This window comes from Salvelinus sp. IW2-2015, linkage group LG9, assembly GCF_002910315.2.
Source record: "Salvelinus sp. IW2-2015 linkage group LG9, ASM291031v2, whole genome shotgun sequence".
In the NCBI taxonomy this organism is placed as follows: Eukaryota; Metazoa; Chordata; class Actinopteri; order Salmoniformes; family Salmonidae; genus Salvelinus; species Salvelinus sp. IW2-2015.
The window spans coordinates 17870727-17988392 of NC_036849.1; the positions used below are offsets into that span (position 1 = coordinate 17870727).

Sequence of the window (117666 nt, forward strand, 5' to 3'; positions counted from 1 at the left end):
GGGCAGAAGAGATCCCCATATCACCTATAAGCCCATATGCACGCTATACCTCCATATCCCCTATAACCCCTCACATCACTATAACCGCTGCCATGATGCATATAAACTATCCACTATAACCCACGTAGCGTCACCTATAAACCCATTATCACGCTATAACCCCCATATGACACCTATACGCCGCCTATATCTGCAGTATAGCCATTCCTAGACCTATACTTATCCCCATATCACCTTACCCCATAATCGTTAGCCTCATATCACGCTATAACCCGCAATCACCTATACGCCTCCTATCTCTACTATCACGCCGATAGTCAGCTATTAACCATCTCCATATTCACTATATCATGATCATTATGACCGTGATAAACCGCATATCACGCTTAGACGATATTACCGCCATTACCATATAACCCTCATTACCTATAAACACCCATATAACCTATAACCCGCCATATCACCTATATACCTCCCATATACCTAATAACCCCCATATTACCTACTAACGCCACATATTACCTATATATTACCGTAACCCATATATCACCTATAACCCTCATATCACCTAAGCCATAACCTCCCGATACTATCTATAACCCCCATATACCTATAATCCGTCTGCATATCACCTATAACTCATATCAGTATAACCCCATATCCATATCTATATACCCATTATCACCTCCTCCTATCGTCTCATCATATTAACATCTATACCTATCACCATATCCAATATCATCTATATCACCATATATCCAACCGCATATCACCTATAACCCCCATATCACCTATAACCTCATATCACCTAAAACCCCCATATCACCATATAACCTCCCAATATCACCTTAACCCCATATGTACCTATAAACCCCATATTACCTATAACCCCCATATCAACCTATAACCTCATATCAACCTAAAACACCCTATAATCTATAACCCAATGACACTATATAACCTCGCCATATCACCTATAAACCCCATAATCACCTTATAACCCCCGATATCACCTATAACCTCCATATGACCTATAACCCCATATCACCTTATAACAACCCAGCCATTTACCTATAACCTCATTATACCTATAACACCCACATCACATGATACCCTCATATCACCTATACCCCATATTCACCTATACCCCCATATGACGCCTATAATCCCCCATATGCCTCTATAACACCCATTATCCACCTATAACACCTCATATCACCCCCTATAGCACCCATATCTTAACCCCATATCACCTATAACACTCCATTATGTACCATATAACCCCATATCACTATAACCTCGCATACTACCATAACCCCATAATCACCTATAACCCCATCATTTATTACCCATCTATAACGCCATATGACATATAACTGCCATAGTCTGCCTATAACACCCTATATTCACCTATTAACCCCCATAATTCGCCTATAACCTTCATATTACCTAGTAACCCGATATTACCTGTATCATACCCCCATGGTTCACGCTATAACCCCCATATCTACTTATAACTCCCATATCACTATAACCCCATTCACCTATATCACGTCACGCGATATTCACCTATAACCCTCCCACTATCACCGTATAACCCCCATATAACCAATGAGCGCCAATATCCCTATTACACGTCCCCATTATCTACTATAACCCATAATCACTATAGCCCCATATCACCTATAATAACCCCCATATCACACATATACTCCCCATATTCGCCATAACACCCATATCACCTATAACCCTGCCCATATCGGCCTATTTAACATTCATATTACCGTTATAAGCACGCCATATCGCCTATAAACCCATATCACCTATCAACCCCCATATCGCCTTATAACAACCGCATATGCACCTATAACCCCCATATCACCTATAACCCCCATACTCCACATACCCCATAATGTCACCTATACCTCCATATGACCTATAACCCATATTCACCGTATAACATCCCATATTCCTATAACACCATATCACCATATAACCCCATATCGCCTATAACAACCATACACTATAACCCCCATATCACCCTATAACGCCCGCATATCCCCAATAACCTCCATATGACCTATAACCCCCATATGCACTCTATACCCGCCATATTACCTATAACCCATATTACCACCCCCATTTCCACCTAAACCTCCATATTGCACCTATAGACCTCCCCATATACCTATAACCCCCAATTTCACCTATAACACGCCATATCACCTATAACCCATAACCTATACACTTACCGTAATCAACCCATATACCTAGACACCTTATCAACCCCCATATATAAATACACCTGATTACATCCCCATATTACCTATCATCCCCCATATTTACGTATAACCTCCATCATGACTATACCCCCATATCACCGCTATAACCTTCCATATGGAACCTATTACCCATATCACTATAAACACCCATATCACCTAACTACATTCATAATTACCTATAACCCACATATTACCTATAACCCATTTTCACCTATCAACCCCATATTACTATAACCCCTCATATCAACTCACCTAATAACCCCCATATCACCTATAGCCCCCATATCACTATAAACCATTCACTATTACTTATAACCCCATATTACCTATAACCCCCATATCACCGTTTTTCACGCTATAGCCCCCATCTCATGACTATAACATTTCAATTACCATAACCCCCATATTCACCTCACCTATAACCCCCATATCACCTCACCTATAACCCCCATATCACCTCACCTATAACCCCCATATCACCTATAACATTCATATTAGTGGCTATTTTAGGTCGTACCGGTATGCCAGATTAGCGCAATCATCAATTTCTAAAAACACAACACTTATCACAGATAAGTTTCACAGAAACACACCACTTAGAATGAATAACATATACATGTTCATGAAGAGTTGCTATGGATTAAATGTATCAAAATAACTGTTTAAAACAACAAATTTGTCTATAAATATGTTAAAATATATATACTGTTTGACAGTTTGACTGTTTGTCATTTTGTCATTATTTCCCATTTGGGGTAAAAAATGACCCCTGTTGGTGCTTTTAGGGGTTGAAATATGTTGGTGCTTTTAGGGTTATGAGGTTAAATACATTTCCAAAGAAAATACTATAGTAAGTGCCTATTAAGTTCCAAATAAAGTAACAGGGTTGACTGTAACAGGGTTGACCGTAACAGGGTTGACGATTTCATCTTAAATCAGCAATAAAACTGCTTGTGACAGGGGGAATGGAAACTGGTGTGCAACAGGATGGCAACTGAATGCAAGGTAAAAAAAAAAAAGGTAATTGTTAAAACATTTCTAGCCTGTCTATTTATGGGTAACAGGGTTGACGTGTTATGCCCGACCCGCTTAGTTTTCCACAATAAAACACCAGAAAATTGCCAAAAAGAGTAGAACCAGCTCACCTGCTTTTACACTATGATTTGACAATTAGATGTTCAATGTTTCTTTTGAAAAAAGATATTTAAAAAGGAATAGTTTCACCATATTAAAATGAGAGTTCAGTTCACGTAACAGGGTTGACTTTAAAATGAGGGGCAGACGTAAATGAATCACTAATCACATTAAATAAATAACCATTTTCAGAAATTACTTTATCAAAGCAACAAAATAACAAATGTTTTACAATGATGGTGAAAACTTGAAGAAATGTTGGGGTTAAGTGGGTACAAATCTTCCTAGAAGTCACAGAGGGTGTACGGAAGTCTATCTGATTTATTGAATTCTCCATGTGGGCTATATTAAAAGGGACTTTATTTAAAACAGGCTTTTAAAATTCAATATTGGTGCACAATTTATACTTAAAATATCAAAGGGACTATTTTCGTGGAATGACCCAGTAATGATTAGCCCTATTGCTTTTAGTATTACCTACAGAAATGAGATATCATCATTATCGCTGGCTGCACAAAGGCAGCCTTGGCATTGTTAAAACAATTTGCTGAGCACTAATGTAGGCTGTCAGGGAGCCGCATAGGTCTAGTTCTAAGAGTTAAGTTGTAGGGATGTGTAGCCTGGGGAATCGCAGCGGATAGGAGTCTCATTTCCTCATCAAACAGACTGAGTGATTTGGAATATTTATGAGGGTCCCAATTTAAGTTAAACATTTAACAAAAAAGCCTCAGATTAAAATTAGACAGCAGAAAGAGTTAGAGTCCCTGTGGGGAAGCTAGGCTAAACGTGGAATGCTTAAGATGAATTAAAGTGTCAATTCAGAGACAGACAGAGGGCTTCCAGTTCTGAAATGGTTCTGTACGTACATGATAGTGGTATATATTGAAAAGTACTGAGTGACTTGAATCATCATTTTGCAAAAAGATTTTTTTTTCTTTGATAAAAACCTAATTTGCTTTTCTGCTACATGTTCTAGTAGTGTTACGATTTCAAACTTTAAATCAACGAGACACTGATTAATGGTATTATAATTGTGTATGAAAATAATGTAATGAATGAAGTAACTTTAATTAAAGCAATTTTATTCTTTATTACAATAATTCTAGAAGCTTGTACATGATGATTCTACCGTCCGTAGGCCTATAGTTTAGAGGCAGTTTATGTATTTCAACCCTTTTAATCATAACATTATTTAATCAATGATTCTGATAAGGACCCAGATAAAATCAAATCATCCAGCTGCTGAATACAGATGAATTACAAAGCTCCTCTCTAATAGCGGCACTTGCTGCATCATTGCGTAATGTGAGATATGAGTGTTAGACTTAGATACCATGCTTAGGTCAGAGGTTAGACGTAATTCAACTCCATATTGACTCAACTGATAATCCATGTCTCCTTCTTCCCTTCCCTCTCCACCTCTCTCTTTCGCTCTCTCTATCCCAGCAGATCAGTGAGTGAGGGAGGAAGGGGGAGGGTAATGGTATAACTGGCACTCTGGACTGACGCACTCTACTTCCTGTTTAATCACTGGGCCCTGAGGGACTTCCTCCACGAACCACGAAGTTCAGGTGCTCTATATCACTGGGAGACAAAGGAAATGTGCCATGTGTGAGAGAGTGTGTCATGGGCTGTGTTATAACAGCCACCACTACAGAAATCCACGCAGGGAGAGAGTGTGAATAAGAGAGAGAGAAACCCTGCTGAGCTCCCACCATCCCGGGATTTTGGATTTATTCCCCCATCGCTTTATGGTCGCCTCACTGAGTTCCTGCAAGGCCTTACATCTGGGCTGAAGGCTCAGGTTTGAGGAGGACTGGGAGGCTGGGTAGTTCTTATTGATCACCAGAAACTGCTCCATGCTACCTCACTCTGTTTATGAATGTGAGATCAGGATTATGCTGGACCCATTTCTCATTCCTGGCAACTCATAAATGGCACACCCTATATTTCAGGGATCTAAGAATGTAAACGGCCTGCCAGCCTTCACTTTCAAACTGATTTGAGTTTCACCACGTCGCCTAAATTTTTTATCTGATTGACATACGTGTTTTCACATACGTTAAATCACTCTTAAATAACGACATGCATACATAGCAGTAGTCTGCACCTTTGCACTCCCATCCTCCCAGAGTGGAAATCCAGTTTGTTTATGTTTTCAGTGGCAGCCTTCAGGGAGTAAGGGATGCCTCTACCACAGAGCCACAGCTTCAGGCTATCATATGTTGCCCTTCAAAGCTCCCTCTCCTCTCCAATCTGCATCCAATGGCTTGTGTGGTGTGGTGTGGTGGTGGTGGTGTGTGTGTGTCACAACAGCATCCCAACAGGCTGGGGATACTGAGATGAGGCTCCCTGCTATCTGGAAGAGTGCTGCTCAGGGGTCATACACCTGTCTCCCTGGCTTTTCATCTCAGCACTGATGTGTCATTACTCAGCCTCTCCTCAGTAGATGCAGGAGACTACATGTATGTGTATACCCCTGATGATTCACAAGACAGCCACAGTTAAATGATATCTGCCAGAGGGGATACGACTGGATGGATTGTCAATAGAGTTCATCATTTTATGGCAGTTACCGTTCTACTGACTATAGATACAGTGCCTTCAGAAAGTGTTCATACGCCTTGACTTATTCCACATTTAGTTGTGTTACAGCCTGAATTCAAAATGTATTAAATATTTTTTTTTCTCTCTCACCCATCTACACACAATACCCCATAATGAGAAAGTAAAAAAAAAGGTTTTTAGAAATATTTACAAATATATTGAAAAAGAAATACAGAAATATCTAATTTACATACATTTTCACACCCATGAATCAATACATGCTAGAATCACCACTGGCAGCGATTACAGCTGTGAGTCTTTCTGGGTAAGTCTCTAAGAGCTTTGCACACCTGGATTGTACAATATTTGCCCATTATTATTATCAAAATTCTTCAAGCTCTGTCAAATTGGTTGTTGATTATTGCTAGACAACACAGGAGGTTTGTAGTACCTTAGTTGGTGCGAACGGGCTCGTGGTAATGACTGAAGCGGAATAGGTGGAATGGTATCAAATACATCAAACACATGGTTTCCAGGTGTTTGATGCCATTCCATTTGCACCATTCCGGACATTATTATGAGCCGCTCTCCCCTCAGCAACCTTGTGTGTTAGACAACCATTTTCAAGTTTTGCCATAGATTTTCAAGCAGATTTAAGTTAAAACTGTCAGATTTTTACCTTGTCAGATCGGGGATTCAATCCAGCAAACTTTTGGTTATTGTCCTGCTGTAAGGTAAATTCATCTCCCAGTGTCTGGTGGAAAGCAGACTGAACCAGGTTTTCCTCTAGGATTTTGCCTCTGCTTAGCAACATTCAGTCTATTTTTTATCCTGAAACGATTAAAAGCATACCCACGACATGATGCAGCCACCACTATGCACCACTAGACATTTCAGCTCTGCATGTTTTATTAATTTGTAAGACATATATTTTTTTAATCATTCCACTTTGACATTATGTGATATTGTGTGTAGGACAGTGACAGAAATCTAAATTGAATCCCTTTTAAATTCAGGCTATAACACAACAAAATGTGCAAAAAGTCAAGAGATGTGAATACTTTCTGAAGGCACTGTATACAGTAGAACAAAGATAGCACGTGCATGTATGTGAAAACATAGGAAGGACACATATACAAGCACGGTAAACCACTAAGAATGTGGTGTTGCACCACATGGTGATAAGACAGTGAATTCAAATATGTGGAATGGTCTTAGTCTCCAAAAGTTAATACAAATCAACAGGGAATGCAATACTCTTGTGTTAGAATGCATCTGGCTGTTGAAGAGCTATCTGAATAGGTCTCTCTTGAAAGAGAACAGACCACTTGATAACCTCCCTGCATCTACAATTGGCCTTCATTGAAGTCAATTAGAGGCAAAAGCACTCAGTCTCACACAGCTCTGTAGCGAGGGCTGAACGACAATAGCTGAGAGTCAGTTGTTAACACCTGTTAGTGGTAAGCATTAAGAGAATTTATGTCTGAGTCTGATTTATTATAATGTTCCCCTGGTTGATGAAAAAAAAATTTTTTGCTAATATCTTCCGGCCTGGAATGAAGGTCCTCAAAGGCAGCCCTCCCATGGTTCTCTTGTGATCTCATTTTCTCTGCAAAGGGGTGAGTTGGTACGCTCCCTGTGATCAGGTTGGCAGGAGGGAGGCGGAGCAGCCATCCCATTGACCTCTGGGTAAATCTTTCCGTGGTTGGAGGTCCATGTAGCCTGCGCGAGACGGCGGTGGGGCATGGATGACTGAAGCAATAGGGCTGTGATTAGCTGACATTGCTGCTTCGTTTTGCAAGCTGGTCTATTCTTGGGCGTGGGTGGGCAGATGGGGGCAGGTGAGCTGAAATGGGAATGAAGGTATTGATCCCACAGCCTTTATGAGAATGACACGCACAAGCTATTTCTGTATGGGGGAACACACTATGCATTATGGCTGTGACGTAGAAAAGCTCTTCAAAAAGTGGATGGAACACATTGTCTATGAGGAGTAGCTACAGAAGATATTAACTTTATTAAATGATGCATAAACACATGTCATAAAGGCTCTATGGAACATCCATCACACATTGTAAGTAAGGTCCACTACGTAACAGTGATACCAGTGGATCCTTTGCTGACTGGTTCTGGTGAAGATATCATTGTTGGACAGAGAGCCAGTGTGTTGATGACACTTCAGCAACATTAGGAGTAATAATTAAATAAAAAGCGATTCTTTCAAATCCCTTTCATTGACAATGCCAAGCTGTGGCGAGAATCTGTCTCCGCACCACGTGCTCTCACCACTGGTGTCCCCCAGGGCTCTGTTCTAGGCCCTCTCCTATTCTCGCTATACACCAAGTCACTTGGCTCTGTCATATCCTCACATGGTCTCTCCTATCATTGCTATGCAGACGACACACAATTAATCTTCTCCTTTCCCCCCTCTGATAACCAGGTGGTGAATCGCATCTCTGCATGTCTGGCAGACATATCAGTGTGGATGACGGATCACCACCTCAAGCTGAACCTCGGCAAGACGGAGCTGCTCTTCCTCCCGGGGAAGGACTGCCCGTTCCATGATCTCGCCATCACGGTTGACAACTCCATTGTGTCCTCCTCCCAGAGTGCTAAGAACCTTGGCGTGATCCTGGACAACACCCTGTCGTTCTCAACTAACATCAAGGCGGTGACCCGTTCCTGTAGGTTCATGCTCTACAACATTCGCAGAGTACGACCCTGCCTCACGCAGGAAGCGGCGCAGGTCCTAATCCAGGCACTTGTCATCTCCCGTCTGGATTACTGCAACTCGCTGTTGGCTGGGCTCCCTGCCTGTGCCATTAAACCCCTACAACTCATCCAGAACGCCGCAGCCCGTCTGGTGTTCAACTTTCCCAAGTTCTCTCACGTCACCCCGCTCCTCCGCTCTCTCCACTGGCTTCCAGTTGAAGCTCGCATCCGCTACAAGACCATGGTGCTTGCCTACGGAGCTGTGAGGGGAACGGCACCTCCGTACCTTCAGGCTCTGATCAGGCCCTACACCCAAACAAGGGCACTGCGTTCATCCACCTCTGGCCTGCTCGCCTCCCTACCTCTGAGGAAGTACAGTTCCCGCTCAGCCCAGTCAAAACTGTTCGCTGCTCTGGCACCCCAATGGTGGAACAAACTCCCTCACGACGCCAGGTCAGCGGAGTCAATCACCACCTTCCGGAGACACCTGAAACCCCACCTCTTTAAGGAATACCTAGGATAGGATAAAGTAATCCTTCTAACCCCCCCCCCCTTAAAAGAGTTAGATGCACTATTGTAAAGTGGTTGTTCCACTGGATATCATAAGGTGAATGCACCAATTTGTAAGTCGCTCTGGATAAGAGCGTCTGCTAAATGACTTAAATGTAAATGTAAATGTGTCTATCATATTTACAGGGCAAGTGGACTCCCTCCTATGTCGAGTCCACATACACTACCATTCAAAAGTTTGGGGTCACATTTTTTGTCCATTAAAATAACATCAAATTGATCAGAAATACAGTGTAGACATTGTTCATGTTGTAAATGACTATTGTAGCTGGAAACGGCTGATTCTTTATGTAATATCTACATAGGTGTACAGAGGCCCATTATCAGCAACCATCACTCCTGTGTTCCAGTGGCACGTTGTGTTAGCTAATCCAAGTTTATAATTTTAAAAGGATAATTGATCATCAGAAAACCCTTTTGCAATTATGTCAGCACAGCTGAAAACTGCAATAAAACTGGCCTTCTTTAGACTAGTTGAGTATCTGGAGCATCAGCATTTGTGGGTTCGATTACAGGCTCAAAATGGCAAATAACTTTCTTCTGAAACTCATCAGTCTATTTTTGTTCTGAGAAATGAAGGCTATTCCATGCGAGAAATTGCCAAGAAAATGAAGATCTCATACAGCAACATTAAGGCAGTTATATACCATTTTAAATATTACATGACATTACATTTCATAATACTTTTCACAATACATTAAGTGTGTTCCCTAAGGCAACTACTCTACTACCACATATCTACAATACAAAATCCATGTGTACGTGTGTGTAGAGTGCGCGTGCTAGCATGTGTATGTGTATTCGTTTGTCTGTGCCTGTGTGTGTGTGTGTGTCTCACAGTCTCTGCTGTTCCATAAGGTGTATTTTTATCCGTTTATTAAATCTGATTCTACTGCTTGCGTCAGTTACCTGATGTGGAATAGAGTTCCATGTAGTCATGGCTCTATGTAGTACTGTGAGCCTCCCATAGTCTGTTCTGGATTTGGGGACTGAGTGGTTGCTGATGATGTCCACCTGCGCACCCTTATAGTCACTCTTGTTCCTGGACGAGCCTCCAAATATCTAATGGCCACAGTTCTCTACGTTACATTAACCAGACAACAAGCAAATGGCACGTTGGCACTCACACAACGGTGATGTCAGTGTTTTGGGGAAACATCTCCCTCTGCCCTGTGGTGCTCATGGGAGGCGATTATTGGCATGCTGTGACCAGAGCAGCGCCAACAGCCAGTGTTTTCACCCATCTTATTCTCACTCATGCCACTCTGTGAACTCTCCTCCACTCTTTTTGCATAAAGTAATTGCTGTCAGGGAGTGTGTGCAGTGCAGTGCAGTGCTTGGGTTCCGCTTTAAGAGACAAGATTAGGGAATATAAGAGCTAAGTCAGTGCTCAGGCACTCACAACTCCTACATCTGCCATTGGGCCTGCGTGGATCAGGGCTGACAGTGATGAATATTTGGCCAAAAGTTTGCATTACACATAATGATTTTCCCTAATGAGAATTGATGAATGCAGGCAGGACTGGGGAGAGTGTGATGAGAGGAGAGACCACTCATTAGCATCCAGTCAGGCTAAGCTGAGCTGGGCTCAACTGAGCTAGGCCCGCATTCTTAGGGAAAGATCAACCACTTTGTTTCAATCCCACTAGTCATTTCAGAGATGAAAGCTACTCTATATGTGGGACTCTTTGGAAGCCATCTGATACCTTAAAAAGGCCAAATCAATAAATAAGTCTCCTTACCTATCAGAGACCATTTGCACCATATGTAGACACATTAGACACAAGGGTGTGTGCTCAGCCCCCTCCTGTACTCCCTGTTCACCCATGACTGCGTGGCAACGCACGTCTCCAACTCAATCATCAAGTTTACAGACGACCCAACAGTGGTTGGCCTGATTACCAACAATGACGAGACAGCCTACAGGGAGGAGGTGAGGGCCCTGGCAGAGTGGTGCAAGGAGGATAACCTCTCCCTCAACGACAACAAAACGAAGGAGCTGATCGTGGACTTCAGGAAACAGCAAAGGGAGCACACCCCCATCCACATCAACAGGACCGCAGTGGAGGAGGTGAAAAGTTTCAAGTTTCTCGGCATACACATCACTGACAATCTGAAATGGTCCTCCCACACAGATAGTGTGGTGAAGAAGGTAGTGTGGCGCCTCTTCAACCTCAGAAGGCTGAAAAAATGTGTCTTGGCAACTAAGACCCTCACAAACGTTTACAGATGCACCATTGAGAACATCCTGTCGGGCTGTATCACCACCTGGTACGGCAACTGCACCATCCGCAACCGCAGGGCTCTAGAGAGGTTGGTACAGTATGCCCAACGCATCACCGGGGGCACCCTGCCTGCCCTCCAGGACATCTACAGCACCCGGTGTCACAGCACCTCAGCCAACTGAGCCACAGCCTGTTCACCCCACTACAATCCAGAAGGCGAGGTCAGTACAGGTGCATCAAAGCTGGGATCGAGAGACTGAAAAACAGCTTCTATCTCAAGGCTATCAGACTATTAAATAGTCACCACTAGCCGGCCTCCGTCCAGTTCCCTGCCTTGAAATGTAGTCACTGTCACTAGCCGGCTACCACCCAGTTACTCTACCATGCACCTTAGAGGCAGCTGCCCTATGTACATAGTCATGGAACACTGGTCACTTTAATAATGTTTACATATTGTTTAACCCACTTCATACAGGGGTTCATCCTTTAAAAGTTGCAGCGTACTGCTGCGCACCTTGCATATACTATATTCTAGTCAAGGCCTATCCTATTTAACTATTGCTGTACATATACTATTCTTCAGATATACTACATATTTGATCCATATACTGTCCATATTGTCTATACATCTCATCGCACATCTTTATACTCTGGACTCTGACATTGCTCGTCCTAATATTTATATATTTCTTAATTCCATTATTTTACTTTTTAGATTAGTGTGCATTGTTGTTTATTGTTAGATATGAATGCACTGTTGGAGCTAGGAACACAAGCATTTCGCTACACCAGCAAAAACATCTGCAAAAATATGTGAAATACATTTGATTTGAAATGTTATTTTATTTGATTTCATGGAGCTACAATAGGCCTATGTTACAATTAAAATACATGTAGTTCCCCTTTAGAGATGTCCACTTGTCCAACTGCACTTATAATGAAACTTGTGCACTCAGCTCACAGATTTGGACAGGAACAATTTAGATATTCCAATATTCAAGCATCCATATGCATGAAGCCAGGCTGCCGCGGCCCCACCAATGGCCGTCCTGTGAAGGGGTATCGGCTGCACTAACAGATGGCATGGTGGGGTTTGAAAAGCGATCGCCCTGAACGAGCCCCAGGCAGCCCTAGAGGCCAGCACTGAGCCTTCTCTCCACATGTGGCCAGTCAGGAAGGACATTAAGTGGGTAATAGTAGTTAATAGTGAACCAGGTCATTAGTATCACGTGTAACTTTATGGACCACATCCACCAGCCTGCCTGTGTACACAATGGGCTGTGGCCGGTATCCGCAGGTTTAACTTTTACATTGCACATGATCACTGCCAATAATATATTACTACAGACTATAACTTATTACAGACTCTAAAAGACTTGGATAAACATTGTGCAATGCAGTAGGTGCTTAATGGCTGTGGCTATGATTGATGAAATTCTCAGTAGAAAACTATTTTAGCATAATATTAGCATAATATTATTCTGTTGGTCATTTGATTAAGAGAATGATTATTAAGAAAGCTAAATCTAGCTACTTTATAACCTCTATCTCTGACTCTGCTGGTGATTCTTCTAAATTCTGTAAAACTGTTAATTACTTCTGTCAGACAGGCATCACTACTGAAAGAAAATTAGATAAGTGATGAATTTAATCAACATTTTATCTTAACAGGCGTTCTGTTTGAGAGGACTGATGGTTTAAATAACCCTGATCAGTCAGTTTGCTGCTTCCAGCCTCTCATTGACTTGAAAACTCGCCAACTACTATTGAATCTGTGTTTTCATTTAAACCTGTGATGTGCCAACTGCCTTGCTTAAAAATCTACTGGGGTCGATGTGCTTCACCTGTTTTTACTGCACCTTTCCGCCCCCTTGATTGCTGAATCATTAACACATATTCTGTATCTGATGATCATATCTGACCCCCACACATGAGCCTGCTCAACCTGAGAATGCCCAGCTCTTACATTCTCCAACTCAATGGAGTTCAGTACAGAAGCAACTACTACACCTGCTGCATGGAGTGGTTATACTGAGTGGCTTCAGTATATGCTGTCTTGTGATATGCTAAGACATATTGTCTAAGTATTTGTATTTATTTTTGTATTGATACTGCTCTTCTTGATACAGCATTTTGTGTCAAACTGAGGCAATAAGATTCTTATTCAGACAGGCTATGGCTGTGGGTGGACACCATCCACAACCTTTTGTTTGTTTGACAAATGCAGCCAATTCCATATCCATTCCATTTAGGATTTCACAGTCACAGACACAGGGACGGGCTGTGAGGGTCATTGTCAGATGCTAAGGAGGAATATCAAGACAGACATTATAGGATAGACAATTGCTACATTGTATTTTCATTTGATATGATTCAAAAGAGAATTAGAATATCTCTGTCTCCCACAAAGTGAAATAATGTATCTAAGGGACGCATTGAAAACCATTTAACCACTTTGAGCTGTATTCATAATTGGATTTTAACTGCAGATCCAATCGTACATCCAGCAGTCACCAATCTCCAATATTGGATTTTTCCAATACTTCTATTCGCTGAGACCTCTCTGTATTCCCATCCTGTTTAAATGACATGCTTTTTAATCAGCCAATGCGCAAAATGTCTGACTGAACTGCAGTCATTAAACCCCCACCCACACACACTGTCTGCACAGCCTATTAGAGAGATGGAAGATTATGTTCTAAATGAAGTCATTAGTTACGCAAACCTAATGATCATCCTATTTGTGTATATAAATCTGATCCATTTCCCCTGCTTTAGGCAAATATTTCTCTCTTCAAATGAATTTGGACGCATTAAACAACAACAACAACAACAACAACCAAAACAACATCAGGGCCCATAATGAAATGGAGCAGAGGCAGAGGCACTCAGGCGATTGCATTCATTACCCGTCTCCACTATATAAACCCCTTCACAGGGATTACCCCTGGTTCGGGAGAGGTTGATTATTAGACGCTCGCAAAGGTTTCGTTCGAATCGCCCCAGTTAAACGAGAAATTACAGGCTGAGGAGAGAGGCTAATAACAGTTGTTAACCCCGCGCGGGCAGCTGCGTAAAAGAGCGCCACAATAACGAGGTGCACCAACAAGGTTTGAGACACGGCGCAGCTAGTGCACCCCCGAGGAGAAGCTAACTTATTAAAATAATGAATTAGCCGACCAGATTACTGCAGCCTGCGGCAAAGGCAATTATCCCTCTCCAAATCCCCGGACAGGGCTCCCCTGCGCCACGATAAAACAAGTGCTCAGAAAGTAGGAGCCCTCCGTTCCACGCAAATGAATAGGCTGTTAATTAGGATCTCTCCCGCTGCGGGTAGCCTTCCCACAGCCACAGCCACAACACTACTGCCACTACCAGAAGAGAGGGAGAAAGAGAGAGAAATGGAAGGATACAGAATTAGGGAAAGAGGGAGAGAATGAGACAAATAAAGAGAGTGAGAGGAAAGAGGAGAGCTGGGGAGGAAATTAGAGGGAAATAAAGAAAGGGGGAGGGGGTTAGGAGAGAGCATAAAGAAAGGCAGCAGACAAGAAAAGAGAGTGACAGTGAGTGAGAGAGAGCAGACAGTCCTGGTGGCCCTGATTGTTAGCTCTGTGTGAGAGGCCCCTGTGGAAACAAACAGAGACAAGCCAATCCCAGCCAGAGCCCAGGGCTGTGCTCTCTGCTCGGCAGAGCTTTTTGGGAGCGTGTGTGTGCTTGTGTGGCCTGACTGGTTGTCATAGTCATCCTCTAACAGCTCAACCCTGCTTTCCACTGTGTGTTTGACATGCTTTATACTGTCAAATCAAATCAAAGTGTATTTGTCACACGCGCTGAATACAACAGGTGTAGACCTTACAGTGAAATGCTTACTTACAGGCTCTAACCAACAGTGCAAAAAAGGTAGGTAAGTAAGGTAAGTAAGTAAAGTAAGTAAAGAAATAAAAACAACAGTAAAAAGACAGTGAAAAATAACAGTAGCGAGGCTATATAAAGTAGCGAGGCTACATACAGGCAACGGTTAGTCGGGCTGATTGAGGTAGTATGTACATGTAGATATGGTTAAAGTGACTATGCATATATGATAAACAGAGAGTAGCAGTAGAGTAAAAGAGGGGTTGGTGGGTGGTGGGTGGCGGGACACAATGCAGATAGCCCGGTTAGCCAATGTGCGAGGGCACTGGTTGATCGGGCCAATTGAGGTAGTATGTACATGAATGTATAGTTAAAGTGACTATGCATATATGATAAACAGAGTAGCAGCAGGGTAAAAGAGGGGTTGGGGGGGGAACACAATGCAAATAGTCCGGGTAGCCATTTGAATACCTGTTCAGGAATCTTATGGCTTGGGGGTAAAAAKTGTTGAGAAGCCTTTTTGTCCTAGACTTGTCACTCCGGTATGGGGTATGGGGTAGTAGATAGAACAGTCTATGACTGGGGTGGCTGGGGTCTTTGACAATTTTTAGGGCCTTCCTCTGACACCGCCTGGTGTAGAGGTCCTGGATGGCAGGAAGCTTGGCCCCGGTGATGTACTGGGCCGTACGCACTACCCTCTGTAGTGCCTTGCGGTCGGAGGCCGAGCAATTTCCCTACTAGGCAGTGATGCAACCAGTCAGGATGCAACACTGGCACTGTGAAGGAGGAGTCTGAGTCTGACAATAACACTGACACTGGGACTGAGATGTTTACGGATACCACTAAGGCCTTTCCTACTCCCTTACATTTTGGTGTTACGAAGGAGATTACTTTTGTTCCAGGCCTTACACTCAGTTATTAACAATTGGCTGGCTATATGGTGCAAATACGCTCATAGTGTAGATTGGGGACAGACCCTCTCCGTTCTCTCGGTTAAATCTATCTTCTCTCCTGAAGGTGAGTGGGCCATCAGTTCTGGCTTATAAAGAGAGCAAGTCGTGCAAGGATGGGTGACAAGTGAAGTAGGGCAATGGAAACACTGAAAAAGAGTCCTGCTGTACTTTATGACATACAGTATACACACATCTTAATGGTTATAAATACTAAAGTATCACATGCTTGACACCATGAACCAAATCTGGCCACCTTCTGCTTTCACCTTCCAACTACACATCAGTAGGAATCAGAAAGTTTTGAAGAGTGGACTCACCTTGTCCTGTATAGCTATACTTATACAGAACAGCAATATTTTGTCAAACCTGGAAACTATGCCAAAATAGATGGCTAACAAAGCTAAAACTGCACCACATTTAGATTTTGTATGAACTCCAATAAGGAAGCAATAGTTATCTCTTAAATTACTGACATTTGAGCGACTGGTCTACTGTAGGCATGCAGATAACTCTGCTGGTCTACTGTAGCTGTGCAGATAACTCTGCTGGTCTACTGTAGCTGTACAGATAACTCTACTGGTCTACTGTAGACATGCAGTTAACTCTGCTGGTCTACTGTAGCTGTGCAGATAACTCTGCTGGTCTACTGTAGCTGTGCAGATAACTCTGCTGGTCTACTGTAGACATGCAGATAACTCCACTGGTTGTTAATACACTGAGCGTACAAAACATTATGAACAACTGCTCTTCCCATGACATACAGTATTCCCACTGTTATGTCTACTCCCGCTCTCCCACTCTGGCACTCGACGTCACCGGTCTACTAACCATCACTCCTGGCAACCCATCTGTACGACCTACTTTCAGTCACACCTGGACTTCATTACTACCTTAATTAATTACAGTTTATCTAGCACTATGTTTTGTCAGTCATCTGGTAGTATTGTTTGTGTTTCCATGTCAGACGCTTTGTAACGATCGTCTTCGGGTGAAAGAGAGGAGGACCAAAATGCAGCGTGATGATAATCCATATTTTAATAGGCTACTTAAACAACGAACAAAAACAACAAACTGACAGAAAGAACGGAAGACGCTACAGTCCCGAACTAGTGAACACAGAACAGATGAACACACGAACAGGAACAATCACCCACAAAACACACTACAAAACAGGCTACCTAAATATGGTTCCCAATCAGAGACAATGACTAACACCTGCCTCTGATTGAGAACCATATCAGACCAAACAAGAAACCCCACATAGAAACAGACAACATAGACTATACCCACCCAACTCACGTCCTGACCAACTAAATAAAGACTAAACAAAGGAAAATAAGGTCAGAAACGTGACACGCTTCTCTTGTTTTGTATCGTTCCATGTTGTTATCATTAAACTCACTAACGGCACCTGCTTCCTGATTCCCTGCGTCTACTTTACAGAATACTACCTCCACAAATGGAAGCAGCAGTTAATCAAGACATCTCCCAGATGGTTGGCGAACACCACGACCAACTGGCTCATTTGGGAACAGCTATGGATGAGGTCCTCCACGTTTTTCAACAAGTCGAAATTACTTAAGGGGCGGCTTCTCCAAACAGCAGAGGATTCTCTACTACAAGTCGACTCAGCGAGCCAGTACCCCAGCCCATCCAGCAGTCCGTCCTGGTCAACGATGCCCGTTTGTCCCTCCCGGACAAATATGACAGGACTCCATCAAAATGCTGTGGCTTCCTTCTCCAGTGCTCCCTCTATTTCGTTCATCAGATGGGAGCCCCCAAAGTTGCCACGGTTATTTCTCTGCTGACCGGACGGGTATTGGAGTGGGCCACAGCCGTCTGGGAGGGAAGAGAGGAGGAGCTGGGTTCCTATAAGGGGTTCATGGCTCTGTTCAGGGGGTCTTTGACCGTCCACCGGAGGACAGAGAGGGGGGTGAGAGCTTACTTCAACTACGCCAGTAGTTGAAGTACCGTGGTGCAGCAGTACCCGCTCACCTTTCGGACAGTGGCAGCACCCAGCGGATAGAATGATCCAGCGCTCCGCACCCTATTCAGAAGAGAAATGTGCAAAGTGGTCCAGACGGAGTTGGAGTGGTGAGACGATGAACTATCCTTGGATGCCCTCATCGTGATGGCCAGCCGTCTGGATAACCGGCTTCGGGAGCGTCGGTACCCACATCATCTTTCTTCCTCCTCTGTTGATCGTTCTGAGTCAAATCCCGAACCCATGGAGGTGGGGGCCACATGCTTCTACATAGCTGAGCAACGTCGTCGTAGACAGCTGGGGCTCTGTCCTTATTGCGGACAGGGGGCACCAGCTTCAACTGTGTCCGGTACCTTCTAACCGGGGTTACACGAGAGCAGAAGGACAGCCACGTGATCATCCGTCTCCTGGGTTAGACGTGAGTATTCCATCATCACTTTCCTCCAAACCGTTCCTAGTTTCGATTTCACTGGCTGGCTGTCTTTCATGCTTTGTTTCTACAGCTCTAGTGGACTCCGGTACCGCGGGGAATTTTATTGACTTGGCCCTCTCCTCTCCTTGTCCGGTTCAAGCTCTGGATAGTCAACCACTAGGATCCGAGACAATCACACACATCACATCACCACTCACCCTCACCGTGGAATCCATACATCAAGAAAGCCTTCCCTTCCTCATCATCAGTGCACCCGTACACAAGATCCTCCTCCCATGGTTTCAACATCATAACACCACCATCTCATGGCTGAGGATGAAAATCACAGACTGGGCATCCGAATACCGGAAACCCGAATACCGGCTTTTCCTTTCCCTGTGGTTCCACGTCGGTTGAGAGTCCTGTGGTTGCCCTTCAGCCCAACATCTCGGAGGTATACCAGGACCTTCGGGAGTTTGTTCCAAGACCCGAGCCACCTGCCTCCTTCCTCATTGCCCCTGGGACTGTGTCATCGACCTGCTTGCAGGCTCTGCGCCTCCGCGCGGCCGCATCTAAACTCTGTCTGTGGCTGAAACCAAGGTTATGGAGGAGTACATCCAGGACGCTCTCCAGTAGGGTTTAAATTTGCACTTCCACCTCCCCTACGTCGGCAGGCTTCTTCTTCGTGGCCAAGAAGGATGGAGGGTTGCGCCCGTGCATCGATTACAGAAATCTGAATTCCATCACCACGAAGTACCACTACTCTCTCCCGTTGGTGCCAGCCACGATCGAACAACTATGTGGGGCCCATTTTTTTAAACCAAATTGGACCTGCAGAGTGCCGTACCAGGCAGTGATGCAACCGGTCAGGATGCTCTCGATGTTGTAGCTGTAGAACCTTTTGAGGATCTCAGGACCCATGCCAAATCTTTTTAGTTTCCTGAGGGGGAATAGGCTTTGTCGTGCCCTCTTCACGACTGTCTTGGTGTGTTTGGACCATTCTAGTTTGTTGTTGATGTGGACACCAAGGAATTTGAAGCTCTCAACCTGCTCCACCACAGCCCCGTCGATGAGAATGGGGACGTGCTCGGTGCTCCTTTTCCCGTAGTCCACAATCATCTCCTTAGTCTTGGTTACGTTGAGGGATAGGTTGTTATTCTGGCACCACCCGGCCAGGTCTCTGACCTCCTCCCTATAGGCTGTCTAGTCATTGTGTCGTCTGCAAACTTAATGATGGTGTTGGAGTCGTGCCTGGCCATGCAGTCGTGGGTGAACAGGGAGTACAGGAGGGGACTGAGCACGCACCCCTGGGGAGCTCCAGTGTTGAGGATCAGTGTGGCAGATGTGTTGCTACCTACCCTCACCACCTGGGGGTGACCCGTCAGGAAGTCCAGGATCCAGTTGCAGAGGGAGGTGTTTAGTCCCAGGTTCCTTAGCTTAGTGGTGAGCTTTGAGGGTACTGTGGTGTTGAACGCTGAGCTGTAGTCAATGAATAGCATTCTCACATAGGTGTTCCTTTTGTCCAGGTGGGAAAGGGCAGTGTGGAGTGCAATAGAGATGGCATCATCAGTGGATCTGTTTGGGCGGTATGCAAATTAGAGTGGGTCTAGGGTTTCTGGGATAATGGTGTTGATGTGAGCCATTACCAGCCTTTCAAAGCACTTCATGGCTATAGACGTGAGTTCTACGGGTCTGTAGTCATTTAGGCAGGTTGCCTTTGTGTTCTTGGGCACAGGGACTATGGTGGTTCCAGCAGGGAAACTCCTTCCCTTTTCAGTACCTCAGCATCCTTTGTCTCATCTTTCCATTGATTTTGTCACTGATCTCCACTCTTCTGATGTTTTTACCACTGTTTTTGTGATAGTGGACAGAATCTCTAAATAATGCTTTTTAATCCCTCTCTCTGGTCTCCATACGGCTATACAGGTCACTAAGGCACTGTTCCAGCTGGCCTTCCGGAGGATATCATCTCTGATTGTGGCCCCCAATTCACATCACGTGTATGGAAGGCCCTCATGGAGAAGCTGGGGGTCACGTTAAGCGTCACCTCTGGGTACCGGCCTCAGTTTAACGGGCAGGAGGAGAGCATGAACCAGGAGAGCATGAACCAGGGAATGTTCCTGAGGTACTACTGCCATGACCGGCAGGGGGAGTGGCACGAGGCCCACGTGAGACTCCAGCGCGCCGTCCCACTTCCATCCTCCTGATTCCTGCTTACAAGCAAAAATTAAAGCAGGAAGCACCAGTGACTAGATCAAAAAGTGGTTAGATTAAGAAAATGCTAAGCTACAGGACTGTTTTGCTTGCACAGACGGGAATATGTTCCGGGATTCATCCAATGGCATTGAGTAGTACACCACATCTATCATTGGCTTCATTAATAAATGCATCGATGATGTCGTCCCCACAGTGGCCGTACGTACATACCCCAACAAGAAGCCATGGATTACAGGGAGCATCAGCACTGAGCTAAAGGCTAGAGCTGCCGCTTTCAAGGAGCGGGACTCTAACCCGGAGTTTATAAGAAATCCCGCTATGCCCTCCGACCAACCATCAAACAGGCAAATCTTCAATACAGGACTAAGATCGAGTCGTACTACACCGGTTCTGACGCTCGTCGGATGTGGCAGGGCCTGAGCTAAACTACTTCTATGCTCGCTTCGAGGCAAATAACACTGAAACATGCATGAGAGCACCAGCTGTACCGGAAGACTGTGTGATCATGCTCTCCGCAGCCAATGTGAGTAAGACCTTTAGACAGGTCAACATTCACAAGACCGCAGGGCCAGACGGATTACCAGGACGTGTACTGCGAGCACGCGCTGACCAACTAGCAAGTGTCTTCACTGACATTTTCAACCTCTCCCTGTCCGAGTCTGTAATACCAACATATTTTAAGCAGACCACCATAGTGCCTGTGCCCAAGAACACTAAGGTAACCTGCCTAAATGACTACCGACCCGTAGCACTCACGTCTATAGCCATGAAGTGCTTTGAAAGGCTGGTCATGGCTTACATAAACACCATCATCCCAGAAACCCTAGACCCACTTCAATTTGCATACCGCCCCAACAGATCCACAGATGATGCAGTCTCTATTGCACTCCACACTGCCCTTTCACACCTGGACAAAAGGAACACCTATGTGAGAATGCTATTCATTGACTACAGCTCAGCGTTCAACACCATAGTGCCTTCAAAGCTCATCAATAAGGTAAGGACCCTCGGACCAAACACCTCCCTCTGCAACTGGATCCTGGACTTCCTGACGGGCCGCCCCCAGGTGGTGAGGGTAGGTAACAACACATCCGCCACACTGATCCTCAACACAGGGGCCCCTCAGTTGTGAGTGCTCAGCCCCCTCCAGTACTCCCTGTTCACCCATGACTGCATGGCCAGGCACGACTCCAACACCATCATTAAATTTGCCGATGACACAACAGTGGCAGGCCTGATCACCGACAACAACGAGACAGCCTATAGGGAGGAGGTCAGAGACCTGGCCGTGTGGTGCCAGGACAACAACCTCTCCCTCAACGCGATCAAGACAAAGGAGATGATTGTGGACTACAGGAAAAGGAGGACGGAGCATACTCCCATTCTCATCGACGGGTCTGCAGTTGGAGCAGGTTGAGAGCTTCAAGTTCCTTAGTGTCCACATCATCAACAAACTAACATGGTCCAAGCACACCATGACAGTTGTGAAGCGGGCACGACAAAACCTATTCCCCCACAGGAGACTGAAAAGATTTGGCATGGGTCCTCAGATTCTCTAAAGGTTCTACAGCTGCACCATCAAGAGCATTCTGACTGGTTGCATCGTTGCCTGGTATGGCAACTGCTCAGCCTCCAACCGCAAGGCACTACAGAGGCTAGTGCGAGCGGCCCAGTACATCACTGGGGCCAAGCTTCCTGCCATCCAGGACCTCTACACCAGGCGGTGTCAGGCAAAGGCCCTAAAAATTGTCAAAGACTCCAGCCACCCTAGTCATAGACTGTTCTCTCTGCTACCACACGGCAAGCGGTACCAGAGCGCCAAGTCTAGATCCAAGAGGCTTCTAAACAGCTTCTACCCCTAAGCCATAAGACTCCTGAACATCTAGCCAAATGGCTACCCAGACTATTCACATTGCCCTCCCCTCTCCCCTCTCCACACCACCGCCACTCTCTATTGTCATCTAGGCATAGTCACTTTAATTAACTCTACCTACATGTACATACTACCTCAACTAACCGGTGCCCCCGAACATTGACTCTATACCGGCACCCCCCTGTATATATCGTTATTTTTTACTAATGCTCTTTAATTAGTTGTTGCTTTATCTCATGTTCTTATCTGTATTTTTTGAAACTGCACTGTCGGTTAGGGGCTTGTAAGTAAGCATTTCACTGTAATGTCTACACCTGTTGTATTCGGCGCATGTGACTAATAAAATTTGATTTGATTTTATTTCATTTTGAAAGAGCAGGCGGATCGCCACAGCAGTGAGGCCCCAGTGTTCCATCCTGGTGATCGCGTCTGGCTCTCCACCAGGAACCTTCCGCTCTGCCTGCCCTGTAAGAAGCTGAGTCCCCGGTTTGTGGGGCCATTCAAGGTCCTCCGGAGGGTCAACGAGGTAACTTACAGATTACAACTCCCCACTAACTACCGGATCTCACCATCTTTTCATGTTTCCCTCCTCAGGCCAGTGGTTCCTGGTCCCCTGGCTGATGCCGTCCCCCACGACACCCCTCCACCTCCGTTGGACATTGAGGGGAGCCCTGCCTATGCCCCGACTTCGTGGGGGTCGGCGCCAGTACCTGGTGGACTGGGAGGGGTACGGTTCAGAGGAGCGGTGTTGGATTCCGGTGGATGACATTCTAGTTCCCAAAACCATCTGAGATTTCCACCTTCCTCGACCGGACTCGTCAGCTCCTCGCCCGCGGGCCTGTCCCCCTGGCTGGTATCTTCCTGGGGCTGGTTGTCGCTCGTCGGGGCTTGGGGGTACTGTTACGTCTACTCCCGCTTTCCCGCTCCAGCACTCGACGTCACCGGTCTACAAATCACCGGTCCTGGAAATGCATCTTTACGCACACCTGGCAACCATCATTACGCACACCTGCGCCCTATTATCAGTCACAACTGGACTTCATTACTACCTTCATTAATTGCCGTTTATCTAGCACTCTGTTTTGTCAGTCATCAGGTAGAATTGTTTGTGTTTCCATGTCAGACGCTTCTCTTGTTTTGTATCGTTCCTTGTTTGTTATCATTAAACTCACTAACTGCACCTGCTTCCTGATTCCCTGCGTCTATGTTACACCCACCCCTTGACTTTTTACCCATTTTGTTGTGTTACAGCCTGAATTTAAAATTGATTAAATTTAGATTTTTTGTCACTGGCTTACACACAATACCCCATAATGTCAAAGTGGAATTATGTTATTTGAAATTTGTAAAAATTTATTAAATGAAAAGCTGAAATGTACAGTATGTATTGAGTAAACCCCTTTGTTATGGCAAGCCTAAAACATGCATCCTGTTTGCAACAAGGCACTAAAGTAATGCTGCAAAAAATGTGGAAGAGCAATTCTATGGCAAGACCTGAAAATGGTTGTCTAACAATGATCAACAACCAATTTGACATAGATTGAAAAAAAATAAAAGAATAATGGGCAAATGTTGCACAATCCAGGTGTGGAAAGCTCTTAGAGACTTACCCTGAGAGACTCACAGCTGTATTCACTGCCAAAGGTGCTTCTACAAAGTATTGACTCAGGGGTATTTCTTTATTTCATTTACAATACATTTGCAAACCTTTCTAAAAAACATGTGTTCACTTTGTCATTATGGGGTATTGTGTGTAGATGGGTGAGATTTTTCTTTATGTTATCCATTTTGAATTCAGGCTGCAAAACAACAAATGTGGAACAATCAAGGGTTGTGAATACTTTCTGAAGGCACTGTAGACTGACCAGGTGAATCCAGGTGAAAGCTATGATCTCTATTTAAGTGCAACTCTATATTAGGAAGGTGTTCTTAATGTTTTGTACACTCAGTGTATTTTATGTACTATATGGTGTTAACTCATGCAGCCCCTTGGTTTATTCACTCTTTATTTGCTGTAATAATACTGACATTCCTAAATGTTTCTAAGGGTTATTACATCCTCTGCTACATGTAGCAAAATATGAATCCCTTGGAAATATTAATTATCCACTATAATCGTCAAAGTTACTCCTGGGTGTATTACACCACTGAATTATATTAGGAGAGAATACTGTCTCTTCAAAACAATGACGTCAATCATTTATTTCCTCAACATATATTTTGTCACTTGCTTTTGTCCAATCCATGTTTTCTCGAAACAAACATTCTTACGCGCGTTGAACAGTGTAAATCATAACTTTTTTCTAAAGAGGAGGTTTATACAGCAATGCAGATAGGCAGTGCATGAATCAAGATGTTCTTCTGCGGTGTATATGTGCCTCCCAGGCTTGACATGAATGTCATTTCATGTCACTTGAATGGCTTTTATGGGACAAGGGCTCTTTGAAATATCTAAGAGTCCACATCCAGTGCTGTAGCTGGCTACCACTGGCCCTCAGAACACTGAAGTCATGTAGACAGGGCCAATTAATGGCCCAGAGTTTTCTGAGAGAATGAATGAGGAGCTTTAAGAGGATTCCTCCACCTTAAATCCCCACGCGCTGCGCAGCCAGCTCCCTGACTGCCTGTGAAGAACAATCAAACAGCAGCTCCCCCTCCTATCCATCACTTTAAGACATTAGCAAGACATGGTCTGGAATATTAACGAGCTCCTTTGCCAGGGAGTTCCACACCAGAGCCTGCGTGTGGCAACATACATTTTTAATCACAGGGGGGAAACGAGGGCTTCTCTTCACACTCATCTATTACTGTGTGTTTACCACTCCGCGAATACTCCAGGACCCTCATAACAGTAAACATCAATGAACTTATATAGCACTTTCTGTGCACATTTTTAGAAAGATATCAATAAAGGCATCAATATGATAAGGACAAAAGCAAGAGTGAAATTTTTGTGTTTTTGTACTGATCTTACAATATCACATGCTTTTATGCTATTGTTGTCCCCATATCCACACTATTCAAATATAAATTTCTGCAGGCATAGCCAACCTTGGCTACCAATTTATCATGAATTGACATTCCATTTGGGTTCTTTACCTCCATGAGGAAGATCTGTTCCTGAGCCATGATTTGCCTCCCTCACTCTATGGCTCACTATCTCCTGTCTCCTAGCTCCATCAGCTCCTAAGGCACAGTCTACTCTATACGTACAGTAAGACTGCAGGGCCTCTCCCTGGCCTGCCCCTCTCCCTGGAGCTGCCCCTCTTCCTGGAGCTGTCCGTCTCCATGGTCTCCTACTCTCCCTGGAGCTTCCCCTCTCCCTGGTGCTGCAGGCGTTCTTAATGTTGCGATGGGGCAGAGCGGGCAGCATGTGGGCAGGGAGATACCCTGATCACCCCTCCCTGGGTCTACCACTGTGCCTCCCAAAACGCCAGTGTGATACCACTGATCAGCCGCTGCCAGCAGGGCGGTGGCAGTTTTCAAATTGCTGGTTGTTTGTTTGGGAAGATATATAAAGTGGTCTGTGCATTTGAACAACAGGATAAATGCAACTATCACTTTTACATGTAAAAACAGAATCTCCTGCTGCCCATGTTGCCACAAATGATCTGACTGGGGATAGTTAGCTAGTATAATGTCACAAGTATGATGAGCTTGCCAGCAACTTTAGTTAGACTTGATTGGTATACGAGCTAGCAAGCTAGCTACTGGTATGCTAGCTTGCTGGTAGCTAGTGTCCACTAGCTAGCATCTAACGTCTGGAGAAACAAAAAACAGTGTTGCAAATTGGTGACAGAGACATCTTTTTTTTGTCATACCAGATCTGTGAGAAGGTTTTAGCTAGAGCATCCCTCTATCCTTCGACTGTTGATGGGTGTGGATGTCCGGTTCAGGTCCCAGGCTCCCACTGTCATGATTATTTACTCACATGTTCATTGCAATTTAGAGCCATCTGTTCAGTACCTGATAGAGCAGACCCAGAAGGCGTGGGCATTCATTTCAATACCTAGAGCAGACCCAGAAGGCGTGGGCATTCATTTCAATGCCCTAGGACTGTCCATTTAATTTGTGCTGTGAAAATCATGTGATGAAATCTTGCAATCTCATTGCTGCAGTCCCCCCCAATAGCAAGTAATGTAAAAGCTTGCAAGCGCTGGGCGGCAGGCCGAACGTCCAGAGCTGCTAATGGCAGAGCAGTAGGTAAATAAACAGCTTGTTTTGAACAATATACTGTATATTTGAAACAGTAAAAGGTACACATATTAACCACACTTATATGTACATTTTAAACATAGTCCTTGAATTCTATAATATATATTTTGTTGTAAAAAGATACATATACATTTTTATTTTTTTTGTATTTGTTTGAAGTGGGGCACTACTCCTAACGCCCCAATGGACGCTCCGCCACAGCCACTGGTGGAGATGGGGAGAGGAAAAATTCTCAACCAGAACGTAAGAGAGAATCACTGCTTTGTTGGAAACAAGTCGAAGTCTAAACAGTAATTGGAATGGAACTAAATTCAAACACATTTCTACAAAGTAATAAAGTCATGATACAAAATGTGATGTTTTGTAAGATAAGTGTTTTGTTTATGGTCAATGAGCAAAATATTTTTTAGAGTGAGATTTATTACACAGTCTATGTTTAATTTGTTTAGATGATCACATATAAATCACATTGTTTAGTGTGGAAATTACGTTGCTCAACTAAATGAGGTAGAGCACGCATGGGCTGCTTCTGCCAGCATTTATCAATCTCAATCCCACTCACAGCCTCCCAAATTGAAAACTAAGGAAATTCATTTTGTGCTCAATGGAAGTTTTCCTGTGGAAATTTTCCACAGGAAATGTAGCCTTCCATTAAGAATCAAATTAAGTGCTGGACCACTGCTTTCTGAGAGTCGCTTTTAACTGCTCCCCCCACCACCACCACGATGTGCACAATAGCATGCACACATATGCTTTAAATGTTTTATTTATTATGTTCTCGTGGAGGTAGCCCGAAATGGAATGATGTTGAGTGAGAGGTGGTTTATCACAATGGTGAGTGTGTTTGTGCATTTTTGTGTGTGTGCGCACAATTGTCTCTGTCACGGGGGGGGGGGGGGGGGGGGGGTGCAGCTATTATTCATTCCTGTGGGTCAGCCCTTGTAGCATGTGATGGCAGGTGACCAGTGTCACACAGGAAAGGTCACAACCCTGCAGTGTATGCTCCCTAACCATTTACTGATGAGGGAAACCATAGACACAGGTGAGGTCTGTTAGTTTGACTCAATATGCACGTTATGCACATCTCATATCCTCACATGACATACTGAACGTCCAAAGCATGTTGCCAGGTTGGAGGCAAGAGAAGCAACACCTGGATGTACAGGTTTCACTATGCTGACTTAGTTCAGCAGTTCCCAAACTTTTTCACTAAGGTCCCCCTTCCCGCATTCGTTATAACAACAAATCCTTGGCCAAAAAAATCTAACAAAAAAATGGGCTAGTTGATCTGGACATTTCTGACAAATTATAAATAATCTAGCTCTCTAAGGTATGCAATGACTAACATGACAAGAGGAATTAATGATGCACTACCCAATTTCGAAATTACACCTTGTGCATTCTACTATTACAACTTTCAAGAGTAAGTTTAAAGCTGGACTGAGTTGCTTAAAAAAAATCTCTCTATCTATATTATATATATTTTTTTGGGGGGGGGGACAACCCCAGTGCACCCCCTGCCGACCCCTCGCTCCATTCCTGGGGGGCGCACCCCACAGTTTGGGAACCACTGCCTTAGTTGGATCCCTTTCAGCTTGATGTGTTTTCTCTCTTTCTTTTTCTCTCTCTTTCCCCTCTTCTCTCTCTCTCTCCAGAACTTAGTCGGCACAAATCCTTTCTTCTTCACTGGTGTGTCTGCATGAGTCTGATGACGGTGAAGTCTGGAGGCTGTGTTTTTGAACCGCCTCTCTGCCAGCTATTCTCTGTAGGATTCCACTGAGTTTAAGGTAACTGTTATTTATCTCATGTGTTATGCACCAGACATTCAGCCTTTGTGAATGTGCGTGTGTAGGTGAGAGTGAATGTGTAGGTGCATAAGTGTATCTGTGTGTGTGTGTGTGTGTCCAGACGGTTTTCACCGGTTCACAGGCCTGTCAGTGGACTAGATGAAGGTGTATGGCTCTTGTTTCATCCTCTCCACGGCCTCAGGGGTGTCTTCCGTTGATTGCATTACATTCACAGCAACCTTCCCCTCATTAGTGGCAACCATGTTTTAACTCCTTATTTCACTTGGCTGATCTGAGGCTAGACACCTCTCTGCATGCACGCACACACACACACACACACAAGTGGACACACACATGCACACGCACACACATGCAGGCAGGCACTCAAACACACACACAATTACAACAAAGGATCTAGTGTTTTTTTGTAGGCTAGTTTTGTAGGCTACACATGTCCATATTTTGTCTTAGATTTAAGTCACAATAGACATGGAAGATAAAGAGGGTTATGATTAGATTTAGCTGACCAAATCACATAGAGTAGCTATATTTTTGCCTGTAAGATAAATCTCTTAGTTTAAGATAAACTATGAAGTTCCACGTATGACATGTGCAAATGAAACCTTTGTACTGTCCCCTCTACTGTGAGAAGAGGGCATTGATAGGAAAGTAGATAGGGCTGATCAATAAGAAGTGCCGTTTTTTCCCCAGGCCTTCCTTCATATCTCTCCCCCTGTGTGTGCTGTGGAGGGGTCGGGGGTAGGGTCAGGTAAGTGGTGGCGTGGGCGGGTTTCTGCCCCTTTATCAATCAAGATTTTAATTACACACGTCCAGAGCGACAGCTAGATTAGAAACCAATCGACGCTATCGGCCACAAAATCTAATTACTGTTTATTGACAGATAAGGCCAGGCCCCCTTCACTTCCCCAAATAAGATAAACCTCCCCCACCCCACCCCTAACACAAAGAGGACCTGCTCCAACTGTCCATGAAATACTTTATTATAAGTAATTCTCTACTTAGGAATCAATGTATGCTTACGGAGACTGGTAATCCCCCAAGTATTATATGGTATTCTATGTCAAGTTATCTATGGAGCTGAAGACATTCCATCTCATGTATCCAGAAACAACAGGAATCTGAATTAGGACCAGTAATTTTACACATAATTAGACAACACAGCCAAGACAAACGAGACAGGTCTTTATTTGGGCAACCATTAATCTCTCCTAACATTATGTTCAAGTGTTGCCAGTCTTGCCAGTGTTGGTACATTATTTCAGGTGTCTTCTATAGTTCAGCTGCCAGTTCCACCTTAATATGTGACTGACCACCTTGATTCGGTCTTATTTGAAATTGTGTTTTTTAAAAGCATAAAAGCAGAGACACAGAGCCACAACATGGTGTATCATATACTGCGTTTGAGGAACAATGGGAAAGTAATTCTGCTTTGAAAGTTAATAAACTTGTAACCTCACTTTTGAGAAAATGGCCTTTGAAGATTTTTGGTAGCTACTGGAGAGCTCTTCTTTGTCTACACCCATTCAGCATCATTCACACTCTCTTAAGCTTTAGCTCCACCCATCTCTTTAAGGGTTGATCTGAGTATTCTGTCCTAACAACAACAGTCAAGCACCCAAGCTAACTGGCTAACGTTAGCTAGCTACTTCCAGACACAAATGAGAGAACAGCTCACTAACAGAGCTGGTTAGGATGCTTTTATGTTATCCAGAGAGTTGGTGACTGCAACTGGGCTGCTGGCAAAAATGTACGCTTTTTTTACAACGTTTACTGACAACGGCCATATTCAACGGGTGTTGAGCATTCGTAAATTTGTCAGTTATTCTGCGCTCTAGCACACTCAGACAAGAGTGCTCTGAAATCGGAGTAGTTTTCCAGATAATTTACCAGCTTCGTCTATCGACAGTTGTCGCAGTGACATTCTATTGAAATGGTTACTTGCATAGTGGAGTCTTTTGTTAAGACATGTAGCTAGCTAGCTAAACAATGAACCATAATCACAACTCATGACGTTACTGCCCTGCATGAATCTGCAGGTAGCTAACCAACCAGGTTCAATGTTAGCTAGCTAACATTAGGCTATAAATAGCAAAGCAAATGGCTCTTAGATACGAATAATAAGATCATACACATAACGTTAGCTTGCGAGCCAGCCAGCTAACGTTAGCTAGCTAGCTAACAGTACACTTTAATTTGAAATGAAAATGATTACTGTCAAAATTAGAAATGTGTAATATCTGAAAATGTAGCTAGCTGGAGTATCTTACCTGTATACATTGTGGATGGATGCCCCTCCCTGTCACAGATGCCATGGTTGCCCTTAGTTTGAAGATGTAATGTGGAGACAGGTGTTTTCTCCATCTCCTTAGCTATCGTACTCTAATTAAACTGATTTCAAAACTTGGTCCTTCAGAAAGCAGAGAGCAACACTTGTGCCCTTGTTCTACGCAAAACTTTTTTTTTTAAAGCCACGTTAGACAGGAATTCCTACACATTCTGACCAGCTCAAATAGACAGAAGTCTACTACAGTATATGGCAGACCAATCCAAACTCATCTCTCAGCATGTCCAGCCCACTCATTATCTCAGCCAATCATGGCTAGCGGTAAGGTTGCTGTCTTTTTCTGTGGCTAAACCAACTAGGCTCATAATTTAACAAATGTATTTGTATTTACAGATGGCATACAAGTCTGATTTAAGACACATGAAAGTTCACATTTTCCAAAAGGCATTTCTGCCAAAAAACGTTTACGTTCAAATGGGTCTCCTGTGAAGTAGTGACCCGCGACATATGCCTAGTTTCCAGAAACGAGTCACATATATGGTATCTTAATAACCAGTGGTGACCCGACACCTGACCTCTGACCCTGTGGACCATACAGGTAGATCATCAGGTACTGTGACCCCCACTGCTCAGAACGCTGCCCTCCAGAGGACAGTCCACTCATGGAGGTCCATGCTCTGCTGCTCTCTGGAGCCTGTCTGCTCTCCATCATGGAGGTCCATGCTCTGCTACTCTCTGCTAGTCTGGAGCATGTCCGTCAACTCTCCATCAGCCGCTTTACAGCCCCCACCGCACCGCCACAGTGAGCACTTCACTTTTAAAGCCGAGAATCTGCCTCAGGTAAATATGGAGTAAATGATTGGATTATTGTTCTTTCATTTGGCCGTGTAGTAATGGCTGGATTATAAACATTGCAGAGTATAGATTTCCTGTCAGATCCTATGAATCAGACATCCTTATCTCATTTCCAGACTGCCTCTCCACCCAGCACTGCCATCTCCCAGCCAGGGAGTCTGGGGGAGCAGAAAAAACATCCCTGCAGCCACCCAGCTCAACACAGGCACTCCAAAGTCCATTCAAAGATTTCAAAAACCACTTAGGTCTCCTGTCCATATTTGTTAAGCAAGTAAATCTAAGGGATGAGGTGCACTGAATTCATAGAAAGGGGAAGAGAGGGGAGATGTCTTCCAAATGAAATTTAGGGAATGGGGGTTAGAGGCGAGCTGACAGCAGTTGTTGGGAGAGAAGCTGCACTCTGATTTGGTTCGAACCATGGAAAGAAAAATGTTTGTCTTTCTTTGAATTATGCAAATTTTTTGAGAGGGAGTTGAGATTAATGCCTGGTTTGTTTGATCCCGGGACATCACTAATGGTGATTCTGTCTGATGGTTGATGTTTCTTAGCTCCTCTCTCTGCCTGTTTGACATGGGAGTTACTTCACTGGGTTTACAACATCATCATGATTAAGTTAGTAAACAGTGTAGAGCTAAAGGAAAGCAACCGTGCACGGAGCTTACCTTATAGTCTCTATCCAGCTCTCTCCTACAGATCTATAGAAATAGGAGAAGAAATACACAATATTAAGTAAATAAGACAATTATAATAGTGGCCTACACTGAAAAGCACGAGTGCACAGTAGTTTAAAAAGAAATCAGTCTATTCATTCATCAAATAAAATCAAATGTTATTTGTCACATGCTTCGTAAACAGCAGGTGTAGACTAACAGTGAAATGCTTACTTACGGGTAATTTCCCAACAATGCAGAGTTAAAGATAACGCAAAAAAAAAAAACTCATATATAAAACAAATTGTGACACAAGGAATAAATGCACAGCGAATAACGAACAACAAGTACAAATAACATGGCTATACAGGGAGTACCTGTACCAAGTTGATGTGCAGGGGTACAAGGTAATTCAGGTAGCTCTGTACATATAAGTAGGGGTAAAGTGACTAGGCAACAGGATAGATAATAGACAGTAGCAGCAGAGTATGTGTGGTGTGTGTGTTGTGTGGGTGTGTGTGTGGTGTGTGTGTGTGTGTGGTGTGTGTGTGTGTGTGTGTGTGTGTGTGTGTGTGTGTGTGTGTGTGTGTGTGTGTGTGTGTGTGTGTGTGTGTGTGTGTGTGTGTGTGTGTGTGTGTGTGTGTGTGTGTGGTGTGTTTGTGCTGTGTGTGTGTGTGTGTGTGTGTACGTGTTTGTTTGGTGTCATTGTAAGTATGTGTGAGTGTGTGGGTAGAATTACTGCAAAAAAATGGTCAAGGTAGATAGTCCGGGTAGCCATTTGATTAGTTATTTAGCAGTGTGTTTATCAGTCTCATGGCTTGGATGTAAAAGCTGTTCAGGGTCCTGTTGGTTCCAGACTTGGTGCAGTGGTACCGCTTGCCATGGGGCTTGGGTGGCTGGAGTCTCTGACACCACTGCTCCCACCAAGGCACTGATAATAACTCCATGCAGGATGGAAACTCACTGGTTTCATTGACCTGCCTAGTAAGTGAGTGAGTTGCTGAAAGCTGAGCCAATAATCACCTTGAAATGTAACCATCTAAGGAAGTGTTTTTTTATTGGGAACTAAACAGAGCCACTGTTGTAATTTCTCCAGCCTGATGGATTCTGTGCGTTTAACAAATTGCATTTATAGATTTTCCCTTTGAAGGGATAATCTGATCTTTTAATTTATATTTTTACCATGAAACTCAAACATCAAGTGATCTTCTGAAACCCCTGGTGCACCTCAATTGGAATACATTTTCACATGCACTTAATTGCATTTAAATATATTGATATTTTAAAAGTGACTATATTATCATTTTAATGTAACTTAGCCTAATGTTCTCTTTCAAATGACTTTATCAATACCCTATCAACATGGACCCCAGTCTTTTATCTTTAGCGTTTTAATGTATTCATTTATAATGATGATTACTTCATGATTTCCATAATAGAAAGGTTTATGTTTTTATTGATCTAGAGTGGGCAAATTATAGAAACAAATTGCATTTTGTTGCTGGCAGGTTCCTGTCATTCCTTCAGTTCATGAATTGCAATGTGTTATAAATAAATAAAAGTGCCTCCCCCGTCCTAGGTGATCTGGTGAAATACCACTCCCTCTAGCGGAGAAGATGACGTGCCTGGTAGTCCCTCAACTATAACCTACAAGCCTTCAAGGAAGGTGTATTCAGGAATGAGGGGGTTTCTCAGTTTAAGGCCAGCGTCAAATGGAAGACTTCATGATCATCCCATACTGTTGTCTTTAAAAGTAGGCTATTTTATGTTAGCCAACTCATTACATTTTTTTTATGTATTTTTATTTTACACAATTGCCTACGAAACCTATGAAACAATAGATTTGATAACAAGCATATTAAACATTGAAAATTACTTTTATGTTTATTAAATTCAATGCTGACACACCAACAGTGGTTTACTGTCCATAGTTTACACTAATTTCAGCAACTCTTGGTGCATCCCACTGGGCACAGATGTCAGTCATTTCAACTGTTTATTTACATTCGGTTGAGTTGTCAACTAACGTGAATTACATTCGAAATCAACAAAAAAAAGGCCATTGGATTTCGGTTAAAAGTTGGGTGGTTCATACGAAATTCGCTTATGTTGATGACTTTTTGCAAATCCAATCAGTTTTCCACGTTGCTTCAACGCGTCACAATTATAGTTTTTGTTGAAATTACGTGAAACAACATTGGATCAACCAGTTTCTGCGCAGTGGGATATTTCCAAGAGGAACAACTAATTACAAGTTTTCAGACAATAACTGAAATGAGGTCATCCGTTATGAAGAAAGGGGTTTCTGACCATTTGCATACACATCTGTACCCCACTCTCACCGTCTCAAAACTTCCTGGGGATCTGTCACAATGTTAGCTATGTGATACTTTTGCAACGCCCTGATCTCACTCTGCTACAGACGCGACACCACTATTGTCTTGTTATCTATTCATCAACAGTGGAATCCAACCGAACTTTTCCAGAACTGCCGTGGTATTTAAGATTTGCACCGCGTGTCAACTGTCACTGTTGTTTTCTTGGTGAAGATTTACACTAATCCAGGCACACGTTGCTGTTATGGACCCCGAGAGGGAGGGGAAAGGGAGCGAATATTCAGTGGCAGTTATCCAAATTATCTCAGACTTTTTCTCAGTAACTATAACAGTAAAGGTCAGTAATGGCTTCTCAGCTGCATAGGCATCTTGATCTCTGCGACGGATGTTTGGTGTCGCCGCAGGGGATGGAGAATATACTGTAAAAGGGCGAAGGCTGGAGGAGGAGTTGATAGATGTAGCCTACTGTCGTATGACTAAAACGGCGCATTCACAATCATATAGGTAGCCGCTCCTACAACCTGAAGACACCAACCCTACACAGTAGCACCTGAGGGATTTGATATAACCTGTCTGTAAAGGTAGAGTATTCTCCACCTTACTTTTCTCTTCCATTTATTATCATTGAGCTACTTTTCTGAAGGCTATTTACAAGTTGTTGGCAGGTCCACTATCACTTCATTTATTAGCCTATGAATTTAATGGTTCAATAAAATATTTTGAATGAAAGATGGTCAGATTTTTTTATTTATTTGTATTTTGATGGAAGTTGTTGTGTGTGGAAACACTGAAATAAATTATTATTTATTTTTTAAAGTTCATATTTTTTAAAGTTCAAACTTTTTTAAAGTTCATATTTGATGTTGACTGCTGTTATTAATGATAACGCTATAGCCTACTGCTGACCCCGTTGGCAGCTTATATGCATGTAGGCTACCTAGCCTACCAACTTGCGAAACAGTACTCTGAAACAGTGCACATTTTTAATAACCCAGCTATTCAATGTTTTATAACTGTGGACAGTGTGCACTCTTTTTTCAATTTCTTTTTTTTCTTTATGATTTTATTTTTGTATTGATTGTGGCGCTGAATCAGAGACATGATGAGGGCTGCCTGTTTTTTATGAAGGACTGTTAATCAATGGAGCTGAAATTTAAGTCAACTTGAACTGCGTCGCACGCGCCTCGTGGGCATAATGAAAAACAAGAACATGATTAGAGCGAGGGAGCGAAGGAGAGGAGGACATCCCCTAAAGCCAAACGGCCAACACAATTGCCAGCCCAGGTCCTATTCATGTATAATCTTACCTTCAGAGTTTGAGTGAGTTAAATTGTGATTCGGCACCTCCAATCACTCATTACTGCCACGCACAGGTCGGAAGTCTACAATAGCTCAATACAGTAGAGGTTTTTATTTAGACATTTTGAGGAAGTACATAACGGGAGGAAATGAAGATAGTTGCTCAGCGAAACTCCACATTTGCAGAGTAATAAACGTATTTTGACATTGAAACACTTGCAGCGCTGTCTAATGGGAGTTCGAATCGGAGCTTCTAACGCCAGATACTGGGGCCTACTATTGCTATTGCCTGTTCGAAAAACAGTTGGGCCTGTGCAATTTGTCTTATTGTTTAATTCGCATAACAGTCCCTGTAAGAAACTGGAAGTGCATGACAGACATTTGTTATCATTTTGAGACAGCTGAAGTCGTTGAGAACCCCAAATTCTAGCCACTTCGCGACCAGCAGCCTAGCCTACTTATTGGATCAAAAACAGGTCATGTGAGATGTAATGGAACTCGGGAGTATTGGTGCTGTATCTGTTCAACAGGAAATAAAGACACAAGTATGCTTGTTTTAGTACTTCATAATCTTGTGGTGACACACACACACTCACTGCTTCAACATGTTGCTATTCTTATAGAATATGTGCTGTATTTATTGTCTAAATTGAAGCCTCTATATCAGATCTGCAGGGTGCACATGTATTTGTGGTTATCTATGTGCTATGAAATAAGGGAGGTCTGTGAATGTAACACTAGTCCAAATTCTTGTATGGCATGAGTTGTGCGTGCTGTATTACTTTCTGTCATAACTCTGCTTCCACATATGCTCACCTAATAGTGATCAAGTGTGTTCAATGCATAGAGCAGTCTCTTCTCTTTTTGTACACAATTTCTCCCTGTCCAATAATTTTCCACTATAGTGGTAAGGGAAGGTTTCATAACACACCTGATACGAGGGCATTGTAAACAACATCACTTTTTTCATAACTGAGCTTACGCTACAACAGTCTGGCCAATGTCATCTAGTAAGCACCAGAAGTGAAGTGTAATATTTCTCAATGGTATTCCGTCATCTCATTCTCTGATATTCAGGCAGGTTGTAAATGTGGGGCAGTATCAACTCTGGTAGGCTCGTAAAGGACAAGGATGAATTTAGCATATTTGCTGAAAGAGACATCACATCCAAATACGAACTTGAATATGTAACCCTGTAAGTAATCGAATTCACTATATAAAAACCTGTGTGTGTGCGTGTGTAGTTACGTACTGTAGCTGCATAATGAATGAGACAGGATTTTTTCAATGGAGGATTCCAGCAGTGAACGAGCCTTCTTGATAAGCATTCCAAAGGGATTGCGCCCATCCCCTTAACCAAATCAGATGGATTACAAATTAGGATGAATGACATTTAATCCAAAGTTTTTCAATGAAATTACAGTCTGTTTCAAAATATCTTAAGACATCAATCATCTATTTGATACAAGGCTCAAAGTTGATACCTTTAGCACATGCCAAAGCCCTATGCCACGAGGTCGCAGGTCACTCACTCACTGTCTGTTGTATTTTACAGTAGGTTGATAGTAGTTTTATTCATACTGTATGCTGATTCATGAAATCCCTTGTCAGCGTTGTCTGAAATCTCCACCACGTGTCTTTAGGTTGTATCTGGGTCAAGGAAATTGGGTAGCACTTTGTTTTTAACAAAACACATGGTCTTGATTTGTCATTGATTTTGTCTGGATATTTCTCATTATTCCATTGGAATATTCAGTCAGTGTTATTATAACTTTAACAGATGTTTAAGATTTTATAATTGATTCACACTAGTTTGATTTTGGATTGTATATTGTGTTTTATATACAGTAGCAGCCATGTCAATCAATGGCTTAGATGTGGAAACATAGTTCTTTGGTGTACTGTAAGTCATTTTTTGTATTTTTTAAGAAAGACTAGATGTTTTTATGTGTGCTACTTTAAAGCAGCTCTGATGGAGATGTTGCTAGACATCAATAGGCCTGTGATGATCAAGAGGGATTGAGTGATGGTTTTGCGTCGATTATGGAAACGTGAGCTGATTAATAGAACTGGATTCTTTTTTAAACTGGAATACCAACACGCAGTTATGGGGCAGTCCTATTTTACCAGAGACATACTGTTACTGTATTACAGTAAGGAGGGAGAATTTGCCAACCTCCTCTCTTTTGTAATCTATTATTGGAAGACATTGTACTCAGTTCCCCAAGTTGTCGACTCTTCAATGATGTAATTATTAAATCAACTATGAAAAGTAAGCCACTGGCCACCATCTCTGAACTTGCTTTATTCAAGTAGAGCTAATTAGATAAAAACAGTCAAGTCATGCTATTTGACTTATCCCAGAATTGTCGGCCATTGTTCAACTGCTCTTTTCTACTTTAAGATGCCATGTTAAGCTGTGTTCTTATAATATGGGGATACAGTAATATAGAGCCCCTCATTGACTGTGAAATGCTATCTGCGTTCTCCACATTCTTCCTGGGCTTGATCAACAGTGAAACACAGGCGGTTTTAAACGGCGGTCAGAGAAGACAGGGCTGGATTTTCCGCTGCTTTAGAAGCTGATGGACTCTCAGAGTTTGAGTTATGGCTTGAGATCATCTCTCACAGCTGGTGAAATGTCCACAATAGTCCTTCACATGTAACCGCAAGCGCATATGGCCACGCACAACTCAATACATGGATTTACTTTCCTCAACGGATGCAAAGTTGTTGTCTTTTGAAAGTAAATGTGTGTTCCCAGTTGTCTCTGTGTTGTTGGGTTTCAGTTTTCTGTGCTTTTTGACTTGTTCTGAATCCTGACATGTCAGATTTGTTGTTACTTCAGCAGAAATCCCAGAAACATTCCTTACCCCATGACTTCAACGGGTGACTATCCAGAAACATTCCTTACCCCATGACTTCAACGGGTGACTATCCAGAAACAGTCCTTCACCATGACTTCAACGGGTGACTATCAGAACATTCCTTACCCATGACTTCAACGGGTGACATACCAGAAACATCCTTACCCATGACTTCAACGGGTGACTATCCAGAAACATTCCTTACCCCATGACTTCAACGGGTGACTATCCAGAAACATTCCTTCCCCATGACTTCAACGGGTGACTATCCAGAAACATTCCTTACCCCATGACTTCCACGGGTGACTATCCAGAAACATTCCTTACCCCATGACTTCAACGGGTGACTATCCAGAAACATTCCTTACCATGACTTCAACGGGTGACTATCCAGAAACATTCCTTACCCCATGATTCAACGGGTGACTATCAGAAACATTCCTTACCCCATGACTTCAACGGGTGACTATCCAGAAACATTCCTTACCCCATGACTTCAACGGGTGACTATCCAGAAACATGGAGCACTCTGTTTCTGCATAGATCTGAAAGATTTATTGACGGGACATACAAACAGGCTGAAATGTCTCTGGTGTACTGAAAATACACTACTGCTGTTAGTTAGCACTTTTAAATTAAGCTAATTTGAAGGATCAACAGTAAGGCATTGCTTTGTTACATTGCTTTGTTGTGGTTGTCTGTCATAACCTGCTGAAACAAATACTTTTTATGTAATGAACTGTTGTTATTCTTGTGCACACTACAGTATGTTGTGTAAAAAACTTGTTTTTATACATAAATATTCCTTGTGCTATTTCAATTGGTATAAAAGCTTTATTTTTGTGAATCTGAAAATAAAGGTTGAATTGAATTAATAATATAATTCCTTTTTGTTTTACTATAAATGTTTTCCTGTTTTCTGGACTAATTGTGATTAAGTGGGCTCAAGGGGAAATCATATTGTTTTATTTTTATAGATATGTGCTTTATTTCAACATCAATAGGGCATACATGTCCAGCAACTCGTGTATGTATTCATATTTGAAATTAGCATTGTGAATGGCTGCCTGTGAGTTTTTAGCTGTCATATTTTTATTTGTGTGTTTTTCAACATGTTTTAGTGTGTTGTGTGAACTCTTTTAAGTGCATGTTGTAAAGTATATGCATCTGTCTGTTCTAATGACAGTGGCGTTGTGTATTTGTGTGTGAGCATGTGTGTGTATTTTTGTGTAGCAGAGAGCTCTATTGAGCGTTTGGTTCCCTCCTCCGTGCTCTGTCCCTTTAAGTCCTACCCCTCGGAGACAACAGCAGCTGTTCCATATTCATCAAGCCACTGAGTCTTAAAGAGCCCTATCCTGACCATGGAAAGAGTCATTCCTCTCTCTCGCTCTCTCACGCTCTCTGCATCTTAGCGCTCATCCGCCGCTGCCTGCGCTCCTCTCGATCTCGCTGTCTCTCGCCCCCCTTTACCTCTCTCTCCCACTCCCCTCTCTCGAGCTCTCATATACACACAGACACACACATAGACGCACAACCATAGACACAGACACAAACACTCTTCAACTCTCTTACGCACACACTCTCGAACACAGTCAGATACAGCATACCTGTGCAGGCTGGGGGAAGCAGTTCTGGAGGGGCTTTTCACCGTTCTCTCTGAGGGTGCTCTGCTGTCATTTTGGGGGAGAAGCGGGTCTCAATTGTTTCCTATTTCCTCTTCCTCTTCTCATTCCTGGAATGCTAAAACTGGACTGATGGACATTTCAGAACTTTGTCTGCCAGACCCTCTCAGCTATCATAACCAGTAGGTGCACTCTTTCTTTCAGCCTTCTTTTAACATACCCGTCTTTTGTGATGTTGGATAAGCTTTGTTCCCCCTTGCAACTTCTTTCTTTTTCCTCCTCTCTCCTTTCTCTTCGTGTTTTCTGTAGAAGTGCTTGCATTGTTTCCTTTACAAAGGACCTGCCGATCTCTGCGCCAAACTTTTTACTGCTATTGTTAAGATGCACTGTGCTTTCCTGGCTCTCTTGCTCACACATCACAACACACACACCACACACACACACACACACACACACACACACACACACACACACACACACACACACACACACACACACACACACACACACACACACACACACACACACACACAACACACACACCACACACACACACACACACACACACACCACACTAATGTGCACTATCTGACTCTTTCTCTCTACATATGTTATGGAGGGCTGTTAATTCATACAGGACTGTCTGCTGCCAGTGTTACCCTAAAAGCAACAGGACAGGTGTGCTGTGGTGTGTCTTTGGTTGTGTTCAATAGGGAGAGAGGACCCGTAGCCCTTTAGCACATTGTCAGCCATGTGTGTCACTGTGCACATTTCATTAAGAGCATGGCCGATCAATTAGGAGTAGCTCGTTGCAACGTGCAAGTGTGTTTTTCCTAAAGAATAGAGGGAACGTGTCCTGTTGGGTTAGGAGCTTGTTCTGGGATGGCTTTGTTCTCTGTCCGTGTCCTGGCCGGACTGCCACCCTGACACAATCAGAATACATTTAAAAATATTAGATTAAAGTGAATTAATGGAATTGGGGAGGATGAATTGCACGCTGCAATATTTGTATGTCTGGGGATAGATGTATGAAAGAACCGTGTAATCCCAGTGATCAGTCAGATCCATCCCAGCTCCATCCCAGCTAGTAGCACATCAGCCAGGCTGCCTGTCTGAGAAGCCCTCGCTAACTGTGGGCTTGCTTAAAGTTACCTGGTAATTTTATATGCACTTCTGCTTTTATACATTCATATCTTGTTGGCATGTAGGAGATGTATTTTTTATTTTATAGCTGACTGGTATGATTGCTTGAATAAAAATGGAAAAGTATCTCCAATCCAATTTTATTAATCTACTTTAGAAAGTGTTCTAAAAATACAACAGCTAGATATCTATACATGTATGTTTTAATATAATTTTATAATATTCCACTCAGCAGTGACAATCTTTTAATTTGCAGGGTCTGTAAGTATTATCATGTGCTTTTGATTAAATTCTTTATACTTGCTGTCACATCCTCATGTAGTATTCCAGACAGTCATTATTTCAACCCATAACTCTTTCCACGCAAAAATCTAATCAGCCAAATGTGTCTGTCGTTGTAGCTGGATTATGATTAAAAGGCATGTCTGCTGAACGATTGAGATATATTTATTTATTTCTGTCATTTAGCAGATGCTCTTATCCAGTGCAACTTACTGGAGCAATTAGGGATGTGGCTTGCTTAAGGGCACATCAACAGATTTTTCACCTAGTCAGCTTTTTGGATTCAAACCAGCGGCCTTTCAGTTACTGGCCCAACATTCTTAACCGCTAAGCTACTCGCCGCCCTATGATATGACAGAAAATAATAAATGAAAGTAGTTGAGCAGTATAGATTTTCATGTATGGTATTTCAAAGCAATACAATCAGAGGAATTCTCAATGGGATGTCATGCAAAAGAGGAAAAGGGTTGAATTGTTCTGACAGCCTATGGATTCACTCTTGTTTTCAGGAACTCTAGTTTGGGCATTAACCATATCCCGCTCAGAGAGAGAAAAGTCAATCTAGTGAACTCATTAACCCCTTAGACGGACTGTTATAATCTCCTTTGTTTTACAGAGGTTCTATACAACTCTGCCTTTTAGGTACACTTCAGTGGTAAAGGGTCAAAGTAACAAACTTGCTCATCATAATATACAATAACTATACAATAACTACTGAGACATATTTAAGATACCTTTATTAGTATTGACGTTTACATAGTATACTGATTTATTATGAGAACATTATTTTTAACGCTCAAACCTTTCAAATGCAATTTTCCACCTCAAAATGTGACTCATGTATTCATTTTTATGATTTTCTTCCAAATCATGTTGTTTGGTGCAATGGTAACAACATTCTAACCTACGTTGGTGGTTATTGTGGCAAGTGTTTCAACAGAAATTTGCAATATAATGATTTTGGATTTCATTGGAAAGGTGGGCACAGTGCACAATACAAATAATGTTAGTGTTAAATTAAGCAAAGCTTTTCTTTGGTGGCTTTAATGATACATGTACACTAGGTGATGCAGAATGATTTAATAATATATCATTCAGTGGAATACGATTTTTTTTCTCAATGTTGTGTTTCACACTTCCATACATGTAACATTTATAAGACAAGCAATTCTAATTAGAAATTTGTACAAAAAATACAACTACAAAGGGTGATTGGCATTCAAAATACTGACTGTGTTTTACATGTTTTATTTTTTTTATCACATACGATGTAGAGACAGCGTGCATTTCCTTCTCTTCTGTGATATAGAACAGGTAATATCTGTAAATGTAATATATAACGCCATATTAAATATAGGTTTGACATAATTGCGGTGTTCTATGATATAGGTATTAGATGTATGTGCATGTAAAAATGAAATTAGTCAATTGAACACGTATTACTGCTTTAGCCATGTATAGCAGGAATTACATACAGTAGATGTTTTGACATGCAATGGCTGGCAATATCTCAAACATAAATCAGTTTAAGATCAGCTGTGATCTTTTTCATAAATTGCATTGAAATAGTTTAGATATTTATGTACAGTAACACTCTAGTATACACTTAAGATGTATTTGAATTGATTTAAAATGAAATGTCCAACTATTTAAAAAATAATAATCTTTACAAAGCAGTTAATCCGACAGTAAAATCATTACGCAAAAGATGAAAGACTTTATAATGAAAATAACATTGGACAACATCTAAAATGAAAGTCTTTGCTTCCAACTAATGCAGTGTTGTTCGTTATAGGACATAGTTTTCATTGAGTTTACAGTGTCTAGTCCCTCTGCTTGGTCCGTGGACAGCAGTATTTCCAGCCCCTCGGTGTGGTGTGGTGGTGTGTGTCTCCGGTGCTTGGTTGCTGGGATTACTGGAACGTATGTACACCATGTAATTAACAGAGCAATGATGTAGAAGCAGTGTAGTATGTTGCTCTATAGATTGACCTGGAGGCCTGAGTGACACTGCCTACGACTGTAGGAATCGGATTGAATCAGTGATCGTTTTTATTTCAGACAATATGGAGAGGTATGTATAGCCTATTACTGCTTGTTTGAATTGATCACTCAAATACATTTTCCCTAAAAAAGAGCAATAGTAGGTATGAAGTGGCATGTCTCTCCACAGCTTCAAGCTTGCTCTATATTTATTCTCCCTTCTCGATTGGGATGATGGATAGTAAGCTACGTATAGTACGATTGGGATGGATAGTAAGCTACGTATTATAAGATTGGGATGGATAGTAAGCTACGTATTGTAAGATTGGGATGATAGTAAGCTATGTATAGTAAGATCGGGATGGATAGTAAGCTGAAATTCACAGAACTTGATTTGTTTAAGTTGAAGTCTCTCTTGGTTCAGGCAGCAGGAGGTAACATATGACAGTCAAGACAGGCTTATTGTTGCTCTCCTATTGCTCTGGCTGTTTCAGCGCAACTCAGCGCAAAGAAATAAGCCAATGCTGAGGATTGTCAGTTTGAGTTCATCTGGGCTCTCTAGCAAACACACGCTGAGCGGCAGGCAGCTGATTGAGACGGGACTCCTCTCTATCCTAAATGTTCCATCAACACCCTCACTGCTCCTCCCAGCCATACTCTACATGTCCATTTAGTAAATGCTTTCTGATGCATTTTCATAAAAAAGCAATAGTTAGAACACAGCAATGAATTACACTTCCATTTGTTTGACTTCATTTCCAGGTTGCTGCATTAGGCTCAGTAAAATGCCCATCTCTAACATTCTTGTCCCTTCTCTCTTTATTCTTATTAGGTTTCAGAGAACAAGGCGAGGGAATTACATTAGTGTATCTTAAGTTAAAAGCTCTTTGCTCTTTGACCAAGTGTTTCAGTGTTATTGGGTTAATCTGATTTTTGCTGTCTTCATGGAGATGCTATCGCAGGGTATAGGTAGTGGCGGGTAACCAAAGCAGTCCTGCACAGACACCATCCAGATGGGATCAGCTTACGGTAATTTGGTTTCAGAATACATTACCAGAAGAGGCTCCTGGCCGAGAACGGCCACCCCGCTAAGAGCCAGGAGTCTGTGGTCACTGTGGCCACTGCAGACAGACAGCTCCAGACGGCCCAGGTGACCACCGCTGTTCCCCGGTCCATTCCAACCCTCCTCCTGCTTCTCTCCCTCTGCACTTAAGGGGAGGTGTCGGGATACGTGCCTTTTAAGAAAAACCTAATGTTTTAAATTCAATTTGTCACCCACTTCTAAATGCATCTCCTTGTACCAACAGGGCTTCGTTGTCCAATTCATTAGGGCGATTACTCAGTCCACTGGCTACACTGGAGCCCTCACATTTCTGGTAAGCCCTGCATATAAGTATCATTTCTTTCACTGTAAACATGTCACTCAGACCAGGCTGTTCAGGGAGGGTGGGGGGTGCTGCCCCCGGCCCCTAGGGCGTTAAGGGATGCAGAGTGGATTGACCCTCCCTGCTCTCCATTTTTTTTCTGTGTGTTTGTAATTGTTGGCTACTTACATATGCTATTAAAGGGAAGCTCTTCACAGCACTTCACTTACACCTTCACATGCAGTGTCACCCTTCACTCTTCCCCGCTCTGGCCCTTCATGCATCCTTATCCTCCAGTTAACTAGGCAGGACAGAATATAAGGACAGAGTATTGAGATTCAAACTAAATTAACCATCTACTTCACCTTCCCTGAACATAGCATCCTGGGTCCCATTTAACTAGGGCCTCATTGAGATGCTTACTTATTCCTTGTAGAATACATAATAAAGATGATAAATTCCTAGACATATGGTATAGAGCATGGTTTTTACTGAACTAGGTGGACTTCAACTCCTGTTTGTTTGATGTTTCTTTGATCATTTTGCTTTTGATTACAGACTGTTTATGTGAAGTGTGTGTACTGATACAGTTTATCTCAGAAGACCTCGATAATTGTTTGTAACACCCATTGTTAACACTCTAAAATGACAGCTTTATTTTGGATACCATGACTCATACGAGCTCATGCAGTGTTTGGCCTTTCTAGTCTTTTCTGTAATGAGCCACGTGTCACTTTGACCGTTTCACGACATCCAACTGCACTGAAACCACCAAACGTCACCAGTCATCCCTCCTGATTTTGGCCACGGTAACCTTGGACACCTTCACTGCAGTGTGAGAATGTGTTTAAAAATAACCAGGTCCATTAGTCTAGGAGGATAATGCTAGCCTAGCTACGTGGGCTACTCTCACAACCTTGTGGCAGCGAAGTGCTATCACTGACACGGTGCGTCAGCACTTCTTTCTGTTGCTCCAACACTGAAAGGCTCCTCTTGATTCACACACACATAAGGAGGCTCAGATGGAGGACTGTCAGAGAAGCTGTGGAAAAAGTATAAAAACATAATAACTGCATTCTGAATATTATAATACATTATTAGTTCTCATGAGAATATACGATTTCAGAGTCCAAGATTTGTTTTTCTAACACATTGGGATAAACAGCTGTAATTACATATGTTTTACTAATATTCACTGCACAGTGAATATGTGGTTAGAGTGTGATTATCCAGTTATAGTTTAATCATTGAAGATCTTTCTTTGGTTTGGTGTGTTACTCATCTCGTCATCTGTCTGTTTTCATTCATTCCTCTCTCTGTCTGTATTTGCGTCTGCTTTGCCGCCCAATAGACGCCAGACTGAATGATAATTCTGCAGCTTTTAGATACGCTCTGTCTTAAATGTAATGGAGGGAACATGCTAAGTCCGCTAATTTACACTTGGTAAAAAGCGTGACGTGGAGTGGACGATGCGGGCGTTTATCAGTGAATGTTATTGGTATTGAGCGGCCAGTCGTTTGAAGGTTATGTTTCTGAGCAGTAATTGAAATGCAAAATAACATTAGGATCGATGGTTAGCTCTGTTTATTTATGAAATCAATATTGAAACCGTCCGTCACAATAGCAGCTCTGATTCTTACTGACAGCTTAAGTACGGATGGACTGACTGTACACGGCCTCTGCAGCCCTTCCAGGCCTCCCAGCCATAACAGCTGTTAGCCTGAGAGCCATTTGCCTCCTTGCTCTGCCCTGCCCTACTCTGCTCTACTCTGTCCTGTTCTGTCCTGGCCGCCCAGGCAGACTGATGGCATGGAGCATTCTAGGAGGTTCTGAAGACATATTGTAGGACTGTCTGAATGACAGCATTGATGAGCTTGGATGAGGATCGACACTAAAGCTACAAGTTCAAGAGTTTCCATTAATATTAGAGTAAATGCAATCCAGTCTTGATGTAAAGGTTGTGACATTGTAGGGTGTGTACATACTCATTGGACCCTCGCTTTTGATATGTGCATGTGTCTCTCCCAGAGAGAGAGAACACTAGCACGTTCTCCTGGTTGGGTTTGCCTGCCCTGGGGCCAGAACTTCTGAATCACCAACCATTAACATCCTAGCATGCAGGCTAACTGCTGGCCACCCTCTGCCTCAGTGTGCAGGGCTAGTTTCACTGTGGTGACTGGGAATATTTATTAATGTGTTTATTTCCTAGGGACCTTGTCAATAGGCTTTGTAGTCGCATTACAAAATGGATGGGAATCTTGTTGTTTGGGGTTTTCGGTAACTTGAAAATGTTGAATTTTAGAATATTTTTTAGAATATTCGCGGGGCCAATGAGATATTTCTGGGCGGTTCACCTGTGAGTTAGAAATGTGTCACTGACAGTCGTCCGCTGTGATCTTTTTCTGGGGTTTGTCTTTTAGGAAGGTTACAACGTCCATTTAATTTCTTGTTTTAATTCAATGTCAAAGTTCTATCTTCTCTACGTAAATCAAAGTCCATTAGACGTCCGTTTTGTCCCTCTCTCAGTGCTGTGTTGACCCATGGCCGTCTCAGTAAACCAGACTGCATTATAATGTCAATCTTTATTCATCATTCTCTCTGCCTGAGAGAAGCCTCTCGGCTTTCATTTCTGGAATGTCATAGCAGGGGCATGGACATACATGATGCCGTAGAGGGTACATTGAGGCTTGGCAGGGGGTACTGCATGTGTTATGGAAGGTGGAAGCTAGTCATGTTGTGTTTTTACATGTTTGTGTTTGACCTTTTTATAATTTCATTTTTGTATACGCAGTACCCTCAAATGCACACAAAACACAGTGAAATTGTTTCGTTGAGCTGAGTAGTATAAACTGCCAGGTAGGTTTCCTCTTTCACTAACACTGCTCTGACACCAGACGGTGTCGGCTGCTGAGATGTATGTTTAGATTGCCCCCTGAAGGAGACTCATTAATTCAAAAAATATCCCCAAAGTTTAATTATTCCTGAATGGCGTGGTGTTGGATGTCAGCATATAAATCATCCACCCCACCCACATTTTTATAATCACCACTATTTATGGGGAGTGAGGGGAGGGTCTGGGACATGAGCCTGTAAAGAGCTAGGGACCAGGGAGAGACCAGGGAAAGACTAGGGAGAGTCCAGGGAGAGATCAGGGGAGACCAGGGAGAGACCAGGGAGAGACTAGGGAGAGACCAGGGAGAGACCGGGGAGAGACCAGGGAGAGACCAGGGAGAGACTAGGGAGAGACCAGGGAGAATCAGGGGAGACTAGGAAGAGACCAGAGAGAGACTAGGGAGAGACCAGAGAGAGACCAGGGAGAGACCAGGAGAGACTAGGGAGAGATCAGGGGGAGACTAGGGAGAGACGGGGGAGAGACCAGGGAGAGACTAGGGGGAGACTAGGGAGAGACTAGGGAGAGATCATGGGGAGAGACTGGGGAGAGACCGGGGAGAGACCAGGGAGAGATCATGGGGAGACTAGGGAGAGACCAGGGAGAGATCATGGGGAGACTAGGGAGAGACTAGGGAGAGACCAGGGAGAGACCAGGAGAGATCAGGGAGAGATCAGGGGGAGACCGGGGAGAGACCAGGGGGAGACTAGGGAGAGATCAGGGGAGAACCAGGGAGAGATCAGGGAGAGATCAGGGAAAGACCAGGGAGAGATCAGGGAGAGATCAGGGGGAGACTAGGGAGAGACCAGGGGGAGACCAGGGAGAGATCAGGGGGAGACCGGGAGAGGACCAGGGAGAGACCAGGGAGAGACTAGGAGAGGACCAGGGAGAGACCAGGGAGAGATCAGGAGAGATCAGGGGGAGACCGGGGAAGAGACCAGGGGAACTAGGGAGAGATCAGGGAAAGACCAGGGAGAGATCAGGGAGAGATCAGGGGGAGACTAGGGAGAGATCAGGGGGAGACCGGGGAGAGACCAGGGAGAGACTAGGGAGAGACCAGGGAGAGACCAGGGAGAGACTAGGGAGAAACGGGGGACAGGCCAGGGAGAGACTAGGGAGAGACTAGGGAGAGGGGCCCTGAGTGTCTCTGGAGCGATTTGAAGGGCTTTAACACACCACCCTATAGCCGTGAAATAAAGGCTTGGGGCCTGTTCCATACAGTGGAATAACTAGAGATCATTGGTGTCCTCTGCATCAAAAGAGATTCAGTTATCATATCAAAGATGATGAAAACAAACAAACAAAATCTAATTCATTTTATCAGCATACTGTATGTTCAACATTGAACATTATTTCAGTGTTCCATATTCCACAAAAAATGTGGAACTCATCCATGTGCTATGTTTATGTGTGAGCCTGTGTAAACATTGACACATTTGATTGCAGTTAAATTATTCTGGACACCTGATAAACCCGTTAGTCTTGCCTTGTGTGTGTATATATATTGTGTGTGTTTGGCCCTTCCTCTGATGAAGAGGGTAATTTATGGTAGTGGCAGGACGGGCTCTTTGTTGAAAGCAGGTAGAGTTCCCCCTGAACAAGGACAGCCTATCAGAGGAAGATTAATGAAGTAATTTCATGCATGGCTCCTTGCCTCTGTCCCCCTGTACTCGGAGTCACTGTGTCTCAACCTGTGATTTACATTGGTTTGCCTTAAATAGGCTTAACCCTTTACAATAATATTTCCTCTGGATGCAATGACTGCAATGACATGCAATGACTGTAACCCTATACACACCCTCTGTGTATTAGTCATATTTCTAGAAATATACGTGTGTTCTAGTTAGATTTGACATACATGTATAGTTTTCCCTTGCTGGTTATACACTAGTTCTCCTTGGTTCACAGGGTTGTGTCTGTGCTGGTTCCAGAACAGTGTTGTGTGGTATACAGCTGGAGCCAGATCTCTGTGCTTGTGGTTTAGGCCAGGGAATAGAACGGCTGGTAAGGCTCAGTTAGGAAAGGGAAAGGGGATACCTAGTCAGTTGTACAACTGAATGCATTCAACTGAAATGTGTCTTCTGCATTTAACCCAACCCCTCTGAATCAGAGAGGTGCAGGGGGCTGCCATAATCAACATCCACGTCTTCGGTTAGACATGGTGAAGTGTATGGGATCTGAATTACACAACACTGTTTATGATTAGGCATTAGGCATCCACTGCCAACGATTAATGTTCTCGATGACACATTTGATGGTGGCTAATTATTTTGCTGAAAGAGCACCATTAGACTTTCTTCCTACAGTGAGATGTGATGATACAGAATAGCTCCCTGATCTATTCTACTCTACAGGGAGCTTCTCTGCTGCGTATGCAGAGTAGTATGTTAACTCTTTTATTGCCGTAGAACCATGTCTGAACTGGTAACCCACTCCCTAACAGAGTTCTGGCATCTTCATCTGATCTTTCCTACCGTCATTTGTTTTCCGAGGATTCTTAGCCCTTTTCAGAATAGGATCACTCCAGTGTCACTCAGACAGTTTACGTCAGACAAACAGCAGRGCCTGTATCATAAGAGGGCCTGTTTTTCCTGCCAGCATCGTTTCAACAGGAAGAAAAGAGGGGGGATCAATAGATGTGATCTGTGTCTTGGGCAGCCAGCACTGTCTTGTGGCTGGCCTGTTGGAGAATGGGGCTCATGTTGTCGTAGTGGGTGAGCTCATGGCTTTATAAAGACTACAGTGACATCGCTGTGGAGCAGCTAAATTTAATCCTCTGTTGGAGACTGAAAAACTGAATTGGCCGGGCCACGGAGCTGCATGGTCCCCGCAGTGGTAACCCTGCACCACCCAGCTCCATCCAGCCCCTTCCCTGGCCTACGGACTATTGATCTGGGGCCCGCGCTGCTCTCCATAAGCATGCATAAACATCCATTCCTCTCTCTCTTTCCTTCTCTCTCTCTCTCTCTCTCTCTCTCTCTCTCTCTCTCTCTCTCTCTCTCTCTCTCTCTCTCTCTCTCTCTCTCTCTCTCTCTCTCACGTATCACATCCCTCTTTTTTGCCTTTCTGTTTGTCTGTCTCTCTTACTCCTCTATTGTGTTCTTCTATAGATCAGCACATTATACATCTCTGTCAGCTGACGTGTCCGTTAACAAAGAGGGCCCGCCCATCCCACCCCCTTTACACATACCCTGCCCCTTCCTCTATCTGTTTAGAGCAGGCCTAATGAATGAGAAAATCCCAAATTAGGAGGTATTCCCAAACTAAGAATAAAATGGGTCTCTATTGGGTGCAGGGAGTGCCTCTACCTCTATACCAACCACTGCCTCCTTTAACATTTACTACGATGCGTCTCCCTCTCCCTACTTACACACACACCTCCCCAATTCCCCTGATGGTCATTAACCTGGACCCAGTTATATAGAGCTCTGATCCCCCCATCCCATTTCATTTACATGGCCCCATGTGAGTACAGACACCCTCCAGAAACGTCTCCTAAAGAAACGTCTCCTTTGTCTGTATTCCAGTGATTGTAGCCAGTCAGCCTGGTCCTGGTTCCAGTCAGTTAGGCCTCTCTCCCTAAATGAGTCGTCCTCCATGCAGCCGAGCAGTAAGAGGTGACGGTGGCCCCTGGAGGTGAGGTCACCATGGCAGCTGCCAGTGGGCTCTGGAGGTGGCGGGAGGCTGAGCGAGACTGAGACGGTCTGTCAGGAGCTAATTGAGTTCCTCCTCCTGCGCTGACTCTGGGCCAGTGGCTTATCAGGGACATCGCCAAAGGGCCTCCAGGCAGATCTGCCCCAACTGGGGCATCTGATATCACCATCACCCCGCCTGTGGATGTCACCCCCCCCCCCCTCCAGTAGGAGCAGAGAGGGGGGCTGGGGTGAGGTTAGCCAATGCTATCAAACCATGTTTTTGGCATCCCACAGCCCACAGCCAGAGAGTGAACAGTACATTCTAAAATGATCTCATGCCATTGTAAAACTCTGTCAAAGGAGGAATCATTTGAGTACACATTTTACATCTCTCCCCATTTTTCATCTCTCCCCATTTTACATCTCTCCCCATTTTGAGTTGAGCTTTTATTATAAACACTCGAGGTGTGTGATGTGCTCATGTAAAAAGTCAATGCTAATGTGAATAAGAGATACAGAATGTCTGAGTGTCTGTGTCTGTGTTTAACACTTCAGTACAGGCATTAGCACCCTACAGAAGTCAGCATAGAGCTCACAGCAGGAATACTTACAAATTGGCCCAATTAGTTTCTCCAGGCTCTGTCGTGTTCCTGTGACAGTGTGCAGAATGTTCCGGCCGTGTTCAGAATGCTTCTGGCGGCCCAGCCAGGGAAGGGAAGAGCTGAGACATGGGGATGAGTGCTCTTTAGTTCCCTCTCCTTCTGAAGAAGAGGAGCAGAGAGCGGGAGAGGAGATCATTAGGGCAGCTAATCCTGGTCACAGCAGCAGCACTGGAATGATATTAGGGATCTGAAATGCTGTTAGGAGGACCAGATGGAATCTGATTAAAAGCAAACTGCTCAGTGTGCTTTTGTGGGACCATAACCCACCACTCAGCATGAATGTTGATCCGTACAAAGGGAACAAAAGGAGGAGGAAAATGGAGAGAAAGAGAGAAAGAGAGATAGCTTTGACATGCAGTCCTCCAGTATGCAGCCCAGCAAAATGGGAAAGACACTTACTGAACCTGAGAAGAAGACAACTATGGATTTCACAACCTACCTGGGTCTTCATCAGTTCAGTAGACCTTTTTATTTTATGTCCTGTCTGGGATACATCCTAATTAGCACCTGGTCCATATGTTGTATTTTTATTAACACAGTTCCTGCTGTCAAATTATTCATGTTCATATTTTATTTGCCATATTAATAATAGTATTTATAGATTTAATTTGAACCTGTCCCATTTGAGAATAAGATTAATAGAATATTAATAGAAATGTAAGAAAATATTTGATGAATGTACACTAGGTTCAAATGGTTAGTATTCATTCAATGTCATTAATCAATATAAGCAGCCTTGTTAAAAATATAAGCACAGCGGTAGCATAATGTGTCAATGCGGAATGAGTTAAGGAGATTCTAGCCAGCACATGTATTATAAATGACCACATAGAGCTGGAGGGGAAACAGTTAAGACACTTATGCAATTATGCTAAGTGTCACCCTGGAGGTGACCTTTGAACTGGGGTTAAGCTTACTCTGAATTTGTGAAATAAAAGCTAAATGGAACCATCCCGCATGCTGCCATTTTAAATATATTGCCTTTAATAAGCCGAGTGCATGTGACCTATTATACAGGTGCACAGAGCTATCTAAAACAGAGAACATGAAGCAGATGAATAGAGGCTCCTTTCATTAATTTATGTGGATGCAATCCGCATGAGTTATTTAAACAGCGACATTACGTTAAAAAGCATCAAGGGAATGGAGCTTTTTATTTCATTATCTTGTTATTTTCTTATTTTGCTCTCACTTTCTAAGAGTACATAGAGTCATCTGTTTGAGATATAAATATTCCTTAAAACACAAAGAGAGAAAAAAAAACGTCAAACTTCCTTGGCTTTACTTTTACCAAATTTTTTGTAGGTATTGTCCAACTTGTTTTTATAGTTACTGTGAGAAATACTGTAAATAGAGTACCATGATACCTAGTAAAAAGTGTGGTTATGGGTTTTATATTATGTACACTCTATATTGAAAGAAATTCCCGGAGTGTTCAGCCGAAGGGCTTATTCCACAAGGTCAACGGTTTTAACAGGGGGCATTTTTTATTCTTTATTTTAGCAGTTAACCTTTTTGTGAATTTCCAGAGGTGGTGGGCACCTGGACTTCCAATGAATATACATGACAGGAGGGAGGGAAACCCGGGAATTAGATTTAATTTGACATGCTGACCCCCATCTCCACGGGCCCATGAAGCCAGGGTGAGAAAATAAGGTTGACCCTCTGACCTCTGGGCCTGAACCCTACTGTCACCCACCCTTACAATTAAATCAACCAGAGAGAAAGAGACAGCTATCCCGGCTGGCCCGGCCCTTCTCTAGCTGGCCGATGGGGATATGGAAAAGATCTCTGTCTCACCCTCTCTGCACTCTGAGACGGCCGACCATGTGTCGGATAGATCCTGATGGAGACGTTAGGCGTACTGGTAGAGAGTATCCTTTCTCTTCCTGCGCTGCTGATGGGAAACTGACATGTCAACTATGGAAACATTACCATTAGTTGGCAACATATTAATATAACTAATGTACTAAAGCAGAACTTAGGCTGTGTAGCTGCCATCAACCATGAACGCAGGTGTCTGCATTTGCATAGGCCACGCAAGGCTCAATTTCATTAATGTGGGCGAGTGCAGATGACCTTTCACCTTGTCAGTGGTGCCTAATGCAGAGGTGTGTGTGTGTGTGTGACCCTGCCACGACCCTGATGGGTCACTGTGTCCACACGACCTTTAGAAAGCATAGAGGTTATCCATCTCTCATAGCGCTCTATCTCCTCAATTCCCTCTGTTTGTCCAGGAAAACACCAGGCTAGAAGAATCCGCTTTAAATGTGGTGGCGACAGAAATACATTTGTATGGACAAAGAGCTGTTTTAGGGTTAGTTGCATTGTATCGACACAGCCAGAGGTTGCAATTTATTTCAGTCACGGCAGGCAATACATCAGATGAGATGCTGTTATTAACCAGACAGTGAACAAAGTCAATATCCTTCTTTTTCTTTTTGCCTGCCTGCTGACTCAAGGAGACTGCTCCCGGTATGTTCTCTGTACTCTGGCTCCCGTCTAAAATATGGGTCCCAGGAATGCAGTCGTCCCTGTGTTAGCGTTGACTGTGTTCCTGTGTTAACGAGTGTGGTCGGTGTTGAGTGTGTTTATTTCACCTGTGTGTTCTCTCTCTCTCATGGCTGGTGGCATGTGGGGCTAATGAAGCTCTTAGTATCCTCCCACCTGGTTGGCTGGTTCATGATGAGGGTTAGGAAACACTGTGGTGAGGATGAGACAGAGGGGGAGAGAGAGATCAGAATAAAAGAGAGCAGCAGAAGTGTCACTGAATGTGTGCTGATATGGAAGAAGTCCTTCTCTTTGGAGTGTGGGAGTGTGAAGTGAATTGCTCCGTGTGAACAGTAGCCTACAGAGTTTTCACACGAGGTCAAATTGTGCAAAGATGTGTTTTCTCTCTATAGCTGTCATGGTATCGTTAGACAATGTATAGATTTTAGTTTTGTGGGTAGCACCAGTCGATCTGAAACTGTTAATGTCTATAGTCTAAAAGGCCATGCTAATGGTCCTGTTTCTTTCACCCCTCCCCTCTCTCCCCTTCTCCAGGCTGCTGAATAGAATGGCTGTTGATGACCGGCACCTTCCCTCCAGCTGCGGGTCCTACATCAAGACGGAACCGTCCAGCCCCTCCTCGGTCATCGACACGGTCAGCCACCACAGCCCTAGCGGCAACTCGGACGCCAGCGGCGGCTATGTCAGCGCCATGAACAGCCACTCCAACGGCCTGGACTCTCCCCCTATGTTTACGCCCGGCGGGCTGGGCGCCGGCCCCTGCCGCAAGCGCTACGACGACTGCTCCAGCACCATCATGGAGGACTCACCCATTAAGTGCGAATACATGTTGAACTCCATCCCCAAGAGGCTGTGCCTGGTCTGTGGAGATATAGCCTCTGGGTATCACTACGGCGTGGCCTCATGTGAGGCCTGCAAAGCCTTCTTTAAAAGGACAATACAAGGTATTTCCCTCCCGCTCCCTACAGACACACAAGGGATCTGCCCTACTACACATGCAGACACTCCATACAGGGTTTTACCTCCCCTCCTCCTAACACAATCACCTACTGCCCTAAACCACTATCTTGTTGTTAGACAGAACATGCTGAGTTGTTGCATGTGGCTGTGTTCATCTACATTATTTTCCATTTATCTCCCTGGGAAAAGGTATATTTTTCAAGGCCGGTGACTCCAGTTGTGCTGCTATGGATCGCCAGCATTGCTAAAACACCCAGGGTAACTTAATAGTGAGGGGAATTACATGCAGTGCAGCACAGTATGAGGCAACACATGTCCACAGGCGCTGCATACACAATGGACAGCAACACACAGGACAGGCCACTAGCCAGAGCCTGCCACTCGCAATGACATCATCAGCTGGGGTCAGGCTAGGTAAGGGGCAGTGGTGGTGACATCATCATCAGGGATCAGGTTTGGTGGAGAGTGGTTGTGTTGTGTGCCCAGATGCCTGTGGGGGGTCCAAAGCTGGAGATTGACTATATCTGTTGTGTGTGTGTGTGTTGTGCTGTGTGTGTCGTTGTTTGGTGTTTGTGTGTTGTGTGGTGTGTGTGTGTGTGTGTGTGTGTGTGGTGCGTGCGTGCGTGCGTGCGTCCGCGTGCGTGCGTGCGTGCGTGCGTGCGTGCGTTGCACCTGGGGAATAGGGTGTGAGTGGGCAGATCTGCCTGGTATGATGTATCACAGGTTCCCATTAGAGAGCAATGACAGGCCCCCACTGTGTGTCTCTCTGTGTGCTCTGTCCTACATTAATCATTGGGACCTACGGTACGGAGGGAGATATTATTGAGCCAGGGAAAATCACTGCTGAACATGCACAGCTGCCCCTGCTAAGTCTGCTTAAGAAATCTGAGAAATTAAAAGGAAAAATACACTATAGTAATGGCATGCAGTAAAGTAAACATATTTATTCTTGCATAGGAGACAAATTAATTTGAACTTGTATTTCTTTATTTTGTATAATTGTTTTATACCTCAAATATGTTCTGTAAAAAATAATAGTCTGTATGTCTCAATTTACGTCCTTAGCTTCTGGAGAATTTCCCCCCGAAAAATGCCATTATTGTGCCCAGGTTATCGAATGCAGGCTGTCTAGTAGTGTTGATTTTGAACACCCCAAATCCTATCAGCTTTAAACAGTCTATGTATCTTTGCAGTCAAACAAAAGCATTAGGCCAAATCCTGCTGTTTACCCATGCTGCCATCAACTATCCGTCTATTGACATAAGATGATCATTTTCTCTCAAGTAACATAACTGCGCTTTTGTCCCCTCGCTACAAACCATTGACAGTGACACACATAGAACAGAAAAGACAATCTGGAAAGAAAGAGAAGTCTTAAGTGGAGCAATAGCCTGGTACATGAAAAGAAAAATGGAAAGAGTTCTCTTTTTATTCCTCCCTCACTTTACATTGTCGATTTGAAATTCCTCTCTTCTCCTCTTGGAGGGCTGCCTGTAATGGAACTAATCTGCCGTCGTTTGTCCGAGCCAACAGGAGTTTTGTCAATAACAATCAGCGTTTGGAAAGTGTAATTAAGGCCGAGGCTTTTCATTAGGAGGAAGGGAGGGGGCTGTCTCTAGGGACTGCAGGGCCAATTAGAAACTCAGGCACGCGTCGCACGCTGGGTAATTTCAGGGAAAGGAGGGAGAAAAAACCCTAGGATTTCTTTAGATTGGAGAGGGACCCGAGCGCTCTTTCAGAGGAGGAGAGGAAAAGCTTAATGGCATAATAATCAGACAGGGGTACCAGTCCAGGCAGAAGAGGAAAGGGACGAGGACCATGGGACTTTTTAGGAGGGGGATGAGGAGGGGGTGAAAGCTTCTGAATTAATAAAAACCACACAGGATGACTGGAGGAGGAATAGAGGGAGCAGTAAACAGTGGGACATAAAGCCCTTGGATGAAGAAGAGGTTGCGGTAGATGAGACCTGATTAATTAAAGAAATAACGAGGCTGTCTATCCAGGGTGGAGGGTGTGAGATGACGTCCCTTAATGAGAACAACACAGAAGATGTGTCTTTTACACTCATTCATCACATTGTTTTTAAGCAATAACACTAAAGCTAATGGACTTTTTTCTGTGACATTTTCAGCACATAATGAAATGTGAGATGATAGTGACCACACGGTTGACTGTCTGTGTTGAATATTTTCCAGAAATCTCGGTTTCTCTACCTGGGGTTTCTAGATTCATTTAGCATTGCCTACTCTTAACTTCTCTTCTCTCCTTTACTTCCTGATGTTCCACTGCTGTAAAAGAGACCTGCTGCCCCTACCTTTTCAACAGGACGGAATGGCAAATCCATCTTCTGTCACCTAGTCATTCAGTGAAAAGCCCCCTGAACTCTTACATGGAGATAGTTACATTAGTCATGCTCGAAGCCCAAATTAATGTCAACCTAGATGACCATCCATCCCGGACAAACTCCTATTCTCATAGCTCCCTAATCACAGGCCCGTGCCGCACCTCGCGTGCCCTGCCAATCAAAAGCATCAATCTCTTATTGAACCTTATTTTTCTCTCATTTTGAACCCAAGTATAAAATTGCTTGAAAACCAACTGAACTCAGTGGCCCTCTTTTTATATGAAGTAATAGACCTTGACAGTAAGCCTGTAAAAGTCAGTTTAGATTTTGATGAGAAATACCTGCGATTTTACTATAATTTACTTACAGGACCTGACTTTCCCTCACTGCCCTGGCACAGGTCCTGAAAAGCCATAAAATAAATTGAGACAGATAAATATCGAGAGAAGAAAATCATTTTTTTCTTCTTTCCTTCTTTCCTTCTCAGATTTTTATGTTATTTGTTTAATACTGTAACTTTTGAAACCAGAGATGAACCCAGCATTCTAATTCAGGGTATATATTAACTCCTCCAATGCTTGACTGACTGGCTGTATAAATAGACATTTGTCTGAGGATCAGTCCTTGAGCTATAAACGCCAATAAAGGTGAACCAATCATGTATTTTTATATATATATACAAAACATCCTAATATTTAGTTGCACCCCCTATTTTGCACTCAAAACAGCCTCAATTCGTCGGGGCATGGACTCTACAAGGTGTCGAAAGCATTCCACAGGGATGCTGGCCCATGTTGACTCCAATGCTTCCAACATTTGTGTCAAGTTGGCTGGATGTCCTTCGGGTGGTGGGCTATTCTTGATGCACAATGGAAACTGTTGAGGGTGAAAAACCCAGCAGCGTTGCAGTTCTTGACACACTCAAACCGGTGTGCCTGGCACCTACTACCATACCCCGTTCAAAGGCACTTAAATATTTTGTCTTCCCATTCACACTCTGAATGGCACATATACACAATCCATGTCTTAATTGTCTCAAGGCTTAAAAATCCTTCTTTAACCTGTCACCTCCCCTTCATCTACACTGATTGAAGTGGATTTAACAAGTGACATCAATAAGGGGTCATAGCCTGGATTCACCTGGTCAGTCTGTCATGGAAAGATCTTTGTACAAATGCTTTGTACACTCAGTGTATATTGGTCTATGCACTCTGTCCTTTTAGTGTATATGAGAGAGTATGCCTGTGTGTGTGTTTGGGTTTAATGAGTATGGTTGTTTGTGCATGGTCTCTGTTTCAAATCAAATCAAACTTTATTTGCCACGTGCCAAATACAACAAGTGTAGACTTTACCGTGAAATGCTTACTGACAAGCCCTTAACCAACTGCAGTTCAAGAAGAAGAAAGTATTTGCTAAGTAAACTAAAATGAAAAGTAATAATAAAAAGTAACACAATAAGAATAACAATAACGAGTCTAAATACAGGGGGCACCGGTACCGAGTCAGTGTGCAGGGGTACAGGCTACTTGAGGTAATCTGCACATGTAGGTGGGGGTGAAGTGACTATGCATAGATAACAAACAAACAGTGAGTAGCAGCAGTGTACAGGGAGGGGGGGTTATAGATTCCAGAGTCGGCTACTCTGATGATTGCCTCCTGTGAACAGATGGGAAATAGATGGGCTTATTATTATGGTATGGTTGTGCTATGACAACAGACACAACAGGAAGAGAGACATACCTCATCATCTCCCTTTTCTCACACATTTATTTACCTCAATTCCAAAGAGATGAGAGGAATTAGCATGATGATTTCTAACCCAGATACAGAAGAATTTCTAATTATTTAATACATCTTGGGACCCTCCACTTGATCTGTCCAATAACATTAACATAATTGCATAAGTTGTTAAAGGGGGTTGGAGGGTTGAAGGGGGAACCCCACTGGACTGTTATACAGCTCTTACTCTCTCTCTCTCTTTAGAAAACACTGAGCGAGGGTCAGGGTGGAGAGAGAAGCAGGTTGGCTGTGTCGAGATGGAATCCCAATGTGCCTGTGTATGGCTGTTTATCTATAGGCAGGAGAGCTGCTAAAGTACAGTCGGTGTGCAGTTAGACAGGATAATACTGTATATAGGCCTATGTCAGTCTATATTGAAGTCATCAAGGTTAATCCTTCTAAATGGAAAAGGAACTGTACACAGCGTTGAATAGATAATAGTTGAGTAGATAACATGGCTTTGTGGTAGATAAATAAGGAATCCAAGTTTAAGAATGCACATAAGAAAACATCAATGATAAAATAAGTATTGTGCCTCAGAATGTGCTTCTCTGTTCTTCAATTCATGGTGGACAAGGAATGATTCTAATTCAGGACCTCGAGTAGCTTGATATTATTTTGAAAGCCTTCATTGAAAACCTTGACGACAGTAAAATGTAGGGAATCGGACACAAGGAGAATGCCATCGTATATCCTGTCCTTCCTTTCTATTGCTAGTGCTACAGCACAGGCAGAAACATCTATTTTATTGAGTAGAAGTGAAACTCTTTTTCATTGTGTTGTCCCGGTATCAGACGCTGTAGTACTGGATGTGAATAATGCATAAGGCGTCTTGCCTGTACACTATGTAAATAGTCAACAATGGCAACAGCGGTAACAACAGGTTTGGGGCTTCTGGAGCATTATGTAAAGTGGCCTGGGGCCGTGTGTCCGGCTCTCTCCCCTGCTATTGAGGCAGCAGGCGGCAGGGCGGCCAGCCCCTCTGAAGGGAAGCGGGATGCAGGCTGGATGGTTGGCTGCTCCAGGGGCCTGGAGGGGACATGCTCAGAATTAATGAGAACAATTTAGCAAGGGGCAAGGGTGCATTTATGAAGGGGTCCATGAGGAGTACTGGAGGTCTCCTCTCCCTCCCTCCTTCTTCACCCCCACCTCTGGAAGTTACCTTGTTCCCTGGAGGTCACCTCATCTCACCTCAGACACACTACTGTAATGGATTGTTGCCCAGGAGATGATTAACAAATGCTGATGCCCAATGTCTGGTCTGCACAAACTGATTTTTATAGACCATAGAATCCTGTGTGATATACAGTAACTGTTCCACTGGTTTTTAACCTAGAGTACACACTGCCTCGTACAATGTAAATGACAATGTCCTAAAATGTGTATTGTATCCTTACTTTTATGCTTACTTTTATTCTACATGTAAAAAAGGAGAGAAAAAAGGTAAAAACATTTAACCTTTTGCTTTTCCTTTGCCTATAACTCAATAGGAAGATACACTGCGTTATAAAGAGGGATCAGGTTAAGGCTAACCCATATTTCTTGTCCTTCTCAGGCAACATAGAATACAGCTGTCCCGCCACAAACGAGTGTGAGATCACAAAACGGAGACGCAAGTCATGTCAAGCCTGCCGCTTTATGAAGTGTCTCAAAGTGGGGATGCTCAAGGAAGGCAAGTAAATCTCTAAGTGTCTGTCTGTCTGTCTGTCCATCTGTCTGTTTGTCTTGGTATCACTCTCTTTATGTTAATTAAAATAATCTCAAAATTCGCAGCAGTGGCCAGACAACTGATCTGAGTCCCTGGTCTGTTCTGTCCTCCCCCTACCAACACAGCAGTAAATCATGGGCAGCTGAGCTGGGGACAGAAATATGCTGAATAGGTCGATCCTGCTGTCTGAGTAATAGAAATGTAACAGTATTCCGACTGGAAAGGCTTCTGCTGGGTCCCTGAGCACACACTCCGGCTAGTCTCAGCTCTCCCCGGCATATTGATCCGCTAAATGTTTTCCGAACATCTCAGCTCTCTTCTTGTGGATGATTTTATAAAGTCACCCCAACTGGGAATTCAGTGACAATTAAAAATGCTGCCGATGGATTTCTCCGGCCAGGTTTCTTACCCCCTGCCAGGCCCCCTGAGACCCCAGGCTGGGCTGCTCCTTCCGGGGAAGGCCCTGGCCCCCTAGCCCCCTACCAACCTGGCCCCCTCCCTTGCATTACTGCCGCTTTATCCCCCTCCCCTCCTCACTTGTTGGTCTCTCCAAACAGCCCCAACACATGAATAATGAGAGCAGTGTGGCTGGGGAATGGGGAGGTGCTGTCATATTTATTTAGCTGCCCGCTGGGAAGAGCTCTTTAAGGAAACATGCTCTTTATGTCTTACTTTCCGCGAGCGCTGGTGAGAATAGGTCAAGTGGTGCTTATGTTTGACTAAGCATGATTATCCCTCCACTGCCACTGTACTACAGGGTAGACGTGAAGAAAAGACTCAGAGGGAGATATTCTCTATTACGGTGGCAGAAAAACACAACATGATTAGTCATTTTATACTCTAATTTTATACTCCATAGCAGTAGCCTAATTACAATCCCTTAAAATATGTTGTTAACTAAGTACAACTATTTTCATGTTGTTTTTGGTATCCTTACTCATCAACATGACATGCAGTATACCCAACTGTTACCCCACCCCCGTCTCCCTTAATTCACCAGAGAATGGAATGTATAGTACATCCTATCCCATCTCCAACTCCAGCGGCATAGTAGTCTATATAGATCTCTGCTTTGTAACATAATCTCCTTACTGCATGAAGCAAGATAAAGAGACTGGGCCAGAAAGACAGATTCATCGCTTTACTATCCAATGAAAAATTAATTCCAATATATCATCTGGGGGAATAAGAGACTACAAAATATGTAGTGATGGTCATAAATGCCTGGCCAGTGTCGGGTCAAAGTAGGAGATAGTATAGAGAGAGTGTAGAGATCAAATATGCAGAGAGAGACTTAGTCCAGCATTCTAATGCATACTTCTGTATATTCAGCATATCCACAGATTGAAAACTACGCTAATTTTTACAGAGTGGGTTTCGTCACATATTAGAATGGAGGTAGAGATTACCTCTGGCTCTGTGAAGTCCTTCAGGAATCAGGTCACCCTCCTCTCTCCCACCTCCAGCGACGCTTTTCAAACACAATCAAAAGAAGTAAATACATTTCCCAAATTAACAGAAAGATGTGAAATGCATCTTAATGCACGCCACACGCTATCTTCTCCTTAAAGCAAGGTCAGGCGTTTTACGGCGGCGTGCGTGAGTGTGAAACCAATGAATCTGGTCACGGGGACTAGGGACTGGAGGAGATGCTAGTCTAATCTCTACGAAGCCATCGGCTCAACGCCATGTCCAGGCTCAGGGGCTGGAGATGGTCAACGCTCATGTGACTAAAGATACCTCTCTGGAGTTCATTACTGCAGAAAGGTCATTCACCCAAGAAAAAATAAAATACTAATTATAACTTTATAGCTCTACCAAAGGTGTAATGCAGTTTCCTACCATCAGGCGCTCTATGGAACTACAGTACATTTTAATGCATCACAACACACCTAACATCTCTTTTTAAATGTTCACATGTTAGTCATTTAGCGCTCTTATCCAAAGTGACTTACAGTAGTGACTACATGCATTTGTCATACTTTTTCATGCTGGTCCCCCGTTGGAATTGAACCCTGGCGTTGCAAGCCCCATGCTCTAACAACTGAGCCACACGGGCCATGATATGACTGAATTTCAAGACATTCAGGGAGATCTTGGAAGTGCAAATGAATTACTTTTTTCCCTCAGTGCCCATGTTAAGGTTAATAGTTAATACCTTTCAAAGAAAGGCATTTCAAGGCTTTACCTCCCCTACTGATTAAGCGAGTACATGGTAAGGAATTAGTGCATGTTTTTAGTCCATTGGAAAAGGCTCCAGTTTATCTCTGTAGACGTCTTAAGGGAAGTGTAAGGGAAGTGATCTCCAAAGATCAGCAGTCCGCTTAAAGGGGATCTGCCAGAGACTTGAGTTGAATCGCTCTACTTTCCCCCGACTGTATAAAAGAGGAAGTGATCAATAGAAGAATCAAATGTCAGGGGCTACAGGTTTCTCCTCTGATCAATGGAGGGGGATCAGAGCTGAGAGAGAGAAAGAGGAACAGATACTATTGAGAGATTACATTGACATAATTCAATGGCAGATGCCCCCCCACACACTGACACACACACATGCAGACACACACACACAGACACATACACACATCACACACACTCCCACGCTACAGTACTGCTGTGCTACCTCTCAGTAATAGGCTCTATCTTGTTATGTTCCCTGGGCTGACAGGTGGGAGCACAACAGACATGTTTTAAAGGAGGGTGAAAGAGGCTGATACACAATAAACCTTCCTGTATATCACTCTGATTAGAAGACACGCGATAGAACTACCACATCCCACAAGAGCACCCCTATCATCCTTACTACAACATAAAGTACGTACATACAAGCCACATACTGTACATGCATACACATAAAAATGGATTCACGCCAACACATAAGTAAGACATGTACACAGACAGCCACTGAATGTGTGCTTCAGGAAATGGGGATTCAATTGTTTGGTTCCATAAGAACCTATTAAAAGAATGAACATGCAATGTGAGATGTTTCAAACAGCCCAATGTTTTTCCACAAAGTGTAACTTGGCCTTCATATGGAGCCTGCATCTTGAGTGGGGAGTGAACCCAGCGTGATGTTACTGCAATAGGGTTAGATAGTTCCACTACGATATGGGCAGGTGGACAGAGCATGTGATGAGAGCAGACTGGGGGCCCAATCAGCAGATAGGGATAGGGGGGCCATCGTGTGACCATTTTTCCGCTGCCCTCGCTCATCACCACTCGTGATTAAAAATGCTGCAACACGCTTACAAGCATGCAAAGCTGGCAACAGGGGCTCTTTGAAATAGTGCTGACGGGGGTTTAGCAGGGTGGCTGCCTTGAAAGGCAGGGTTCACCATGCCTCGCCATGTGGCCTTCTGATTTTCCCAGCTAAAATAGGGTCCGCTTAAGCCCCCCTTGGCACTGCCAACCATCCCAGACATCCTGACACTTTCCCCAGGGAGAGACACCCAGAACAGGTGAGGGGCTCAAAATAAGGAGGGCCCCTACTACGGCCGGCCACACAAAGTGAGGGAAGACAGGCCCTTTTGTAGGAGTGTGCTCTGAGTGGGATTATTATTGTTTTTGGAGAGAAAGAGGAGCCTGGGTCAGCTGGCCCCAGCCTCCGCCCCCAGCCTCCGCCCTAGCCCGCCGCTAATCTGTGCACAAATGCCAGCCGCCTTGGCCAAAAGCCCTTTACCCCTTTACCCCTGCACCCTGCTTTGAAGAGCTGACACCCGAGATAACCGGCCACTACCACCCTCCCTTTACCCAACCACAGGGTGATGGGGCAGGCCGTTAAACACAGAGGTGATGAGGCAGAACTCACCCCTCTTCACACACACATTCACATACACACAGACACATTTACATACACAAAGGCACATACACACAAATACATGCAGTACCGATGCACCGGACACAAACAAACATCCAAAGCTTGGTCCATGGCTCACCGAAGTGACACATAGGCTTGACCAAGCCTCTGTGAGTTTCTCCAAGAGGAGTCGACACCATGGAAAGAACTGGTCTACTTCTCTCTCTCTCTCTCTCTCTCTCTTCTCTCTCTCTCTCTCTCTCTCTCTCTCTCTCTCTCTCTCTCTCTCTCTCTCTCTCTCTCTCTCTCTCTCTCTCTCTCTCTCTCTCTCTCTCTCTCTCTCTCTCTCTCTCTCTCTCTCTCTCTCTCCTCTCTCTCTCTCTCTCTCTCTCTCTCTCTCTCTCTCTCTCTCTCTCTCTCTCTCTCTGACTCACAATCCCTTGCTCTCTGCTCATTCTCTTCCCTGTCCTCCCTCCCTGTATGGTCCTGTTTGACTGTAAAATGAGACAGGTTAGTGCCAAGCTTTAATTCCTGTCAGCATCTGGTAATTATGACCGGGAAAGCTCTAATTACAAGAGGCACCCATGTACCTGGGACTCCTCGTCACTGTGGCTTTACGCTGGCTGACACGTACAGCCACATGACTCACCAGCCAGCCCAGACCAACACCACAAGACAGCTCATAGGCTATGGTACATCCACACCTGGCTGTATCTGAGCTGCTCAGGAGAGCCCAGAGAAACTCTAGAATGTGGTGACATCACAATTATCGCTGGTATTTTCCACTCCTATAGTACAACCAGATAAATCTGAATCGTAACCCTCCTAAGCACTTAAACCTTGCAAGCACCAACTTGGTGACATAGGAGTCCGTCTTGTCATGGGTTCATACTCGAGGCCTCGTCCCTGAATAGATTTACTGGTCAAATATTCCTTGACACTATTTTTACATGCTACATATGAAAGATGTAAATTGGGGAATGAGGAATTTGTGATGTTCACTAATGTGGCAGCCGTCAGATGATCCCCCAGTGTTTGCTGAGAAGGATGGGTCTCTTCTGGGAATTGTGGGTAATTAGGTTAGTAGGTTGTCAGTGTCAGGAAATTTAAAGACAATCCTAATCAGATGTGTTTCTAGGGAATCAAATAATTTATATAAGTCGAATAAAATCTCCTTATTCTATTCCTACACGATAATCCTGTTTGCTATAGCTACCCATGCATAGAGTCTAGTTTGGGAGAAGGGGGTATGGTTCACTCAATGGAAAGGGTGAAAATGAAAATGACCGTTTTCATAATCCATCGTTTCAGTCCTTTCTATTGAATGAAGGCTATTATTTCCGTACTAAATCATCTTATTTTTTCTCCCCATCCATCCCCACTGTCTGTTCCCTCCATCGTCCTCTAATCACTGTACATAGGGACATCCAAACCCATCCTCCAAGAGAGTACAGGCTGAGGGGGAAATTGTATTAGCCTCATTTGCAGTGGTCACACAATACCCAGCTATGACACTGTCTTTGTAGTTATAAAGTGTTGAAATCATCAAGTCCTCTCCCTGTCAGTGATTTTAGCAGAGGGCACTTGGTGTGCTGACAAAATCTACTCCACCAGCTACACCATACATACAGTACAGGATAATACCTCTGATCAAATCTGGTTGAGCATCCATTTGTTTAGGGGGTTTAGGTTATACATAATGTGGAAATAGATAGACATTTACTATACAGGGTAAAGATCCATCAGGCCCGTTCAGCAGTGGGCAGGACCGTGTCCCTGTCCAGCCCCAACAGGATGTTAAACAGAAATGTTTTGCATACGATTAAATGAAATCACCAAACACCATCCTGTATCACATAAATGGAACACTGCAGATTAAATATTTTAACTCTGTTGAAAAATAATAGAATAGAAAGGACAATCCAAATGGAAACGTTCTTATCAAATAATGAAATAATAAATAACTTATGTTACGATGAGGTTGGTGACATTTACAGTATCAGTGCAGGACCTGGTCCCCTGTGAGTGGCAGAGAGTGATAAGCCTCATGCCTGTCCCGTGAAAGAGGGGTGAAATAAGGAGCTTTTATTGGAAAGCTAACCTCTATCTATCTGTGTCATAATTCTATAAGACTGTACACCAGACAGTGTGTGGATGTGGTTGTGTGTTCATTCCTCCTACATTAGCTACATGGCTGGACACATAGGCCTCTAGACACTGAGCTCACAGGTACCTGCCTTGTTGTTCATTAGTATGCCGTCCACCTCACCCAAAAAACTAAATAATTAGAGGACCAGTCTGTGAGATCATTGACCCTGCATTAAATATTCATATGTTTAGAGCTTCGTCAGGCTCGGCAGTGTCACAGTAGACCAGCCAGGCATGGACCACATATGGGAACGCAGCGCCAGCCGGCAGTCCTTCTGACACACTGACACTCCCTTTACTCTCTCTCACCATGCAGACAACAGAACAGAGCCATTCCTCTGGGCAGACACACACACCTCAGCTTGGTCAGGCTTTTAGACGTAATGCCCCCTCTTATAACTAGAGGAATACTTTAGATTTGTTTTTGATCATGTCGGAATCTGATGAGTGAATCTTAGTGTGTGATTGGGGAGTTCGACATAAATGTTTGTTGTGTTACTCTCTACCAATAACAATGTACTAATTGTGGAACTACTTAAAACAGTGTTAAATTGCTATTTTTATTGATAACATTCCTATGTTGTAGAATTGATTGATTCATTTTATTTGTCAGAATGGTGAAATTGGATTTCCTACTCAAAGGTCTCCTTGCATCTTGTCATGTGTCAGGTGTGCGTCTGGACCGTGTGCGAGGGGGAAGACAGAAGTACAAGAGAAGGATGGATGCGGAGAACACAGCGTACCTGGGCCTCACACTCCCCCCTCCTGCCAAAAAACCCCGTGAGTAGTGCTCTGTCACCTCACTACCCACCCCCTTCCCGCAGCGTTCCCCCAGACCAGGTTCACTTAAAGATAAATGCATTTTATTCAGAACAGATTCTCCTGTTGTCTGGATAGGTGTATTTCCATAGGAGAGCACTTCTAGAGAATATATATTAGGCCAGACAGGCATTGTTCTGGTAACAGCTGAGTTATGACAAATCTCAGAGCAGATGACCGATATTAAACAGTGACTGGCTTCTCAGGGATGGCAGTCCTAGGAATATCCTCTCACATAATGTTGACTAATGTGAGGAGAATCTTTATTATCAACCATATTAAACCATTCATTTGTTTACTTGTTAGAGCTAGAATTAGAGCTAGAAAGAGAGAGTGAATGATTGTATATCCTAGCATGTACGTTTGTATCTGAGAGTACCTGTATTTGCATCACAGTAATGTGACCTTTGACTGTTGTTTTGACCACCTCTGCTTCCTTGTCAGTCACAAAGATAGTGTCCCACCTGCTGGTGGCCGAGCCAGAGAAGATCTACGCCATGCCTGACCCCACCATGCCTGAGAGTGACATCAAGGCCCTCACCACGCTGTGTGACCTGGCTGACCGGGAGCTGGTTGTCATCATTGGCTGGGCCAAGCATATCCCAGGTACGCCCACCCATCTACAACCCACTGCACTACTTGAGCACCATAGAAAGATATAGAACACCATTCACTCATGATCAGCTATAACATACTGTGTAGTTCGAAAAACAACACGTGATAGCAGTTTAGATACAGAACCAGCCATTAATTTCAACTGGTAGAATCTGACATCATGATTAGTCCTTGTTAGTTCCATTTAGAGTAGTTCAACACCAAGTCACCCTAATGAACCCTCTATCCCATCATCCATTTCCCTGCCTTTGCTTCCGATGGGTGCGCATGCACACACACATACACACACACACACACACACACACACAACACACACACACACACACACACACACACACACACACACACACACACACACACACACGCACAAATGCAAACACAGATAATTAATGTCAGCAGCTCACATGGACCTAAGGGCAAAATGGAGACAGCTTTAAAATAATCAAACGAATAGAGTCCAGCTAAAATCCCTACTCTGAATGGGGAGGGACTACAGCCCTGGTGTCAATATATACCATAACCACAGTGGAGATTTAGAGCAGAGCACAGGACAGCTCACTCACTCACACACACACACACTTCAATTGAATTATTGATAGGCATAATCATGTTTCTTCTCTGCTCCATAGACATCGTGATAGACGAGGTGTTAGGTAATGAGATGCTGTTAAATTAAGAATACCACATTCTTTGTCAGCAGACATTCTGCTCCCTTCTAGAATTTTCTCTTGATTCTGACAGTCAACATATTGTTTAGGGACTCTTTTAGCAACCAAAGCAGAGTCTGTCTGATCTTGAGGTTGACCCTGATAACTCTAGAACATTATAGCACGCTAGGCATAGAGGTAACCCACTGAAAGACTGTCCCTCAGTACAGCCTCTGTTGTATAGCCTCTCTGTACCCTCGTCTTCTCATCAGCATAGCAGACATGTGTCTGCGCTGACATCAGCTGCAGAACGCCTGCTGTAGTTTAAGCTGGGCCTCTCTTGGTTCTCACCTTGTGTGCAGGACATGTAGGTGTGACAACTGTACCTGGACAGACAGGTGGTCGGTATATCTTAGAAGAGAAGAAGTGTAGTAGTCAGCTACAGATCTAGAGATTAGGACTTTCCCAACCAGACTGTTCTGTACAGCCCATTGTCAGCAGAGGGAGAGTTTAACCAAGGAGCTTACTCAGGACTGGATCAGACTGACCCAATAACACAGTCTCATCCCATTTACCTAGCCAAAACAAGCCAGCCAGGTACACTACCTCTGGCTAGAATATACAGAGAAAACACCACTGTTCACCTCTGGCAATGTGCAGGGTTGTAGTATTATACAGAGAATATTACAGAATTCTCTTCAAATTATTGAATAACTATGAAAGTATATGAGAGTTGAATCAGTTTGATTACCGATAGGCTATTAAACTGTCATGTTTTCAGGGCCTTTGTCTTCCTGTGTTGACATATAGTACAGTAAATATGGCGTGCTAACTAGAGTGCTCTGTATGGCAAAGCTTTTAAGTGCTGCGTTAATCCGATTATCATAACCTGCATTGTACAGTGGATAGTTGACTAATCTTAATTGGATTTGCCATGGAAGGCCTGAGAATGATCATCACTCCATAATGATGGTTTAACCCAAAATCCAACCGGAAGCCAGACTGTCTGACATGTCTAAATGTGTGGAAATGCTTGGCTTTGCATAGTGCTACTGTTGTACTGTACAAGCTGCAGCAGGATGATTTAGCATTCTGATCTGCCTGTATACCCACACACAAACATTTGCATCTCTTACCTATTGTTTATATTTACATGACTACTCATAGGAGTCAGGTAAATATAAACAACAGCGACTTACTGTATTCAGGGGTTACACATTTCAATTACAGAGTCTAAATTCTATTTTTAACTTCTAAAAATTATAACACAGTGTCAGGACTATAATCTAATTTACAACCTTTATGATTCTTTACCTACCCCAAAAGTGGTAATAAAATGGTAAAATTTGAATGAAAAGGGAGACTGAAACTGTAACTCCAAAGCTCCCCTGTTCTCCCTGTGGTGAGCTCTGTATTAGGTCATTCCCTCTACACCAGCCATGAAATGGCTGCATAATTGAGTTGTACATGGCTGAACCTGATCAGAGATGGTTCACTGGCTGACCCAGACTCCATGCACTAATACTCTATGCACCAATGGCACCCCAGGGCAGTCTAGCACAGCCACAGAGCACAGAGGACCATATTTCTCCCCCCATTCACGCTCTCTGTGAGGAAAAGAGAGGGAGAAAACTGCTGATTGCATTCTGATAGATTTTTTGGCCTTTGGCAATGGAATTAAAAAGATTAACAGTTCATTATGAAGTGGGCCACATTGATTAGGACATTGACAGATGGGCAATGACCAGATTCCAAAGGTAACAATTTATACGTCAAGAAAATTGGCACTTAAGTTCTCCCAATAGATTTTTCATTGCCCCTTTTCTTGGCTAACATTTGAAAAAGTGTTTTAAAAGTGCTGTAATTTGACATCTAGATCTAACCAAGTCTAATTCGAGGATGATTAAGGAACAGCAAAGCGGTACTATTAGCTTCCGTAAACGGTATCATTCTCTCACAAGATCCCATATCAATTTAGTGTGTTATCTCTCCTCTAATTTATGGGCTAGAAATACATTACATTACTATCCTACATTATAGTATAATTGTACAGTTATACTGTAGCTGAGGATCTCAATCACAGATGGCTGGTGGCACCGGAATTGGGGAGGACAGACTCATAGTATTGGCTGAAATGGACGGAATTGTATCAGACACAAACACATAGTTGATACCTATCAGGTTTCAGGTAAAACCCAGATGCAGACAGTGTCGAAGAAACAAACGTTTATTTCTAATACAGGGGCAGGCAAACGACAGGTCAAATGCAGGCAGAGGTCAGTAATCCAGAGAGGGTGCAAGGGGTCCAGAACGGCAGGCAGTCTCAGGGTCAGGGCAGGCAGGGGTCAGTAATCCAGAGTGGGTGCAAGGGGTCCAGAACGGCAGGCAGTCTCAGGGTCAGGGCAGGCAGGGGTCAGTTAATCCAGAGTGGGTGCAAGGTCCAGAACGGCAGGCAGTCTCAGGGTCAGGGCAGACAGGGGTCAGTAATCCAGAGTGGGTGCAAGGGCTCCAGAACGGCAGGCAGTCTCAGGGTCAGGGCAGGCAGGGTCAATAATCCAGAGTGGTGCAAGGGTCCAGAACGGCAGGCAGTCTCCAGGTCAGGGCAGCAAGGTCAATAATCCAGTAAGGTACAGAACGGCAGGCAGTCTCAGGTCAGGGCAGGCAGGGTCAATAATCCAGTAAGGTACAGAACGGCAGGCAGTCTCAGGTCCAGCAGGCAGGTCAGTATCCAGATGGGTGCAAGGGTCCAGAACGGCAGCAGTCTCAGGTCAGGGCAGGGCAGGGTCAATAATCCAGAGTGGTGCAAGGGGTCCAAGGAACGGTAGGCAGTCTCAGGGTCAGGCAGCAGGGTCAATAATCCAGAGTGGGGTGGCCAAGGGGTCCAGAACGGCAGGCACTCTCAGGGTCAGGGCAGGCAGGGGTCAATAATCCAGTAAGGTACAGAACGGCAGGCAGTCTCAGGGTCAGGGCAGGCAGGGGTCAATAATCCAGTAAGGTGTGGTAAAGTACAGAACGGTAGGCAGTCTCAGGGTCAGGGAAGGCAGAACGGGCAAAACCGGGAAGGACTAGAAAACAGGAGCAAGATACAGGCAGGAGCAGGGGAACAAACGCTGGTAGGTTTCACGAACAAAACGACCTGGCAACAGACAAACAGAGAACACAGGTATAAATACACAGGGGATACTGGAGAAGATGGGTGACACCTGGAGACAAGCACAAAGACAGGTGAAACAGATCAGGGTGTGACAATACCGTTCCATTCACTCCATTCCAGCCATTATTATGAGCCGTCCTACCCTTAACCACAGGACTAACTAACACAATACCTAGATAGACATAATAATTGTTAGTCAATAGTCCACACACTGTAATCAGACTGTACAGTCAGTACATTGAGTTTACATATCAGGAAATAAGTTGGTGTTGCTGTTCCCTGGCACAGTTTGCTATTATCATCTCTGAGGATAAGGTTCTCTAATGACAGCCTTTACTTTTGATTAATTAGTAATCATTATGAAGCTTTGAATGCCAGCATCTCTCTCTGCTCCAGATAGAGCCAGCAGCAGAGGGAGGAGACTAATATGGCCGTGGGCTAACTGGGACTGGGGCTGGGGCCCGGTCATTAAGGTCAGTGTTAGGGGGACGATGACAGAATGCTTTTTGCTCCTAAGGTGCTAACAAACTTTGACACACATAGCTGCCCACTGCCCCCCAGCTGCATTTCACTGTCCACGCGGTTTAGGATCGAACTCAGTATACTGCCAGTCTCCACATGGCTATGACCCGTGTGTTCCCCTTCATTAGAGTGGTGATGGTCACAGAGGGCGGGTGTGCTGCTGAACCCCCAACCCCTCCAAAACTACCCCCTCAGCACTTAACCCAGGCACAGTGTGAATGTCATGTGCCACAATGTGGAATCTGCCATGCATGCCGCTTTTATAAGAGGGTCTCATTGTTAGAGGAGGCAGACGTTTGTCACCTGCTGTCAGACCTCCCATTCTGCTTCCAGGGTCGGAATGTTTTCTGATGGGAATTCTGTGGCATGATTCTGTGGGTTCACTGAGTGCTGGATGTCCTCGTCCTGCTGTTTGTTTCTAGTCCACATACCTAAACCTGCTCTGCTATGATTGATAGTGTATTTCAATAGGGGAAACACACTACATATCCTAGTATGTTTTGTAAGACATTTCATGGTATAATAATATTTTTTCTACAATTTGGTAAAACCCAGAATGGCTGATCTCGTTTTTGAAATAGCAAAGTCTAGCGTTGTAGTTTGACCCAAACAACCTAATGAATTGGCCGGATTCTTGTTGTTATTTATTAGTGGTCTTATTAGTGATCTACTTTTTATTTAATTCCAGCCTGTTAGCTTAGTATACAGACTACGTTGGTCATGAAGCTTGTTTAGTTGTTAGCGGGGAACAAGGCGGTGATGTGTAGGAGAGATCACGCCTCTTGTATGTTGTCGTATCTGTGTCAGCTCCCTACAGCCCCCTCCTTCTCACAGCCCCCTTCGGGTTCCTGTTTTCTTTTTGTCATTAAATTGTGAAATCTACTTACTGTGTTGTCGGGCTGATCCCACTCAAGCTGTGTAATATCCTTGTAATAGAGTGTGAATACTGCCGGGCAATACATCAGCACCTCATCAGTGTACTTTATTAAATATAGACACCAACAGACAGCTCTTAGTATATTCAATTTACCCTCTGACGTAGACTTCAACACACCAGATAAAGATAGATTGAGCAATCAGGTGGATGCTGAGGCCTGAACCCAGTCAGACAGGCAGGCGAGGGAGCACCATGCAGAGGGGGCTGGGAGATTGAGATGGGGGTGTATCAGATAAGTCCAGGCAGAGAAGGAGACAGTGAGAGAGGAAGGAGAGGGGAAGGAGAGAGGAAGGAGAGAGGAAGGAAAGAGACAGGGAGTGAGGCAGGGAGGCAGGCAGGGAGAGAGAGAGGAGGGAGAGGAGGCGAGGGAGAGAGAGGAGAAGGCAGGGAGTGAGAAGAGAGAGAAAAAGGCAGGGAGGAGAGAGAGAGAGGCAGGGAGGGAGGGAGAGGCAGGGATAGAGACATAGGTAGGGAGAGAGGCAGGGAGGGAGAGAGGCAGGGCAGGGGAGGAGAGAGAGAGAGGCAGGAGGGGAGAGAGAGGCAGGGAGAGAGAGAAAGGCAGGATGGAGAGAGCGAGAGGCAAGGGAGAGAGAGAGAAAAGGGCAGGGAGGAGAGAGAGAGGCAGGGAGGGAAGAGAGAAAGAGCAGGGAGGGAAAGAGAGAGGGAGAGGAGGAGGAAGAAGAGAGAGGCATAGAGAGACACAGGTAGAGAGACACAGGTAGGGAGAGAGCAGGCAAGCAGGCCGGCAGGCAGGGAGAGAGGCAGGCAGGGAGGGTGAGAGGCAGACAGGCAGGAAGGAGAGAGAGAGAGAGGCATGGAGGGAGAGAGAGAGAGAGGCAGGGGGGAGAGAGAGAGGCAGGGATAGAGAGAGGCAGGCAGGGAGGCAGGCAGTGAGACTGGGAAACTGGGAGAGAGGCAGGGAAGCAAGCAGGGAGAGAAACAGCGGGAGAGAAGCAGGGAGGGAGATGGGTAGGAAAGGGGCATCTGCCAGGAACAGAGAAGGGGGAGTATTTGGTTTTGTTACAATGCTACAAATTGTTACCATTTTAAATGAGCAGTTACCAGCAAGCCAAGCATCAAATCTGTCTGAATGCATTTTACATTTTGATGTAAGATGACGTACAAAAGGCTCAACATCAACAGGGTATAAATAGTATTACTAATTTGCAGTGAGGAAGTCTTTCAGAGAGCTGATGATGTGCCTTTAGACATTGTCAACTAGGCGTTAGCTGTCCCTCCCTCATTAAGGCGTGTTGCTGGTTGGCAGCAGAGATAAATGATGTGTAATTATGTGAATGATTAAAGTCAGAATCCTCCTGGTCTTTGGGCTAAACAGAGATATATAACGCCAAATGAGGGCTGTGGGACTCTTGAGACGGCTAAATACTCCCGAGCCGGGGTCACGGGGTCAGGGGGTGCAGATTAAGACAAGGGGATTACTGTATTTAACGTTATACAACCTCATAACGTTCACAGGCCGCTGGTCAAATCACCCATTCCCAGCTACTTATAATTGGACAATGGTCTGGTGTTCATTTTAAAAGTAGAGATAGCTGGCACTCCTGAAAAGTGGATTACTGAACCATTTAGTCACAAAACAGGATGAAATGTATTAATTATCTATCATCCAGCTATATGTGACTATCAAATCAAATCAAATTAAATTGTATTGGTCACATACACATATTTAGCAGATGTTATTGCAGGTGTAGCGAAATGCTTGTGTTCCTAGCTCCAGTAGTATCTAACAATGCAGTAGTATCTAAAAATGATTCACAACAATACACACAAATCTAAAATAAGAGATTTTCCACTGCTGAAATTCAAGATGTACTGAAATGCATATACCGCTGAAATTGTACTGAATTGTATCTGTAAAAGCGTATATGACAGGGTAGTTTGGGTAATGTGTTATGTAATATGTTACAAGTGAAGGCTTGCGGCGGCCTGACTTGAGCTGTGCTGTACGTGTGGCCGAGGTTCAGGTCAAATTATTTATGTCAAGCACAGCAATTTATTACCAGGAAGCTATTGATTGGGTCCTCCTGACGCTTTCATGTAAATTCAGAAAGAATCATGGCCGGCAGCTGCAGCTTACGCACACACACTCACAAACACGCACAAACACACATGGCCACGCACAAAACACACGGGCACACACACTGGCACACACGGGCACACAAGCTTGCACATGCACATTCCAACCAAAATGACCAGACAGCTTTGCATCTGCTCCAGTCTGTTTGTATCAAACAGATGTATTTAATCAACCTTAAGACAGTACTGTATAACTGATCAGGAGCACATATTATAAACATTACAGCTTCTTGCAATAAACTCTAAGTGTGGTTTAAAAAAATAAGAATGTATCTGTCTCTGAAATAAAAGTAGTAGATTTGGGGATGTTTTAAAATATACTTTTTTTGGAATAAAAGCTTTGATATAGGTAGATGAGCAGCCAGTTTAGTACAGAGCTGAATACGATGAGCTGAACCTCTGGGGCTCTTTTAAGGGCAGTATTGCTCAAACTAGATGGCGGGCACTTGACTGGCTGAGGTGAGAATGCCGTTGGGCAAAAGTCTTCAGGGCTCGCTTGTCCTTCTGATAGCCAGCCATGATATACTGTACACTACATGATCAAAAGAATGTGGACACCTGCTCGTCGAGCATCTCATTCCAAAATCATGGGCATTAATGTGGAGTTGGTTCCCCTTTGCTGCTATAACAGCCTCCACTCTTCTGGGAAGACTTTCCACTAGACGTTGGAACATTACTGCGGGGACTTGCTTCCATTCAGCCACAAGCGCATTAGTGACGTCGGGCACTGATGTTGGGAGCGCCTGGCTTGCAGTCGGCGTTCCGATTCATCCCAAAGGAGATCGATGGGGTTGAGGTCAGGGCTCTGTGCAGGCCAGTCAAGTTCTTCCACACCAATCTCGACAAACCATTTCTGTATGGACCTCGCTTTGTGCACGGGAGCATTGGCATGTTGAAACAGAAAAGAACCTTCCCCAAACTGTTGCCACAAAGTTGGAAGCAAAGAATCGTCTAGAATGTCATTGTATGCTGTAGAGTTAAGATTTCCCTTCACTGGAACTAAGGGGCCTAGCCCAAACCATGAAAAACAGCCCCAGACCATAATTCCTCCTCCACCAAATTTTACAGTTGGCACTATGCATTGGGGCAGGTAGCATTCTCCTGACATCTGCCAAACCCAGATTCGTCTGTCGGACTACCAGATGGTGAATCGTGATTCATCACCGCAAAGAACACGTTTACACGGCTCCAGAGACCAATGGTGGCAAGCTTTACACCACTCCAGCCGACTTTTGGCATTGCGCATGGTGATCTTAGGCTTGTGTGCGGCTGCTCAGCCATGGAAACCCATTTCATGAAGCTCCCGACAAACAGTTATTGTGCTGACGATGCTTCCAGAGGCAGTTTGGAACTCGGTAGGGAGTGGTGTAACTGAGGACAGACGTTTTTTACGGCCTAAGCGCTTCAGCACTCGCGGTTGAGCCGTTGTTGCTCCTTTGACGGTGCCACGTTGAAAGTCACTGAGCTCTTCAGTAAGGCCATTCTACTGCCAATGTTTATTTATGGATATTGCATGGCTGTGTGCTCGATTTTATACACCTGTCAGCAACGGGTGGGGCAGAAATAGCCAAATCCACTAATTTGAAGGGGTGTCCACATACTTTTGTATATACAGTTGAAGTCAGAAGTTTAGTCAGAAGTCAGAGTCATTAAAACTCGTTTTTCAACCACTCCACAAATTTCTTGTTAACAAACTATAGTTTTAGCAAGTTAGTTAGGACATCTAAGTAATTTTTCCAACAATTGTTTACAGACAGATTATTTCACTTATAATTCACTGTATCTCAATTCCAGTGGGTCAGAAGTTTACATACACTAAGTTGACTGTGCCTTTAAACAGCTTGGAAAATTCCAGAAAATGATGTCATGGCTTTAGAAGCTTCTGTTTGGCTAATTGACATCATATGAGTCAATTGGAGGTGTACTTGTGGATGTATTTCAGGGCCTACCTTCAAACTAAGTGCCTCTTTGCTTGACATCATGGGAAAATCAAAAGAAATCAGCCAAGATCTCAGAAAAACATTGTAGACCTCCACAAGTCTGCTTCATCCCTGGGAGCAATTTCCAAACGCCTGAAGGTACCACGTTCATCTGTACAAACAATAGTATACAAGTATAAACACCATGGGACCACGCAGCCGTCATACCACTCAGGAAGAAGACGCGTTCCGTCTCCTAGAGATGAACATACTTTGGTGCGAAAAGTGCAAATCAATCCCAGAACACCAGCAAAGGACCCTGTGAAGATGCCGGAGGAAACAAGTACAAAGGTATCTATATCCAGAGGAAAACGAGTCATATATCGACATAACCTGAAAGGCCACTCAGCAAGGAAGAAGCCACTGCTCCAAAACCGGCATAAAAAGCCAGACTACGGTTTGCAGCTGCACATGGGGACAAAGATCGTACTTTTTGGAGAAATGTCCTCTGGTCTGATGAAACAAAAATTGAACTGTTTGGCCATAATGAAACATAATGATGTTTCTCTTATGTTTGGAGGAAAAAGGGGGAGGCTTGCAAGCCGAAGAACACCATCCCAACCGTGAAGCACGGGGGTGACAGCATCATGTTGTGGGGGTGCTTTGCTGCAGGAGGGACTGGTGCACTTCACAAAATAGATGGCATCATGAGGATGGAAAATATGTGGATATATTAAAGCAACCTCTCAAGCTATCGGTCAGGAGGTTAAAGCTTGGTCGCAAATGGGTCTTCCAAATGGACAATGACCCCAAGCATACTTCCATGTTGTGGCAAAATGGCTTAAGGACAACAAAGTCAAGCTATTGGAGTGGCCATCACAAAGCCCTGACCTCAATCCCATAGAAATTTTGTGGGCAGAACTGAAAAAGCATGGAGGCAAGGAGGCCGACAAACCTGACTCAGTTACACCAGCTCTGTCAGGAGGAATGGGCCAAAATTCACCCAACTTATTGTGGGAAGCCTGTGGAAGGCTACCCAAAATGTTTGACCCAAGTTAAACAATTTAAAGGCAATGCTACCAAATATTAATTGAGTGTATGTAAACTTCTGACCCACTGGGAATGTGATGAAAGAAATAAAAGCTGAAATAAATCATTCTCTCTACTATTATTCTGACATTTCACATTCTTAAAATAAAGTGGTGATCCTAACTGACCTAAAACAGGGAATTTTTACTAGGATTAAATATCAGGAATTGTGAAAAACTGAGTTTAAATGTATTTGTCTAAGGTGTATGTAAACCTCCAACTTCAACTGTATATAGTGTAGCAGCCCCTGTCTAGCGAGAATGACTCTCTCTTTTCCCCCTATCGCTTTCTCTCTGTCTCTCTGTATCTCTGTATATCTCTCTGTGTGTTTCTCTTCCTCTCTCTTCTCCTTATCTCTCACTTCCTCTTTATCTTCTCCCTATCTCTCTCTTTCATTCCCTCCACCCCTTTCACGCTCTCTTTCCGTCTCCCTCCCTCGCTTCATCTCTCTCTCCATCCCTCTCTCTCGCTCTCTCTGTCAGTTCAGTAGTCTGATTGAGGATGAAATACGAGGGGGCTGCAGCTGGAGGGGGCCACCATGCCTCGTAATTACATCTCTTTTTATGACCCGTACTAATGGCCCTCTGGGAGAGGGAAACAATAATAAATTAATAGAATATGAACTCCCGCTCAACAGAAATCTCCAGCATTTCATTTTGGGCCGTCCTCTGCTCTGGCAGATGAAATGGCACCCTGATTAATCTGACGAGGGGTGGACCCAGAGGCAGCCGGCGCTGGTGTGGCCTGCCTGTTCTGCCACCATCTCACCCCCCTCCCTCAGTGAAGGGGTCTGTCGGAGATAAGGAGGATGGGGATTTTGGCTCTCCCCAATTGGCTTTTCACAGTTGTATCCAGAATAACAAGCTAAGAATCCGAAGATGAACTTAAATATATTTCTACATGTGTACATCTATAGGATTCTCACCTTAGAGAACAGAGGTAAGAGACTGTAACAGGGCTGTTTGGACAGGGATATTGTTGTATTTAAATCCAGTATACCTAAGTCAGGGAGCAGAGCAGGAAAAGCTGAGGGAAATCATCTGTCAAAGAAAACATTTATTCCTGTGTTATAACTTTCATATGTGATTTATACAAAATATTGCAGTGAAATGCTATTTAAGATTTGCCTTTATCAACCAGAGAGACCAGAGAGACTAGAGAGACGAGCCAAGCTTGTCAATGTTTTCGAACCCATTTCAAGTGGCTATGTTTTTTGGAAACACAAACAAAACGAGTGTGATTTTATACTGCGCCTAGCCAGGGACAGGGATCATTGTGAGAACCAGTTGAGGCATGAAGTGAATTAGTCTACTGTTGAACCCAGTCATGGTCTTCAGTGTCTGGTTAAGAGGCGAGGAAGAGAGCATGTTCCCTGTCCACAGCCACCACATGTCTGCCTGTCACCCTCTGAAATCGCAGGGACTGAGAGAGCTGTCCCCCCCCAATCACAATCATGACTGTGATTGTGTGGTAGTATGGACCACAGTAGTATGCTATGTCAACATGGCATTTCTCCTGAGGACTGCTTGTCCACATGTAATGAGGAGGTACATTGTGGTTAAACGGTGATAAAGTAGAGATGATTCACTGTAATCTACTGTATGTTCAAGTTCCATTGTGTTTACTGGATAAAATAAATATACTGTCATGTAATGTCATTTTTAAATTCATAATGTAGATGCCTTTAAAACAATCCTCCCCTAACATCGCAATTCCGTATATGAAAGCATGCTTATTCAAAAAGAAATGTTTTTATTGCCCTCTGCTAGTTTAGCCTACTCACCCAGGGTAGCCTTGTGGAAAATGGCCTTCAACCACACAGACAGGTCTCTAAGTTTTGGTCAATATTGTGCCGTGTTTGCTCAAACCCCACCAAGGCAGTGGTGTGGAAATGAAGATGTAAATATTGATATTTCATTAGAGGAAATCACCCACTCCGACGGCACTTAACCGGGCTGCCTTCACAGCATGGCGGCCAGAGCGCTGTGTGACCTATGGAGTCTGGAAGTCACTTCATTACTCGATTAAATTGAGTGGAAAACGGCAAGTCAACGACACAAGATCCCATTTGGAGCCATAATTTAGGCCCTGAAGAGAGACAGAGCAGGGGAAAACACCACCTCTCCATCTCACAACACCGGATTCAATTCAAGGACTTTTAGCGTCAAACGTAATTGCAGGCTGCTGTGTTCAGTGTGTGCATATTGCTGAGAGGTGTCTGGTATAACAGAGGGATTTTGCATTCTCTTGTACAAATCTAGAACAAGTGCTCTCTATGTGCTGTCACATTGAGGGCAAGGTGTTCCGGTTGAGTGCTCCTTGGCATTAAAAGGGTGCACAAAGCCTAGGCTGTGATTGCATGCCAACCTGACGCAGAAATCAGGCTGAACCTTGTCTACACTTGCATGACAATTTCCTTGCGGCCAGTCCAGATTATCTCGCTAATGGCAAGGTACGGCTTTTCCAGTGCTGACAGGGACATTTCACAGCAAAGGATTTCAAATTCAAAAGGCACTCGCTCATCTGAGCTATCTTTGTTGCAGGTGAATGGTAACAATTGAATAAGATGAGAAAAAAATAAGAAACCAGCACACTGCTCTTGCTAGTATCACTGCTCTTTATTAAGCTTTACGTATCGGCCTGAAGGCCTTCGCCAGAGCTTTAAAAAGGATTTAAAATGCATTTTGGTGTGTAGTAGCACAGGCACCTGCACTTAGGCTTCCTCCTACAATTATATTAGTTTGTGCTCCTAGCAGTTTTGGTTCGTGTCTGTATTGTGCTGGTCCTGTCTGTGGTTCACAGAGCCCCTGGCCACCCGGGTGGGCCTGCCTGTCCTGGGCCCTGCACCTGTCTCTGTCTCTGTTTGATCCTCCATTCGACTGAATATTGATTCCCCTTCACATTGTGAAGGCCCTCACATTCCGATCGCAATCTGTTAATGAATGTATCCTCCAGCTCTTCCCTCCTATGGTCATCACTACGATAAGGGAAATGAAACTCTCCGCTACCCCCTTTTCTCTCTCTTTCCCTCTCTACCTTTTTCTTTCTGTTTCTACCCCCTTCAGTGTATCTCTCTCTCTGTGTGTGTGTCAATACTGTAATCTATCGCCTCTTAATAACCTGGGAGCAGATAGTATTGCAACAGCAAACTTGTAAAAGCAATCATTTTAATCAGGCGACGGGCTAATATGCTGTCAGAATGGGGGCGCCCGTGGGAACGCTAGACCAGGACAGGAGGTAAGGAGAGGGATGCTCCAAGTAGTAGAGGGAAAGGTTGGTAGGGGGAAAGGTTGGTAGGAGGAAAGGTTGGTAGGGGTCATGTTGGTAGGGGAAAGCGTTTGGCTGGGGAACGGTTAGTAGGGGACAAGGTAGTATGGGGAAAGTTCGGTAGGGGAAAGGTTGTGGAGAAAGGTTCAGGTAGGGGGAAACGTCGGTAGGGGGAAGTTGTAGAGGAAAACGTTGCAGGTAGTAAGGAAAGGTTGCTAGGCGAAGGTTGGTAAGGGAGAATAAGGTTTCCGGTAGGAGGAAGGTTGGTGGAGGCGCAGGTAGGCCTAGTGGTCTAGAGACGTCATGACTAGTATCGAACGTTGCAAGTTCAAATCCCCGAGCTGACAAGGTACAAATCTGTCGTTCTGCCCCTGAACAGGCAGTTAACCCACTGTTCCTAGGCCGTCATTGAAAATAAGAATTTGTTCTTAACTGACTTGCCTAGTTAAATAAAGGTAAAATAAAAAATAAAATAAAAAGGTTGGTAGGGGGAAAGGTTGGTAGGGGGAAAGGGTAGTATGGGGAAAGGGGGATGATATGGCTATCTGTTCCTTCTAACCAGATTCCCTTTCCTCCTTTTCATTTGTCTGAATTCTCTCACCTCATCTTCAGAGGATTTGTGGGGATGGTTGTTTTTAAAAAGGTTTAATTCTATCCATATGTACAGGTAGCGGTAGCAGCCTGTGTGTTTGAAATGACAATAGTTTTATATGGCCCAGACAATTTCTCATTGCTCATCCAGTTGCTGTTTGTCAGGAACGGGGACAGGATTTAAGCATGCCTTTAGGGCTGTGTTGACCCACGTGACCCCTCACTGTGTGAGTGTGTGCGCACACTCGTGTCTGTCTGTTAGTGTGAGTGTGTATGCATGCGTGCATACTAGCATGCATGAGTGTGTTGTGTATGTGTTTTTATCAACTCACCCAGCGTGGTACTGAGTGTGTGTCACGTCCTCGACCCCTCCAATGAGGATCTGTCTCAGTGCTAATCCCACCAATAGCAGTGTGACAGGAAACAAGGGCTGACCAGACGGCTTTGTGTCTCAAAGACCTTTGCACCGATTTACTGTCTTCACTTACAGTAAAGCCCACTGGAGTGCTGTGACAACCGTTTCAGAGAGGACCTTCCAGAGTGCATTTAAAATGAAACACCTCTGCTGCTAACATACCGTGGCATGTACTCTAGTCAGTCGGGGTGAGACTTTGAACTCATGTTTGGGTTACTGATCAGATCTGTCCATGAGAAAGACCTTGAAGGTGGACAGTACATGTTTGGCTTCATAGTGTTTTCATTAAAACAATCAGGGTGCTAATGTTCATTTAATTGTTCACCCTTAACTAGTTCACCCCATTTAATAGTTTACCGATGCATTGATCATCGACGAAGTGAGAATATAAAGAGCCTATTAGATTATTTTCACTGTTTTCTATTTCATCTTGAGGGAAGAGCATGAGCTGGAAACACCCATACTCACACACACACAAACAAACAAATATATTTTAAGTGTCTGCATTTTAGTGCAGATAACTGCAGGTGAGAGATTCTCATATTGTTTTCCTCTGTCTCCCCAGGCTTCTCCACGCTGTCGCTGGGAGACCAGATGAGTCTACTGCAGAGCGCCTGGATGGAGATCCTGATCCTGAGCATTGTGTTCCGCTCGCTGCCCTACGAGGACGAGCTGGTGTATGCAGAGGACTACATCATGGACGAAGAACACTCGCGGCTCACGGGCCTGCTCGACCTCTACGTGTCCATCCTGCAGCTCGTACGCAAGTACAAGAAGCTGAAGGTGGAGAAGGAGGAGTTTGTCACCCTCAAGGCCATCGCTCTCGCCAACTCAGGTAGGACAATATACACCGACTCCGTATATTGCATAAATAAGACGGCAGTCAGGGATAATATGTGAATATTATTTATTCTTTACAAGGTTTTTTAATTTATGCAATATGATGAGAACAATCAATCTAAAAAACAATAAAATGTATTATTTAAGGTAATATTGTATTTTTGCTGAAAATGTATGTTTTGAAGATCAGAGTCTGATTTTTCAGTATTTCATGGACAATATGATATTGTAAAATGGGCAATCACAAGCAATATATCCATGTGGACAAAAATAATAATTTTTTGACTTTTTAACTTTTTGTTGTAATTTTATGAATAAAGCTAGTATTTATACATTTTAGGACACATTTCATTAATCTCAAAAACTGTCATATACTGTATCAAATCTCGAGCCAGAGTTAATTTCAAATGAACACATGATTACTATAGTGCCAGTGACACAAAAATATAAAATTTGTTTGGAATATTTTTAAACACTCATTAATTTGCCACCACACCCAAAGATATTTAGGTGTTCCTTCTTTTAAATATAAAACCATTTTTTTTTTCATTTTTATTGCACAAATGCAGAAAACTGTTTCTAATTTTATATTGGAATATTATCTTATTATCTTATTCATAATAACAATTGTTCATCATTTATGTTGGTTAAGTCTCCATAACAGTAGCTGCAGGGCACGCCAACCATGGGAGATAAATTTAGCATTTCATTAGGAGCACAGGGCCTGTCAATACAATGTGTTAAGTCGAATGGAATGAGTATCAGGGAGTGATGGGGCTTGTTTGTTCCAATGCGAAGACGGTACACTCGTATCGACAGGCTGCTTTTGAGTAGGCAGGGCCTGTCCCTCTCTGATCAATGCCTGGCTGGGCCACGGGCGCGCTTTCTCTTTTTTTGTCTGGCTGAAAAATGAAAACGCTGACAGTGGGCTTTGCTTTGCTTTGCTTTCAGACAACAGAGCTTTGTTGGGGGTGGGTGGGGGTGGTGCGGATGAAGGGAGTTGGAGGCTGGGTGTCGGGGTAGGGAGGAAGGCGTCCTCGAAACGTTTGAAACAAGAGGTCCTCTGTGAGATCACATACACTCGCACTCGGGATGCCCCTCATGAGTTCTGACATGCTGTGGAAAATTTCATAGCGATTTGATTTTTTGTAATTAGCAGTTTATCAATTTCGGATGCGGAGCTTGTGGGCTGGCTCTGAAATGATCTCGCAAGGAAATTGTTTCTTCAAGTAGTTTTTTTTTAAGCCAATGCCTACAGCTCATAGCCTACATGCTCGCATTTGCTCTCCCTCTCCCTCCGTCTGCTCTCTTTCTTCTCTCGAGGATCGTCCGGAATCTCGCGCTCTCTTTCTCTTTCTGTATCTCCATCTCGCTTTCTCTTGTTCTCTTCTTTCTATATTCTCCATCTCCTTTCTTTAATCTCTCCTCGTCTCTCATCTCCATATCTCCATCTTCCTATACGTCGCCTCTCTGTGGCGTCAAATGCATATCTGAGTTCGCTTCTCCCTCTGGTGCTCTCGTCTCTATAATCTCTCCCACTCTCCTCCTCCTCTTACCTTCTCTCTTTTCTGCTCTCCATATCTCCATCTCCTTCTCCCTCTCTGTCTCTCTCTGCATATCCCATCCCCTACAGCTCCTCATATCTCCATCTCCTTCTCTTCGTCTCTCATATCGTACTCCTTCTCCTCGTCTCTGCTTCTCTCTCCATTCATTCTCCTCCGTCCTCCTTCATCTCCTCTCTCTCTCTCTCTCTTCCATATCCATCTCTTCTCCTCTCTCTCTCCTACCTTCTCCGTTTCCTCTCGCTCTCTCTCTCATAAATCTATCCATCTCCTTCTCCCTCTCTGTCTCTCTCTCTCCATATCTCCAATCTCCTTGCTCACTCTCTGTCTTCTCTATCTATTGCTCTTATTTACTTTCTCATCTGGTTCTCTAGCTCTTTCTTTCTTTCATTCCATCTTGTCTGCATCTCCCCATGAGCACCTTTGTCGACTGTGCTCACTCATCTTCTTGGCATTATTACGAGTTTATGGCAAAAAATGTCACGCATGTGCTGAAGCACAACTGTACACACACACATATACTCACTTATGTCTTTGATACATTTATTGGTTATATGATTTATCACAGTAATTAAAATGCATTTAATTGCTAATAATTTGTCTGGGCATTGACTTGTCTATATTACCTAATATGCTGGTTTATCATTGACTAATACCTGTATAGAAGCAAAGAGGGAGATACAATACTGTCAGCTCTCGACTTCTGGTGAATTTCCCTTTTGTTCTTCTATTCTCCCCAAACCCCCCCCCACCCCTCTCATCTGCTCATACTCCCCCCCACCCCTGTCAACTGCTCATTACACTTTCCAAAACGACCTACTTCATTTTACCGCTGTGGGATTGGAAAAGCGTTCAGGGTGCTAGAAGTCTCAAAGTCATTGGGAATATAGTTTGTTTGCAGTCAATTGATATTTGGGACGAAGTCTGATATTCTTGTTAGCTCTCTTTTATTGTCTCCTGTGTGGTGTAAATATGCACCTGCCAAGGGTGGATATGAGTCAAGCAATGACACAAAACGTTCTCATACAGTGCCAAGACACTGAGTTAACACCACTGAGAGAGACCACCAAGGGCAGTGCATCCTTGGAGGAGAGAGAGAGAGGAGAGAGAGAGAGAGAGAGAGAGAGAGAGAGAGAGAGAGAGAGAGAGAGAGAGAGAGCACAGAGAGAGAGAGAAGAGAGAGAGAGAAGAGAGAGAGAGAGAGCAATATGATAAAAGGCGATTTGTTACACCGCATTCATGTACGTACCGTAAGAGTATCACCTCTGTGAACAATGCATTACATCCACTGCACATCAGACGCAGGGAGAGACTGCTAATGAGTCAGAGATAGAGATGTACTCCGGTCTCTGAATATCTTGAAACAGTCAGGCGCAGGCATACTGGGCTACAGAGTAAGCAGTATTGATACTGTACACTTGGTTGTTGTTTGTATGTTGAGTTTCACACTGTTACAGTAGACCTACAGTATCAATATATCTTCTCTTTTGTACCCTGCTCATAAAGTAGCTACAGTATTCATGTTAAACGTCAACGATAGTGCCGCTAGTTACATGTCATGAAGTTACTACTTGTTACATATGTAGGCCTACAGTACATACATAAGTTACACTGTTAACAGTACGACCTACAGTATACATACTATGAAGGTTTTCACACTGTTACAGTAGGCCTACAGTACATACATGAAGTTACACTGTTTACAGTAGGCCTGCAGTACATACATGAAGTTACTTATTGCTTCAGTAGGCCTACAGTACATACCATGAAGTATCACACTGTTACAGTAGGCCTACAGTACATACATGTAGTTACACTGACAGACTGTACAAGTAGACCTACAGTACATACATGTAGTTACACTGTTACAGTAGGCCGACAGGACATACATGAAGTTACACTGTTACAGTAGACCTACAGTACATACATGTTTGGTTACACTGTTACATAGCCTACGTAGTACAGTACATACATGAAGTTTACACTGTTACAGTAGGCCTACAGTACATACATGAAGTTACACTGTTACATTAGGCCCACAGTACATACATGTAGTTACACTGTTACAGTAGACCTACAGTACATACATGTAGTTACACTGTTACAGTAGGCCTACAGTACATACATGTAGTTACACTGTTACAGTAGGCTACAGTACATACATGTGTTACACTGTTACAGTAGGCCTACAGTACATACATGTAGTTACACTTTACAGTAGGCCTACAGTACATACATGTGGTTACTGTTAAGTAGGCCACAGTACATACATGTAGTTACACTGTTACAGTAGACCTACAGTACATACATGTAGTTACACTGTTACAGTAGGCCTACAGTACATACATGTAGTTACACTGTTACAGTAGCCTACAGTACATACATGTAGTTACACGTTACAGTAGACCTACATACATACATGTAGTTACACTGTTACAGTAGACCTACAGTACATACATGTAGTTACACTGTTACAGTAGGCCTACAGTACATACATGTAGTACACTAGTTACAGTAGGTCCTACAGTACATTACATGTAGTTACCACTTAGTTACCTCAGTAGGCCTACAGTACATACATGTATTACACTGTTTACAGTAGGCTAATCAGTACATACATTGTAATTAACTGTTACAGTAGGCCTACAGTACATACATGTAGTTACACTAGTTCAATTGGAGTTTATATCATTTGTTTTGTTTGATCAATCATCAGTCAAAATATGGTTTCCATCAAGCTAAAGCACTAACATTCCAGTGATTATTTAATCAAATGTACAATAGTGTTTACTTTCATTCCACTCATTTGTTGTTCCACATGTGTCTGTCTCTGAGAGAAGAGCGAGGAAATGAATGAAAATGTGAAGGAAGTATTATTTCTTTATTGAAGCTAGTTTACACCGTCCAATTCCCTGATGGAGTGTTTATAAGAAAACAATCTATTCCAGAGCTGTCTTTTGGAACAGTGAGGTGTTTAATATGTATTCATTCACTGGGGGTTGGCTGCTATTCATTCCATTGTGTGCTGCAGGAGACTGCTGCATTATATGGATTTTCAGTCTCATTGGTCAAAGGCCATACGGAAATCAAACCAAGGCCACATGGCAAAAAAAATACATTAAGCTTTGTGTTTTTCTTTACGTTCTATTGTTTATCTTGTCGCAGTGTGAATTATGCTGATAACGTGTCTAATAGCTGACTACGCTGTTAGATCACTAGTACACACCCAGCCATGTTTTACTTTAGCAAAAATACAATTGAGATAACTGCCTTTTTGGAATTCCTGCTGTGTTCATCAGCTTCGTTCAGCTCTCATTGCATTGGAAATGTGCACTGTATTCTGCAAAGTTTTGATGTGTTACTATTTACAGAACTATTTTACATTTCATTAAATCAAGCAATGGTTTGTGTTGTCATTGTATCTCTGAAGATGTTAACATGACTCATGTTGAAGAGCCCCCTCTCACTGACCGTTTCTTTCCCTCTCCTCTCCAGACTCCATGCATATAGAGGACGTGGAGGCAGTGCAGAAGCTCCAGGATGCGCTCCATGAGGCCCTGCAGGACTATGAGAGCAGCCAGCATCAGGAGGACCCCCGGCGGGCAGGCAAGCTGCTCATGACCCTGCCCCTGCTACGTCAGACCGCCACCAAGGCCGTGCAGCACTTTTACAGCATCAAGGTGCAGGGCAAGGTGCCCATGCACAAACTCTTCCTGGAGATGCTGGAAGCCAAGGTCTGATGGAGGAGCAGGTGATCCAGACAGAAGGACATGGAGAGAGGGGACTTAGGACAGGAGAGGAACACCCTGCTGACTGTGACAGGAGACAGACTGACCTCTCTCGCGCTTCGCCCCCTCGAACCCAAGACATTTAAAAAAAATAATAATAATAATAATAAAGAAGAACAAATGCAAAACTTGGTTAAAAGTATAAATGTAAAATGATGCAGATTAATTTAAAATATATAAGAAATACTATGTACAGTAATACTTTTGTTTTGTTTATGGTCTGTGGTCATACTGTATGTGAAGGATCTCCCCCTCTCTCTATATCTTCAGAAGGAATAATTGCAGGCTCTTAATTAACATGGTTTTATTTCTAGTTAGAATCTACAGTTGAGGTCTCCATATGTGTTCTGATGACAACACACGTCAACCACTATGACTCACTTGTTAGACAGTTGTTTCACCTCCTGGACTTGACCAGGACATGTATATATTTATTAATAATGATTGGCTGAGTGTACAGTTATGTCTGGTGAAGCCTACGACCATTTTCTCTCTTTCTCCTTCTTTGGAAAAAAATGAAAAGAAAGAACAGAAAGTGTTACCTAAATGTGAGCTCTACTGATCTAAATGTCCTTGAATATACCTCTTCAGAGCAGTGAGCTGTGTGATGTGGATTGGTCTCAGACAGGAAGAAGATAAACTGGTCACATGACATGTTTAACCAAACTAGCGTAGCCAGGTAGTCAGTCGTCTTATTCTGTAGTAACTCAGCAATAAAGGGAGCCGTGCCGTGGACAAGTCAATGTTAAACCTCCTATATCATCTGCTTCACTACGCTGCTGTCTCTGTCTGTCTGTCTGTCTGTCTGTCTGTCTGTCTGTCTGTCTGTCTGTCTGTCTGTCTGTCTGTCTGTCTGTCGCTAGTAGACCATGCCCTCCCATGTGTGTGTGAGTGTGTGTCCTGGCAATGTACGCACCACTCACCTGTTGCACTGTAGTGTTTCTCCTCTGTAAACCCCACATTTGGTGATTGTTCAAGCCGATGGAAATTGCCTCTTGGCAACTGAGCGAATGACCTGATTTGGGCAGGGTGAAAGATGATGAGTGGGTTTGGGGCGGGGGTATCAAAGGATTTCTGCCGAGTGGCAGAAGTCCAGAAGATTCCATGTTCAAACAATCAGAGGCCCATGTGTCAAATGCTCTATTTTGGGTCCTTTAAGACCGTGGCAGAGTCCTCCCACACACAGGGAGCAAGGTGTCCAGCATCTGCTAGCAGCATTTTAGAAGCTGCCTGTCTTTTTATAGCTGGGACTGTCTTTATGGAGCTACAGCCAAACTGAGGTGAATGGCAGGTGCAGTGCAGTGATGTGTTGGTAGCTAGCGCTTCACGCTGACTGGGGGTATTTTTAACCCAGAAGGAGGTTATTGCTGTAGCTGCCTGCCTGCTCTCTACTGTGCAGCTCTGCCTCCCTCCAGGAGTACAGTAGACACGTGTAACGCTGCTTGACCCCATGTTGACACAGTAGCTGTGGTGTAACACCTCTCAACAGACCAGGAGACAGACAGGCATCCTTAAAGACAGCAAATCACTCCCCAAGGTGCTCCTCTTGTGAGAAGCCATGCAGGCTACAAAGTGTCAGCATGTTTCAAAGGGTAGCACCAGTCCCATGGTGTGTCTGTACAAGGTGTGATCTCGGTGGGAAAGTGAAGAGAGGGCCTCCATGCTCCTAGTGTGTAGGTAGGTCGACCTCCATGTTGCATGCTGGGCCCTGTAGTTCAGTACTGTAGACTCATGCTGTTCTTGTTCTGCATGGGAGAGAATGGGATGGGAGGGGGATGATTATACTACTGACGTGATTAATGTGATGTGATACATGTTGGTGCTGTCCCAATATGAAACTGTGATCAAAGGAATCCCTGACATTGGAGACGGGATGGTTGCTACTCTGCTTGTGATATCATTGAACAGTGTTAATCCTGCAGCTCCCTATTTTACTGCAGCCTGATTGGTCACTTAATGGAGGATGACTACACACCCCAGCACCTAATAATCCCAACTTGAACTAGCCGCTGTCTACTTAACAGGCTCCACTTTAGAGGGTGACCATGTAACTTGAACTATTTTACTGTTGTGCAATACAACGGGGACCAATTCTGACTGAAACCATGCTGTAAGCATGCTTTTACCAAGATTTTGGACAATTGGATTCATATTTCAATATTATTAAAAATTATTCTTATCAAAAATAAATATCAGAACTATATTTTCTTTGCTCTGCTGTAAAATACAAGCGTTTGTATGGACAAGTACAGATGAAACAGATCAGACAGTTTAGCAGAAAAACTTTACAACAAGCTTTTTGTAGTGATCCAAAATTCACACCCAACACAACGTAAACTCCAGGCACCTCCCTTCAATGCTTTCATTTGTATTTAGGCTCCTCTAGAATGCAAAATAACAAGTCTTTCATTCAAACTGGGTCTATACAGTAGAATGTGTATATATATAAATATACAGTATATCAATGCCAATGGTTACTGGACAGTATACAGTAGGTTGCCGAGTTACAGCAGTTCAAAATAAAGTACAGCATGCAGCGTCCTGCTGACTACTACCTCATCACTATTGTCGATACTTTCGATTTCAAGACGTATTCTTCATCAGTATCATCATCATCATGGCTGTATTGAAATATACATGAGCCGTCCACGTTTCTATCAAAGATTTATTGTCTAGAAATGCCCCTGCAAAGATACACTATATATACAAAGGTATGTGGACACCCCTTCAAATTAGTGGATTCGGCTATTTCAACCACACCCATTGCTGACTGTTGTATAAAATTGAGCACACAGCCATGCAATCTCCATAAACAAACATTGGCAGTAGAATGGCCTTACTGAAGAGCTCAGTGACTTTCAACGTGGCACCGTTATTGGATGCCACCTTTCCAACAAGTCAGTTTGTCAAATTTCTGCCCTGCTAGAGCTGCCCCGGTCAAATGTAAGTGCTGTTATTGTGAAGTGGAAACATCTAGGAGCAACAACGGCTCAGCCGCGAAATGGTAGGCCACACAAGCTCACAGAACGGGACCGCCAAGTGCTGAAGCACATAGCGTGTAAAAATCACTACCAAGTTCCAAACTGCCTCTGGAAGCAAGTCAGCACAAGAACTGTTCGCCAGGAGCTTCATGAAATGGGTTTCCATGGCTGAGCAAGCCTAAGATCACCATGCGCAATGCCAAGTGTCGGCTGGACTGGTGTAAAGCTCGCCACCATTGGACTCTGGAGCGGTGTAAACACGTTCTCTGGAGTGATGAATTACGCTTCACCATCTGGCGAATGGACAATTCTGGGTTTGGCGGATGCCAGGAGAATGCTACCTGCCCCAATGCATAATGGTCTGGGGCTGTTTTTCATGGTTCGGGCTACAGTAGGCCCCTTAGTTCCAGTGAAGGGAAAGCCTAACGCTACAGCATATAATGACATTGTAGACAATCCTGTGCTTCTAAGTTTGTGGCAACAGTTTGGGGTAGGCCCTTCATGTTTTAGCATGCCAATGCCCCCGTGCACAAAGCAAGGTCCATACAGAAATGGTTTGTCGAGATCGATATCTATGAACTTGACTGGCCTGCACAGAGCCCAGACCTCAACCCCACCGATCACCTTTGGGATGAATTGGAATGCCGACTGCGAGCCAGGTATAATCGCCCAACATCAGTGCCCGACCTTACTAATGCTCTTGTGGCTGAATGGAAGCAAGTCCCCACAGCAATGTTCCAACATCTAGTGGAAAGCCTTCCCAGAAAAGTGGAGGCTGTTATAGCAGCAAAGGGGGACCAACTCCACATTAATGCCCATGATATTAGAATGAGATGTTCGACAAGCAGGTGTCCACATACTTTTGATCATGTAGTGTGTTTGTAATTATAGTCAGCAGTAGTCTCTTACCATCCATATATCTGTTTGTAAAGGTAAAGCATGCTTAAAATTGAATTCATGATTTGGCTATCAGTGGGCGAGACTCATTTTGGTTATGAAGCGGGTACATGTTTTATTAACATCAATGTGTCAGAATTGGTCCCTTGATGATAAACTTGCATTAAGGAACAGGTACTTAAAATTATTTCCTGTTCCTTCAGTATAAATATTAATGGTGTGAATTATATCATTTGGCAACAGTGTACATTGATATCTCTGATTGTTGAATCACCAATATCTGTCACCTTTATGTTTTGATTTCCTAAAAGGTAAAGGAAGAAATAATTAAATAACTCCCAGAAGTCTGTGATTCATTTATTATCCCACTACACCAAGGACCATCAACTAGATTCACCCACGGGCTGATTTTTTTTTGGAGTGGATGGTCGGGGGGGCCGGAACATAATTACAAATAATTTGTAGACAGCAAATTGACCGCAAGAAGCCAAAACAGATCATGTTTGACTAAAAAATAATAATTTCAAACCTTGCTTACATTTGTATACAATCACGTTTCTATTAGGTGTAGGAATACCTGGGAACAGATTTCTTAAATTAAAGTCATTTGGAGCTTATTTCCTGGTGTCTTTAGTCTTTTTTGTCCAACAATGAAAAGGTGTTGTTATTTATATATTTTTAAATTGCTCAAAAAACTTGGGGAGTCAAATAAAACCACCCGCGGGCTGCCAGTTGGGGAAGCCTGCACTACACTATTGATGATGTTGTGATGCATTTAAATGTACATTTAAAAGATCCCAAACAAACCTGACCTCTTTCAGCACAGTACATACTCGTGTAAGGATATGTCAATCATAGTGCATTTATAAAGTCACATTTGTGATGATGATGGCACATTTTTAGTAATAATATCATTCGACTCAGAAAGAGGATCAGACAGAATACATATCTGTGGCCAATCCAAATAACTTCACAGGTCTTCATTGTAAAGAGTTTAAACGCTGTTTCCCATGCTTGTTCAATGAACCATAAACAATTAATGAACATGCACCTGTGGAACGGTTGTTAAGACACTAACAGCTTACAGATGGTAGGCAATTAAGGTCACAGTAATGAAAACATAGGACACTAAAGAGGCCTTTCTACTGACTCTGAAGAACACCAAAAGAAAGGATGCCCAGGGTCCCTGCTCATCTGCGTGAACGTGCCTTAGGCATGCTGCAAGGAGGCATGAGGACCGCAGATGTGGCCAGGGCAATATATTGCAATGTCCGTACTGTGAGACGCCTAAGACAGCGCTACAGGGAGACAGGACGGACAGCTGATCGTCCTCGCAGTGGCAGACCACGTGTAACAACACCTGCACAGGATTGGTACATCCAAACATCACACCTGCGTGACAGGTACAGGATGGTAACAACAACTGCCCGAGTTACACCAGGAATGCACAATCCCTCCATCAGTGCTCAGACTGTCCGCAATTGGCTGAGAGAGGCTTGTAGGCCTGTTGTAAGGCAGGTCCTCACCAGACATCACGGGCGGTGTGTCACAGCATCATCGGTCTGAGCTTGTTGTCATTGAAGGCAATCTCAACACTGTGCGTTGCAGGAAAGACATCCTCCTCCCTCATGTGGTACCCTTCCTGCAGGCTCATCCTGACATGACCCTCCAGCATGACAATGCCACCAGCCATACTGCTCGTTCTGTGTGTGATTTCCTGCAAGACAGTATTGTCAGTGTTCTGCCATGGCCAGCGAAGAGCCCGGATCTCAATCCCATTGAGCACGTCTGGCACCTGTTGGATCGGAGGGTGAGGGCTAGGGCCATTCCCCCCAGAAATGTCCAGGAACTTGCAGGTGCCTTGGTGGAAGAGTGGGGTAACATCTCACAGCAATAACTAGCAAATCTAGTGCAGTCCACGAGGAGGAGATGCACTGCAGTACTTAATGCAGCTGGTGGCCACACCAGATACTGACTGTTACTTTTGATTTTGACCCCCCTTTGTTCAGGGAGACATTATTCCATTTCTGTTAGTCACATGTCTGTGGAACTTGTTCAGTTTATGTCTCAGTTGTTGAATCTTGTTATGTTCATATAAATATTTACACATGTTAAGTTTGCTGAAAATAAACGCAGTTGACAGTGAGAGGACGTTTCTTTTTCTGCTGAGTTTATATTATTCCATGTTTCCAGTGCCTATTTTAGCATGTAAATCTTGGTGGGGCAAGAAAGAAAAAATGTGGGATGCATGACAGCAAAGCCACTACACAATACAACACTAAACAATACAGTAATTGCACTATTACAGTGACAAACGGTGCCCACAAACTGTTAGGGCCTACATAAAGCTATCCCAACACAACCACTGCTACACCTGGCTATCAGCTGAGCCTTGGCTGGCAGCAAAACAGTTAATTCAGCCTCATTAACTGCTTTTTCTTTTAAAACATAGCTGATATTTTTTGTATTTATTTAACCTTTATTTAACTAGGCAAGTCAGTTAAGAACAACTTCTTATTTACAATGACGGCCTACCCCGGCCAAACCCTAACCCAGACGACGCTGGGCCAATTGTGTACCGCCCTATGGGACTCCCAATCACGGACGGTTGTGATACAGCCTGGAATCAAAACATGGTCTGTAGTGACGCCTCTAGCACTGAGATGCAGTGCCTTAGACCACTGCACCACTCGGGTGCCCCATGACGGACTTGCTATGGCTGACTTTCTTAAAGAAATTTGGTTTCTACTGACAATTGCGATATACAAAGTTTGGCATAAGGGGACAACAAGCAGATAAGAGGCCATCCGTAATTTCGATTAAGACATTAATGAGCGAGCTAGGACGTCCGTAGTCAATATAACTATTTGTTCAGCACTCTTGAAGTGTACAGCGACAGAATTCAGAACATGGGCTGTTCTTACAGTGTTCTCCCTGTACACCAAGTCAGAACTGTAGGATAAATAAAGGGGGCATATAATATAAGCAGACAATGAAAGCTCTTACAATATTCAATGATTCAATTTCTAAAAAAACAGCTGCACCACCAAGTCAGGACAGTAGGCCAAATTTAGAGGTGATAATAGACCAAATTATTAGGGTGAGGCACATGGCCTACTAACAGCTTACTACACAACATACACTCAGTTGTACTTTCTTAACTATAGTATTTTTTCAATTTATTTAACTAGGCAAGTCAGTTAAGAACAAATTCTTATTTTCAATGACGGCCTAGGAACAGTGTGTTAACTCACTTGTTCAGGGGCAGAATGACAGATTTGAACCTTGTCAGCTCGGGGATTCGATATTGCACCCTTCCGGTTACTAGTCCAACGCTCTAACCACTAGGCTACCTGCCGCCCCACAGGCATGTTACATCATTTATGCAGCAGCATACAAGACATTTTTGGACTCACCTTGTTGTGTTGTGCTCACTTGAACAGGAAGGTGGTAAGACGGTCCTTCGTGGTCATATTTTGTTATCAAACTTTGTCATCAAAATCTGACATTCTCTGGATTTATGGTGCTTTCAAGACAACTGGGACCTCGGAGAAAAAAAAGGTTGAATCATGATGATGTCAGTGATCTTCAGGTCGTAGCTCTAGAAAGAGGCCCGAGTTCTGGATTTACAATTCTGAGTTGGATGAAAGTTAAAAACGTATTTTCCCAGTCGCAACTCGTTTTTCCCGAGTTCCCAGTTGTCGTGAACTCAGTAAAGTCAGATTTTGCAGTTCCGAGTCAACAGTTGTTTTGAGCGCGGCACAAATCATGCTTCATTGATAGCATGTGAAATGTTGCATGTTTAAAATTTTAAACTAGGAAAAGAGATCCTTAATCTTAGGCTTGGGACCACACAGCCACTCCACTGAATAGCAGTCTAATGATTGCTTTGCAATGCTTGCAGTTAGCCACTGATTCCTTCCAAACCACTCATTGTTGAATTTGCGATTTCCAAGTTGTTGTGTAATGTTTGTCCAATGGCCGATGAGCACCAATAGGTTTTACCTATAATTTCTCTTCTTTATTTCTCTTCATATGACAAGGATTAAAAATGATTTTCCAGTAGATTGTCGACGTGATTCATGATGACTGCTAGCTAAGATTCTGAAAGTATGATGTTGACATGATCAGTCAAATCAAAGCTACTGTACATATAACGTGATTTGGCGTAATTTTATCTGTGGCCAATGACCTTGAGCCTTCTTGGATGGGCATTTCTAATGTAACTCTATGGCAGCACCCAAGGGGCTTGAATTTTCTAGCTCTACCCTTAGACTTGGCGGTGACGTAGTGTCCCCATGAGTGACAGAACACTAAGCCAATCATGGCGCAATGCTCCTTATTTTCTGCTGGCTTGCCCCCCAACCACAGAAAGCACTGTATACATTTAAACTCAGTTTTTCACAATTCCTGACATTTAATCCTAATAAAAATTCCCTGTTTTAGGTCAGTTAGGATCACCACTTTATTTTAAGAATGTGAAATGTCAGAATAATAGTAGAGAGAATGATTTATTTCAGCTTTTATTTCTTTCATCAATTTCCCAGTAGGTCAGAAGTTTACATACACTCAATTAGTATTTTGTAGCATTGCCTTTAATTGTTTAACTTGGGTCAAACGTTTCGGGTAGCCTTCCACAAGCTTCCCACAATAAGTTGGGTGAATTTTGTCCCATTCCTCCTGACAGAGCTGTTGTAACTGAGTCAGGTTTGTCGGCCTCCTTGCTCGTACACACTTTCTCAGTTCTGCCCACAAATGTTCTATGTGATTGAGGTCAGGGCTTTGTGATGGCCACTCCAATAGCTTTACTTTGTTGTCCTTTGGAAGTATGTTTGGGGTCATTGTCCATTTGGAAGACCCATTTGCGACCAAGCTTTAACTTCCTGACRGATGTCTTGAGATGTTGCTTCAATATATCCACATATTTTTCCATCCTCATGATGCCATCTATTTTGTGAAGTTCACCAGTCCCTCCTGCAGGCCCTCCTGCAGCAAAGCACCCCCACAACATTCACGGTTGGGATGGTGTTCTTCGGCTTGCAGGCCTCCCCCTTTTTCCTCCGAACATAACGATGGTCATTATGGCCAAACAGTTCTATTTTTGTTTCATCAGACCAGAGGACATTTCTCCAAACAGTACGATCTTTGTCCCCATGTGCAGTTGCAAACCGTAGTCTGGCTTTTTTATGGCGGTTTAGGAGCAGTGGCTTCTTCCTTGCTGAGCGGCCTTTCAGGTTATGTCGATATAGGACTCGTTTTACTGTGGATATAGATACTTTTGTACCTGTTTCCTCCAGCATCTTCACAAGGTCCTTTGCTGTTGTTCTGGGATTGATTTGCACTTTTCGCACCAAAGTACGTTCATCTCTATGAGACAGAACGCGTCTCCTTCCTGAGCGATATAACGGCTGCGTGTTCCCATGGTGTTTATACTTGCATACTATTGTTTGTACAGATGAGCGTGGTACCTTCAGGCGTTTGGAAATTGCTCCCAAGGATGAACCAGACTTGTGGAGGTCTACAATTTTTTTCTGAGATCTTGGCTGATTTCTTTTGATTTTCTCATGATGTCAAGCAAAGAGGCACTGAGTTTGAAGGTAGGCCTTGAAATACATCCACAGGTACACCTCCAATTGACTCAAATGACGTCAATTAGCCTATCAGAAGCTTCTAAAGCCATGACATCATTTTCTGGAAATTTCTAAGCTGTTTAAAGGCACAGTCAACTTAGTGTATGTAAACTTCTGACCCACTGGAATTGTGATAGTGAAATCTGTCTGTAAACAATTGTTGGAAAAATGACTTGTGTCATGCACAAAGTAGATGTCCTAACCGACTTGCCAAAACTATAGTTTGTTAACAAGAAATTTGTGGATTGGTTGAAAAACAAGTTTTAATGACTCCAACCACAATGTATGTAAACTTCCGACTTCAACTGTATATTTGACATTGTTTGCTAACTGATATGTGACACGTATTAATGCCAAAATAACATGCAAAACAGGCAAGCCCCCAAATATATATATATATATATACTGTATATATATGTTGGGCTCAAAATGTGACGGGTCGCCACTGCATGTTTCACTCTCTCATGTCTAGGCCACTTACTCATTGAGCTTTCAGAGTAACTCCAATCCCATCCTCCCTCAGTGTATTTACCCAATCTGCAGGGACACTAGCATGTTGCTTGTCCAAAGGGTTGACAGACACTCAGATTGTGCTTGACTTAACGCTGTGAGTTCAAGAGCGGTGAGAGCAGAGCAGAGAGCAATAGTCCCAGCAGACCAGAGGAGAGCAGCCGGGGCGGTAAAGTAGCCAGGCAGGCCACCGGCGAAGAGCAGACGAGCTAACAGCCTCGGCCTCCATTGAGCCAGACCAGGAGCTATGGAAGTGAACCATAGAAAATGCATTCATCACAGAAAACAGGCAGACACGCTAACACTACCGGGGGAGGTGGAGGACTGGGATGGGATGGGATGGGGGAGGTGTGGTGGAGGGAAGATGGTTCCATCATTTCAGGAAGCTGATATTCCCTGACTTGCGTATTCCCTGCTCTATATAATTATAAGAGGCAATTTCCTTTTTTGAAATAATGTCTGGCTAACCAATTAATTGTAATAATCCTCCATGTAAAAACGGCAGTATTAAACGACACGAGACAGCGCCAGGGTGATGGTGGCTTTAGGTTGACTGAAGGAAGAAAGTAAAGGAAAGACGGGTGTATTCTCTCTCTGTCGCTGTGGGGTCTGGTAGCTCCTACACATACTGTGTACATATCTGAGATGTAATGGGTACATTTAGAGTTATGTTATTTTCATGCTAAATGAGGATCACCCAGCCTTTCCAGATATCCCAAGCTGTACAGCACCCTCTCAACTGAAAACAGGCAGCTGTACAACCAGCCAGCTATTGACAAGTAAAAACACCTTTCATTAAGGTTACAACGCATCTCATCAGAATGCAATCTCGATTGCAGGTGTATGACGGCTGTGTATTGCTTAAGTGTGTTTCATTATTCTCTGAGCAGCACTGATGATGTGGAGGGAAAGGATTACACGTCAGTGTGAGTGATTGGGTTTGAACAGAGCTGCTGCACAGACTTTGCATCAACCAAAGGCCCGAATTACACTTAGGTTGAAAACGGAGCACGCAAATACCCAGGAGAACATGTGGCACAGATATAAAGCATGGGCCACCATCTCTCTCCCTGTCTCTCTCTCGCGCTCTCTCTCTCTCTTGCTCTCTCGCTCTCTTGCTCTCTCTCCCCTCACCCGGTCTAATTTTCTTTATCCCTTTCTCCTCTCTCCCCCTCCTTTCTCTTTTTAAATCCTCAGCTGCTCTGTACGATACGGTTGAACTTATAGTGAGACTGGCTTTATTGTGCTTATTTATTGCTCCATTTGTGAAATTTGAGGCATTGCCAGACAAGTCTATTATTATTCAATAACAGGAGCGCGGCATATTTCACAACCTAAGGGTATCAGTGTCTAAGGCAGCACAATGTACAGAGAACTTTTATGTCATTTACTTCTAAAAGTAGGGTCAAATACTGTAGTATTGTGTTATATTTTGTGTCCTCTTAACAGGGGAAAGCTGACTAAGATTTCCCAGGACAGGACCATGTATCCTGTAGTGTTCAGTACTCAGGTTGACTAATGTAATGTGTAATGTAAGTGCTCAGCTGAATGAGGTTGTGGCCAGGGGCCAGGGGCCAGTGGTAGGTGTTACTTTGGACCAATAAATCCTATTGCCCTTTTAGCCTGGCATCGCTCCATTCACTGTGCCTAAATAAACACTGGCTCCATCCCCATCTCTTGCCCGATATTTTGTTCCGTACACCCTCAGTTAGTTGTACCTTGTACCTGATTCATCTTATTCTACTGCAGTATACTATATAAAATATATCTAACCAACCATTTTTTCAATGTCATGATTTTTGTGAATTGCTCTCCCATTGTACCTGTTACTCAAGCATAAGATGATCCATGAAGCCAACACCTCTGACCCTCCTTTGGACTCTGTGTGGCTAATCAATAGCCTCTAACTGCCTAGCAGGCAGACTGGGCTACAGCCCGTCTGAGATTCTCCTCCTTTCCCTTCCAGCTTCACTGTTTTAAGTGCATTTATCAGGTTACACGCCTACTGTCTCCCATTTAATGCACTGGAAGCAGGGAGGTCAAGCTGTTGTGCATACACGGCCCTCACTGAATCAGCATGCAGGAGTGTTTTGGTCCTGATATCCACTCAGGCCTCCACACACACACACACACACACAACACCACACAACAACACACACACACACACCACACACACACCACACACACACACACACACACACACACACCACACACACACACACACACAACACACACACCCACACACACACACACACACACACACACACGCACCCACACACACACACACGCACGCACGCACACACACACACACACACACACACAGCACATACAGAGGCTGGGGAAGAGTCAGCCGACACTCCAGTTGAAAAACATAGCCCATTCTGGAGCCTGTATTTCTAAAGTGACATACCAGTCGAGTGCATCCTGTGAGCTGATATGGTTTCTGGACAGAGCACTCACTGAGGTCATTCACACCAATTGGAGAGCGCTGGCTGAATGGCCCTGCCATTTCAGCTGATCAACACCATAGAAATGAAGTGATCCAAAAAATCCCCTGAGCAATGGTCCTGAGGGAGCAGACAGAGGGGAAAACGACAGCAGTCCTCAGAAGAGAGAAGCAGGCAAGCATGCACGTCTATATAACAGGGACTCCACTAATACTAAAACGTACTGCAAAACAGTGCACACTTTCCTTATTTGTTTAGTATAAGAAGTATTTCTGAGACTATAACAATGCAAACACACACACACACTACATAATCCTACCTGAAGTTTTGTTCCTTCATTTGAGATTTATATGGCTGGCTGTATCTTTATCTATACGGCTCTATATGGTGCTGTGGGGAGCAGAAATATCCTTGCTATCTGTGGAGTCTATCTTCTATTGCTGAAGCAAAGCCCTGGTGTGGTGGGACTGCTTCTCCCTCTGTTTTATTTTATTGCCTCTGCCATGTATTCACACGTTCTTATGGGATTTTCCAATTTAGCCACTGGTTTGGAAATAATGAAGGTAGATAAGGAGCTCAGATAAGCATGAATACGTCCATCAAATGGAGAAAAACTCAGAGAGTATGCTCACTTCACAGGAATTGAACACAATCACCATGGCATTAAAGACCAGTACTGTAATGTGTACACTTACAGCGAGATAAAGACATGCATTTGATTAATGTGTGCAAGAATACTTGAGCATACCACGTGCTGATTTTAGTATACTATTGCCTAGTATTTCCTCAAGTGTTTTCCTTGTAATACAGTATTTTTATCTCAAATGTGGATGTCTCATACATAGTTTTTTCAGATGTGAATTAATTCAAATATTTTCACCACTGCTAAAAACCCAAATTTAAGATGCATTAATATTTTTTCAAATGATCAAATCTGCAAAGGGTTTGTTTGATTTTAAGCAACAAAGAAATTTCATACTCAAGGAAATGCTTTGTGTATAGACCTTATAGAAACACATTTTGATTTAGTAAATTATAACCAATCCTTACTCAGCAAGATCTTTGCATTGTACTCGTATATTTATTTAGAGATATACAGAATATCACCTGTTCATGCATTTGTGTTTGTCGTGACCATGTGACTTTCTCAGTGATAGTAGCAGTGGCAGTAGTGACAGTGACAGGGTGGTGGCAGGATGGGAAATTGTGTTTCTTCACTTGCATGCAGACTTCAGGCTCCTTCAGAGCCCCAGCCAGATAATAAAATGGTCAGGAGTAACTCACAGGGGGAAGCCAGGGATGGACGTGACCTTTTCTGCATGTCAACCAAAGGTTAGAAATCTCCCCTGGCCTTAAAGGAAAGGCACTTGTATGCCATAATGGAGGAGGCCCCTGCTTATTCTGGCGAACAGGGAGAGACCAGGTCCAATCCCAGGAGAATAGCCCTGGCTGCTGAGGAATTCTTTCTGCAACTACACATACATACTGTCTATCCTCCCTTCACCTTTCCTTCTGCCTCTCAGTCTCATTCTATCGCTCTCTCACCCTCCCCTCTCCGCAGCCTTTTGGTTTCTGATATCAAACAAAGCCTTTTGAGAATAAAAATACTGTGTTGCTGCTCAAAAAGGAGGGTGAAAATATAGCTGGTCAAAGACAAAAAAGGTGTACATATTTTTTTTATTAACAGGAATTCATAAGTATCTTGTAAGTCAGAATATATTTACTTACATTTCCTACCATTTTATATTTGAGGAGGTTTAATTGTCAAACGTGTAAGGAGATGATAAGAAATCATTTGATGGAAGGAAATAGGTGATCAACTGCCTAAAATAAATCGCTCGTTCCTTATCCTCTTATGAGACATAGAAATCTAGTAAATATTGGCGTGGGACTTTGTCTGGAGCCCATATACATATTGAACATCATATAACACATATGACCGCTCTCAATTCAAATATTTATATTCAAAAATGGGATTTTGTATTTAAAATATGATTCATAAACCATGATATATGGAAATTGACAGATCATATGTGATTCCTAAATTAAATATCATATAGATGACATGTTTGATGTCCTTTCCTTTTCGCCTGAGAAAAGAGCCTTGACCATGCAGGTAATTTACAGTGTTATCGGAGTGCAAAACATGCTGTAAATAAATAAGAGTCAATCCATTTCATTTTAGAACAGGGGGAGGTTAGCCCCCCAATGTCCCCTGAAGTGGTTGTCCCTTCACAGTGCACATCTGTATATCACACAGAGAGGACTGGACAGCAAATGTGGCAGCAAGCGACACTCTTCAGTCCATTTGCTAATTTCAATATGGTGTCTGTCTGTGTGGTTATGGCCTTGGGCACGGTACAGTAGCAACCCCCCTCTTACCACACCACTCACCCCATCTCTCCATCTCTCCCACTCTCTCCCCGTCTTTCCCGTCTCCCATATGTCCCTTTGACCTTGCTCTCAATCACAGAGAGACGTAATAAACACACACACACACACATACACACACATGCACACACAAACACACACGCGTCACACACGTGCAGATGCTACATTTCGATGTCATGGACATAATGCCATTTAGGAAGCCTTTCAAGCCTTGTTAAAGACTTGGTGTAAACAAACCATCTCTCAATCACATGCCGACATAGCCTACACACACAAATCCACAAACAAAGTGTAGATGGCACTCTAAAGAAAAGGTTCAATGTGAAATATAATAACAACAACAAAAATAGCATGACTTCCAAATTCATTAATTCATTAAAAAAATGTGACAGTGCTCTTCAGATACGTTTTTTTAACCATAGAAATACTGTAGAAAGTGTCTTTTGCATTGTCAGTCTAGAGCTGTACGATGTGAGACACAAAAGGTACCTCTGTCAAGTCCTGACATCCATCAATACCATCAAGCTATAGCTGCGGGGCTGGACTATTGTCTTTGTGTAGTTAAAGCTCACATATCGGCAGGTATTTTAGGACACTTTTCACTGGAATTAACACTGTCACTACACAGCTAATGAGAATGGTCAGAGAATAGATTATTGTAGAATAGATTATTGTAAGCACTTCAATAGGTAAATGTAGCTTAATTGTCCTTAGTCTCTGTCTGCAGCTGCAACATGTTCTGTGCATGGGCATGTTTGGACTGTCCTGATTGACTCAGTAGCAGAATGATGGGACAGCTGCAACATGTTCTGTGCATGGNCAGCTGCAACATGTTCTGTGCATGGGCATGTTTGGACTGTCCTGATTGACTCAGTAGCAGAATGATGGGACAGCTGCAACATGTTCTGTGCATGGGCATGTTTGGACTGTCCTGATTGACTCAGTAGCAGAATGATGGGACAGCTGCACTACATGATACAGTACATGCATCATCATACTGGAGAGCTAGTGAACGAGGATCGCCCCGGGGTATAAGATGTTTATCTCATCTTAAATCAATTTTATTTGTGTTGTTTCCCATCTTTTTACATTTCCCATAAAAAAAACACAAATATGTCTCTTATTACTTCTTCAGTTCCATGATCTAAGATGGAGGTGATGGTTTTGCCAACACTTGGCCCCAGACATGGAGACTGACTGACTTTACTGGCTCAGAAATAATGATCAAAACCCTTCCAATGAATTTCTTTATTGTTGTTACTGTTTCATTTGTGTGTGTGTGTGTGTGTGTGTGTGTGTGTGTGTGTGTGTGTGTGTGTGTGTGTGTGTGTGTGTGTGTGTGTGTGTGTGTGTGTGTGTGTGTGTGTGTGTGTGTGCGTGCGTGCGTGCGTGCGTGCGTGCGTGTGTGTGTGTGTCGAGGTAAAATAGAGAAAAGATTACCCAATCCTCTCCATGCATTATTGTAATTATATTTCCCAGGATAGCTCAATTAAGTCATACTGCTCCAGGGAACACAGTGGTTTGTGGTTTGACACTCACAAGTGGTCCAGTCTGTTAAGTAAGAAAAAGGAATACAACTATTAAAATGGCCGCAATATCTATTTAATGAAGAAATCATTTTAGGCCCCCCAGTTAGGTGTGGATCATATGTTTTTAACCACTTTGTGCTGCTCAAGGTCAGATAAAGGGAGCTTTCTCCTCTCTGCTCTGACCGATGCTCCATGGGAGATGAACGGACACAGTAACATGAAGACAGGCTTTTAGCGTAATGTAATGTATTCTAATGAGAAGAGCTCCATCTATGGACCACCTGTTGAACTGCATTTATTATAGAGAGCAGCTTGACAGCTGGATTTGTCAGTTCCATCACGATCATGGACTGATTCTGAAGCTTGGAATTAAATTCAAGAATGTCTAAAAGGAAATGCTTGCACTATTTTCTATTGTCCGGTTTCTCTGAGTATAAATGACAGTCAGCTTGAAAAATATTGGAGGTCAGACAGTAGCCTTTATGATTATATATTTGTGTGAATCAGAACAAATGTGAATATTTGAAGGAATTGCATGTCATGCCCGATGACACAGGTATATTCAGCACTTTAGATGATATGTGGTTACATCACTGTCCTCAAGCCTGGGCCTCAAGGCTGGGCCTCATGCTGGGCCTCAAGGCTGGGCCTCAAGGCTGGCTCCCAAAAATATCCAGTAACATTTCCTTTTATTTATAGTATATTCGTAGACCTTGGCTGAAATAAATGAGTTGAGACAAGTGTGAGGAGCTGATGTTATCAACAATTTCTTCCTGACATCGGGAAATGAGTATGCGCGAGACATTCAACTCTTTCACTGCCAGTGTCTGACAGGCAGCAGCCCCAGTAAGGCGGGGGGATGCACCATCGTGAAACTCGTTGTGTCATTCATTATCTTAAATCTTAACTATCCTGCTGGATGGAAGTGTGAGAGACAGCCATATCTGTCAGGGGTGAGCAGAAGATGCTTTATACTCTGTGTACAGTGAGTACACCCCCTCACACGGTGAGATTAGCAGTCTGAACCGCAGACCACTGCACTGCATGGCACTCTAAAGGGGTCATTCTTGCAGCGTGCCTTAAATTTACTACCTCTTTTAATATTCTGTCATAGTTAAACATTTTATTGGTCTTTTTTATGACCATATCCTTATGTCCCAAGCTTATGAACTTCTCTATGCAAATCACTCACTTCTCTCCCTATCTTTACAAAAGTGGTGGTCTTCTGGTATCCTTTTTGTTGAGGAAGGACATTATTCAATGTAGCCTAGTCTCAATTTGGTGAACAGGGTTGCTCTTCATACAAACAATATAACTATTTGTTGTGTTTTACCTATCCCAAATGCAGTGCTTCAGGGCTGGTGTATGTATAGCACAGCTCAGCAGAGAGCTGGCTATTAAACCATTGGAGTTATACTGTGAGTTCCTGTTCCAACATATTACTGCTCTGGTGAAGTTAATTGTAGCCAACACATTTCTCCACCTCATTTGTCAATGTAAGTCTTTGCTTTAACTTTGTCGATTTCCTCTTAACCCCCTGAATTAGAGGCAGCTAAGGCCCTCACAGGGAGATAGAGGGAAGAGGGGACAGCTGTCGTCTGCTACAAATGACTGAAGGAACTGGTGCCTGCCTCAGCCATAAGGAATTCATGACACTGCCTCTCCACTGTGACTGTACACTCTTTGTGTTGGCCACTGTAGGCTCAAGACAGGCAGAGGAGAGGAGAGAAGCTTTGTGTATACATCAAAGGTGGCTGGTGGGAGGAGTTATAGGAGGACGGGCTCATTGTAATGGCTAGAATGGGAAAAATGGAACAGTATCAAACACGTCAAACAAATGGAAACCACACGTTTGACTCCGTTCCACTAATTCCATTCCAGCCATTACAATGAGCCTGTCCTTGTATAGCTCCTCCCACCAGCCTCTTCTGGTGTACATAGACTATTGTAAAGCTAGAGCATTATGGTGAGAGCTGAAAGAAAATTATGAACTGACACTGTTTTTCAACCCCTTGTCTTGAGTTTTCCTTGTGGTTCTACTGCACTGCACTGCTCTGGACTGTAACACACAGGGGACTGGCTTCTCTGAGATCAACACTTGTACTCACTTCACCTCTGTTGCTCTCTCCATTCTTGTTTTTCTTTTTCCCCCTCTGAGGCCAGATGAGCCAGCAGCCAGAGACAAGGGGGGAGAGGATGAGCAGGAGATTTACCAGCGTGGATCTGACACTTTGGGCAGGGGTTTATGAATTAGATTTTGTCCCCTGACTTTGACTCCCAGTGCACTGCTCTCTCAGAGATGCACATAGAGAAGAGAACGTGGCTACTTTTACAGATGGAGCAGTCAGGCTTCATAACCATGTGTTGTTGTTTTTGTCTGCGGCCGTGTGGATCCTTTAGAGACAGGCCAGTGGAGGGAGGAGGGGGCCCCGTGGAGAGCAGAGTGCCTGCCTGCAGGCTGCCAGAAGACAGAAGAAGAGAGGACTGACCAGTGGCCAGGGACCTGAGCTATTGTCCTGGTGCCATGGTGACTGTCTGGGAGTGATCAATATTACATTAGTAAAATCTTGCTATATGTATTCAACTCTCTCTCCCTCTCTGCCCTCCCCCTCTCTCTCCCTGCCTCTCTCTCCCTGCCTCTCTCTCCATCTCTCTGTCTCCTGCATGGTTTTTAATGGTAGTTATTTGATTGGGGAAGGTGCTTTAAGGAGAGAGCAGCCTCTAAGTGTTCCTGAATGGTCCTAATGAAGGTGGCAAATGGAGACATAAAGAGGGAATGGGTACACTTTTCACTTTGCTCTGACATACCGTCACTGCCCCCCAAAGCCCTTGAGGGGGCATTTGGAGAGGGTGCGACCATGCTTAAAATTCCCCTCCTCCTCCTCAGACTAATCTTTGAGGATATTGACCTTGGAAAGGAGCGAGTATCGGAGAGGGGGTTGGGTGAGGGCCGGGGTAGAGGTGGCTCTCTAGGTAGAGAATATGCACGGGTTAGTTGACCTACAGAGAAGCCACGCCCTGATACAGTACAACCTGCCTGCATGCGCCCAGCCTGAGCCTACACACATGCATGCGCCCAGCCTGAGCCTACACACAAACAGGAAGTCAGAGGAGAAATCAAAAGGAAAGTCACACAAATCAAAAGGAAATCAAATGAACATGGCATCATAACTGCTGGAATCAATCATTCCAATTTCAGTCCTCATCTCCAGCCCTTGGCTATTGATTGGAGCGTGTCATAGTCACACACAGCACTATTGGATCCATAGCCCAGAATGTGGGTGTCTCTCAAACACCACTCCCCCTAGCCCCTGTCCCTCGCCCTGACCCATCTCCATGTTAGACAAGTTCACCATCCTGTTCTCTCTCAAGCCCCAGTCAATGGGTGTCAATACTGTGGATTGTCTCAGCGACAGGGGGCTGGAAGGAGAGTCGATGAGGGGCTGATAAGCGAGAGGCTGCTTTGTTTTAGTAATGACGGATTAAAAGAATGCCACTGCCTCTTCCTTTAACCTGCAGCAAAACCTCAAACACAAAGCAACATCAATACATGGCTGCTGGACACAAACCTTGATCCCTGTGTTAGATCAGACATTCTGCATGACCACAGAGCACTCACACTGTATTGGTGAAAGACTGCGTTTTTCAATTCTATATTGAAAGTGATGTATAGGATACTGCATAGCTTGCAGGTTCTTTTCTTATTCTGTAGTTTATGATAGTTACGGCACATGATGCATCCTCTCAGAGGAATGTTTGTAGGATTCTGTTGAAAATGGTGCTGAGCTTAAATCCCAAGTGGGAGTAGTACTGAAGCATAGTCTACAGGGATTTATCCTGAAACACTCAATGGAAGGAAGAGGGCAGAAATCTATAGAATTTGGGGCTATAAAATAGTTCATTTTATTTTTCGAGCTGATTAATTGCTAGGTTAATGATATTTTATAATGTTACATTAACACTTTAACGATTTAATACTCTTGCTTCTGCACTGCAATATCCAAAGTTCATTAGAAATTAATCAAATCTCACTGCTGATGGTGCAGCAGTCATTAAATTTGTTGTAATTATGATCTACTTCTCAATAAGACACTAAGTTTGGAAAAAATAGTGGTGCTTTGACTTTATTTTGAACACACAGTCATGTGTGCAAACACACACGCACGCACACGCACACACACACACACACACACACACACACACACACACACACACACACACACTCACACACACACACACACAACCACACCACACACACACACACACACACCACACACACACACACACACACACCACACACACACACACACACACACAGCACACACACAAACAAACAAACACACACAATACAGTACACTAGAGACGGCACTGTGCAAACGTAAATCAGAATATATGTTTTGGTTTTCACAAGCATTGATTCAGTCTGCTGTTTGTTTTGTGTCTGGTCTGCTCAGTCCCTTGTCCCCACAACCAACAAATCACATCTCAATGTATTTCAATACGGCCACAAGAGACCCACAGTGAATGCTGAAACCATGCAACTACTACCAACATGCAACTACTACTGCAACTACTACTACTCTACCAAACATTTCTGGTATCGTACCATACCAGTGGTACATGCTTCCTCTACTGTTAGGGGACAGAAACTGCATTGTCTCTGCTGTTACTAAATAGGGGTAGCTATGATTTTATTGCAATGTTCATAATAATGGGTGCATGAATGATTGTGTCCAGTATTTGATAGAGGACTATCATCCTATATTCAGTACACAAAGAAAGAGACAGTAGAAAAACACAATGATCTTTTAAAAGGCTCATTGGTTCTGTTTACATTTTGGTGTAGGGCGGATTCTCCCTTTCTCTAACCAGATTCTTCCAGCGGTGTTAGCCTGCAAACAATACAGTCTAACACTAGAGTCCTCTTCCTCTCCAATGACAGGCCTTTTATGGCGTGACAGTTGCACTATACCTCCGCAATTACTTTTCAATTAGCACGATGAACATTTCCAACACTGCGGAGCAATTATTTTATAGCCCAGTGTCTTAGCCTATTAATGGTGCTACCAACAGCACAGGAGTGATAAACCATCTGTCCAGGCTCCCAAAGAGATAGAGAACACTTAATGGAGTGAAAAAGTAAAAGCAATTAATGTCACATTAATATAATGATAATAATGCCTTCCCTTGCAGCACTAGTGAGCAGGGGGCCTGGGGACTAGGAACTGGGCTTCCACTGGGGCTGCTGCCCTGCTAAACAGAGGCGAGGGGACCCATCCTGCCCAGGCTGTTGGTCCCAAAACAGCTCCCACTATGGGTTGGAGGCCAAACAAACCCCGCTTAAAGCTGTACTGTAAATCAAATCAAATGTATTTATATAGCCCTTCGTGCATCAGCTGATATCTCAAAGTGCTGTACAGAAACCCAGCCTAAAACCCCAAACAGCAAGCAATGCAGGTGTAGAAGCACGGGGCCCGTTTTTACTCTTTGAAAAGATATATTGGTGAAATATTGGTTTACCTGTGTTTTAGTGCCCGTATGTTAGTGCTGAATTAATGGAGAGATGGCTGAATGGCTGAAATATTGAATTGAAGAAATAAAACTCAAGAATGCATGAATTCCTGTATTTTAGAGTTTTAGGTGATCCCACTATGTCCTCTGTGTGTTGGAAAATATACACTGTAGGTGAGGCTTTGGAGTTTTGAGTGCTTTCAAGGCATACGTTCTTTAGGGATTTAAGTTCTATCAGTCCTGTGGGAGGGTGTATGTATTCATGCAAATGTGTGTGTGTGTGTGGTTGTGTGTGTTGTGTGTGTGTGTGTGTGTGTGTGTGTGTGTGTGTGTGTGTGTGTGTGTGTGTGTGTGTGTGTGTGTGTGTGTGTGTGTGTGTGTGTGTGTGTGTGTGTGTGTGTGTGTGTGTGTGTGTGTGTGTGTGTGTGTGTTGTTGTGTGTGTGTGTGTGTGTGTGTGTGTGTGTGTGTTGTGTGTGCTGTCTCCTGAGTGGCTCCCTTGTCCCCTCCTTCTCCTGACCCCTCTGTGTTCCCACCGCCCTGCTCTGTTTTTGTTAATTCCTCTACATCTCCTGGGTGGCTTACATTAGAATATCTTAACCACTGGGCTGCATTAGCATAGCGTGATGGATGCCACTGACTCTCCGTGCCAGATAACGTCCACATTTTGCATTTTAAACTAAGCTACGCCATGGACGTGCTATCCATTTTCACATGGGGAAATTAGGCCCTGGTGGGAGAACGCCTGGCACTCTGTCATCCCAGGCAAAGCTCCCTGCCCAGGTTTTATGACACCTCTGGGGCACCATACTGAGACAGGTTGAGGGTCACTGACTGTCCAGAGCTATGATGTCATTGAAAAAACTTTGAATAAACTTTCAAATTATTCGACTTCTTGTTGTGAAGACTGAACAAAGTAATGGATGTTGGGTGTTTTCAGACAGAGGTATGTACTTCCTTTAGTTAGGTCTATGTTTTCTGAACTCCTATGGCAGTCAATAGCAGTCCCATTCAACACTGAGCTACTTACAAGTGAAGCAACATACATCATACATCATGTTCTATTTAATCTGTATAATTCTCCAGATGCCACCTGCGCATTGGTCTCAATGCATTCAGGCTCCATCTCCTGTGTGACTGTGAGAGGCTGGGTGTTGATTTCCTTTACAAGGCTGTCACGGCCCCCAGCAGCTGATCAATAGGAATAAATCAGCTCACTCCTTTATGTGACATGAGATAGTTGTACATTTATAAGCCTCTTTATGAGATAAGATCTTGAAACTTGAGCTTACGTCATACTTAGCGACACACTCACAACCCCAGCAGCAGCTCACAATGTGCTGCAATGCTTAGTGGGTAATAGAGAGGCAGAGTCTATATCAGACCTCTGCTAAAGAGGACTAATGGAATAGCAACTTATGAAAAAAAATATATCATACCGATGTCGTTTTCAAAATTTTAGAATTCTGTTCATATTCATATAAAAAATGTCAAACTAAATAATTGTGATCTGTACAATTATTGTTCAGCAAATGTGTATGCATCTACTATTTTAAACATCACACCTTAAGCACTTTAGAATTAATGTGTCTGTAATACTGTACTGTATGTGAGACTGATGAATTGTGTCTCTCCTTGCTTTCTCCTTATAGAAGCATGAAATACATTCCAGAGCAGCTCAGTGATTCTGTAATGTTCCGCTAATTACGTTTGACTAATTATGATTCTTTTACGTGGCAATATTATATGCTGGGAGTTTCCCCCCTCATAATGCTGTGGCACCTCTTTCTGCTTCATTGATCATGATTGGATACAAGGGCCTCTGTTGTTTTGTTTATTTTCTAATTAAATATAAGCTTTGACCCCTTTATGGGTGATAATTAAACTATTAATTCCCCACTCATTGACCGCCCAGAATGTGATCAAGTGAGACTTGGGAATTAATGTGATGGCTGGACATATTATTTTTTTCCTTCTAGGTTAGGAAAACCCAGACAGGATGCTTTCAACGTTGAGCACATTGACTGGGATCAAATTACATCCGCTTCTACAGTAAGTACAACATTGATCTGAAAGAAAAGCCTGTCTTTACAATCTAAGTGTTTCTGAATACAGCACCACACATTGCTCCCCTCTGTCCTCTCACATGCCCCATGAAGACAGATCCCCTAGAATGGAGTGTGGAGTATGTGAAAAACAGGGTAGCTAATTTAACAGCACATGTGCTGCAGATGAGGAGGAGGACCTACAGTGGCAAATAAAAGATGTCTCAACAGAGTGGTGCTGAGAGAGAGAGAGAGAGAGAGAGGAGAGAGAGAGAAGAAGAGAGAAAGAGAGAAGAGAGAGAGAGAGAGAGAGAAGAGAGAGAGAGAGAGAGAGAGAGAGAGAGAGAGAGGAGAGAGAGAGAGAGAGATGAGAGAGAGAGGAATGGGAGGGAGAGGGGAGGGAGAGGGAAGAGAGCACGGCTGTGCTTTCCTCTGATGATGGATAGCAACAGTGGGGAGAACAAAACCAAGCATTCCTCATGCTGTCACCACAACGAAACAGGGACATAACAGGATTTGGTCACAATGCGAGCAGAGCACTTCAGAGAGATACCAGGCCATCATGCCATTTCTACTGGAAGTCAACGACTCCATCCATCACACTGCATGTCCCCTCAGCATCTGACTGCCAGGGCTCCCCTCTCCACTCTTCTCCATGTTGTCTGTCTTTCCTGGGACTTCCCAGAGTAGCTCCAGAGCCTCTTTGATGCATTTATTTTTGTGGTCATTGTTGTTCTGTTGTTGGTATTCCATTGAAGTTGAAGGCAGGCGGGGGAGAGGAGTGAAGGGTGTAATGTACTGTATGTGTACAGCTGGCTGTGGTCTGAAACACAACACAACTAGTTTAGTTGTGATGGTTTAAGCTGATCTCATCAATCTTACTGGACTCCTCCAGTACTGAGATCAGTTTCTCTAATTCAGATAAATTATGCTTTGCCTACCGCATATTCAGACTAGCATTGGTCAATCTATTCCTTATTCACCCAGGAGTTCCCAAACAAAAAAATAGGATTAAAATCTTCAGTTGTTTAAATTCAAGATTCTGACATCAATAATCAATTGTTTTATTGCATACAAATGTTCTATGACAACATAATTGTATTTAATATTTTTTTTTACCTTAGTAAGAACTTTACAAATAAAAGTCACACAGAGCATCCCATGATTTGAATTGACTTGTGGACAGTCCATCTGGGGGAGCAATGTGACAGCTGACTGACCCCTCAGTGTCCAGAGGTAAGAGATCAGCACTATCAGTATAGAGGATGAGATCCCCTCTGTAGAGTGTAGCCTCCCAGTAACCTCCCAGCCACACCATAGCAGAAAATAACAGGGTAGGAATACCACTTCTTCACAGAGCTGTATGGATGCTGGTTGTTCATTAACATGATCGCGTAATCCTCCGATGTGATATGAAGGATTAGGAGGGTATTCTCAAAATTAAAAGTTGTAGCCTATTAGTCTGTATTTGGTAGCTGAGCATGCTCCCATGCCTAGCACAGCTGCTAATAGGAAAAGATGTCTGGAAGTGTATGATTTATGGTTGCACGCAGGCAGGGGTGGAATAATTTGGTGCAGAACGGGTACTTACTGAACGGAAACAACTCAGCTACTTATCCGTACTTTCTGGTGATAAATTAGCTCTTGTTTAAAGTAGCCGGAGACCCATTTTTCATTTCGATTACTACACTTGATATCTCTTTCTTTCTTACTCTTTCTTTGTCAGCAGTGGTCCTTGGCAATTGTTGTGTATTGAAGCAATGTGTTTCAGCAGCTCTGTGCTCAGCTCAGGGCTGGTTCTTAATACTTCTCTGCCTGGAAGCTGCTCTGTGTTTTATTCTCTATCCCCACCATGTCGTTGTTAAAAGCAGTCATTTGGTTAATTGTGTTGTGGCCCAACATGAGAAGGAAGCAACATGGCTTCTCTCATTGACCGTGGGCTGTCCTGTCCTGCTGCCAGCTGGAGGCTGGGGTCCTGTCAGTCACTGGGCGACCCCTGCCAGGACCTTCCCCTGCTCAGACAAGGTTCCCATTGATCCCCCCGTCGGCCCTCTGACAGGAAGCAGCCTCGGCAGGGGAAATAAGCAGGTGAAATATTAAGTTATAAGGCAGCTTCCAATCAATAAACAGGGCTGGGACCGCGAGGGGCAAAGCCAGGTCCCACAGCAGCAGCTACAGTGGTCCGAGTTAATACGATTGAGGACTGTGGATCACCCCAAAAGACCTGCAGGCAGAGCCCCCCTTCACTGACTGGAGCTATCACACTCTGTCCATGGGCAATTATCTGTAGAAGTCTGGCACCTGCTCATATTGTCCTCTCCCTGGCAGTGCCAGCCGTGCCCAGGCCCAGCCTATTGCTGGCAGAGCTGGACACTCTACAGACAGCATAAATAAAACATATGAGAGCTGTAATGAGGACAGAGCTGCTGGGCCAACACAGCCAGAGAGCTACAGGCACAGCCACAGACAGGTTCAGGGTCCACTGTAGGGCCAACAGAGCCAGAATGCCGCAGGTTCTCCAGATCCACTGGCTCCACCTTTAGTTGTCATTGAGAGCTACACTGTGATACTAACCATACAGTCAGTCCAGTGTGTGTCCAGATGTGTCTGAAGTCCATTGTCCAGACGTGGCTTTGTGATTAAGTGTGTTTCTTGGCCCCTGAGTGCAAAAGCTTGGCAGGTGTCATTACTTATCTTAGCCTTTTCTCTTTGAACAGAACAGCTGAGGTAGTGGCATGCACCCTCCTGTCAGGCCTGTCCCCTGTCCCTGTTAGCCCCTGAGGGAACAGGGGAGGAGGGGAGGAGGGCCAGGCCAGCGGGGCAGGGCGGCTCACTGAGAGGGCCCTTGGTCCAGGAGGGCTGGGTCTCCAGGGCCCCTCTCCCCCTCTCCCACCCCACCACTGCTGACTGACAGCTATCTTCCAGCTGCGGGACACGCACTTCAGCAACCCGGCGCTGATAAAATGTTAATGTAATTAACAGATAATGGCTGTTGTTTTTAGCTGTCAATACTCGGACCAGGAAGGGATAAAGGATTGGAGCTCACAAAGTCACATTCAGATATCTGCTAGCCATTGTAGAATTCAATTATTTCGCTAACACTACACCCACCTGTCTCCTGCAGCCCCCTACACCCCTCCACCTGTCTCCTGCAGCCCCTACACCCCTCCACCTGTCTCCTGCAGCCCCTACACCCCTCTACATGTCTCCTGCAGTCCCATCCACCCCTCTACATGTCTCCTGCAGAGCACCAACACTCCCACCTGTCTCCTGCAGCCCCTACACCTCTCCACCTGTCTCCTGCAGCCCCTACAATCCTCCACCTGTCTCCTGCAGCCCCTACAATCCTCCACCTGTCTCCTGCAGCCCCTCCACCCCTCCAACCTGTCTCCTGCAGCCCCTACACCCCTCCACCTGTCTCCTGCAGCCCACTCCACCCTACCACCTGTCTCCTGCAGCCACCAACACCCTCCACCTGTCTCCTGCAGCCCCTCCACCCCTCCACCTGTCTCCTGCAGCCACCAACACCCCTCCACCTGTCTCCTGCACCCGCCATCCACCCT

At 43.8% G+C, this 117666-nt stretch overlaps 1 protein-coding gene across 4 annotated transcripts; it reads left to right on the forward strand.

Moving 5' to 3' along the window:
• The first annotated feature begins 35050 nt into the window (after positions 1-35050).
• Positions 35051-94659, forward strand: esrrb (estrogen-related receptor beta). Of its 4 annotated transcripts, none has more exons than XM_023994574.2 (8): positions 35053-35490; positions 45413-45481; positions 55702-56111; positions 61806-61922; positions 68572-68682; positions 69166-69327; positions 84540-84809; positions 89872-94659. In XM_023994574.2, exons 3-8 carry the CDS (start codon positions 55715-55717, stop codon positions 90114-90116), a joined length of 1302 nt encoding a protein of 433 aa, XP_023850342.1. In that variant the 5' UTR covers positions 35053-35490; positions 45413-45481; positions 55702-55714; the 3' UTR covers positions 90117-94659. The 4 variants fall into 4 exon arrangements, with proteins under 4 accessions (XP_023850343.1, XP_023850342.1, XP_023850339.1 ...); XM_023994571.2 differs by lacking the exon at positions 35053-35490 and adding an exon at positions 40446-40879; XM_023994575.2 differs by lacking the exon at positions 45413-45481 and having other exon boundaries at positions 35051-35490.
• The last annotated feature ends 23007 nt before the right edge of the window (positions 94660-117666 follow it).

Coding starts and splice junctions, on each gene's coding strand:
- esrrb (XM_023994571.2), top strand. CDS start 40,830: ATGGACATTTCAGAACTTTGTCTGCCAGACCCTCTCAGCTATCATAAC. Junction 61,923..68,571: donor AGTGGGGATGCTCAAGGAAG/GCAAGTAAATCT, acceptor GTCATGTGTCAG/GTGTGCGTCTGGACCGTGTG. Junction 84,810..89,871: donor CATCGCTCTCGCCAACTCAG/GTAGGACAATAT, acceptor TCTCCTCTCCAG/ACTCCATGCATATAGAGGAC.